Source organism: Macadamia integrifolia, chromosome 6, assembly GCF_013358625.1.
Source record: "Macadamia integrifolia cultivar HAES 741 chromosome 6, SCU_Mint_v3, whole genome shotgun sequence".
NCBI classification, from domain to species: Eukaryota; Viridiplantae; Streptophyta; class Magnoliopsida; order Proteales; family Proteaceae; genus Macadamia; species Macadamia integrifolia.
In genome coordinates, this window is record NC_056562.1 from 26,020,950 (window position 1) to 26,135,056 (window position 114,107).

General features: G+C 41.2%; 1 protein-coding gene, 2 long non-coding RNA genes and 1 other non-coding gene across 5 annotated transcripts; 2 read left to right on the plus strand and 2 right to left on the minus strand.

The window, feature by feature from the left end:
- Nucleotides 1-28,030: 28,030 nt before the first annotated feature.
- LOC122080886 lies at nt 28,031-36,872 on the minus strand. Its single transcript, XR_006140944.1, has 3 exons — nt 36,612-36,872; nt 29,242-32,018; nt 28,031-28,300 (listed from the first exon to the last, which is right to left on the minus strand). It is a non-coding gene; the product is annotated as an uncharacterized LOC122080886 (long non-coding RNA).
- LOC122080884 (protein HEADING DATE 3A-like) lies at nt 33,917-98,206 on the plus strand. 2 transcript variants are annotated; one of them, XM_042647763.1, is made up of 5 exons: nt 33,917-34,603; nt 35,218-35,283; nt 42,214-42,226; nt 79,921-79,944; nt 97,983-98,206. In XM_042647763.1, the coding sequence occupies exons 1-5, from the start codon at nt 34,406-34,408 to the stop codon at nt 98,204-98,206; spliced, it is 525 nt and encodes a 174-aa protein (XP_042503697.1). In that variant the 5' UTR covers nt 33,917-34,405. The 2 variants fall into 2 exon arrangements, with proteins under 2 accessions (XP_042503697.1, XP_042503696.1); XM_042647762.1 differs by lacking the exons at nt 42,214-42,226; nt 79,921-79,944 and adding an exon at nt 39,714-39,754 and having other exon boundaries at nt 35,218-35,279.
- Nucleotides 43,916-71,247, minus strand: LOC122080885. The gene is made up of 3 exons (XR_006140943.1): nt 70,385-71,247; nt 49,488-50,350; nt 43,916-44,065 (listed from the first exon to the last, which is right to left on the minus strand). It is a non-coding gene; the product is annotated as an uncharacterized LOC122080885 (long non-coding RNA).
- Nucleotides 48,103-48,209, plus strand: LOC122082936. The gene has a single exon (XR_006141473.1). It is a non-coding gene; the product is annotated as a small nucleolar RNA R71 (small nucleolar RNA).
- Nucleotides 98,207-114,107: the final 15,901 nt, after the last annotated feature.

Below are 114,107 nucleotides of genomic sequence, written 5' to 3' on the forward strand. Positions count from 1 at the left end.
GAGTAACCCTTGTAAGAGTGACTCTCTGGTCAAGTAGGGAAGCTCATATTATGATGCATCCCTCGGGCTAAGTAGAGAAACCTACTTGTGACTCTCTCTCTAGCTTTATCCCCTTTCTTTTACTTTATTTTTATTTCAGTATTTTTTCCTTTATTTATTTATTTTTTTTAATTGTGTGGGTTGTTTATTTTCAGTTATTTATTTATTTAATTTTAATTGCATGGCTTGCATCTTTAAATTTTTAGATGACGAATGGTTAGGACGTTATTTTAGATACTTATGTTTAGGACGGTAATTAGAATTAGATCACAACCATTAATCGGTTCACTTTCGCATTATTAAAAGAAATAAAAAAATAAAGTGGCTGCTCTCCCTGTGTTCGACCCGTAGCTACACTGATCCGTACGCTTGCGGTTACATTTTAAATCTCAAACAAGCATTCTTGAATCTTGAGTGTTCTTGAGAATTCTTGAATGTTCCTAAGATAAACCCCCCCCTTTTTTTAGGTTCTTTGGATCTATGAAGAGATCTTTGTTAAGATCTGAAACTCTGTTCGGATCTTCAAAGTGTTCTTAGGGACTTTAGAGTTCTTCAATCCATTTTTAAGTCAACCCATTTCTTTTTAGAAATAGCCATTCCTATCCAACCCCTATCCGAGTGTCCCTTGAATCTTTCCATAAATAGCCATTCACAGCGGAAGCTCTGTCGTAGTGCCACCTCAGCCTAGCCCCCCCTTAGCCTATCCCCAGCAGAAGCTCTGTCGGAGTTCCACCTCATCCTAAATCTGGAAATAGCCTTCCCTAGCCAATGCTCTATCGGAGTGCCACCTCATCCCAAGCCCAAAATAGCCTTCCCTAGCTGAAGCTCTGTCCAAATCCAAATCCAAAAATAGCTTTCCCTAGCCGAAGCTCTGTTTGAATCCAAACCTGAAAGCGACCGTTCCTAGCCGGAACTCTATCCGAAAACCATCACAATCAGCATCTCTCAAGAAAGGAAGTTGGAGATCAAGACCATCTTCCCCTGAGCCAGGAGAACATGAAAAATAGTCCAAACCTGTACTAGTCAGGGGCCCACCCTATTGACCCGAAACAGGGGTTAAGTTCAGGTATAATTTCTCAACCAACTCATCATAATGTAAACTTTATATATGCCTTGTTTTAGTGTATATAGTAGTTTGAATCCAATTAATGTATATATATGTGATAACTTAGCATACATGTGGAATAGTAATAATTGTGGAAAATATTCGTTCTCAAGCATCTAGCAAGAAGATCGGTTGAACCGGGTAGATTGGGTGCTTAACACCTTCCCAACTCTGTAACCTAACACTAACTAAATCTCTGGACCAAGCCAAATTTTGGGCCCTTTTCTCAAGAATTGGGCCCACCCTCGGATCCTAGGCCCATAACCCTAGATGGCCACTCTAAACCCCATTTGCATGGTCTCAATCCCCAAATTGGACCATCATCAAACCCCATCTCAGATGATGAATTTTACACTCTTACGGAAGAGGCCTCCATGTATCTCAAAGTGGCAATACGGTGGTGCGGGTCCCCCCCAAGGAAAGCACACCACGACACGAACCCCTCCCCTCATATGAAAGAGAAGAAAGAGAGAGGAGAGAGGACGGGGATGCATAGTCTATTTCTCTGGCCGCAACCCTCACTATGGCGACTCCACTGAGGACAAATGTCAAGCTTCCGATACTAGATGCTACCTTTAAATGCAAGAACATTTTCCACCACATTTGTTTGAAAACATGTTTGGCTAACCCCATGTTTGTAATTGTATTCACTAACGGCATCATGCATTATGCTCGAAGTGAAATCATTTGGCTAGGGACTCCCTGTCAGGCCCGCACCCTCGGGGAGGTCAGTACATGTCATGGAGAGTACTCTGAGAGAAAATGTTACCCGCTTCCTGTACAAGAATGAAAGGTATCGTCAAACGGCGAGGATGTTGTATTTATGCCAGCACCCTCGGGGAGGTCCGTGCACTTTATAACATTCTAAGATCGAATGCGTCATCAAATGGTGAGGATGTCCATAATTATGCCAGCACCCTCAGGGAGGTCCGTACACTTTATGACATTCTGAGATCGAATGATGGTTACCTTACATTATACTTTTGCACACAATAACTCACAGTTCCACCACCCCATGGCCAATTGCTTAACCTCGTGTGTAGTCACGAGTAATGGGAAAGGAAGTCACCCCCTTGATCTTGTACCTATGGGTATATCAAAAGGATCACGTACTTTGTGTATATAGGTCCTGTCAAGGAAGCCTTGTCGGTCATCCACCGTATGCTTGCATCATATAGAAAATAGATGAAGAAGCTAGGAGCACCACAAGCTAACTATAGAACTTGTTTGCAGTCTTGAAAAGGAATATTCTTATATTATATTCCCATTGTAAAGAATTACTTTCTTAAGTGGGTTTTGGATAAAAAGTGTCCCTCCTCTTAAGGAAAAGTCCAGATATGTGACTCGGGGGCAATCCCGTCAAGGTCACGTCAAGTCCCGAGAAGTTCTGAGAAAATCAGGAGGAAGGACACCTAGTGGGAAAAAGAATAAGGAAAGCATGACTTTATTACATGGAATGTCTTATGGGAATATTTTTGACAAGCCATTTGTTTGAATCTCCTGCTTATGACATTGGGTGGACCAAAGGCATCAAACCCTATCCACCCCCTATCATTAAGCAGACTAACTTTGGATGAATCGATGGTTGTTAATTTAGTGAACGTATAAACAAGGGGTTGGGAATTCAAGAATCCTAAAATAAAACACTTTTGGTTCAGGCATAATTCTATATCTCAAGTATTCTCTATGTCCCTTTGGATGCGTCAGGGTAATCGATTGACTCGCCTAAGTCCAGAATCACCTCCGTCATCTCTTCGAGATTGTCTACTACTAGGTGATTATAGCCCCGTAAGCATGGATCCACCCAACATGGAAACACCCAAACAGGCTTGGGTCCATCCCATGGAGACCCTATAGGAAGGAATGGCTGAAGTCAAGAGAGGGATAGGTCAGATATTGCATACACTTCAAAACCCTCCAAGAGCTAATCCCAAGAATGAGCCGGCACCGGCTACAGGAGATGTGGAATAGAATAGAGCTACAAGTCATCATGAGAATTCTTCCGGAGTTGACTCAGGAGAACTAGAGCATGTCCGACCAACTGGTCAGAGAGGATCTTCACCTACCCATCTGAATGGTCAGCGAGGGGCCTATTCCAGGGTCCCTCCTCCTAGGGCAGTGATTGAAGAAGAAGAAGAGGAATTTGTTGCACACGTCTGCTTTGAGCATTCGGAGACAGAGAAAGAAAAGAAACTCAAAGAGCAGTTAGAGAAGTTGGAGAACATGATTCGAGTAAGAAAAGGCTCAGAAGGCCAAACAGTGGATTCTGAGGAAATGAGTTTCTTCTCTGGGGCAAGAATTCTAGAAACATTCTGAGGTGGCACTGAGGTGGCTCACACAGTAGGAGTCTTCACAAACTCAGAACTGGGCAACGGTAGTGAAAGCCTTCACCAAACAGTACTCCTACAATATTGAGGTGGATGTGAAACATCGGGAGCTTGAGACGCTGAGGTAGTAGCCTAAAGAAGGATTCACCACCTTCTTGATGAGATTTAGAGACAACGCCGTCCAGATGGTAGATATGCATTCAGAAGCAAAGCAGGTAGAGATGTTGATAGAAACCTATCAAAACCCTATTATGATGTTCTTTACTATTAGCATTTGCAAACTTTTGATGCCTTAATAGCCACCAGAACGTGTGTGGAGAGCAGAATTTTGAGAGAGGCCCAGTATCAAGGATCCTCCCAAGATGCAAGAAAGAACACCTGAGTCGAACGGGGAAAGGGTCCAGAAACTAATGTGGTGAGTGTAATTCAGCAGTTAGTCTCACCAACCACTTCTTCATAGCCCTTCATAATACAAGTAGATGCACCCACCCAAAAGGCCCCTTGCCCAAGACGGCAGTTTTCTTATTTGGGAATGCCCATAACGGCTGCATATGAGAAGTTAAAGAAGCAAGGATTGCTAGGGACAGTGGCTCAAGGAGTGATCAGTAACCCTCCTCCAACTTGGTATAGGGATTATGAGTATTGTGCCTACCACACTCAGAAGGGGCACAATACTGAAAGATGTTTGGGTTTACAGCATGCAATTTAGGGCTTGGTAGACAATGGAACCATTGAGGTCAAGGTCAAATAGCCTCCCAATGTCAACACCAATCCACTTCCTGATCATGTGAACAATCTGGATGAAGAAACTACAGAGAGTGACCCACTCAACTCATTGTACCTAGAGCTCGGAAGAATCATATGAATGCTCGTGCTTACGGGAGAGTCATGAGTCAAAGGGTTGGAGTTATAAGGACCCCCAGAAGAAGAGAATCATTAGAAGAAAAATCAGAAGATCATACACTTGCCATTCATCCTTCCTCATCCACAGAAGGGTCCACTACACCATATTACCAACCCCCACCTTATTTTCCACCCCCACCATGTTATCAACCTCCACCATATTATCAGCCTCCGCCATAGCATCAACCTTTCCCCCACCATCAAAGTGGAGGAACCTCTTCATCCTATCACCCCCAGTCTTCATATCCTACCTCTCACATTACATCATCTTCATACCATCCCACTTCATATCCCTCATCACCCTCATACCAATTTCATTCTCAAGGTTTGGTGTGTAACCCAAAAGAATGATGGACAAACGAGTACGATTGGAAGGATATGCTTGCACTACCAGATTCCCCAAAGATGACTTCATCAACAGGGTCAGTAAATGCATTAGGGGAAGACGAGCAGAGTGATCCCACTTCTCTAATTCAGCCTGCTGTAGCTTCAGAAGACAATTCCAGAAGTAATTAAAGAGATTACAACTGATCTTCTCAGAGCAATAACCACATTGGCCATAGGGGAGCAGATCAAGGATTACACTTCCTTAATCCACATAGGAAGTGACACAGAGGATGATGACGATGATGATGAGGACAAAAATTAAGATGAGAAGGATGGAGATAACTTTGATTCTCGAGAGAATGAGGGGTATCCAGACTGGGATGACTACCAAGGGCCTTGGTACAATGATTATGATGATGAGTCAGAATATTACTCACCAGAACATCCGACATGTTTCTCAGTCTATGCTATTGGTAGTGATGATCTAATAGCTGATCCAACAGGTGGCATTTACCCTTCCTTATACATGGGAGGAGATGACTCTACGTCAGATTTAGAAAGTGATGAAGGATCTAAAGAGCCAATGCAAGTTTATTTGGATGAACCAGATTCCCTAGTCAAGCCAGAACAAAATTTGTGTGAAGTATACTCCACTGCCTTAAAGATGTAGGAAAGGATAGAAGAAATTAACAAAATGCTGGGTGAAGTAACCATCAGTGATCTTTACTACTGGGGGCCATTGGATGATCTAGAGGAAATAGGACCAGATGACACAATCGCAGAGGCGGTAGACATTGTATTCCATTAGCTTTCCAATACAGTCAAGAAGCTACAAGCCAGGGCTATGGATATTTGTTGAGGTCCTCGACTTTCCACCCCAAGTAGGGAAGGAGAATCAAAAGAAGAAAACGATTCTAGGGTGGGGATAATCACCCTAACCAATAATGATGATGAAGATAGTTATGCCGTGGAGACTATTGTGAAAAAACCAATCAACATGATGGAAACTAGAAGTGGGAAAGACTATAAGGGCAAGGCTCTAGCAGTAGAACAACCAAGGGCTAATGAGGCCGGAATTAGTAGTATGAAGAACCCAGTCTTGGCTCAACCCAAGAAGTCCCAGGCAAATATCTCCATTTGGGGATTGTTGATGGCATCCCCTTCGCAGCATGAAGCAGTCTTAAGGTCTCTCGCTAATGTGCAAGTGCTGATCGAGATAAATCTGACACACCTCACACATATAGTAAGGGCAACATATGTGGTACAGTCCCTGATGTTCTCAGATTCTGAGCTTCCTAAGAAACCCAACACAATTGGGCTCTCCACATTATAGTCAAATGCCTTGACAAAGTGCTTCCCTAGGTTCTTGTTGACAACGAGTTCGCTTTGAATGTGGTACCATTGAGATCAGGAAAGAGTATCGGCATCAACTTGGAAGAAATGAGGCCAACCAGCCAAACCATAAGGGCATACGATAATACCAAGAGGAAGATCCCTGGCATCATTACCCTTGCTGTAAAGATTGGCCCAGTGAAGTTTTATGTTGATTTCCAAGTCATTGATATACTGGTAGCTTTTAACATGCTCTTGGGAGGCCTTGGTTGCATCCTGCAAAGGAGGTGTCCTCTAGTCTCCATCAAAAAATGAAGTTAATTTATGAGGGGAAGGTGGTCTTAGTGGCCGAAGATCCTGAAGTGGTTACTAATGTGGCCAACATTGAAAATGGGGAAGAACAAGACCAGGAGATACAACTAAGTGGTTTTGAATTAGACACCACTTGTGCAACCATTGCTAAAGAAGCTCCAAAGGAGAAAATCCCAGCTAACTATGAAGCCATCTGGAGTCCGCCAGTGAATCAGATGATGAAGAATATGCAGTACTTTCCTGGCATGGGCTAGGAAAATATCATCAAGCAGTTCCAAATCAGCCTAGTTTGACAGTGAACAGAGCAAAGAATGGTCTCGAGTACACTCCTCCAACTGTCAAAGGGCAAAAAGTGCAAAGGATGACTAGGAAGATCTCCGTCACTTACTACCCTACTCTCAATGGGTACTTCGTGAAAGAAGGAGAGGATTTCTCCTTTTATGGAAATGTGGAGCCATGGTTTGATGAAACCGCAGCAAAAATGTAACCAAGATTTGCAGTGTTCTTTCAAGACCAATTCGACTGGGTCAGTCATGAAGTAGAACAATAGAAAATCCTAATCAATGAAGGTGACCAAGATAGCTACATTATTGGGATAGCGAAACTTGCAATGATTGAAGATGGGTTCACCTCTGGTAACCCCACAACTCTAATCCAATCTAAAGAATTGCATAGTCCTCGAGTCCTCTTGAAAAGGGAGTGGGAAAAGAAGATAAGACTCACCCGGAGTCTACCACTTTAGCTTGATGTGAAAGGCTTCATTTGCCCCCTCCTACAAGAGCCAAGGGCCTGAGAGTTGCATGCGCTCAAGCCCCTTCCTTTTGGAGGAAGAAGTGTGTATGCAAAGCAAAAAAGAGCACAGAGAATGATGGTCTGTAGATACTGTGCCTGAACCAATTGCAATGGGAGGGCTCTTGAAGGTGGTGAAAGATGTGACCGAGGTAATGGGATGGCATCCTTCAGCAGGTTCAAAAAGATAGACTTCATAAAAAAGGGATTGAGCAATCTCCACCGATCTTCACCCCTCAGAAAGTTTAGCTTCTGAGAGCACGAGATTGATCAGCTGGTATTCATAAAGAAGCGGGCACCTGTCCAGAGGAACCATTACGCCCCTGTAGAAATAGCAACAACTTTCTCAGAAGAAGAAGAAGGCCCTTTGCCACATCTCCTCATCCAGTAGGCCACTGAACCACTTCTGAACTAGACAAGCATTGGAGAAACTTCAAGTTTGCTTATGCTATTAATTCAACTAGCCTGACTACCCCTGGCAAAAGCATCAAGCCAGTTATCGAGTCTATAGTCAAGTCTGTTGTTTATGATTTTGTGTCAACCTCCCCTCTTGAGAAGAGTCTAGAGTCCTTGTATGTCGAGTCTGCTACTTCTTCTTTCTTGAATGAAATTTTTGATTCCGAGTATGACTTGCCTCCTTTTTCTGATGATGATCTTAATAAATAACAAGAATGCATAAAAAATTGCAAACCAAATAAAGCCCAACTCATCCATGAGGATACTCGGGTCATTAATCTAGGAACCGACCAATGCCTTCGAGAGGTCAAAATTGGAACTACCCTTGATGACGAAGAAGCAAAGCGAATGATTAATCTTCTGAAGGAATTCACCGAGGTCTTTGCTTGGTCTTACGAGGATATGCTTGGTATCGACCCTAACATCGTGTAGCATCGATTTCCAACTTACCCTGGGGCAAAGCCGGTAATATAGAAGCTCCAAAGAATGTGGCCAGAATGGAGTGAAAAGATCAAAGAAGAAGTTGTGAAGCAATGGAATGCGAGATTCCTACAAGTGGTAACGTACCCCCAATGGTTGGCCAACATTGTACCGGTACCAAAGAAAGATGGGAAGGTATGGATGTGTGTGGACTTCCGAGATCTTAACAAAGTGAGCCCTAAAGATGACTTCCCATTACCCCACATTGACGTATTGGTAGATAATAAGGCAAGGCATGCCTTGTTATCATTCATGGATGGATTCTCGGGATACAACCAAATAAGTATGCACCCAGAGGATCGTGAGAAAACAACCTTCACCACTCCTTAGGGAACCTATTGTTACAAGGTGATGCCTTTTTGACTGAAGAATGCCGGGGCAACTTATCAAATAGCAGCCACAGCCATATTGCATGACATGATGAACAAAGATGTGGAAGCCTATGTGAACAACATGATAGTAAAGTCAAAAGATTGGCAAGGGCATATTCCCTCACTAAGGCAATTCTTTGAATGAATCAAGAAGTATCAGCTGAAGTTGAACCCTCAGAAGTATGTGTTCGGGGCAACGGCTCGAAGTTGTTAGGCTTCTTGGTGAGTGAAAAAGGCATTGAAGTTAACCCTATCAAAATCAAGGCAATTCAGAAAATTCCCACGCCTCGGACTGAGAAGCAAAAATGAGGATTTCTAGGTCACATCTAATATACTAGTAGATTCATAGCTCAGTTGACTACAATCTGTGAACCAATTTTCAAGCTGCTGAAGAAGGATCAGCCCACGAAATGGAATGACCAATGCCAACAAGCCTTTGACAAGATCAAGGTGTACCTTATGAATCCACCAGTATTGACACCGCTAGTGGAAGGAGAACCACTTCTGTTGTATTTGTCTATGGGAGAATATTCCATGGGCTCTTTGCTAGAACAGAAGGAAACAGAAAAGGGGGCAGAGCATGCCATATATTACCTCAGCAATAAGTTTCTGGAATATGAGACCCAATACACATCGTTGCAAAGAACTTGTGCTGTGTTGATTTGGGTAACTAAAAGGTTGCGACACTACATGGTTTCCTATCCGGTGCATTTGATCTCAAAGATGGATCCTATCAAATATCTTTTCGAGAAGCCAGCCTTAACAGGAAGGATGGCCCGTTGGTTACTTTTTCTATTAGAGTTTGACATCACCTATGTTACTCAAAAATCTATCAAGGCCTAGGCCATAGCTGATCATTTGGCTGCTCACCCCATAGAAGATGAGAGATCCTTAGATGATGCCTTTCCCAATGAAGGAATTGCAATGGTAGAGGAAGAAGATATAGTCAATGAATGACAGTTATTCTTTGATGGAGCAGCCAATCAGAAGGGATGTGGCGCGGGAATATTGCTAGTCACTCCTGATGGCCTTTGTTTGCCTTCATCATTTTGCCTCGACTTTCCCTGCACCAACAATATTGCCAAATATGAAACCTGTACTTTAGGGCTCAAAACTGCTTTAACCATTTGGGTGAAAAGGATCAAGGTTTTCGGTGATTCATCCATTGTCATCTGTCAGATGCAAGGAAAGTGGAAAACTAGAGATGAAAAGTTGAAGCCATATCAAGAACATTTGAAAAAGGTGATTGAACACTTTGAGAAGATCTCGTTCGAATACTTCCAGAGGGATAACAACAGGTTTGCTGATGCCCTTGCAACCTTGGCTTCTATGGTAGAGTGCAACCCTATGGCTAGAGTCCAACCATTTTTTGTAGAACAAAGAAGTAGGCCCATTTATCAGAATTTTGTAAACTCTCTCACTGTGGATGGTCGGTCTTGGTTCACTCACATAGTGGATTTCAACAGGGAAAGGAAGTACCCAGTTGAAGCAACTGATAGAGAGAATAAGTTTCTGAGGAGATATGCCACCCAGTTTATTCTCCAAGATGATTTGTTATACAAGAGATCCTATGATGGTATACAGTTGTTGTGTGTAGATGAGGAACAAGCTACAACTATCATGGAAGAAATTCATCAAGGTCTTTGTGGACACCATATGAATACCAAGATGTTATCTAAGAAGATCCTTAGGCTGGGATATTACTGGAACACAATGGAAGCAAATTGCTTGGACTTTTTCAAAAAATACCACATGTGTCAGATATTTGCTAACATTAGACATATCTTGCTAATCGAGCTGCATTCGCTCAGTCCACCTTTGCCATTCTCCACTTGGGGCATTGATATCATTGGAAAAGTCAACCCTAAAGCATCCAATGGCCACGAGTTCATCCTGGTAGCCATTGATTATTTCACTAAGTGGGTAGAAGCTCAATCCTATATAGTCCTCACATTTGCTAAGGTGGCCAAATTCATTCAAGAAAATATCATTGCGTGATATGGAGTACCTCAAGAATTACTATCAGATCAGGGATCCCATTTCTAGGGCAAGACTAACAAAATCTACACAAAGTTCGGTATCAGAAGGCATCGATCTACCACTTACAGGCCGCAGATCAATGGGGCAGTAGAGGCAGCCAGTAAGATCAAAGTCATCCAACAAAAAATGGCAGAAACACACAAGGATTGGGTTGATAAGTTACCCTCTGCTTTTTGGGCATATCAGACTTCTGTACGATCCTCGAAGGGCAACCCCTTTCTCTTTGGTATATGAGGTTGAGGCAGTTCTACCCGTGAAAATCCTGGCACCATCCCTAAGGGTACTCCTTGATAGTCAGCTACCTGAAGGAGAATGGGTGAAGTCCAGACATAATGAGCTTAACTTTCTCGACGAAAAGCGTATGAAAGCTATGGATAATCTGAAGAAATATTAATTGAGAATGGCCTGGGCCTTCAACAAAAATGTGAAGCTCCATCATATAGAGGTGGGTCAACTTGTTATTTAGGAACAAAGAGCCCCAATTCATAACCCAAGAGGAAAATTCAAGCCCAACTGGAGCGGCCCATTCACTGTTAAAGAAATTCTACCAGGCAAGGCTGTGAAGCTCATAGGCCACAATGGCAAAGAAATACCCAGACTGGTCAATATGGATCAACTTAAGAAATATTATGTCTAAAAGGGTGAATAGCCTAAACTATGTCAGACCTAATTCCTTTTGAGGGATACATATGTGGTCTCAACCATCTCAAGGCAATAAATTGGTTCCTAAATTAATAATCAAGGTATCTTAAAAGATCATCATAGTTTGTGTCCCCCAAGAATCGCCATTTGGTATGTAAGGCCATTGGGTATCTATCATTCACCTATGGTCCATCCATTCTTATCCAGGATTCTATCCCCTAAAAGAAAATCGCCACTGACACCAGTTTATCAAGGCCAATTTATTCTCCACCCGTGATTAGTCATAGTCAGAAGAAAAAAAGAAGAGCTTGATGTAACAGTGATAAAGGCTTGTTTGAATCATTAGCTAATGAGTAATGATTTGATAATTCATCATATCTCGTTGTTTGAATTGGTTACCGAAAAATTTATAGGCTCGTTGGATAAGACATTAAGGAAATGGACCTCAGACATAAATATAAGGGCACCAGGATTGCTAGAATCCATGAATGTGCCATTTCTGGGCTGGATTGGATGTTTGAAGCTACATCACCAATTACTCCAGCAATTGCCTCAACACTGGGATGCCAACCTGTATGTCTTTGGGTTTGGTTTGATAGAGATTTTCCCAACTCTTGAAGAATTCTGGGGTTGAAGAAAGATTGCTTAGAGGAAATTCAGGATTTCTTCGGATGGAAAGACGAAGAAGTGAAGCAATTTGTCAGGTATAGGAAGATCGACATTCTGAAGGTGGTTCAGATCTTCATCCAATATCTACCAATGGGAGGAATCTATCAGTAGAGATCCCAGGATGCTTATTTACTTTGCATAATAGCTCGTTATGTTCTCCGCACTCTCGGGTATGGTGCACCATCTATTCTAGTTGAGGTAGTAAAATAGTTGAAGAAGGGAGGTGACATCGTTCCTACAGTTCTTGCAGAAACATTCAAGGGATTCGATGATATGAGATATGGCCATAGATTCAGACTAGATCATTATCAGGGAAGTTCTGCTATTTTTTAGATTTGGCTCCTCGAGAAACTGAAGCTCACCGCACCATTAAGAGGAAGCCCACTCGGAGTTTTTTGTTACCAGGATAAGAGAGAAGTTTTGGAATTCAATCTTATCATTGATTGGGAAATGTACTTGCTGGAAAGGACTATGCAGGGTCTCACATGGAGGTGCCCAGGGAAGCCACAAGAAGATTTTCTGATGAAGACCTCTAGCCACAACTATGTTAGATTGATGGGATTGACTCACACGTCCTTTTATTTTCCTATGTACATCCGCCGATAATTCAGGCTCGAGGAGACAAACCCAGAAGAGTTAGTGAACTTTCACTCACCTCAAGAATTGTCTCCCCACTTTGTTATTTACCTATCCCATCTGTGGTAGGAAAGTTGTCCTCCTTTTCATAAAATTCACTTGGTAATGGAATGAGGAAGTATTTGGATTTTCGTGTTATTCTGATTATTCTAATTATGACTTGAGTTATGGAATTGATTGTGCCTAAGCATTGCAAGCAAACAAAAAACAAAAAAAAGGAAGAAATATTTTCTTTGTGCCAAAAGTAAGCTTTCATAGAGATGCTAAAATAAAATAATGAACAAACAAGGGGAGGAAAAAAGAAAAAAGAAAGAAAATATCCATGTGTTTGTGTTTGCAGGAAATACATGAACAAATCCCTATGGGTCAGAAGCCATCATTTGAACCGTACCCTGAACCATCCTCATGAAGCTCCGAGGAATCCACAGATGCTACTCCAACCTGCTCTAGCCTCTGGGTTAGGTCCTCAATCAGTGCACCCTACCGGGCAATCTCTCGATCCTTGGCAACTATCACCTTGCACAGGCCATAGTGCATCCTCCTAATCTCAGCATAGACCTCTAAGGACAACTGAGAAAGAGCATATCATCCAAAGGAAGTTAAGAGTTAATTGGAAAATGATCAGATACTCACATAATCATAAGGAATAAGCAACCCAAGGGAAGCATCTACATCTGTGTTCGGCTCCAGAAGATGAGGGAGACTGGGGTTGTCCATGTTGGGATAGGTCCAGGCAGGGAAGCCACGAAAAGGGATGTTAGCAACCCTGAGAGACCCATCGACACTGGTAGAGGGCCCTATTTGTGAAGGATTGGTAGCACTGACATGCTACCGAACAGTAGAAGGATCTACACGTCTCACTCTCCCCTGAAAGAACATTAGTTAAGACCAAAATGAGGAAGAATCTACAGGAAATACTCAAGAAAGGGCAATATACCACTGGACCATTGGGACTGAGAGGGGTGCACACTGTCTCCTCCTCCAGGAAGGCTCCGTAATCCCTATCCGGATCAATAAAGGAGTCCTCCCATACACCGTTAGCCAAGCACTTCATCTCATCTGCAGGGACAATCTCTGGACAATGTATAGTGGGTGGAGGAAGACCAGAAGAAGGACGTGGATCGATGTCTGACCACTGGGGTACTACTCTCTCTCCTAAGTACAGGCATGGCCCAACATGCCCTGGAAAAGGACTTGATTCTCAAACAATAGATGAGCTAAGGCGACCTCAAAATCCGAAAACACAAGGTCATGAAATGGTCTCCAAGTAACCTGCACAACCAAGGAAGGGTAAGTACAACATCAGGCAAATAGAATTTCAGCATCAGACATGGTATACCTCAATGAGATCGTTCAAAAGAGAATGAGCAGTGGTCCCTGGAGGATGGCGTCGGGCCCAAACCACCTGGTTATCTCCCCACTTTGTGGCCAGGGGGAAGAAGAATGTCTCAAGTTTAGGGCCTATGGTTCCTAGGTGCTCAAAACACTAGGGCTATTTCAAAAAATCAAATTAAGAAAGTGTAGACCAAATGATCGAAAGAAAATAGATATGAGAAGGAAAGTTACCTGGATAATGTAGCCTGCCCCCTTGAGGCCCCTATCTCCATAGGACAGCAGGTCCAGGGACCGTAGAAGATATGCATAGGCGGCCCTGCCCCAGACCCAGGAATCTACTGTGCGAAAATCTTTGAGGAAGTACACCAGGCAGATATCTACTCCCCCTCGGAGGTCACTGAAGAGACACTAACCCACGAAAAATAGTAGAAAGGAATATGCTATCTGAGACATGTTGCCTGGATTCTCCCCCAAGACGACTTTCCACCATCGGGCACTAATCTCCCCTAGGCGGATGCATGTCTGGCAGACTTTAATGGTGATACCGGTCAGATCTGTAAACTCCCTGGCAGTCGAAAATCCTACGGGTAGGGTCATGGATCTACCCCCAAATGGAAATCCTGTCAAGGCATAGAAACACATAGGCGTAATGGTGATCTCACCAATAGGAAGGTTGAAAGTGTGAGTATTCGGCCGCCACCGTTCCATCAGGGCCCCAACCAATGCTGGATTAAACTTCCAGGTCTCTGCAAGGGCCAGCCGACATAGATAGGTATCATCAACCATCTCCTTCATCCTGCATGGGAGCATCCTATGCCAAGACTAAACCATATTCGGATGGCCATAGGAGGCCAAGGTAGGTGGTTCTTTCCCTCATGCTAATGGAAATAAAAATAAATAAATAAAGTAGCAAAAAGCAAAAACAATACGATAAATAAAAAAAAGAGAGAACAACAAAACAGGAATAAAAGATGATCAAAATAATGAATGAAATGTAAAGACTTACCCAAGAACCCCATATGGAGTTGCAAATGTGATTCCAACTGTTGTGAAGAGTCTGCCCGAAATACCAACCGGCCAGGCCCTCATCCCTGTGAGAAGGACTGTTGTAACTCTCGAGCTGGACCTCTCTCAGAGTCTTCCTCTTCCTCCTTTCAGTCATATTTTCAGAAACTGTAAAAACCCTAAAAATTTTCCAAAATTGCAAAAGTCCCAAAAACTTTCTTAAATTATAAAAAGCCAGAGAAAGTTTTCCAATTTACATAAAAGCCCATAAGAATGTCAAATTCTCCAAATAACTCCTCCTTCAAGAACAAGGTGAAAAACTCCAAAAACAGGAAGGAAAATTCCAAGAAAAATCAAAGAGTTCTAGGAACACACTTCACTCAGAAAAGCTAAAATGAAGAATGAACAGGGGAGAGGGCCCATTTTATCAAAAAAAAAAATTATTATTTTGGGATTCCAATTCAGAAGTCCAAATTCAATTCAAAGAAGAACCAAAGAATTAAAAGATTCCAAATCAAGCATCAAAATTCAAACCAAACCAATAAACAAAATTCCAAATCAAAAGCAAGAATTAAAAGATTCCAAATCAAGCATCAAAATTCAAAATTGAAATCAAAAATCCAAATCAATTGTTATTGTCTTTTACAGGGGGAAAGAGCAGCGAGTTTCTTTTATATAATTGACAATGCCAGATAGCCCAACCCGGTTCGAAAGAAGCCGCCTGAAAAACCAAATAGCCCATCCCAATTCGAAAAAACCCACCTGGAAGACCATATGGTCCAGATTGGCTCAAAAGAACCAGCCTGGAGACCAAAATTCCTAGAATTGGCACATGTGAAGCCCAACTAAGGAAAATCAAAGAATCAAGTGTTTTACCTATTACAGGATTGGAAAAGCAAGGAATTCCTCTATTATAACCTTCAATCCTAGATAGTCTAGATTGGGTCAATGGACCTAGCCTGGAGACCAAAATTCCCTGAACTGGCACATGTGAAGCCCAACTAAGGAAAATCAAAGATCAAAGTACTAACCTTTTTGTAGGATTGGAAGAGCAGCAAATTTCTTTCCACAATTGGTAACCCCAGGTAAGTCATTAACTTCAAAGTAGTTACGAGATATTATCTGTTACACATTTCAACTCCGTCATAATTGAGCAAGATGACGGCAGTACTTGCTCCGAGTGACAAAATGTGATCATTCTTTTCTTTGCTCTTCAGCCGTTGGCATTGGCCTAAGCCAAAGAGGGGCATTCTATAGACACCCAATTTTGTCACCCTCCCTTGGCTATGATGAAATATGGATCTTGGATGCAACTTTAGGCTTTCGACCTACAGAGATGTTGATGGAAACACTCTCGGGCCTGAAACCCTAGAAACCCTCGCACGAGAGAGAAGGGGGTCCAATTTTGGCTTTTTATATACAAAGGAATCCAGTCAAGATGACCATACAGATGGATAGTGCTCAGAAATACAATTTTGATGATATATGATATACCAAAATTAGACCGTCGGATTGCCCACAATCTTCCCTAGAAAATCACATTTTTTTCACACGCATATCGCACACACCAACTAGCCATCCAGCCAGGCCAGCTAGCCCAGCCTAGCCTATATGCCCCTGCTGCATGCTGCGAGCCACCTCTGCCTGCTACGCTCCCCCATCACACAGCCTGCACACCCTCGCCGCACAACCTATGCACCCCTGCCGCACAACATGGGCTCCCCCGTCGTACACTGTGCATACCCCTGCTGTATGGTCATGCACACCTTGCCTGCATCATGCGCATGTTACCCTCACACCCATGCATGCAAGCGTCTACTACCCCATGCCCATACCTCCTCGGCCATTACCTGCGCATCATCTATCATGCACCCGTGACATCACCCACACTACCTGCCTAAACTAACCATACCTTGGGCACTTTGGCCTTGCCCCGTGTACCACTGTCAATGGCTGGGATTGGTGTTTCTCTCTCCTCTCGCTTTTCTGAAAACTACATTTTTTGGCTAAAATTTCTCTCTCCTCCTGCTTTTCTAAAAACTACCGTTTTTCAGCTAAAACTTCTCTCTGCTCACACTTTTTCAAAAATTGCCTTTTTTGGCTAAAATTTCTCTCTTCTCCCATTTTTCAAAAGCCCCCTTTTACCCACTGGACAAAAGTCCTCCCCACCCATTTTTTCCTTCAAATCCCCCCTTTACCTATTGGATAAAAATCCTATCCCCTCAGTTTAGGCAAGAGCTCCCCTTTCGTCCACTGGACAAAGGGATTCCCCCTCTCCTATTTAGCTGAAAGGAACTATAAATTCCCCCTCCCTTAGAAAAAACAGACCAACACACCAGAATCCCCCTTCACTCTTTTATAGTGAAATTTTCCTCCCCTCCCGCTCTTGATTTTCTTCTGATCTTCAGAGCGATCTTCGTCAAGATCCGAAAAATCATTCAGATCTTGGAAGTGTTCTTCAGGATCTTGAAGATCTTCAATCCAAATTCTTAGTTAGATCCAGTTTTTAGTCAACAACAGTATGTTCTTTAGCCACCTCTCTTGAGTGTTCTTGAGTGTTCTTGAGTGTTCTTGAGCGTTCTTGAGCATTCTTGAAATAGAAACGCCCCCCTTTTTTAGGTTCTTCGGGTCTACGAAAAGATCTTTGTTAAGATCTGAAACTCTGTTTGGATCTTCAAAGTGTTCTTTGGTACTTTGGAGTTCTTCAATCCATTTTTAGGTTAGCCCGTTTCTTTTCAGAAATAACCGTTCCTAGCCAAACCCCTGTCCGAGAGTCCCTAAAATATTTTCAAAAATAGTCATTCCCAGTGGAAGCTCTGCCAAAGTGCCACCTCAACCTAGCCCTCCCTTAGCTTATCCCAAACGAAAGCTCTATCGGAGTGCCACCTCATCCTAAATCCAGAAATAACCTTCCCTAACCAAAGCTCTGCCGGAGTGCCACCTCATTCCAAGCCCAGAAATAGCCTTCCCTAGCCGAAGCTCTGTCCAAATCCAAATCCAAAAATAACTTTCCCTAGTAGAAGCTCTGTCCAAATCCAAATCCAAAAGTGAGCGTTCCTAGCCGAAACTCTGTCCGAATACCATCACAATCAGCATGTCTCAAGAAAGGAAGTTAGAGCTCAAGACCATCTTCCCCTGAGTTAGGAGAACACGAAAGAGAGTTCGAACTGGTATTAGTCAGGGGCCCACCCTTATTGACCCGAAACAGGGGTTAAGTTCAGGTATAATTTCTCAACCAACTCATCATAATGTAGACTTTATACATACCTTGTTTTAGTGTATATAGTAGTTTGAATCTAATTAATGTATATATGTGTGATAACTTAGCCAAACATATGGAATAGTAATAATTGTGAAAAATATTCATTCTTGAATGTGGCAGATTGGGTGCTTAATACCTTCCCAACTCTGTAACCTAACACTTACCCTAAATCTCTAGACCAAACCAAATTTCGGGCCCTTTTCTTAGGAATCAGGCCCACCCCTACGTCCTAGGCCCATAACCCTAGGTGGCAACTACAAACCCCATTTGTATAGTCCCGATCTCCGAATTGGACCATCATCAAAACCCTCGTCTCAAATGATGAATTTTACATTCTTGCAAAATAGGCCTCCATGTATCTCCAAGCGGCGATACAGGGGTGTGGGGCCCGGAAGCAAAGCACACCATGACACGAACCCTCCCCTCATATAAAAGTGAAGAAAGAGAGAGGAGAGAGGACGGGGATGCATAGTCCATTTCTCTGGCCGTGACCCTCACAATTAGTACAAGGCTTAAGTCATCTCCACAGGGGCTAAGGCTTCACTCCTATATGCCAGCCAAAAAGGTGTTTCCTTTATCAGGGTCTGAGATGAGGTGCGATAAGCCTAGAGCACACTGAGTAGTTAGTCGGCCTAGTTTTTCTTCTCCCGATCTAGCCTTTTCTTGATTCCATCCACGAGTGTGCGACTGTAGTGTTTTAGAAATCAATATTGAAGCTTTTGCACAAGAGCCTGAATTTTCGATTATCAAATTTTTGCCTATTGTCGGTTACCAGTACTTTTAGAACACCGTAGTGGTATATGATGTCCTCCCATACAAACTTTTCCACTACCTGCTCGATGATCCTTATTAGGGGACATGCTTCCACCCACTTCGTAAAAGTAGTCAATGGCGATGATCAAGAATTGGACACCACCCTTGCCCTTCTTAAACTGTCCCAAGATGTCCATCGCCCACATTGCGAATAAAATCAGACTGATTATGGAGCTTAGTTCTGTCACTGGGGCATGCGGTACTGGGGTGTGTATCTGACATTTAAAGCATCACCAGAGAAACTTAATCATATCTTGCTGCATCTTTGGCTAATAGAATCCTTGGCGGAATACCTTGTAGGTCAGTGCTCTTCCTCCCATGTGGCCTCCGTAAATCCCTTCATGGACCTCTCAGAGTGTTTCTCTGACTCAACTCGGTTGAGGGACTTTAGCAGGGGCCACAATATTGCTCTTTTATACAGTATTCCTCCCTAAAAGGTGTAGTTGCCTGCTCTTCTCTTAACTTCTCTCACCTCTGTCTGATCTCCCGGGAGGTGTCCATAGCAAGTAGGTTGCAATTGGATCCATCCAACTCAGCTCAGCTGCCTGTGGATCATTGTTGCATATCATTTCTTGCTCATAAGTCAGTTTTTCCAGCACTTCAAAGTATACCAAACTTGCATAGTCATCAAGTTCCACTATGGCGAGTTTGGAGAGGGCATCTACCACTACATTTTCTTCTTACAGAACTTGCACCATTTTGAATGTATTAAAGCTACTGATCAGGCAATGAGCTTCCTTTAAATACTTGGTCATTCTCTCTTCCTTGGCCTCATAATGCCCGTTGACTTGGTTTACAATCAGTTGGGAGTCACTACGCACGATCAAGTAATCTGCCATTACTACCTTTGCCAACCTGATTCCTGCTATCAGGGCTTCATACTCTGCTTTATTGTTTGTTGTGGGAAATGCAAATCTGAGGGCACACTGTATTGCAAATGCCTCTATACTCTATAGTACAAGTCCTGTGTCTCTCCTCGTCAAGGTGCTAGACCCATCAATAAAGAGCTTCCACTTTTTTTCGGCTTGGCCTCTACATCTGATCCCTCCTCCACCTATGTACACTCTACTAGGAAGTCTGCTAGTGCCTGGCCCTTGATTGCACTTCTTGGCCGAAACTCTATGTCATGCTCACTTAACTCGACAGCCCATCTCACAATCCACCCTTCTACACTAGGGTTGTGGAGTGACTTCCTCAGTGGTTGATCCATCAATAAAGCTATGGTGTGTGCTTGGAAGTAAGGTCTCAATTTCTTAGCTGCAATGACTAATGCCGACGTAAGCTTTTCAATTCTTAGGTACCATGTTTTCGCTTTGAGGAGCACATGACTCACGTAGTAGATAGGTTTTTGGAGTTTTCCTTCTTCTCTTATAAGAACTGTGCTAACAACCACCAGAGATATAGAGAGATACAATTGGAACACTTCACCTAGTTCAGGTCGGCTGAGCAGAGGTGGCCTAGCCAAGCAGGTTTTGACTTCTTCAAATGTGGCTTCACATTCGTCTGTCCAGCTGAAATCCTGGTGTCCTTTTCCTCCTTTTAATAGCTTAAAGAAAGGGAGACACTTATCTCCAACTTGGGAAAGAAACCTGTTCAGCACAACTAGGCCCCCCGTCAACTTTTAGACTTTGTGGATGTTCCTTGGCGAATGCATCTCTTGAATGGCTTCAATCTTGGAAGGGTTTGCCTCTATTCCCCTTTGTGATACTAGAAAGCTCAGGAATTTCCCAGAAGTCACTCTGAATGCTCACTTTGTAGGGTTCAACCTCATTTGGTTTTGTCACAGGGAATCAAAGGCTTCTCTCAAGTCTAGCACATGATTAGTGCCTTTTGCGCTCTTGACCAGCATGTCATTGATGTAAACTTCCATATTTTTTCCGATCTGGCATTGGAATACAATGTTAACCCGTCTCTGGCATATGGCTCTTGCATTCTTGAGGCCATAAGGCATCGCAGTGTAGCAATAATTGCCCTGAGTGGTGAGAAATACCATTTTCTCCTCATCTTCAACTTTCATCTTTATCTGGTTGTATCCCGGGTATGCATCCATAAAGGTTAGCATCTCATAGCCTACCATTGATTCTATGAGGGAGTCGATCCTAGGAAAGGGATAACAGTCCTTGAGACAAGCTTTGTTCAGATCAGTGTAGTCTATGCAAATCCTCCACCTCCTATGGACTTTGGGACCATAACAACATTAGCTAACCAAGTAAGGTATTTCACTTCTCTCACGAACCCCGCAGCTAGGAGTTTGTCCACTTCTTCATTGATGATTGTGTTTCGCTCTGATGTAAAGTTCCTACGCTTCTGTTCAAAAGGCTTAAAGTTAGGGTTAATGTCCAGACTGTGCTTAGCCACGTTCCTTGGGATGCTTGGCATGTTAGAGGCTTTCCATGCAAAGATGTTAGAGTTTTTACTAAGGAAGTTCATGGTTTTATAGCGACGATCGGAGCTCAATAGTGCTCCGAGTTGGATAGTCTTTGTTGGCTCGGCCTCGATCAGTGGGATAGTGAGCAGCTTTTTCACAGGCTTGGCTCTATATAGAAGACTTTCGTCACTGCAATCGATGATTTCTACCATGCATGCTAAGCCAGAACATGGTTTTTGGACAGAATTTATGAAGTTGGCATAACACTCTCAGGACTCCTTCTGGCTGGATCTGCATTCCCCGATTCCTTTGCTTATGAGAAACTTGACCTTCATATGCTTGGTTGACACAACTGTCCCTAGCCCATTAAGACCGGGTTGGCTAAGGATCGCATTGTAAGGTGAGGCTATCTTGGCAACCATGAACGTGACCATGGTAGTGGCCGTTTGAGCTCCCTAAACGATGGTCACGGGTAGGTTGACTACTCCCTCTAGCTCTACAGGTGCACCTAAAAATTCATACAAAGGTTTGGGGGCGGGCTTTAAGGATCCGGCGCCAAGCCCTAGTTTCATGAAAGCTTCATATGACATAAGGTCAACGAATGCTCCCATGTCTAGTAGCACCCTATGGAAGGGGTGGTTGGCCACTAATAACTGGACCACGACAGCGTCATTGTGAGGCCAGTTCAGCTCTTCCAGGTCCTTACTTGAGAATGTAAAGGGAGGGTCTGCTTTGAGGGTCTTGATGGGTTGTTTTGTAATGCCCACAAACCATACGTGAGCTTTGGCCTTTCTTACCGATTCTGCGATGGGTCCTTCTGATGCTCATCCCTGTCTCAGCTTGGCCCAGCCTCATTTCTCTTTAGCTCAGTCCAGTTTCCTTCACCATATTTCTACTTCAAGTATTTGTTAAGGTAGCCTGCCTTAATAAGCTAATTAATCTCCCTTTTCAAGGACTTATAATCTTCAGTGTCGTGTTTATGGCCTCGATGGTATCGGCAGTACCTATTGGGGTTCCTTTCCTCTGGCTTAGCCACTATTGGTCTGGGCCAGCAAAAATATTTCTGGTCTTAGATCTCTAGAAGTAAATTTTTCCACGAGCGGTTGAGCTCATATAGTTCGGGCTCAGTTGTGTCAAGCGATCGATCCATCCTGTTCTTCTTGGGCTCCTGGGAGTCATCCCTCGGCCTTGGAGGTCTTTTCTTTTCTTTTTTGGTTGCTCATTTTTGTCGGTTATCCCCTTGGTGGCTAGGACCTCTTCCATGTTGGCATACTGATTACACCTTCTGAGTAGCTCGGGCACTGTATTTGGTAAGTCGAGGGCTAGAGATCGGACCAAATCAGGGTATATAATCACATTACACAAAGAGCTATTTGCTACTCCTTCTAGAAGGTTTTTTACTTCCAGGGTTGCTTTGGTAAATCAGGCAAGGAGATCCTGTATAGTCTCCTCTGATCTCTGTCTCATATTCATCACATTCTGCGAGGTATGCTGCTGCTTCATGCTAGATTGGAAACAAGTGAGGAACACTCTCGTCAGTTCTTCATAGCTATGGATGGACTGGGGCCTCAAGTTTGGCATCCATACTAGAGTGGCACCCTTCAGTGAGGCTGCAAAAGCTTGGTAGAGAGTTGCGTCTGATCTCCCATGGACTGTCATGGCTAAACTATAGTATAGGAGATGATCATAGGTCTCTGTGGTGCCGTCGTATGTGTTAAAGATAGGTACCATAAAATTTAGGGGCAGCTCGACTTCTATCAACTCATCGGATAGTGCATTATGGGTTGGTGTCACCGTTATGTCAGCTGGGTGCCTCTACATTCCTTTGATCCTCTCAGTGAGATGCTGGATGCACCATTCTAGGTCCTCCCTTCTTTCCTTGGCTCGATGGCCAGAGGAGCGACGTTTTCGTTCAGCTAGTCTGGGGCTTCTTCCTCAATCCTAGCATCTATTAATTCAGTCCTCTCTATGCTGACATGTGCCCCTAGTTGGCATGTGTGCCGAGTTCTGGCATTTCTCTACCCTGGGTGGGGTTCTATATGCATTTCATCTTTTGAGGATTCGGTCGTGAGTTGAATGACCTGCCATCCTATTATAGGCAAGTGAAGGTCCTCGTTGACGTCTCTTGGTGGGATATCAGGGTGGAACCAAGTGAACCATACTTGACGTCCTAACAGACCCCCGCCTTGCTATCGATTGAGGGGCGGGGTACAAGAAGCACTGAGCCAAGCTGGCATATGAAGTCTTGCACCAGGCTATTGGTTGCCAACCTTGTAACTGTAGATTTTGGATTTTCTCTTCCACGATCGGGTGGGTTATCCAGGATGAAGGTCCTTGGCGAGATTGTTGAGGGTTTTGATCACGTTGCCCTCCTTCTCCTTGAGCAACTCCTACGTCGATTTGAATTCGTGAAGGTCTTGGCAAGGGCCCCTCTACCGGGACATTCTCTTGACCTGCCATTGAAGGTGGGCAAGTATCCTCTACTTTTTCATGTGGCAAATCACGAGATGATCTTACTCGTATTGTAGTAGAGGAGATGACCTTCTCACTTCTTAGCTACATTGGCTATAGTAGCTTTTCGTATCAGTTTCCCACAGACGGTACCAATTTGATGCGGTAAAAATTGACTAGCCGATCTTCCTTGTAGCTCTTGATGCTCTAATAGATCTACACAGAAGAGAAGGCAGAGAGAGTCGGGCTGACCCGACTGGGGACTCTTCGATGCCTAAGTTAGATCTTTCCACAATAGTTACTCAAGAGAGCTTTTAGTGAAAAAAGTGTTCGATCCCCTGTGATGGAGGCTTACCTTGGTATTTATAGGCTACTGATGGAGAGAGAAGGAGAGACGTTTGTGGAGAGTCTTGTTAGGTGTGGAGTCCTTGAGGGGAATGGCTCTATGATTCTGGGGAATATTCTGGGTTCCAGGGCAGGTTCTGAGAATATTCCTCTCTTATCCTGAAGGCACAAGTCGTGAGAAAGGGGGACACTTCTAGTGATGTGCAGTAGGTTGAGTCTTGCCCCTACAATCAGGGGTCACGTCTGTTGAATGTAGGAGTGGATGTGCGTGCATCTCTAGGCGCTTTACTTGTGTGTGCCGAACCGAGATGAGGGTAAGACTGAGAAGAGTACGAGGTGGCAGGTCGGCCTAAGGAGAGACCGAGGTGGCAGGTCAGCCTAGAGAGAGACTAAGGTGACAGTTCGGCCTGGGGAGAGACCGAGGTGGCAGGTCGGCCTAGGGAGAGACCGTGGTGGCAGGCCGTGCTGAGGATGGAGACATATTTTGCCTCATCAGTACCCATCTTGAACACATAAAAAACCTATTAAGAATAAAGGAACAAACCTGTGTCTTGAGGTGGGACTCTCTTTTGAAAATAAGAAACCCTTGTTTTATAGTGTTGGACCATATGTAAGTCTATGGGTTCCTTGTACTCTTGATTTGGAGTTGAGACTTTCTTTTTAGATAGGTATGAGTTGACGAATACACAATTTTAAATGAAGTGTGGAAAGTAATAGTAAGAGTTGACTCCCTTGGAAATAGACAGGACATTGCGCCTCAGGAAGCGTAGTGTCTTGATCAAAACTCTTAGGGAGGAAATTTATGAAAGAACTCTAGCATCACTATCTATGTGAGCATATGTAAAAAGCGAAGCTACGTAGTAACTTGGGTATCTGGTGTTTTTGGGTATCTGGTGTTTGCTCCACCATGTCATTTAGGCCAACAGTAGTGGAGTAGAATAGAGTTCATTATAAAAAAAATAAAAATAAATAAAAAAGAAAAAAAGAAGGAAAGAAAGAAAGAAAACCACACAGCAGAAAGTATATGCAAATGTCATCAATGCTTTAGTAACATGTTTGGTCAAAAACAATCCAACACCTTAGTCCTTGCTTCCCTACTACTTCACAAGTGTTTTTGCCTTAAGATAAGGATGTTTTGGAAGAGACAAGGTGAGTTCTAAATTAAGAAATATGCTTGTGCCTGGAATTGATATGGGGTAATAAAAATTCAAGTGTGGGGGTCCCTAGATCAAGTGTAAGAGGAATTATCTTTGCTCCAGATCGATATGGCCCTTACCTTTAGCCAAGGTTGGATTTGCTTTTCTTTTCTGAATGTTGGGTGTATATTCATTGCAAACACCCACGAGACACAACCCGTCCACTAGGGTAACCGAAGGGTTTAAAGGCTTGTTGCACATGCTAATGCAAACGTGATTCCTACGAAAGTGAGTTAGGTTTTTGCTTTTGATTCTTTTTCTTTTTGTTTTGCTCGAGGACTAGCAAAGTCTAAGTGTGGGGGAATTCTGATGAGCACATTTATGTGTGAAATCTTAGGTAGTAAAGCATGCATTTTTACACATTTAGAATGGAGCTACCTTGGGTTTTACTCTCTTTTTGCAAGTTTTGTATTTTAAAGGCCTTAATGACTATCGGGCACCATATATCCAATTTTACATGTAAAGAGGTTCTGTTTCTTTTCATGGTTGCGAAGAGGATGAAATTCTAAGCAAGATGGACGTTTTGCATTAAAAGTACACATCTGTTTGATCACCCACACAAGTGATTATTCTTTTTAGCTAGAAAAAAAATAATGAATCAGAACTGAACCGAGATGCAGAACTAGCCCGTTTACAGCTGTCCCAGGTGTACAAAGAATATTCCAAATGCCAATAAAGATCGATGGACCCCCTTGAGTGCTTGAAGATTCTTTTTTGGTAACAAAAACTACCTAGCGTAGTTGGTGAGTTGTGGTGTGCAAAAATCCCTTGCTTACTAGGAGGTCTCAAGTTCGAACCTCTTGGCTACTATTTTTGGAGTTTGTATGCAAGTTGGAAAAGGAGAGAGAAAAAATAAGGAAAAAAAGCAACCCAAAATTGTTGGATCTCCTCTTCTCCCACAATTTTCCTCCTCTCTCTTCTCTCTCCTCCACCTCATCACTAACATATGGAATATGCTATTGTGGATCCCCCCAGTTACACCCAAAATCGTTGGATACCTCTCCCTCTCCATACGATTTTTCTTCCCTGTCTTTTCTCTCCCTTATCTCTTCACTCTCTCTTGCTGCCACCTTAGTACTTTAGATTCCAACTAAGAAACCAACTTGTTGTCCTAACCCTACCCCATCCCCTATATAAGGAACATGCTCAAGCAAGGAACGGACCACTCTCTCTTAGGATTTTCTTTAGTCTCTCTTGTCCTCTAGGTTTAGTTCTTCTCTAGATCTTTGCTTTTGCTTTTGCTTTTGGCTTATGCACTTATGTAATGGAGTGCTACTTAATGATTGCAAGTTTCTTTTATGTTTATGGTTTTATTTTATTCAGTTGTAAGTTTGCTTTCTAATTCTAGGTTTAGTTCTAAGTGACAAGAACAAGTTGTGGAGCATCTCTTTCAAGTTCAGATTTGTCTTCTCTAGTATTAGAAATTTTAGATTTGGTTTATTCCAGATCTGATTTTTAGTACTGGTAACATTTCAAATCTCAACTAAGTTTTCAAATTTTCAAGTTCAAGTATTAAAGTTCAGGTAGGTAGACTTCTCATAAGTCTTCTCTCCCCCCTCTCATTCCCTCTTCTGACTACCTTTTCCTTCTTAACTTAGGATTTTACTTTCAGCCTTTACTTTATTGTTTTCCATTTCCCCCAAAGTTCATGGCTAGTGTATGCATTGGCTCTGCCCCTCCTAGCCAGAGAACCATCCTCTTTATTATTATTTTTTAATTTTATTTACTTTTTATCTACGTGGTTTGATTATTTAAATTCTTAGATGACTTGGTTTAGGGCAGTAGTTAGAAGTAGATATAATTAATTAGTTCACTTTTGCATTATTTTAAAAAGCCAAAAATAAAGTGGTTGCTCTCCTTGTGTTTGACCCGTTAGCTACACTGAACTGTATGCTTGCGATTACTTTTTAAATATCAAACAATAATCATATCAATCGACCGCAAGGAAACACAGTGAAATATTTCATATTTCATGTGACAACCGTGTTGTTGATATGGAACTTGATCATATCAATTATTCTTGTTTATGTCTTATTTCGACTTTAGCTATTTGTGTAATAATGGTCTCTATAACTTAGAATTTTTTAAAAAACCATTGACTATCATTAGATTTTATTTAAAAATCACAACTTTGACACACATGTTAAAGATGGCATTTTATGTAAATATTGGTTTCTAACAGAAATGATTCTGTTAAATGTGAACCATATATGTTTCTTTTTCTTTGAGGATACAAAATCTTTTTTTTTTTTTTTGGATTGCCATACAACATTTAAGACACAGAATCACTCCAAAAAAAAAAATAGAAATGCAAAAAAGTGCACCAGATCTAGAATCATGCTTAAAAAATAGAATCGTTACAGTATAGAGCCTTAGTATGACTAAAATACCCTTGAGTAAGAGCCTTCTTGTTATCTCCATGAAGTGTGGTGTTTTAGCTTGTGTCTTTTTTTTTCTTGTTTCTTGAGATTTTCCCCTTTTTCCTAAAGTGTAAGAATTATATTATTATTATTAATGGAATTATCTATGTTATTGGTTTCTACACTCAACTTATCCCCTATGTGTGAACTATGAGTTATGTATTTATCTTCAAGCTTTTATTCATAGCCTAATCACCAACATACCTAGCATTTCATAGGTTTATGACTTAAAGCAAAGTATGGCGCTCTGATACCACTCGTTGTCACATCCCACCTCCACTCACTTGAAGGCAGGTGACATGGAGACACACGTATCCACAATCCATCCAAGGTCCACAATGTAGTACTTTAAATTCATAAAGCTATGAAATGATTCTACAATCACCTAAATAATAACAATCAAAATATACACAACTGGTGATTTCTATTTATATTTACCATAATTACACAAAAAGAATGTTTTCACAGCGGAAATATAATTACAGTTATGCCCCTAGGGCTATATTCGATAAGTACAAAAGAATAAAAAATAGAAAATGATACTCTCATCCTCAATGTGCTCCAAATGCACAGTCATCACATACGCAACCGTCCTTGTGCTTAGCTAGCTCCTCTTCTACCTCCGTAGATAGCCGGCTCTTCAGCTACATACTCCAGATGGTTCCCTGAATCAACATCTAAAAGTGGGGCAACAATGGGGGTGAACTTCCACGAAGCCCAGTGAGGGGTAACACACAGGCAATCATAACAATCCATAAAATGAAACAAAGATAAATATAAATGCTCAATCACAATAATATGGATGCAGTTAGATGAATGCAATAACATGATCCGATTATTACCAAACAATTCTAAGTAACAGATTCTAAGTCCAAAGTGGGTATCAGTGCTACTGCAACATACGTGGTATCCCCAGTCACGAATGTACGTTATCGATCCCCAACGATACAAGCTAGTTGCGAGTCAGGAGCATACCGGTCCCCACATGGCAACTTCGGTACCCAGTAAGCCCCTATTAATAATCCCCCAAAATACCATTACATCAAATTCAATATCGCATGTAGGTCATACCCACCACCAAATCCAACATCAAGTGAGGGTCTGTCACAACATTGGCATCCCCACCACCTCAGTCACCGAAAATCGTCCCCAACCTCGGACCATCGGATGGTAGGATTAGGCAATACGTAAACCCCTATTGGCAAGGGTTGTAGCACCAGGGTGGTTATCCTAGATGCATTCTATCATGGTATGAGTCATATCATAAAAACTCACACACCTCGTGGGTATATAGTGCCGGAACCCAACATTTGGCTACCCTATACCCCACACTCACACACCATGGGCATACAGTGTCGGAACCAACCTTCAGCCACCTTGCACCCCAATCTTCATAACACACTCACACACTTACCCTGGGCATGCAATGCCGGAACCCAACCTTCGACTACCTTGCATCCCAGTCACACACACACACACACACACAAATTACAACTCATATCATTATGCAACATACACATTCACTTAAAGAATAGATTTATAATATTCAAATGACATTCTCATCCACATATGCATCACAATATAAACATTCCATAAAAGTCACACAAAATCCCCTCACCTTGAATCTCAAGTGTCAGTGGACAGTCAATGACCTCGTGCCGCGTTGTTCTGTCACTTCTTGGTTGTACTCCTAGGATACATAAGGTTTTTGAGCAAATTAGTCATCCACAGGGAAGTGGGACCCTAGGGCACACGTTTTAGCTTCATTTCCTATTTTCCTTTTCTTTGAATCGTTCTCGAGTTGGAGGCTTTTATGGTTATAAGGCTGGTTTATATGTAGGGGATGTTCACCCACCTCAATGAGCTTAGATTTAGTGTGCTGAGTGGCTTAGTTAAGATAGGGTTACACAATGTACCCAAATTCCCCAAAGTTCGAGTCTCGGTTAGCTAAGTTAAGGACTTTTGGTTGAGGGTTTATGTGGTGACCACCAATGGCTTATGTGACCACTCTAGGCCACATTTATCTGTTTAATTTCATTTTTGCCAACCCAATTTTGAGTTTGAATGGTGAGGTGTAGAGGATTTAGTCAAAGTCCACTAATTCTATGGTGTGATTACTCAAATTGGGGATTTTAGGTGGGAATTTCAAAAGGGAAATTCATAGACTCAAATTGAGCCACCAACCTTGCTAGGGTAAGTCTCTTACACCAAATCCCCCTCCCAATTGATAGTCTTGACAACTGGAAAAGTGGGTTTTAGGAAATTTGGGCAATTTTCCCATTCTACGTTTTGTGTTGCCCAAATTTCCTAAAGGGATTGAAGTGGTGATTTCACTAAGGATGGTTCATGGGCTCAAATTGAACCATTGATCTTGCTAAGGCAAGTCTCCAACATCAAATCTCCCTCCCAATTTATAGGCTTCGTAAGTGGGGAGGTGGAACTCGGTTGGGGTTCCCTTACCTAGCTTAATAAAGAGTGGAAATGGGAGAGAGACAACTACCTAGAAGGTACAGAGAGAGAGAGGTGACTTACCTTCAATGGGTAGGCTCCTTCTTCTTCTTCGTCTTCTTTCTCCTTTCTCTTGCTTTTACTTTGGTGGGTAGAGAAATGAATGGTAAAGGCTTCTATTTATAACCACTTAAGTTGCCTAAGGACTATTTGGGAAAATAATGGGGTTTTCACTCATTATTGGGTTAATTCATCATTTGGCACTAAAGGGCCCACCTCGGGGTGTCTTGATGAATTAATTAACTTCCAAATATATTGTTCCATCATTGTGGATGGGTTTGGGGTGCACTGGTGCGAGGAGTCGGGCCCCGCGACCAAATAACCCGATTTTGGCCGGTATTCTCATTAGAGATGTTTACCGATGAAGGCTGAATTGGTTCCCTTTATGTGGAATGGATCTTTAAGTTGAGGGGACCTTCCCAAGGTGTTTCCAGTGTGTGGGCCCCACCTCTTGGTACATTGTTACTATTAAAGCTCGGGAATTTTCTCGTGAGATGTGAGTGTTTGGACTGACCTTCTCTTCTGTGTCTGGAACCCCTTCCAATTATTGAGACATGAGTAGTAGGTGCAAGTGGGGTCGTCTTTCCCTTCCCGAAAAAAGATAGCTGCTACCCAGTACTCATTGGTACTGATGTCCTCTGGTGCCTCATTTGTACAATTAAAATAGAAAATTTTAGGGCACGGATATAACATGTTCTGCTAATGGCCATGCTGAAGGTGGACCATTAGCTCAGTAGAATTTTTCTCTGTAATCTCTCATTCTTTGTTTTATTGAAAGTCGTTTATGATCTTTAGCAAAAAAAAGAAATTGTCATTTTCATTATTCCACATTATTTCATACAATAGGGCACTGAGTTTTAAAAAGAGGCAATCCACTTGTAATAACCTATTCACCCCCTCTAATTTTTTGGACATTATGAACAAGTTGAACGGTCATGAATCTTGAGTGACCTTGGATGGCCATGCAGTTGATGAATTGACGTAGTTTCGAATGCAAAGTGTGCTCAAGAACCAAACTGTGGGTAAGAAGAGTGAGACCAATTTCAACAAGGTGACGGTCGATGTCTACATTTCACTACCCCCTGTTGTTCAAGTGTGAGGGCATAGGTGCCACAGCGAGGGGATCCAACCATTTTGAAGAAGTGGAGCAAGGTGTACCCCAGTTTGCGTAGATATATTTAGTTTTCCTAGAGAATTGATTCTCAACAAGAGATTGAAACTGTATTCACCACCGTAGTTTTTTTGGACAGATTTAATTTTCCTAGGGCTGCTTTTGGTTGCAAGGGAAAAGGGAAGTGGAAGGGAAGTGAAGTAAAGGGAAGGAAATTTTTTTTCCCTTTTGAGTTGTTTGGTTGCAACAGAAGTGAAGTGAAGTGATATTGTGACCATCGTTCAGATCTCCATACTCTGTCTTAAGCAAAACTCCATTGTTCCTCACCACCGCACAAGAAGGATACCTACGGCCATTGGATTCGGCCAGCAATCTATTGTGCCGATCAATTGGACGTTTGACAAGGTCGATCAAATTCAACATGATATCTGGTTGGAACCATTTCTTCTGTGACTAATAGCAGAGGGATTTTTGAAATTCCAAACAAATTCCGTAATACTTCGGAGATCGGAGCTGGAATGATAGTCTGCCAATAGAGGAAGTTTACCGCCCGAAAGTTAAGGTAATTAGATTTCTGTCAAGATGAGAAAGAATGGTACGATCCCAAGTTGCCAAAGTTCCCTTCTAGTAACAGTTTGATAACTTTCTTATCGCTTGCCTCGTTAATGTCAATTGCTACAAATTGAAAAAGCGTTGAATTTGATCCCGTCACTGATGATTCCGGCGAGATATGATTATCCAGCTGAAGATAATTGAAGCTCTGGCGAATCACAATTCTGCAATTCAATGTGAAGACAATCCCAATTAGAAACAATGGATTGAAAAGCGTGCGAAAAGCCCTTTTCATCGTAGTAATAGAGAAGATCCTTCAAGCCAACATAAACTATCCGAAGCTCCTAAGAAGAAGAAAGGAAACAAAAAAGATTGAAAAGAAAGGGAAAGGCCATCGTTGGTTCCACGGGTTTTATTTTTTCTTCCTATTTTGGTCGGGAAATAAAAATGAAAATTTTAATATATAAGTGAAATTTTTTTCACATGTAAAATATATTTCCCTTACAATCAAACATCTAAATTTATTTTTTCTGAGAAAAAAATTTCACTTTAACTCAAAAATTTGCATTCCCTTAGCAACCAAACAAAGCCTAGAGAATTGACTCTCAACAAGAGATTGAAATCGTTCAAATGTAGTAAAAAATCAGAATGTTGTACCAGAAGGAAATATCAAATATACTTGGTGTGGTCATCTAAGACGCAAAGAAAAATAACAACGTCCATTCATTCAGGTTGTAAGTGTAGGGCCCCAAAAATCATTAAAAATCAAATCTAAAGGACATGGCTTTGATCCATAGACGAACAGATTTTGTTCTTTAAGGAATCTTCTAATAGAAAATTTTGAGAGGAAAATTTGACAAAAAGAAAACGGTGGGCTTGGGTGAGAGTAGAGGGAGAGATAGCGGTGGCAGCGTTGGACTAAGTTTGAGTCTCTGTCGATCCTTGTTGGGTTTTATTGGAGATATGGATCAGCATCGCTCGGTGGAGCTATCCCTCTGAAACCATAATAGATTAGAGAATGGGTTCATTATTCATTGGCTCAGTCTACTGTCGTAGAGACTAGGACAATTTATACATTAACAAGCCAATCGGCTATACATGGAACATACGGACAACTATTGAAGATATACAAAAGTTAAAGAAAACACTAACAAGGATTGAGAGAGATCTCCTAATCAAATATGGTAACTGAATATGGGTTCCCACCTAAGCATGGTAACTCTATCTTGGTCAATAGTTGTGAAGGTATGAGTGCCTTATGCTTTAACAACAAAATAAAAAATAATAATGGCTTCGAACAGGTTGAATGGTGAAATATGATTCATGTAGCTTACAACACTTAGTTGGAAGAAGGCTTTGTCGAGTCAGTAGTCTCATTTGTGTGAAAAAAATATGCCTCCTTTTGGATTTTGTTAAAGCATGCATCAGTTGAATTACTCAAGTAGAACCTATAGGTTGAGAGTAGCACAATCTCCAGTTATGGATCCGACAACTTTAGCACAATTTTGGTGAACGTCATTCTGGATTTTCTGTCCCCGAGTGATGAAAAATGAAGACTTAATTTTGGACTTAAAGCATGGAGAAGACACAAAGAGCTATCTTGATGGTTCCAGCACATAAATTTTCATTAGATTTAGAAGTTGCTATGAAGCAGATTCTGATTTGCTTCTCTGAGATTGTTATTCTCATAATCGATGAGAAAAAGAGAGAGAGAAGTATGTATGTATATATATATATATATATATATAGCATAGCACCCATACGTTTGAACCACCAGGACTCCTGAATACAATTTATAGGTGTTGTTCCTGATCCTTCCATAGCCATGAACTTTGTTGAATTTTCCCTTTGTCTGCGCACTATACATTCAAATCTAATAAGCATACATGTTCTTTATTGAAAAGAAATGCAGAATGGTGGTAAGGCGGCCTTAAGTATTCATGGTATCATACGACTAATCGGATAATGTTTTATATACTGCGATGAGCTCATGAGCATGGAGATGATGACAATAGTATAAGTAGAATATGACGTAATTGGTGATCTATAATCGAATATGTCATTTGGAATGTCGAGTTGCTAGTATTGGCAATGTGACTCTCAATGCTTACTGTCATGCATCCTCTGCAGAGATATCGATTGGATTAGGGTTAGGAAAGCATAATGTTTCACCATCAAACTTGCTTGCACAGAATGTTACTACTACTCATATATTCAAAAAAAAAAAAAAAAAAAAAAAAAAAATTGAAAATATCTGTCCCAAAATCCATGAACCCAGTCAAATGATCAACCCGAATATCAGGCCCACTCAGCTTTAAGGGCGGTTATATCAGATTGGTATTAGGGATTGAGAAAAAGTAGATTCCTCTCTCTGTTCATGAAATAAAAGTTAAAGCAGATGCCACCCTATATTTAAAGACCACGTCTCAAGACCCTTCCACAACCAACCAACCGCGTTCCCCATCATCTTGAGCCCTTTATGAGTTAAAACTCTCTCTCTCTCTCTCTCTCTCTCTCACAGGTGTTCTACTCCCACCTTGATCCAGACCTAACTAAAATCAAACAGTCCTTGATATAGGTTTAGTACTACTCAGTACTCGTCATCATCATCATGCCTAGGGAAAGAGATCCTTTGGTTGTTAGTCGAGTGATCGGGGACGTGTTGGACCACTTCAACAGATCCATAGCAATTCGAGTAATCTACAACAGTAGAGAGGTAGCAAATGGATGTGATCTCAGGCCCTCAGCTGTGGTCAACCAACCTAGGGTTGAGCTCGGAGGCAATGACCTTCGGACCTTATACACACTGGTATTTCCTTATCATCTTGCTAATTATTTTAATACCCTTTTACACTACTTGATGCTTCAAACCAATCCATACCCTTATTTAAACTCTACTTGGTCTTATGTTGAGAAGATCACCAACCCACAAGTTGTCATCATCTGTGGCTCCCAAAACCCTAAAGATTTTTTTTTTTTTTTTTTGTAAATCTCGAAACCATTAAAGATGAACTGTGTCGGTCTTGTTTATTTAGCTTCTGATCTCACTGTGTTGTATATGTCTCTTCTACTGCACACTCACTGTGGCTTCACAAATGATGTAAAAACAACCACTATCCTTCCTTGCTGCTGCGTTTCAACCTGATTGCAATCTTCTTGTGCAGTGTTTCCTATAAAACTTCATTTTTATTCGGTCAATTGTGTTTGGATACTGATATTTTACATCTCTCACATAACCCTTACTTCATTATCTAAACTAAAACATTAACTCGGTTGTATTGCGTGATACAAAGCAGACCACGCAAACCATATCTTGATATTCTCATCTCCTTCCCACAGTTAACCTATTTTATTTTCCATCTTATCTCTTCTTTCTTAGACTATTAATGATGTGATTTTTATGTGGTTTCACTTGTCTTGCAGGTTATGGTAGACCCTGATGCTCCGAGCCCAAGCGAACCAAACCTAAGAGAATATTTGCATTGGTTAGTTCTACTCTACTCTACACAGTAACCCAACCCCACTCCCACTCAATCACTCGAGGGGGGAAAAAAGCGCAACAAAGAAGAAAAAGAAAAAGGAAAAATACTTTCTCTACACACGTCCACTTTCTTTTGCCATGTGAGCAGTTGATGTAGTGCCTATCCCGACCATTGGATAAAGAATTGATCTGTGTAAGCCACATGTCAAATCTTAGAGCTTGATTCAATCAAATATGGCATGCTTCTTAAATAGGTTCCCACAAGACTCCAACAACAAGTATTTACTCTTAAAGCTTCCATCTTAAAATCAAACCAGCCTCATATAGTTCTGGCTTCGTTGTTTGAAGAAGAGCTCATTATTGACGAAGGCCCAACGTATCCACTCTGATATCATGTTAAAGTTTTCATCTTAAAACCAATTGACTTGAAGTGGGATGGCTTCTAATGGCTCTTATACAAAATAGTTGAGTTATCTATAGTTGATGTGGGACTATCTCAATATGTACTAGTCCATTGATGTACAATGAAAACTCGGATGGATTGAAAACTTGATAAGTGAGCTGAAATTAGGTTTTACTTATCAAAAGAAAACAAAGTCAGCCCCGTCTGACCGACCACATGACAATTTTCGGCATTAAAAATGGGATTAGAGAAAGGGTTCTTACCACAAACATGTAGGCGGAACTGGGGCAAAAAAAACTCCTTTTATGTGAAATTCATGTATATGTCTCGACTCTGTGTTTTTCACTCTTCTCTCATCGAACAAAATAAGAGGTAGAGATGTCTTTTTCATAGGGAAAGAGAAATAGATTGATCGGAACACTGACGTAAGCAACAAACCACGATAGAATTCTTTTTACCTTTCTTTTATTTTTGGAAACTTGTAGGAAGTGGGGCAAACCCAAAAAAAAAAAATCTTCTTTATATGAAATTCTGGTATATGTCATACCACAAAAAAAAAAAAATTTTTTAATTTTTTCTTTTTAGTTTAGTTTTCAGGCTCAGCTGAAAATTTGCACAACATATAGGAATTGTAACTAATTTTGATCTCTCCGGCCAGCTGTACCCTTCAATCCCATCTTACACCATCCATGGGATGTAAAATCTACACCTTTGATACAACCCGAGAGGTTCCGGGCTCAATTCTGATCCCCCTTTTACTTTATTTCTAAATAAAAACAGAAATGGAAACAAACCTATCCACCTTCAAATTCCAGATATACCATAAGTTAGAAGTGCGATGTGGAGGATTTGTCCAAAAAAAAGTTCTCCAGAACCTACAGGAGAATGAAAGAACGATTGGATTTCATAAATTGAGGAAAAAATAGTTCTTACCAGTAAATCCAACTTGATTGAGGATCTCATCTAAAGAGCATTCTTCTGCAATCCGCTTCGAAAGTTCTTTCTCTCTTCTTTGATTCATTCATCCAGATGAGGAAAATATAGAAGAGAGAGAGAGAGAGAGAGAGAGAGAGAGGCAGACGCAGAGAATTGGGTTTATCTTAGGTGGTTTTGTAGAGACTACGATTTCTGTAGGCTGTATAGTGCGGAGAAGCGAAGGCTTGTGCATGTACTTATACAGAGATTAGAGATCCAAACCGCCAATGGTATTGCAAAAACCGCCTTACTTTTTAACAAATCTGTTGTCGACTTCTTATTTGCTCTAAGAAAATTCTCTTTAACATGGATTAAATATTCCAGTAGGACGCTCTTATCCGGGGACGTAAATGAAGATTTAATTTGCTTTTTTGGCATTTGAAAGAAGATTTTGATATTTAAAAAATAATAAATGAGACAAAGTTTTCAATCGAGAGCGACCCCTGCGCTACTCATTTAATTCTTTATTTATTAATTTTTTTTTTTCAAACCTTTATTTTATCAATTGGGAAACTCAGATTATGTTGTAATTGACAGGTAACCGGAGGACTAGAGAAATTAGAATCAGTACCTTTATCTGTCAGTCGCCGCTAGAAGGGAAGGGGGGAAAAAAAACCCAGACCAGTCGTTTTTTTTTCCTTTTTTTTTCAATATCCGATCTCTTCGATTTGCTAAGCAAGCCGCCGTTTGACGACTTGGGAATGCTCCTATTTCTGTCTTCTATTCTTAACGAGTCAGTTTTTATTCACCCACGATCTAAGAAGTCGGATGATATCCACAGGGTATAGAGAAACACTAAAGGGGGTGTTATCGACTTTGCAATATAGAGAACAGAACATTTATGACCCTAAACGGGTGTATCCAGGTGCAGGAAAACTCCTTTATGCTTAATCTATTTTTCCTGTTAGTCTCCTTCTCTACATTTACTCTTCACTCTCTCTCTCTCAAAATAAAAGAAAAAAATTTAAAAAATAAATAAATAATAATAATTGAGTATAGAATTAAGTACTGTGAAGATGGTCCTCTAAATCTAATCACATCTAAATATTTATGCATATAGTTTATGGCAAACTAAAATCTTTTGGTGGTTATAAAGAATGAATTTTTGTCTTGATGCTAATAAGTTAATCAACGCTTGGATAGGCATTTAGGGAGGTATTGTAGATCGTGGAAAAATTTTGGTTGACCTGTCTTGAAAATTTTTACCCAATTTGGTTAAAACTGAGTCTGAACAAGACATATTATCTAAGAACACAAGAGATCGTTGCCTAATTGCATGGCTGGTGCACCATTGCTAGGACCGTGAGATCATGCACAAGGCATCAATATGGGTTGAATTTTTATTACATTAAGGGCAAGGCAATAATTTCACATGCTTCACACATGACTTGTGGGGTGGGCGCGAGGGCGAGGGCGAGGGCGAGGGCGAGGGCGGGGGCGGGGGCGGGGGGAGGAATGCTCTGTAAACCTTTTATTTGAATTATGGTTGCTCATATATAATTTTCAATCACTTCCAACAAGATGGTACAATCGAGTATACGATAAAATCATAAAAAAAAAAAATCTAATATATTATAACTAAAATGACAACATTCAACCTCACATTTTAGAATTTTTTGGCCTTGGATTTTGATTATGAATTTTCATTTGATATGTTAAATCATCGTAAATGTGTTACAATCTATGATCAGATCATATCATCGTAAACGTGGTACAATATCCAATCAAGCAATCAATGTTTCAGTCATGCAATGAAGTTCAAATAAATGATTTCATTGACCATAACTGTTGATCTAGGGAAGCTTAAAGGGTGCCATAATTAAAAATGTTAAAATGCAAAATATGGTCATCAAAATAAAATTTTCTTTTCACTTAACTGACGGTTTAAGTTTCAAATGCTAGGTAACTCCATGGTCATCCTTTTACGTTAGAAGCTCAGGTGTAATTCATAAGTAATCATTTTTTTTTTTTAATATACATTTTGCTTGTTTGAAGCTTTTAGCTGTACACATGTTAATCATCAGTAAATTTTCTCTCCGTCAAATGAAAAAAAAAAAAAAAAAAAAAAAAATAAGTGAATATTAGCTTAGTTGATGAGAGATCTATATTTAATGTCTTTTGGATTTTTATTTCAAATCTGTAAGATAACATGTTTCGACATGGGAAATATTTCTAGAATGGGCCCTTCTGACGCCCAAATATCTCCCATGGGATAGATTGGATGGGGTCAAAAATTGACATGTCCTCTTGTCCAACCCCAAACCTGTTTGAGATTTCACCATCCCTTAGATATTACAAATATTATGACGTTGTAATCTACTCCGTGATTGATGGAACCTTTTGATCTAACATCTAATAGGGAAGTAGCAGAACATTTTATCCTTGAGAGTACCACAACATTTTTTCTTTGGGAAAGCTTCTATATATCTAGCAAATTCCCGGAGAAGGAGCTTTAGTTTTCTTAACCATGTGGCTTGGGAAGAGTATGTTCAAAATATAGATTTAATTAAAAATATTGATAAGTTAAACATATTGATAAGTTAAACGAGGTTAATCAAATTAAACTAGTTTAATCAACTGTGGATCCATTTAAGGATTTACATAAGGAACTATGGGATTTTGTAGGGTTGTCATGATTTTAATTGTAACTAGTATGATTGTTATAGGATTATATGGACAAAATGAATTACATAACTGAACCTTCTCCGTCCCTATATCTACAAGCTATTTTTACTTTTTCACTTCTTGCTATTATTACCATTACATACTACCACAGTACCACTGCCAACAAAAGAAGGAAAATAAAATTTTCCCTTTCCCCATAATATTCATTCAGGCCATGGGTTTCCCATATCCGTAAAATGATGAGGGGAATCTCCTACACCATATCAATGTCACACAGGATCGGTTTTTGTCTCTATTAGGGAAGAGAGGAAGCATCAGGGGGAAAACATCCCCACACTGATGAGGAGGGAATATTTTTGTCTTTCATTTATTTTTTATATTCTTAATTAGCTTTATTTCCCTCATGTACTAAAAGGCTTCTTATTTGCATTGCAGGTTGGTGATTAATATTCCTGAAGGTACGACGACGAATTTAGGTAAGTAACTGAACCATATAAATAAGATGAGAAAATGAGTGTAGTAATACATGATTTGGATTTTAGACATGCACTTTGTTATTCCCACTCAAAATTCTAATACTTTTGTTCCGTCTGATAGTTATGTCACGTATTGATGGTAAGGTTTTTTTTTTTTTTTAATATGGTTTAATAGCCTAATGACGAATAAGATAAAAAGACTTCGAACCACAGTCCCCACACACACTTCCCTTTTGATGACAAGATATTTGGCCTGGGCATCATTCCATACTCCGAAAGCAAACTGTACTAGTTCTTCGCGATCTTCATTTTTCTGTTTTAGAATAGCTCCCCAACAAGGCGAGCCAAAGGCTCGCTTTCGCCCCTATTTGAGTAAGCTGATAGTAGACCACCGTCCCGTAGATGTCCAGTCAATTTTTGCGCCTCAACGTATTTCAGGGAGAACCGGCTAGATCTGGGTTCGAGTGGCATTTCACCCCTAACCACAGATCGCTTAACCCCGTTCATCTTCGGTGCAAGAGCGCTCGATCAGTGAGCTATTACGGAAACAATATTATCTCTGGTGCCATTATTCCTACTTCTGTAGCTATAGGATTGCACTTTTACCCAATATGGGAAGTGGCATCTGTTTGAAATGTGGTTATACAATGGTGGGGTTCTTATGAATTGATTGTTCTACGCTGCTTTACTTGGAGTAGCTTTTTACATTGGGTTGTGATGGGAACTAAGTTTTCGTCTGGGTATGCGCCCTTGGATTGCTGTTGCATATTGAGCCCCTATTGCAGCTGCAACTGTTGTTTTCTTGATTGGGTATATAAAATTAAAATGACGAACCCCCACCAATAAAAGAAAATTAAAAAAGATTTAGAAAGGAATTTGAAAAGGCCTCCAAGGCCTCGTGAAACATACATTCTTTTTATTTTTTTCTTCTGTTGCACATACACCCGTAATCACAATACCCAAACAAAATATTTATCTTCTAGTTGTTTTTAATAGATGGAGTTGGTGGGAAGTGAAGGGTTTCAGTAGGGTGCATCTGAACTAGAAGAAAGGCAATCAAGCCGCATTTTGGCGTTGTGAATTATTTAATGATAGTCATCCATGTAAGGAGGGATGGTGATGTTTCTGAAACTCACAAGATACATCTATATCATTATTATCATTATTTTTTATTTTTTAGCCAAGGTTGGGCATAGCATTAGTTTTATTAGAGTTAGTGGCTCAACCAATGAGGGTGCAAGACTGGGGACTTTTCCAAGAGGGGTGGAGGGACATAGACACAATACTAGCCATAGCGAGTGTGCCTAGCCTTTACCTTTGTATACACTTAAGGTTGGGATAGTGCACAATAATGTCTAGAATAGTTGTACACATGCATTTGCATACATACAAGGGATGTGTGTTGTTAAGAAAGAAGAGAAAGATATGAAGAAGAGAAGGAGAGTATAGATAAGCAAGTTTAACATGGTTCAGTTTTAGAAAACCTACATCTATGATGGTAATGTGTTTTTCACTATTGTTTTGCTTCAAGTTACGTACAATACTTAAGGATGATTTGGTTGAGATAATTGAGTATTTCCTCCATACATGGAAGGAAGAGGTGGATCCTTATCAGGACTGCTATCATCCTTCAGGATTTCTTGTGAGAAGCACCTACCATTTGTGGATTGTGCTTGGATATGTTCGCCACGCTGGTGCCTAGCAATAGTGGTAGTGGCTAGGGAGTCCCCTTATACACTCTGCAAACTCAGGGGGGAAGTAGTCACCTTAAGGTTGGTCATCAAAGTAGCAAAACAAAGAGAAGAGAGGAGCCCAGTGAAAATGTCCTCCACTTGGTCCTTTGTTGAAATGAACCAAACATCAAGATCGCTTTTAGCCACGTTATCCTAGACAATGAAAATAAATTTATGTGTTTGGTACGCACATGGAACATTGGACTGGAAGTGAGGTACATGGCTCCCACATTATCACACAATAAAACAGGGGCAGACGGGGGAAACAAATGGAGTTCTTGAAAAAAGATTGCTGCCATGTAATTTCAATGGTAGTGTTTTCCAACAACCTGATATTCCGCTTCTGTACTAGAATGAGTGATCGTTGCTAGTTAACTTACTTCCATGAAAGATAGAAAACCCATAGGTGGACTTGTGATCATTAGGTCAACCAATCCAACTAGTGCCTAAAAAAGGTGGACAAGTGCATCTTGGTAAGGCCTTTTCTTTTCAGGAGTGCGCTAGCGAGTCTATTTTTCTAAAAGAAGGCCATGACTGGCTATAGACTTATATTATTGAAGAACACATTTGAAGATAGGCAAATGGTCAGTGGTAGGGCAATGCATGAATTAACAGACCTCGTTAGCAGTGTATTGAATGTCTGGACGAGTGGGCATGGCATACTGAAGAGCACTAACAGTGCTTCATTCGATAAAGTATGGGGTCATCTATTTGGGTGCGAGTAAGTTGACAGATGTGAGTGGTGGTGGCAAGGGGAGTGAAGATCGCCTTACATTCTTCCATCTTAGCCTTCGCTAAGAGGTCAAGGATGTACTGCTATTCTGACAAAAGTAACCTCTTGGCCAGAGTGATGATACTAATTCCAAGGAAATATTGTAGAGTGCCCAAATCTTTTATTAAAAAAGCGATTGCAATGGTGCAAATAAGTTAGTTAGAAAAGTAGTGCAATTGCTATCAGTAATAATATCATCAATGTATACCAAAATATAAGCCGTGATGTTGCCTATATGATAAATAAAAAGGGATGTGTCTAGTTTTTAACCAACAAATCCATTTCAAGGAGAAAATAACTTGGCTTCTCATGCAATGCACGGAGGGACTTGCTTGAGACCGTATAAAGACTCATGAAGTTTGCAAACGTGACCAGGAAATTATGGATCACCAAACCTTGGAAGTTGAGACATGAACACCTCTTTATTGAGAAATCCCATGGAGAAAGGGGTTCTGAACATCAAGTGAAAAATGGGCCATAACTGTGAGAGAGAGCAATGGAAAGCACAAGATAATTGTTGTAAGTTTAACAACTAGGCTGAAAGTCTCAAATGTTGTTAACAGCCTATCATTGAGTTTATCCTTTGGCCACAAGACGGACCTTGTATTGGTGAAGAGTGCCATCTGCTTTACACTTGATTCAATATACCCATTTGAACCCAACAACGTTTATAAATGGATGAGGCGGAATAAGAGCCTAGGTTCCATTTTTATGAGAGCCATAAATTCATCATCCATTTCTTGGTTAGGACGGCAAGTGCCATTGCATTGATGGGTGATCATGTGGTGATGGTTTATAAGATGAGTAGGAAAAGGAAGGTTAGCTACTATGTTGATGGTGGGGTTAATGGAAGATGAAGAGAGACATGTATGGGCGATGGTGGGTGGTGGTTGGGAAACCAAAGGGGGGGACGTAGTAGCCATAGGTAAAAAGGTGGGGTGAGAGGGAAAAGTGCAGCAACATAGGTGAAGGGAATGGTGGGATAGAGGAGGGCAGCCATTGAAGTAGTTCTGATGATCTGAGAAGAGAGGGTTGGGGAGGTTGTGGTTGTAAAGTAAGACTACGTATGGTTTCCCGGAATGAAAAATGGTCTTCAGTAACAACCATATGATGCGATATGATGACTAGTAAAATCATATGTAGCTTCTATGGCGAGCGTTGCAACTCAAGAAAACATGAATACCAAACAAGTAATCCAATTTATGCTGATTGTATAAGTGAAGTAATGGATAACAGGCCCAGCCAAACACCTCCAAATGATCATGTGTGGGATGAGTCCCATGAAGTCGAAACAAGAGAGAAACATTGCCAATCACCCATGTTGTTAGCCGATTGATAAGAAAGGTAGCCATGTCAAAAGCATATTTTCAAAAATTGTCAAGGAACCAAGGCATGAGCAAGGAGGGTGAGGCTAGTTTCAGCAATGTATGTCACACCCTGCCTCCAATAGGCCAAGGGATGTGGCACTGGACACCCACATCCAGTCACCCTAACCCTCCAAGATCACAAATGTAGTACCTTAATTTCACAAATGCCACCAAGATCGCAACTAAAATCAGAATATGCTAATAAAATCATACAATTACCACTGGTGATGTACTAAATGATAAATTACATTATACAATTTCCATGTCTAAAAACAATCAAAGGTTACAGTACTACATACTACACATTTCATAAATAATTACATTAACAGAAATAACTGAAATAACGAAAGTGAAGTCCATCAGCAATCCAGTGTCTCGTAGACACAAGCCTCACGACCGCTGCCGAAGTCCAATGTTGCCTCAGCACTGGTTCCACCATCTAAAAGGAGTAATCAACAAGGGGTGAGCTTCACAAACCCAGTGAGGGGTGTACATGCAAGCACGCAAACAAATGATGCAATGCATGCTCAAACAAATTAGATGATGCCCATGATCCAGTTTTAGCACACAATACCTAGCAAACAATTACTAAGTCCAAGATAAGATCTCAGTGCTACTGCAACATAGGTGGTATCCCTGGTCCCAGAAAATCCATTGGTCACCTAGCGATATAAGCTAGTTGCGAGTCAGGAGCCTGTAGGAGTGTTGCCAAAAGTAAGAATACTATGAAAGTCACTCTCTAGGACACAACGACGAATAATCTGGTTAGGATAATACCTAAACAACTTTGAATCCTCCCAATAATAGAACTTCAATTGTAAGAAGAATTTATATTTATCTTACTTACTCCAACCATCAGGAAGCTTCCCAATAGCCAGGTAGTTCACTATATGTGCAAACCAAAGAGAAGTAATATGAGAAATCATAAATAATTGTTCATTAGGGAATGAATCTCTAACCAACTCAGTGGTGGAGGGTGACTCAAGTAAGATACTAGATAGATGATCTGCTACCACATTCTCGGAACCTTTTTTGTCCATAATTTCTAAATCAAATTCCTGTAACAGAAGAATCCATCTAATCGACCTAGTTTGCTGTCTTTCTTGGCAACTAAATGCCTAAGAGTAGCATGATCAGTATACACCACAACCTTGGATCCTAGGAGATAAGATTGGAATTTCTCAAGAGCAAACACAACTGCTAGCAATTCTTTCTCAATCGTAGTATAATTTAATTGAGCTTTTGAGAATGTCTTACTAGCATAATATATGACATTGGGTTTCTTGTCAACTCTTTGTCTTAACATAGCTCCAACAATATGGTCAGATGCATCACACATAATATCAAATGGCAACGACCAATCCGAGGGTTGGATTATGGGTGTTGCAGACAATAAAGCTCTAATGGTGTGGAAGGCTCGAAGACAGGCATCATCAAAGACAAAATGTGCATCCTTGGCAAGCAAATTGCACATAGGTCTAGATATAGTGCTGAAGTCCATAATGAACCACCTATAAAAGCATGCATGGCCTAGAAATGAACGGACCTGCCAAATAGAAGTGGGAGGTGGGAGTTTGCAATCAACTCAACCTTGGCCTTGTCAACCTCTATCTCACGTTTGGACACAATGTGACCTTGAACGATGCCGTCTTGAACCATGAAATGGCTCTTCTCCCAACTTAGAATTAGATTTGTCTATATAGAACATTTCAAAACTTTAGTCAATTTTAAGAGACAATCATCAAAGGAAAACCCAAACATAGAGAAATCATCCTTGAAAATCTCGAGAAAATCTCCCACCATATAAAAAAAGATAGACATCATGCACCTTTGAAAGGTGGCAGGTGTATTATATAACCCAAAGGGCATCTATCAGAAAGCAAATGTACCATAAGGGCATGTGAAAGTGGTTTTCTCTTGGTCTTCAGGATACACAACGACCTGATTATAACCTGAACAGCCATCTAAGAAACAAAAATGGCTTTGGCCTACTAAATTCTCTAGGATCCTTATAGGTGACAGAATTCACTTCAAAGGGAAGTGATCCTTATGGGTGACAGAATTCAATCTCTGATAATCAATGCATACCTGCCAACCTGTGGTTGTGTGATTTGGGACCTTGTCACCCTGGTTATTCTCAACGACAATAATGCCCTACTTCTTAGGCACAACTTGAGTGGGACTCACCCACTTTCTATTAGGGATGGGATAAATAAGACTTGCATCTAACCATTTCACCACCTCTTTCTTGACAACTTCGTACATATTAGGATTCAATCTCCTTTGCGCATGTTGGAAAGGTTTAGCTTCATCACCACAGTAGATACGATGCATACAAATTGACGGGTTAATACCTTTCAAATCAACCGCAGACCATCTAATGGCAACCTTATGTTCCTTGAGAACATCCAACAGTTTGCTTTCTTGATCATGTGTCAAATTGGAAGTAATGATGACAGGTAGTATCTCATATGATCCCAAGAAAGCATATGTCAACGAATCTAGCAATGGTTTAAGCTCTAACACTGGTGGAGACTCAATAGAACTCAATGCTAGCTTCTCAGCCAAAGGAGGAAGGGGTTCAAACTTAATATAGTCCAAGGAGGATGATTAGAGCAGGTAGGAGCATCTAGCAGAGCATTAACCTTATCAGTGTAAGAATCAACATCAAGATCATCACTTCTAAAGAAGGTTAAACACTGCTGCACTGGGTCATCTTCTAATATCACTGGGGTGTACTCTGCTACCACCTCATCTATCACATCAGTGGAGAAACACTTGTCCTCATGTTGGGTCCCTAAAGAAGCATTGAAGATATTCAATCGAAGCTTCTTATTACCAAAGGAAATGTCCTTATCACCTGATCTACAATTGATGCATGCATTGGCAGTGGCCAAGAATGGATGCCCTAAGATTATCGACTGTGGTTTTCCATCAGTAGATGCTTCCATGTCATAAACAAGGAAATTCACAGGAAAATAGAGCTCATCAACCTTAACTAATATGTCCTCAATAAAGCCTCTAGGGACTTTGATTGAACGGTCAACAAGTTGGAGAATAACCTCTGTAGGCTTTAATTCTCCAAACTCAATTGATCACAAACTGAGCTATGCAAAATATTCACACTCGCCCCTAGATCAAGGAGAGCACACTCAATGGGATGGTTCCCAAGGGTGCAAGATATGAGAGATGCTCCAAGATCTTTAAGCCTAGGGAAGTTTATTGCACAGGACATCACTCACTTGCTTAGTAAGATAGACAGTTTTTGGATGTGGGTTTTCAATTTATGTTCTTGAGTGCATAAGTCTTTCAAGAACTTAGCATAAGTTGGAACTTGCTTTATGGCATCTAGAAGAGGAAGGTTGATCTAGACTTGTTTGAACAATTCCATTATCTCTTCCATTCTTGAACCCTTCTTACCAAATGTAGAAGAAGAAGGAGAATCTAAACAAGAGGGGAAAAGGGCTTTAGGCTTATAAACATTAGGGTTACCGCCTCCCCTAACTTGTTCAATCTCATTGTCCTTGGAAGCTTGTGGAGCTTCAGGACTAGGGTCTGGACTCATTTCTTTCGTAGAATCCTCTGTAGGGGAACTCTGTTCAGGTGTTCCCATTACTCAACCATTCCTTAGAGTTATGATTGCCTATGCTTGTTCATAGAAAACTTGATTGCTAGGCTGACTCTTAGGATTTCCTACCACTTGACTTGGTAGATGACCTTCCTCTCTCTTACTGATAGCGTCAGCTAATTAACCCAACTAATTTTCTAACTTAGTGAGGGATTGAGTATAGGAGTGTAAGTGTTGTGTGCTCTGGTCCAACCCATTCAAGGCATGCATCACCTTTTCCTCTAATGATGAATTCATATTAGGTGGTGGAGGAGGTGGTTGCTGCACATCTCTATAGGCAGTCTGCTGATTGAAAAAATTCTACCTATATGATGGATTTTGGAAACTATTGAGTTGTTTCCATCCAAAATTGGGGTGGTTCCTCTAACCATGGTTATAGGTCTGGGAATATGGGTCATTATCCAATTTGGAGAAGGTTGGGGTAACCTGTGTATATTCTTGAACATATTCAGGGAGTTGCACTGCTTGAAGGAAATCACCCACATAATGTGCAAGACTGGCACAAAGGGCACACACATCCTGATAAGTGGGAGCTGGGGTAGATTGCCTAAAATTCTGCCCCATAGACAATAAGCAGTCAAGCTTTTCAGAAAGCATGTCCACTCTAGTGTTTATGGCCACAAATTGGCCTACCTCATAGAGGCCACCTCTCTTTTGGGATCCAATGGTGGGGGCTTCAGTCCTAGAGGCTGACATATGATGTAGGGAATTTTCACTGAGTTTCAAATAGTTTCCATGCCTCATCCTCACTTTTATGTATAAAAGTGCCTCCACAGGAAGCATCAACCATCTGCCTATGTATATCTATCAATTTATCATAGAAACATTGGACCAACTTCCACTTAGGTACAACATGATGGGTACACTTTCTAATTAGATCCTTAAGTCTCTCTCAGGTCTCATGGAATTGCTCACCATCAGCTTGTGAAAAGCTAGTGATGGCTCACCTGATTTGGTTAGTCCTACCTATGGGAAAGTACTTCTTTAGGAACTCCTATTGCATTTGGGCCCAGGTTTCGATCACTATAGAATCCAAAGAATTAAGCCATTGTTTAGCTTTATCCTTAAGGGAAAATGGGAACAAGGTCAACCTAAAGGCATCTTCAAAAAAATTCTGGATTTTGACAGTGGAGCATATCTTTAAAAATTTATCCAGGTTCTTGTAGGGTTCCTCATTATTAAGTCCTAGAAATATGGAAGCATCTAAATGATATTGTACTTGATCTCATATTGGGTGGCCTGAACAGCAAGAACCGTAATACATGAGGTAGATGTATAAGTCAATGGGGTGAAGTGTTCACTCAATTGGTGTCTTATAGGTCTATTCTCCTCTACCATTTTATTTTTTTTGAATTAAATGCAAAGTCCTCTCAATTTCAGGGTCCAAATTGGTCAAGTTCGGATGACAAGAACGATGGCCATGCATCAACTACCTACAAAACACAATAAAATCAACTTAGGCTGAATTAAACTTAAACTAAAGAAGTAGATAGAAAAAATTCTGAAATTAAAACTAAAACAAAATAAAACAAAACAACTAAATCAATCTTAACAAACAGTGCTTCAATTCCCCAGGAAGATCGCCAAAATTTGATTGCTGTCGTGAACGAATCAAAATAAACCTAACTAAACTATGAGATAGTGGTAAGAAAGTGGTCGAACCCTTACTAAGATTGAGGTAAATGCTGTTTTGAAAATCAAAATTATATAATTTAGAATTCAAATTAAACTAAGTATGCCAATTAACAAAGATAAGAATTAATGAGAAGAACCTATCCTTAGGTCTTGAATCTATTTTGGTACTATTAGCTTTATCTCTGGGTCATACTTCGGTTCACTGAAACTACAAGTTCCAATGCAACCACACAAATCTAATCTCTGGCTACCCTAAGCATAACCTATCCTGTCAAGCACTATCGTCTATCACTTTAGCGTAGCATGCTTAGTTTGATTGGTTAAAAGCTATCGTTAGTGTATGTAAAAAATCAACATAAAATACCATTGTTTGGATAGAATAACTGAATCACAGAGACAAATATTCTAAACTAATTTAACTATTAAAAATCATCCACAATGGGAGGGGTCTTTAACATCAAATGATCAAGTATGAATTCCAACCAGAAATTAAATAACAATAACTCAAAACTTCATTTAAACCTAAAGAAAAAAGGAGACTTAGCCACTCATGGTGCAAATGAACGAACAACAGTAATGATGATGGTGCTGATGGGACCTCGATGCAATGGCAATGACCTTTGTGCAATGTTGTCCAGAAAAATCCATTCCAAAGCAGGTGCAATCTAAGAAGAAGGGAGAACTGTGAGAACCAAGAAAGAAAAACAAGCTAGGGATGTTGTATATGAGGGGTTGATATGCGCAGCCTATGTCCAAGAGAATGAGTGTGAAGAGTCCCCAAAAGAGAAGGACCGAGAGAGATATTTAGATAAGGGTGCATGAGATGGGAGAGCAAGGAGGAGAGAGATGTGGGTGAGGGATAGCCATGAGTGAAAGGGAGAGATTTAGGTGAGAACAAAGAGAATAGGAGAGAGAAAGATGCGCGGGCATGGGAGAGAAAACAGGGAAAAGAGAGGGAATCCGTGGGAGAAAAACAAGGGAGGGAGTGTGCATGTGAGATGTGACCAAAGAGGAGAGAGAGATGAAGGATTTGGTGAGATGGGAGAGAGAAGAGAGAAATTATAGGAAAAGAAATTGATAAGAGAAATTGGGGATAGGGATTTTAAGACGAAGAGAGAGAAAATGTAAAAGAAGTGGAGTTGTGAAAGGAGATGGAGTCATGGGCTGAGTTTGTATTAGGGGAGATATTTTAGGGAAAAGAAAGTGTCCTAATCTAATTTGGACAAGGAGAGAGAAAAAGATGAGAGTGAATAGGAGAGGAAAGAAGAGAAGGGTGTGTGAAATAGGGAGAGAAGGAGAACCGTCGGGTTTTCTTTCTCTCCTCAATTTCCTTTTTTTAATTTTTTTTTATTCTCTTCTTCTCTTGAAAATTCCAACTCTGCTTTTGATCATTTTCCCTTGCTTCTAGACTGAACCACCTCCATTCATTTAGCATCAACGCGTGCACATCTCTTGAAAACCCTGCAAGCATAAAATATCACATTATGTAGCCAAATTAATCATGAACATCAAATTCAAATTAACAATTAAATAGTAATTTTATGAATAATTACAACACAATCATCTTCCAGTTTTCAATAGAAGGTGATAAAGCTAAAGTGTATAGAAGAAGTTTGATCCAGTTCTAGGGTCAATCGATCATATTGCAATGTTGGAAGCCTAATTTCAACATCCACGAGAAGCAAGTGTTCACCAAGCTCTGTGGGTATGATCCCTGATCTACCTCTTAAGTATTGGCATGAGAATGTTCTGCTTTTATAGCTAAGGTAGTGGGAAGGCCTATGGCTTTGTGTTGTCATACTCAATAAGTGATAGGCCATTTCGCTTATGTCCTAGTGGAGATTGACGGATCTAAATCCTTTTCCCATATCAAGGAGATTCAAGTGGAACGTCTTGAAGCTGGTTCCATGAAGGAGTTTTGCTACAGGAAAAAGGTGATCTATGAAAACGGGATGGCCCATTGTGGATACTGCAAGCTAGGGGGACTCTAACTGCAGGCACGCCGAGAAGGAGGGAGTTGTAGGGCTTGGCCTCCTTGGTGGATCGGGCCTCTTCGTGGGGCTTCATCTGTGACATCCACACATCACATGCCACACACCATACCTTGCCCTTCATATGGCACAGGCATGCATGCACTAGATACCTTACCATACCTAGTCAGCCTACTTACCCCAGGATCCTACTCTAGGAGAGTCCACAACATCACATCCCTCATGTTATACATAATCGGAATCAAAATAATTTCATAGCAGATAATTAGAATCAAGTAAAGATAATATTCACCCAGTGCATCTAAGTGTTATAGATAACATATGTACCAAAATTCAGAATTTACTTACAATGGTCCATATATTACATTAATCCAAATAACCAAAATATATGTACACAAAAAGAAATTCTTCCACCTGTCAATCCATCAAAAATTGGTCTCTTCTTTCAACTTCATATATACACAAAAAAGAATCACAATATCATATAGTCTATCCATCATATACACAATCATTGCACTCGCAATCAGGTCCATGACTGAAATCATCAATATCCAGAGTATATGCCAATTGATCCACAACCATAATATCATGCTCAATACCAGAAGCCTGTAGGTGATAGGGGGTGAGCGCTGGTAATGCTCAGTAAGGGGTGGGGGAGAACAACACAAGCATCCACATGCAATGCATGCTCCACACATAAGAATGATGCTCACGATGTCCATTTATATAATTATTCACATTGCCTAGTCCATTACTATGTCTCATCACCTATGGGTATAGTGCCACGCAACAAAGGTGGCATTCCCTACCCTATATGTTGGGACCTCAGGAATACAAGCTCTTTGTAGGTAGGAGCCAGCCGGTCCCGGTCAGAACCTCGGTCCCCCAGCTAACCCTATAAAATAATTATCGGGCATACAGTATATCGTATCCTGTCCAAATCCACAACTGACATCATACATCACTTCACCAAGTGCACTGCTAATCAGGCAGCCACATCTGTCAGGATTAGTCCGTACCTAACCCCCTATGGACAAGGGGTGTAGCACTTGGAGTTGTAATACCTAACCATCATATTAGATGATGTACAATCAATTCATCCATACCACACATGCATATATGGGCACCTGCTCGTGATCCATCTCATTTATCTTACCTTCCATATTTCCATCACCATCCTTTTCATCATACCACATACATAGAAGCAAATGCAAATGCAGAAAATATTTACATATGCACAAACACAACCAATGATGCATGAATAACATAAATAAACACACCAAAAGAAATAAGATAGAGGGGCACCCACTCACCATCCTTTACATCACCATCCTTTTCATCATACCACATATATAGAAGTAAATGCAAATGCAGAAAATATTTATATATACACAAACACAACCAATGATGCATGAACAATAGAAATAAAACACACCAAAAGAAATAAGATAAAGGGGCATCCACTCACCTAAAAAATATGACTCAGTTCCCACTTTTCCAGGTGTTGAACTTGTTCCCTCACGGTTAGCTGGAACTCCTAAAATAAAATTATATATATACATATTTATTAAAATATACTTGAGTAAATTTACATCTCAATTCAAGTCACAATGTATACCCCTATCAGCCCTACAAATCGCTTCTCAGACTTGCAATTTGTTGTCAAAGTTTGAAAGCAAAAATGTCTTTGGATGCCTAACCGGTTGGAGACCCTGGCCAGACCGGCTGGCTGGATGTCTCCCACCGGTCGTGCCATTTCTGTAGAATTTCAATTCTACCTGCTCTCCCTGCAGATTTTCTTCAAATTTCTAGTTTCTAATACCTTAATTCTAAACTAAACCTTCACCACAGTATCATATTACATAATTTTTATTACTAAAATCATCAATTCACTAACCTACTAACAAATTTAATTTTTACAATTTCAGCAGTAATTCCCAAAATCATCTTCCTAATCTCAGAATCTCTACTCATATGTATGAATTAACATCAATTACCTTGATCCAAGTCTAGTCTAAGGTTGCATGCATGCTTGTCTTTGCAAATTTTACTTTCCATGTGAAGGATTTGGCCTCCATTACTTTTGCATGTTTCATTATAGTCCTCAGAGAACAAAACAGAGGGAGTGATTTCATTTCTTCTTCTAAAAATTTTCTATTTTACAATCTTGGATGAGAATTCTCTCATTCCAACCCCAATCAATCATGGTTCTTGGAACCAATTGCTGATTTTAAAGTTCTTTAGTTAAACCATCAAAGAATGGTACGATTCAAGACCCCTTTTTTTTTTTTTTTTTTTTTGGCCGAAGATCATTTGTGTTAAAATTTTTTAAAAAGTTTACAATCTGGAAATACCAGTAACAATTAAAAAACCTCAAGCTTAACTCCTCCCACCTTCGGCATTGCCATTAGCAGGAGAAGAAGAAAAGGAGCAATCAGAGAAAACCAACAACTGAATAAATACTATCTAAACCTAAACCATGGTCTAGATAAAGCATCTTCTAAGAAGAAATTCTGCACACTCATCGGCCATTCAATAACAAGAATCTCCACTTCCTTCTTTGCTACAGAAATAGCAAGAAAATCTGCAATAGGGTTGGCTTCCCTATAGCAATGTGTAATTTTCCAGCTAATACCTTCCAAGAAAGACTGAAGTGCAGCCCACCTCTGCCAAATAAACCAAGGCACCATACCCTTTTGGATCATCAACACCACTGATATCGAATCACACTCAATCCACAGACTGGAGCAGTGAAGATCACGAGCTCTCTCAATCCCTAGAATCATAGCATGAAATTCCGCTTGAAAATTTGAAGCAATCCCCAAATGAGAACTGTAAACTGCATTTACTTGGGAGTTACAATCTCTTAGTAGGCCACCCGAAGCCGCCTTCCCAGGGTTCCCCAAAGAACACCCATCACAATTCATCTTCCACCACCCTTCTTGCGGAGGCATCCAGAACACTTCTCTTACCTCCTTAAACCTTCTTCTTGACACATCAGGCCTCTCATTCCTTCTTTGCTGCAGAATCCCCCATGGGTTTGTCCTACAGCTAGAGGGAAAAAATCTCTTGATCTCACCTTTAAATGCCCAGAAAACCTGGTCATAGGTTCGAGATACCCCCTCGAATCTCCTCAAATTTCTCTCTAGCCAAATAAAATATGGAATCAGAATAAAGCCTGCCATCCACAATTCCAAAGAATACCTACCAGCAGCTTTTTGGTTCCACCAATTCAAGTGATCAGGAAGAGAATCCCACTCCATCACCCAATTTACACCAAACAACTGAGCAAATGACCTCCAAAGGAAAGTCGTCCCCTTACACTCCAAAAAGAGATGAAGAAAGATTCCTCTGCCTTCTTATATACCTCACACCTTGAAGTTAACCATACACCATTCCTCTTCACCTTGTCATCCGCAGATAACTTCCCATGCATCAGCTTCCACCCAAAAATAGATTGACGAGGAAGAAAAGAAGCATCCCAGACCACCTTCGCCCAACCCTCCCTGGGTCGAGAACTTCTCAGTGCCTCCCATGCAGAAACAGTGGAAAACACTCCCAAAGGTGATAAAGACCAGAAACACCTATCCTTATACTCCCTGGGCAACAGAATCCCTTAATTTCCTCTATAACTGCTTTCAAAAAATCTAAAGACACCGACGGGAGACACCATTGGCCCACGTGAATAAAATCCGCCACCTTCATAGCACTATTGTCAAACCGCTCCTGAGGAAGAGCAGTTAACTCTACAATGGATCTCGGCCCCATTCACCTATCCTGCCAAAAAAAGATATCACTACGATTCCCCACCACCCAACACTCCTGAGAGGCTACAAACTTCCACATCTTGGAAATTCCTTTTGATAGCGAAGAAGATTTATACCCCACCTTGAGCTTTCCAAATTTGTCCATAAACCTCGCTCGAAGAAACTTACATAGGGCTGTCTCCTCATGTTTCATCTACCACACCAATTTACAAAGACAAGCACAATTCACTTCCCTCATCCGTCTAATCCCTAACCCCCCTTCTGATTTGGGCTTACAGATTTCCACCCATTTCACTGCAATTTTCTTTATCAATGCAATATCTCCTGACCACAAGAAATTCCTCATCCATCGTTCAATGATTTTGACCACAGAATCAGGCCACCAGTAAATAGAGAAATTATGAATAGGCATACCTGACACCACAGAACAAATAAGCTCCACCAGACCAGCCATAGAAAGTAACTTACCCTTCCATCCCAGTAACCGAGCTTTTATCTTATCCATCATAGGAAGCAGACATTTCTTAGTGACCCTTCGCTTAAAGATCTCAACCCTTAGATATCTAGTAGGTAGAGAGCAAATTGGAATTCCCAACTCATTCGTAATGAACCTCTTCCTGTGGGGCGCCACCTTACTAAAAAAAAGCTTACTTTTTTTCCAAATTAAACCTCTAACTAGAGAACTCCTGATACTTCAGAAAGAAATCACGTAAGTATCTAACATACCTGGTCGATGCATTCATAAATATAAATATCTGTGAAAAGCAGATGACTCAGGACCTCAATCCCTCTTGGACCTAGAAGAGACTTCAGCTTCCCCTCCTTCCACAAACTCCGCAACCCTCTACACAACAATTCCTTTGCCAAAATAAACAACATTAGAAAGATTGGATCCCCTTGCCTCAAACCCCGCTAAACACCAAAGAAACCCACTGGACCCCCATTCACCAATACCGAAATTCTAGTAGAAATCAAGTCTTATGAATCCATCCAACCCACACCACAAAGAACCCAAACCTCCTCAGCACCGCAAAAAGGAAATCCCATGAAAGAGTGTCGTATGCCTTTTGCATATCAACCTTTATTCCCATACCGCCTCTTCTCACTGATGTGTGAAGTAAGTTAGCCAATTCTAAAGCAAGTCCTATGTTAGCTGAAATTACCTTTCTCTTCTGAAATGCCCCTTGCTCATCTGACACTAATTGAGGAAGCAGCAAAGCTAATCAATCCACCATTAGCTTTGACAACACCTTGCAAAAGAAATTTTCCGTACAAATAGGGCGAAACTTGTCCAGAGAACTTGCTCCTTCCACCTTGGGAATCGGAGTCACAAAACTATTATTTACACCCTTCGGAATCCTACCACCCATAAAGAAAGACCTCAGCTCCATAGAAATCCTCTCCCACCACGTCCCCTACAGTGCTTGAAAAAACCCCTAGGAAACCCATCTGGACCAGGGGTGCTCTCTAGATCAAGAGCCCAAACCACCCTTTTAATCTCCTCCCTCATCAGAACCTCTTCCAAAGCAACTTGATCTTCTACTGTAATTTCTTCCGGAATCACTTGCAAAAGCTCATCATGGGCTATACATGGTGCTGCTTTATGAAAGTTTTCATAAAAATTGGACACAAATTAAGTAACCTGGGTAGGCTGAGACACCTCAATTCCATCTTGCTTCTTCAAAGATCTGATAGTATTATTTGCCCGCCACACCTTCACGGAAAGATGGAAAAATTTAGAATTGCGATCACCATCTTTTGCCCACTTTAGATGAGCCTTTTCCACTCACAACTTCTCATGCTACTCCACTGCCTTCAAGAGACGAGTCTTTCCCTCCGCTTCCCTGGAGAAAAGAGCATTAGACATCCGATGTAGATCAATCTCCTTTTGCACATTATCCACCTCCTCCTCAGCAAATTTCATAGCCAAATCCACATTGGGAAACGTTTGTCTAGACCACACCTTCAAAATCGCCTTCACCCTTTCCAATTTTTGAGTAAACTTATATATTGGGAAGCCACCAATCTCCACGCCTCACACCTCCCTTACCAGATCTAGGAAAGTACCTTCCTCCATCCAAAACCTATGAAAGTGAAAGGGAACATTCATCGGTCTTGGAATCGTCTCACTCGAATCAAAATAGGAGAATGATCTGAAACCGACCTAGAGAGCACTTGCTACCCACCACCTCCAAAAACCTCTAACCACCTTGCATTAAAAAAACTCCCATCCAACACTGCCAGAACATTACCTCACCGCCTATTATTCGACCACGTAAACTTATTCCCAGTAGACGAGGACTGCACCAAATCACAAACATCATCCATAGCTTGAAATTCAGCTGCTGCACACAAATTAAATCTTCCTGGACCTTTCTTTTCATGCACAAATAAGGTTGCATTAAAGTCAGCAATAACAACCCAAGGTAGAGCAAAAAAGGCAACTACCCTGAGATCAACCCACAAACTTCTGCGCGTAGTCCTAAAAACAAAAGAATGCACCACTGACACCACAATCTTATGACTATTCCACTCCAATGACACCAATATCATCTGATTAGATGACTAGACCACCACTGGATGCCCCAAACTATTTTTCCAAATCACCCAAATATTTGGGACTCTATTTGGATGAGTATTATGAATAAACTGAACCCCATACCCCAAATGATTAAAGAAGGCAATTGGAAAGGAGCTAGGATCCACCATAGGTTCAGTAATACATACCACATCTGGCAAGAAAGCATGCAAATAAACCTACAATGCTCTAGTAGCCACTGCATTTTTCATACCGCAGACATTCTAATAGAAAATCCGCATAATCAATAAATTACAGAATCAGCCCTATCGGACCTTAGCGTCTGACCTCCATTCACCCTTTCCTGTGCGGATACTCCATGGCCAGTCACCTGGTCACTCCTTCCTAGTTCTTTATCAACACTATCCCCCTCTAACACCACATTAATCCTACCCTCCATTGGCACCTCCACCCCATTTCCAGCCCCTAAACCCCCTCCTTTCGATCCTTTGCCTTTCTTGGAAGATTTAGTTGTAACCTATGTAACCTGTCCACCCCTAACCCCAATCACACCACCCCCACCTCTCCCACCATGCATTGTTACCCGAGTAACACGTTGCTCCTCCACCATAGGAATCCTCATAGCTTCAACCACCCTTTCCACTGGCGACCCAATAGCACCATTCCTAGCCTCACCTTCCAGCCCAATCTCAGAGCCAGACACACTCCCTCCTTGCACAGGTCTTGACGCACCATCCACAACCACCTGTGACATAGTCATCTGAGGAATGATGGCCCCTTCCACCACCACAATAGGTGGTACTGAGTCTTGAGACGCCACAATCCCCTCAATAACATTAATAGGATCCACACCCCTACCATTTGAAGCCACCACATCACCTGCCGAACAGCCTTTTTGGCACTCCATTCTATTGGTGTCAACACCCTCCTCTGCCCCTTCATCATCCACATAAACCGCTCCTGGAATACCACCACTCTTAGATTGCTCTTCACGATGAGCCTCATTCACTCTCCTGACCTTACATGATGCCACTAGATGACCCAACTTCTTGCAGTACCCACACTTTGACATCAATCCTCATAGACAATGCACTGGCAAAAACAAAATTCCTTATTCGATCCAGGTTCACAGCGCTCCACCTGAATCTCCTCCACACGAACATGAGACTCAGAGGTATCTATCTCCACCAAAACTCTCGCATAATGGCCAAGCAGCCCTTGTCGAGTAAACCTATCCAGTGCTGCAAGCCGCCCAACAGCCTTGGCCATTGACAAAAGCACATTCTCATGCCAATATTCCAAAGGTAAATCTAGAAAACGCACCCACACTAGCTTTGTCTGGACTTGTTTCTCATGAATACTAAAATTAGGTTTCCACCTTTGAAACAGGATTCTGCCCTTGGAACCGAATTGGACTCTTCTTCCAAACCATAGTCATATCCCCTTCCATTTTAAATTGGAAAATTATGAACCCTTTACCCAAAGGATGCATAATAACCTTCTTCTTCAAATTCCAATTGTCTTTTGCATCTTTGTAAGTGAAAAATACCTTTTTATTTTCTCTTATTTCCTCTCACCTGTTTGCCTTGCAGGGGTGAATTGTCTCTAAACATGTTTGGCGACTATGGGGGGATGGGGAAAGCATGATTTTTGGAGTTGCCATCTAGGATTCAGGTCTTAGAACCCTATTATGAAGCCTAATTTTGATCTAGGGATCGAGCTCGAGTAGGGGGTTAGATTCCTGTGAAAGGAACGAACCCCCAAATTTGACTTCATATTTTGGTCTGTTCCAGAGATAGGGGTCCGTGTCAGGTTATGAGTGTGGGAAGGTGTTAGGCACCCACCTCGCCCAGAATTTCTAGTTTTTCTACCAAAGGCTTAGATTTCAAATATTCTCCCCTGAGAATTTTAACAACCTAAGCTAGCATGAAAGTCTTGTTACGTGAAATAACACAATCACATATACATACACTTGCATGAAATAATTGTAGGAAATTATTGAAATATCATATGAAATATAGATCTATATTAAAATCACATGAAATAATAAAATTTACATAAAATAATAGAAAGTTCAATTACCTTATCTACATATAGGTATAATTCCCCATGACATGACAATTATGGTCAATTTTTTATGTGAGGAACACATATGATAATGCATAAAATGATGAAACAAATTACATTTAATGTACAAATGCTAAGATTAATACATGAAATGATAATAATAAATCATTATTTTATGTAGTAGACACATAAAATAATACATGTGGAGATGATGCACGTATTATACATGTAAATGAAATTACGATATAATATTTACATGATAATAACAGATGAAAATGGTGAAATTTCTGATAATTTTCCTCGACTCAGGGGTAACGATTTAATTTTCTTCTCTATTTTATGGAGAAATTAAAAACGTTTGACACTTGGATAAGAAAGTTGACAGCGTTTCTACGCTAGGGTGTTAACATGGGTTCTGGTTTTTGGGAATTTGAGCAGGGCTTCCATACTATATTCTTGAGGTAGGAATTGACTGTGGAAATTTGGGCAGGGCTTCCACACTGTACTCCTAGAGTTGGAATCAACTGTGGCAGTTCGAGCATAGCTTCCGTGTCGCATTCCTAGGGTTGGAATCAGCTGTCAAAATTTGGGCAGGGCTTCCATGCCGTATTCCTAGGGTTGGAATCAGCTATGAAAATTTGGGCCTGGCTTCCGCATCGTATTCCTAGGGTTGGAATTAGCTATGGAAATTTGAGCAGGGCTTCCACGCTATAATAAAAATATTGGAATCAAATACTATAAAACTTAAATAGAAGTTCCATACTAATTTGATATGGATGATGTGGACTTATGAAAATAGGGCAGGACTCCGTCAACTTTAACTTTAGTAAGCTCGGCTCGTAATTTCTACAGACTCTTGTCTCTTCTTTTTCTTTCCTCTCTCTCTCTCTCTCTCTCTCTCTCTCTCTCTCTCTCTCTCTCTCTCTTTTTGTAAGGTTTTTGGAATAGGGTTTTTTTTCTCAGGACTGTTCTGCGGGTTTTTGGTCTCTGAAACAGGGATTCTCATCTTCAGGATTTTTTTGCCACTTTTCTCTTCAGGGTTTTTTTTTCTTGCCACTTTCCTCTCGGTGACCCGAGGTCACTATTTATAGAAAAAATGAGGCATCCATGTAAAAATGCCATGTAAGAGTGTATACAGGGTGTATAGGGGCGTGTAAGGGGGTATAGAAGGGTGTAAGGCCCTTACACAGATGTGTAAGGTCTTACACGGATCCATGTAAGGCCTTAGACATCCGTGTAAGCCTTACATGGATGTGTAAGGACTCACACTCATCCGTGTAATTTCCCTCCCTCGTGGCACTCCGATATGCCTCCAAAAAAGGTCGTGGCACCCCAATATGCCTCCAGGTATGCCCGTAGACTGGGCGGCTACCCTGTAGGCTGGACCGCAATAGCCCTACATGGTTGTGGTGGAAATTTTATCACCTAAAGTAGTAGCCTTACGTGGTTGGGGTGGAAATTTTATCACCTGAGGAAAGGTGGCAAGTTTTGGTTGGGGTTTGGTTTAGGGTGGTCTGATTTGGTTTGGTTTAAGGTTTGGCTAGGGTTAGGGTTTAGTTTGAGTTAGGGTTTGGTTTGGTCTGATTTCGGTTTAATAGTTCAAAGTTCAAGTAAATAATACGGCACACCTGGGTATCCATTTTTTTCGTGCAAGATACCAATAGGACCGTATTCCTAAGTGCGTTCTAATGATATGGGAATCGAGCACATACTAGGCTTGATTGTCGTATTCTAACAAAAGGTATCAACCACTTTTGGTCACCTTCCCCACATCATTAAACAACATTGGGTTTGACCGATCACAAGTTCTGGGATAATCTGGACTTGTGCCAAAAATTTGACTTCTTTCTGAAAGAGAGAATATATGTCTCCTCATTACACGTAATTCATCATTGCCGAGGGAGGGACAAAATTTGGTGTCTAAAGAATGCCCCTCTTTGGCTGAGACTATGCATCAGCTGAAGAGCAAAGAAAAGAACAACAAAATTTTGTCACCCTAGAGTATGTACTGTTAATATCCTATTCAGGAATAGCGGAGGTGCAATGCAAAAGGCGAGTGATTAAACTCTGGTGGTAAAATTTGATGAAAACAAGAAATTAATATGACAATATATCCAATTGACTAGTATCGGTATATCATACCACTAGAACTGGATCATACATGAAATGTTCCAGACTTGGCCGAAAGTGCAAGTATAAGGGAATTATCTCAAAGTACAATTATATTCTAATGAGGAAAGAATACATACTTGAGAGACAACTCATCGGAGAAATTGTAAGGATATCGTTCTTATAACGTACCTTAGCTCTTCTGATCAAATTGACCTCTTTGTAACATTTCTTGATACTTCTAATCTTATTGATATCTTAATACGAAAATTAACACTGATATTAATATTTTCCAATATTGTCATGGAAATGAAGCTAAAATTGGCACTTTCTGGCCCTGTTGTGGAGATGACATTCTTATAATATCATCCGGGCAATGCAATTGACACTTTCTTGCACTGCTGCAGAAAAAAGAATTTTTATATGCATCTTGGCACTATCGGGGAAATGTCATTCTTATAATGGTATCTTGAAATGGAATTAGCACTTTATGGCGCTGTTATGAAGATGACACTCTTATTATATCATCTTTACAATGCAATCGGCACTTTCTGGCACTGTTGTAGAAATGATGCTCTTTTCACGGTACTTTAACACTGAAGTTACACTTATGGCACTGTCGGGGAAATTTCATTCTTGTAATGGCATTTTGGCATTGGAATCGGCACTTTCTAGTACTGTTGTGAAAATGTCATTCTTATAATGGCATTTTGGCATTGGAATTGGCACTTTCTAGCGTTGTTACGGGAATGGCATTTTGGCATTGGAACTGGCACTTTTTGGCACTGTTGCGAAAATATCATTCTTATAATGACATCTCGAACATGGAATCAACACTTTCTGGAACTGTTGTGAAAATGTCATTCTTATAATAGCATCTCGGCATTGAAATTAGCACTTTCTAGTGTTGTTGCGAAAATGTCATTCTTGTAATGGCATTTCGACATTGTAATTGGCACTTTCTGGTGCTGTTGTGGAAATGATATTTTTATTATGGCATTTCAACACTAGAATTGGCACTTACTATCGTTGTTGTGAAAATGACATCTTATTATGGATTTTTGGCATTGGAATTAGCATTTTCTGGCGCTGTTGCGGAAATATCATTCTTATAATGGCATCTCAACCTTCACTAAGAATTTATGGGAAAACGGTTTCTCCATAATTCTTCTCTTGTGAACATAGCAATTTGTTGTGAGATTGCAAGTACAAAGCTGAGGCCCATGCATCCCGAAGTTTACATGATCGTGAGATTAATGATTGCATAGGCGCATGAGAAATTAAGAGTTTGGAGTGATCAGTAGCACAAGAGTACAATGGTGATCAAGATATTGAGATGATTAAGAGTACACGAATACAACGATGATCATGAGATCAGGATAATTGAAAGTACATGGTACGATGGTGATCACGAGATCCGAATTATTGAAAGAACATGGGTACGATAGTGATCATAAGATCTGGATGATTGAAAGTACACTGGTACGATGGTGATCATGAGATCAAAATTACTGAAAGTGTATGGGTACGACAGTGATCAGAATGATTGAAAGTACATGGGTATGATAGTGATCACGAGATCTAGATGATTGAAAGTTCACAAGTACGATGGTGATCACCAGATCAAAATTATTGAAAGTATATGGGTACGATGTTGATCTTGAGATCGGAATGATTGAAAGTACACAAGTACGATGGTGATCATGAGATCAGAATAATTGAAAGTACATGGGTACGATGGTGATCACGAGATCAGAATTATTGAAAGTATATGGGTACGATGTTGATCATGAGATCGGAATGATTGAAAGTACATGGGTACGACGGTGATCATGAGATCGGGATAATTGAAAGTACATGGATACGATGGTGATCACGAGATCAGAATTATTGAAGGTATATGGGTACTATGATGATCTCGAGAGGTTGAGATTATTGAAAATTCCACAAGCATGATGGTGATCGCGAGATCGGAATTATTGGAAGCACACGGGTACAATGGTGATCATGAGATCGGGATGAAATCAAATGCTTAGGGAAACATAACCCTATGCAAATATGAGGGTTGAACGGAATATTATGTAAAATTTAAAATATTTTCCAAAGATTCTCCATTTTCCTGCTTCTGCACGTGTACAACACAGATTCTTACAAAATGGTTAGCATACAACTGAATATCTATGCATGATAACATCAAGTGTGTTGCTATTGCCATCAACCTTTGGTGAAGAAAGGATGATTATAACTTTATGATCAATTGTCCTTCAAGGTCAGGAAATGAAATGCTTATGCAATTTTTGAAATTTTTATTGAAAATTTGTGATTGTTCACATTTTAACTTGGCAAGGCAAAATTCTGCATTATCCATATATGTGTGGGAACTAAATGGGTATAAGTGGTTTTGGATGATGTACATTAATGACTAAGCCTGGTTTTGGACAAAAAGGGATGACCAGGTCATTCTTCTCAAGGATACACTTGTAAGGCAGTAGCCATGGCATTTGCCCCCAGCTGTATTGGACTTTTCACTTTACAATAATTGCTCCACATCTCAGGCTAAGACCTTCCAATGTTCAGAAATCAATCCTCATGAATTGCGTGCCCCTGAATCAGCAAATTGCCCCACTGACATCAAATCTTCCTCCCTCATTTTTCAGAATAGAAATGCCCTGGTAGCAGAATTTTTTTTTTTATATCCACAGAAGTGAGCAGTTATCAAGATTATACTATCGCGAGCAGTAAATTTCTTTGATCCTGAACTTCTTCCCATTCTTTCTTCCATCTTTGGTTCTTTTGAGAGACCAATGTAGAGACAGATATTGACATGGAGAAACATATGATGGATATAATTTGAAAAACTGTGATAGTGAGAGGACCGAACTTGATTATTATTTCATCAAGATGCCTATGTACCTAGAGTAGGGATCAGGTCAAACGTAGTTTAGGATGGATACAAATATATGAATATTGAATGTTGAGTAGTGGTTGGTCACACTTTAGCATTGTGGCTAAGTTGCCTTCGTACCTCAAATGAGGATCAGACCTATCGTAGTTCAGACTAATGACTTGATGCCAAAGCTCGATAATTAAGCTCCATCATAGCCGGATGAGCTCGTAGATGTCGATGAGAATCTTTATCATCAGTCAATCTAGGAGGACTTCAGTAGGTTGTGATGGGGTTTAGGACCAGGTTCCAAAGGATGGAAAAAGCTCAAAATGCTTCCAGGGCCTAACCTGATCTTTGATGACTTCTTTCATATGCCAAGTAGGTAAATGACAATTTTACCTGTAGCTTCTAATTTTTCTCAGATCAATGGATTTTGATTCCTGAAATCAACCTTTTTTTTTTTGTCTCAATTTGGAAAGGCCTCAACTTTGGGCTATCATATATTCTCCTTTTTTTTTCTTTTGAATTTTTTTTAACTCTTACTTTATAGATGGCCCAAATTTGGGCATTATTCCAACTTGGAATTCCAAATTTCCTTTTCTTTTTATGGGGAATTTTTTCATGGTGCCCCAGTGACATGATATTTCATGATCAGGCCCTAGAAGATAAGGGACATGTACAAAATAGAAGAGTTTCAGGATGATGAGTTATAGGTGGGCTGAGATAGGCTTTTCAAAGAAAAGGCTAAGGCCCAACAAAGAGACTAGTGGAGTATACTGTCCTGGTTTTTTCTCTTTTTGGATAACTGGCGGCCAAAGATGGCCTCCCTTGGTAGACTTACCAAGATAAGGATTCCCTCTAGGCTCTATGCTAGTTGGAAAGGGATCAGATGTATGGAAAGCTCAAGAACTTTATCATGAAGACTTTGACACTCTTCATCATCATACAAGAGCGAAAGAAGACAAAAATGAAGTTGAACTGAAAGTAGAACTTTATTTATATGAAACATGATTCCTACATTTTGAATTGGAAAGAAAGAAGGAAAGAAAAATCTCTTTCGATGACGGTCTCTCTCTAAACCTAGCATTCTTTTATTCACACTCCTGATGTGCTTCTTATGTTCTGCTTCCTTTTTTAGTTATTCGAACATCATTACAACATCTGGTTACTGCTCAAGTGTTCAGTTGAAGCCTTCCATCTTCTAGAAGAACCTGTATCACATGTCCGAGTGCGATGCACTCATCAGTGGGCTGCCCTTCTTGGGTGTGATAGTCACATAATTGATTTTGATCATACTACTCTGGCAAGGGATTTTTACTGGTTGAGGATGAATTGTGCCCAAAATTCCTTCCTTCTTCAATTCAGCAGATACTAGAGATCTATCTATGCCCAAATCGGTGAATTGTCGTTGAGGCTTTGAATCCTATCTGGATAATGAGCCAGGTTGTATAATAGTTGGAGGAGATGTTGTGACTTGAGCTATGCTAGATTATTGATTCTGGCCCACCAAATTTAGCCCTTGACCTTGGTACTGGTCTGGCCTTGGGCTTTTTCCTTGTTCAGGATGACTTTGAGAAGTACCACGATGTTGTGATTCTCTGAATATACGGTTTTCAACCCTCTTTCCAGTTGCTAGCAATACTGAGAATGTCTCAATGTGCTGATTGTATAACACATCCTAGTAGGTATTTTCCAAGTTATCTAGAATCATTTCAACTTGTTCTTTTTCAGTAGGTTGAGATGTCATCATGCTTGCCTTATCTCGAAACCTTAGGAGAAACTCAGTGAAACCCTCACCTGGAGCCAGCCGAACAGTTTCTAACTCTCGTCGAGTTATATCTAGTTCAGTGTTGTAAGAGTACTGCTTGGTGAATGCTTTTATAACTATTAACCAATTCTGAGTTTGGGAAGGGTCTAACTGAGTTAACTAACGAAGAGCTGGGCCTAAAAGAGTAAGCAAAAATGCTTGCCCCATTTATTCTTCAGTAAATTCCCATGATCTGGAAATATTAATGAAGACCTTCAAGTGTGCCCTCGAGTCACCTTTGCCGTCAAACTTATCAGTGTTCCATTTAAATTTCTCTGAAAATCAAGCTCCGGGAAAAAGGACCATCTCATCAGTTTTCTATGGCTTGAATGTCTACGGCTTTCCCCTTCTGCAGTAGTTTTTCAAGTCTTTCTAATTTCTCCATCATCTTTCTTTCCCTTTTAGTTTCAGGGGGTTCAGTTGGAAGATCTGGTCGGATTTCTTCTTCAACATTATCAACCACTAGCCTCGGCATGGTGCGAGGCGCATTAGACCCCATCTTGGTCCATTCCTGCTTTCCTGGAGTTGAAATAGGTTCAGTCTGTTGTTGAGGCTGCTTTGCACTGGTAAATTGGTTGAATAAATGATGTAATTCTTCCAACTCTAATTGTATCATTTCCATTCTTCATTTCTCTTGGGCATCTGGTTGACTTCCACTAGCTAGATCCATACTTGCCGACTATTCAGATGATACTGAACTAGGTGAACTTGGTGGAGTGAGTTGAACAATAAGTTCCACATTTGGTAAGGATCTCTCAGGACTGACACAGACGAAACGGTTATCTTGACGGGTCTACACAGACAACGGGGAATTTTTTTGATGCAGAATCGTGCCTGACCTAAAGAAAGAAATTTAATTTTTAGATTTTTTTTATTTTTGATTTTTTTTAATGATGCACACGCAAAATTTTGGCCCAATCTTCAGTTGATATTCACACATATTTTTTTTTACTAAGTGGGCCCAAGTTAGACATAAATTATGATGTGGAAAAGCAGACAAGTTGGTTCATATAAGAACAACCTCATAGTTGATTTCACATAGGTATTTTGTTTCTCCTCGTAATATGAAAATACCTAATCATTCCTGACTCCTGGATTGGTTATGTGGAACATTATCAGTTTGGAGCACGCGATAATATAATGTGGTGAAGTGAGAATCACCCCACAGGCATGGTTACATGAACCAAAACCGATATAGTTGCCTCTCCCAATTTCCAATTGTCAAAGAACACATAAGGTTTAAATATATATAGGAAAAATCTCATCCCATATGAAACAGGCTAGAAGGGTTCTAACTTGAACCGCAAACAATTACTGAGTCAGTGTGTGACGTACCCTAGTTGTTCAATGGTCTAGTTCCTATCTGATGCGATGCAATGGGTAAGGCTATAGGACAGAACAAGGCCACCCTTGGCAGAACCGATATACCTATCGCTGAAAGCAAATCATGGGTACATGGTTCTTCTGATATACCAGATGGTACCGCAAGGGGTGTGACTTCGCCGGTGATTGTCCATGACATTACGTGGGTTCAGTCGGCTAACCACAAGGGTAGGTGTATCCGTGAGTGAGTGTGTGTACAAATGTAGTGCAGAAAGTGGCCATTGGTTAATCTCAGAATGACCAGATATATCCTATTACCCTGAGGGTTTTGAACTATCAACTACCATCCTCACCAACCAAATTCACTTCGAGAACTCTTATGTAGGAAGTGGGCATCATTTGATCTCAGAGTACTTAGTATCGTGCACTGATCTCCCCAAGGGTGCGGGCACGACAGGGAGTACACTCGTCAAGTGATTTCACTTCGAACACGATGCATTATCCAATTAGCAAGCAATATACAAACACGTTTACACACAATAATGATGAGGGGAAGAAAATTCTAACATTCATTGTAAGCCTCTCGTATAGAAAGTTTGATAGTCCCCAATGGAGTCGCCACTATAAGTGAAAATGCCTTTTTCTTTCAGCTTATTTCCTCTCACCTGTCTGCCTTGCAGGGGTGAATTGTCTCCAAACATGTCTGGCGATTATGGGGGGGATGAAGAAAGCATGATTTTTGGAGTCGCCATTTAGGATTCAGGGCCTAGAACTCTATTGTGGAGCCCAATTTCGATCGAGGGATTGAGCTCGAGTAGGGGTTAAGATTCCTGTGAAAGGAAGGAACCCCCGAATTTGACTTCATTTTTGTTCTGTTCCAAAGATAGGGGTCTATGTCAAGTTATGAGTGTGGGAAGGTGTTAGGCACCCACCTCACCTGGAATTTCCGGTCTTTCTACCAGTGGCTTGGATTTCGAATATTCTCCCCTAAGAATTTTAATAGCCTAAGCTAGCATGGAAGTCTTATTATATGAAATAACGCAATCACATATACATACATTTGCATGAAATAATTGTAGGAAGTTATTGAAATATCACATGAAATATGATAGAAAGTGCAATTACCTTATCCACATACACGTACAATGCCCCATGACATGACAATTATGCTTGTTATTTCATGTGAGGAACACTTATGATAACGCATAAAATGATGAAACATATTACATTTAATGTACACATGCTAAAATTAATACATGAAATGATAACAATAAATCATTATTTTATGCAATAGACACATAAAATAATCCATACGGAGATGAGGTACGTAATATATATACAAATGAAATTACGATATAATATTTTACATGATAATGACAGATGAAAACAGTGAAATATCCGATAATTTTCCTTGACTCAAGGGCAACGATTTAATTTTCTTCTCTCTTTCTTGGAAGAAATTAAAAACTTCTAGCACTTGTGTAAGAAAGTTGACAGGGTTTCTATGCTAGGGTGTGAACATGGGTTCTGGTTTTTGGGAATTTGAGCAGGGCTTCCACACTATATTCTTGAGGTAGGAATTGACTGTGGAAATTCAGGCAGGGCTTCCGTAATGTATTCCTAAAGTCAGAATTAGCTGTGGAAATTTGGGCTGGGCTTCCGCATCGTATTCCTTGGGTTGGAATTAGTTGTGGAAATTTGGGCTGGGCTTCCGTGCCGTATTCCCTAGGGTTGGAATCAACTATGGAAATTTGGTTAGGGCTTCCATGTCGTAATAAAAATATTGGAATCAAATACAAAAAAACTTAAATAGAAGTTCCATACTAACCTGATATGGATGATGTGGACTTCTGAAAATAGGGCAGGACTCTGTCAACTTCAACTTTAGTAAGCTCGGTTCACAATTTCTACAGTCTCTCATCTCTTCTTTTTCTTTCCTCTTTCTCTCTCTCTCTCTCTCTCTCTCTCTCTCTCTTTTGTCAGGCCTCTGGAATAGGGTTTTTTTCTCAGGACTATTTTGCAGGTTATTGGTCTCTGAAACAGGGTTTCATCTTCAGTGGTTTTTTTTTTTTTTTTCCTCTTTTCTCTTTAGGTTTTTTTTTTTTTTTGCTGCTTTCCTTTCGCTGACCCGAGGTCACTATTTATAGAAAAAAATGAGGCATCCATGTAAAAAATCCATGTAAAAGCGCATACAGGGGGTTTAGGGGCGTGTAAGGGGGTATAGAAGGGTGAAAGGTCTTACACATCCGTGTAAGCTTTACACGAAAGTGTAAGGACTTACACTCATCGTGTAAGGTCCCTCCCCCCTGATAAAAGGCCGTGGCACTCCGATATGCCTCCAAGTATGCCTGTAGACTGGGAGCCTACCCTGTAGGCTAGGAGATAGTAGCCATACATGGTTGTGCTAGAAATTTTATCACCTAAAGTAGTAGCCTTATGTGGTTGCGGTGGAAATTTTATCACCTGAGGAAAGGCGGCAAGTTTTGGTTGGGGTTTGGTTTAGGGTGGACTGATTTGGTTTGGTTTAAGGTTTGGCTTAGGTTAGGGTTTTGTTTGGGATAGCGTTTGGTTCGATCTGATTTGGTTTGGTTTGGTCTAATTTTGGTTTAACCGGTTCAAAGTTCAAGTAAATAATACGGCACACTTGAGTTTCCATTTTTTTCGTGCAAGATACCAATAGGACCGTATTCCCGAGTACGTTCTAATGATATGGGAATCGAGCACATACTAGGCTCGATTGTCGTATTCTGACAAAAGGCATCGACCACTTCCGGTCACCTTCCCCACATGATTAAACAACATCGGGTTTGACCGATCACAAGTTCTGGGATAATCTGGACTTGTGCCAAAAATTCGATTTCTTTCCAAAAGAGAGAATATATGTCTCCTCATTACCCATAATTCATCATTTCCGAGGGGGGGGGGACAAAATTTGGTCTCTACAATCTTTTTTCAAAGCATCAAGGGAAGCAAAATGAAATTTTAAATGGCCAACCAAAGCATACCTAAAATTCTGCCGCACCCTCTCATAATCGTCTTGTGGGATAATTACACGGGTAATACTCCCAGCTTGAATTGGTTTAGGAAATGCTTCAATGTCAGGCCACACACATCCAACAGCTTCTCAACCCCCTCCTCCAACAGTCGTTGCATATGAACGCTTCACAGCAGCAGTTGTTGTGTTGATAGTAGAAATCGACCCATCTAAACTATCTTGAGAAGAACCCATCAGCCACACACCTTCATGAGATTCACAGCAGCTTGACCGTCCAGCCCCCCAACCACACCTGCACGAGAGCCACCAGACCCTTCCTTTAGAGAAAGAACTTCATCAGGAACCATAACCGCCTGTATACCAAACCTAGGTGCCGGTTTCCAGAATTGAGTGAACAAAGCATGTCTACCATGCTCACCCACATCGCCCCCTCCAGTAGAATCCCTTTTTCCAATCGGATCCAGCCACCGCTGATCACCGGAGCTGATCCCATATGGATCTCCCATGGGAGGAACCCTAACCAGCACGCCTCAGCAACGTCCTGATAACACCCCCTAAAAAATCGTGCCTTCTCTTTCCTCCAAATTTCAAAAAATCGCCTTCCTAGAATTTAAGAGCTCTTTACATCAATTTCTTGCTGAAATTCCAGAATTCTTCCTTATAGCAGAATCTGATCATACCCTTTCTAATTTCTGAAAATTTCCTCTTACCACAGATTAATATAGGTGAGTAATGTAACTTACCTGGTAGTTGAATCTTCTAACCTAATCCTAAGAGCAGAAATTTCTTCTCTGATCTTCTTCTCCTCTCTTCTCTTCTTCTCTTCTTCTCTTCTTCTCTTCTCTTCTTCTTTCTTCTTTTTTCCCTTTGCTGTCCAAATGAGTGTAATGTGAGAAGAGTGGTCAGTGGTGGCTCTCTTATAGCCCCATTAACCACAATTAAATATATAATATAATATATTATGTATACATATATGTATATACATATAATTATATAATACTTATATATATAAAGTGTATATGTAGATATACATATATACATATATACTTAATTACAAAATTAAGACTAATTGTATTTAGATATTAAATTAGTTTATGATTTCCTAATTAACTTACTTATCCATGTCAAACCCATGGGAATAGGTCCACCTATCCAGTTTCCAAAAGTGGGACCCATTTTTAGCCAATTCTGGCCATTCTGTTCACATGACATGCAAGCCTGTCATGTTCTGAGTCCTCTAGCCAATTGAGCCAGACTTGCTCCCCCTTTGGGTCTGTTGTACTCCCTATCACTTCTATTCCATTTTAAGGGTTAATAATTACCTGTTTGCCCACTTTGCTTTCTGACTCTTCCAACACTGTTGGCAAAAGGCATAGGTACATATTGGATCATACTTCCCTTCCTGATATTCCACTACTGCCAACCAAGCTAGTATTGGCTTCTCCAATCTGCTACTCCTGCCTATTCATAGTCAATGTAAAGAGGTGAGATTTGGGATGTTACATCATCCCCTTGGAGCAGATCCTCTGGCTGACCCTCTAAGTCAATGATTTTGGGGCTAAGATGTCGCCTCTTGGGCCACTTGGGAGACCCATATGTTTGTTGGGAGTCTTGTGATGGTCAGCCTGTGGTGGGTCTTGTCATCGGTGCATACTAGTAGAACCTATACGACTTCCCACATCTCTAGCTGGTCTTAGTCTTGGTGGCAGCACTCCACTCGCTTACGCCACATAAGGTGGAACATCAGGAAGGGTTGATGTGAGCTGTTGAAGCATTTGTCTGAATAGGGAGTTCATCTCCAGCATTTGAAGTTGTGAATTTGTGGTAGGCACTCTAAGGTCTAGCTACTGGAGTGATGGAGAAGGAAGGATTTCCACTGGTAGCACAGTTTCGGTACTCTGTTGTGCTCCCAACTGGCTAGTTCCTGCTTGGTCCACCTTTGAGATGACCTACTATCCAACCACAGGAGAGAGTGGTGGTGGTGGCATACCACCCAAGCATAAACTTTTCCTTACAATGAGTATTGGTTAGTGACTTTGTTAATAAGTTCCTATGGACAATGCCTATATGTTGCGTAAGAAATCATCCTAGGCTTCCCGTGAGTTGCACATAAGAGCAAAAAAAAGCGAGTGAGCACCAGGCTGCTGCGGCAGGGGACTCTCCAATGCCTAAGTCAAAAGAAATAAGAGAGAGTGAGCAATGGGATACTTCAGAGGGGGACCCTCCAATGCCTAAGTCAGATCTCTTTACAAATAGTAGTTCCAAGTAGAATGGAAAAGTTTCGATAAGTCAGATCTCTTTGCAAATAGTAGTTCCAAGTAGAATGGAAAAGTTTCGATCCCCTTGAAGGGGGTTTTACCTTGGTATTTATAGTTGATTGATGGAGTTGGAGTAAGGCGGTCATAGAGTGTCCCAACTTGGTATGTGTTCTAATGCTGGTAGGAGTCCAAGCATAGTAGGAGTTATGTCTGGAGAGTGTGTAGATAGCGATTATTTCAATTTTAGGAACCTTCTATATCCAGATTGATGGGGATCTCCCTTCCTTTAAGAAGTGACTAGGAGTCTTTCCCAATTAGGAAAGATCCGTTCCTCGCTTGGAGTCTACATATTCAACTAGGGGTAGATCTCCTTGCTGTGAATGATTGTCCTTTATCAAGGATTCTCCGAGCGTTGGTAGCTCAGTCACTCGATCGCTTGGCTCTTCGTCGAGCAGATGTGGATTTGGTGGTAACCAGACCTTGAGCTAGTCCTGGGTTACTTCCTTGATCCCTAAGACTGGTTCAGCCCAAGCCTGTCTCGCCCGGTCTTAGTTCCACATGTCGTGCTGGTATTGTTGAGTACATTTTGAGCATAATAGACACTAAATAAAAACATGAATTACAAAATATTTCATTATACATGCACGATTGGCTATGATTTGAAGCAAAAGTAATGAAAATAAACTAAACATGAGCTGAAAAATAAAAGATCATATTAACAAAATTGTAAAAAAAAATATATATATATATATATATACATCAAAAAATGGTTTAACTATCCCTAGACCCTACATGTGATCCTAAATGCAAAATATGACTATAAAACTTATCTTACTTTCATGATTGCTTAAAATAATTTTATTGAACATGATTTGAACCTTGGAACTATAATTTTAATATTCTATAATTGTGATAACCAATGTAATGCAAACATTGAAGATAAATCATGATACATGATCCCTAAATCCTTCTGAGATTACCCCACCCCCCCCCCCCCAAAAAAAAAAAAAGACATAAATAATCCGCTCCAAAATTGCATAACACTGTGTCTTATGTATAAAACCTAAATAGCAATCCAGTGCCTAAATTTAATATGTGAACATTCAAAAAAGTACTAAAATAGAGTCGCAAAAAATTATATTTTTAACATTATAGAATTAATAAATAACTGTAAAATCTTTAGCAACACTCGAGATTTCAAACCTATTCTCTTATTGCATGCAATGGTGTCCAACTTTCTCCACATGGATGCTATGAATCGCCCTCATTATAGATTTCCTTGATGTTCTTTTTTTGATGAGTTTATTTTTATGATGTAAGTCTGGGGCACCTTGTCTCTTTCTCCTGCTGATGGTATTGCCGAAGGTGGGGAAAGTTTCGTTGTCCCCCTTTCTTTGTTTGCGAGTTCCTTTGTTTGTTTTTTTTTTTTTTCATTCTTTCATTCTTAATATACTCGAACTTCATGGGGAAAAAAAAATTAATGAATAACTCAAAAAACAAATAGATTAAAGCAAAGAGGTATAATTCATTACCTAACACTATCGGTCATGTTAGGACGGCAATGTACATTACCATTAAAAGCATTTAACTCAAAGCAAAAACTATGTAAACTATGTGGGAGTTCAAAATATAAAGTAGTAGACTAACCTAAAAAGGGATTCCATAAAATTTCTTGGTTGGAACCATGCATATCTCAAGGAGAAGGCTTGGGATCCAAAAGACTATAGAAGTCGTATTTGGAGGTTGGGAGTACTTTCAGTTTTCATAAGACACCTTATCAGGATTTATTTGTTTATTTACTTTTTCCTAAGGGGTTGTGTAGTCTCTAGGAAATGTTTTTCAATAAATCTTACTCCAAACACATTGCATTTTGAGTGAGATATGATCAAAACAATGCAATTTTATTAAATAAGGTTGTGGGTTAGCCAATAGGAGGAAGTATAATCCTCTTTTTTTTTTCCTCCAAACTTTAGGATGTGATGAGCCAAAATCTGGCCACTAGATCGGTGCTGACCACCAGAGGCCACAAGCCCGAACTCTCACCTCGGTTTACTTAGGGCTGAGCCTTCACCTCAGCCTACTTAGTGTCGAGCCTTAGCCTTGGCCTTCCCTAGGCCGAACCTTAGACCTTCCCTAGGCTGAGCCTTCGCCTCAGCTTTCCCTGGGTCGAGCCTTCGCCTCGACCTTCCTTGGCTTGAGCTTTCTCCTTGACATAATCCTTCAATAAACCACAGCTAGGCTGATGCGGTGACCTAAGGCAACACGTAACCAGGGGAGCGTGGGAGACTGGTCCTGATTTTCAGGAACCACAATCTGCAAGGATCGTAGGTAGGACTCATACCACCCCCTCCCAAAATTCGGAACAACCTCAAATCCAAGAGTCCAGGGCCCTCACGGAAAAGAGGAATATTCTAGAGATCTTCTCTGGAATTAGGAATATTCTCAGAATCAATCAAGACCGAGTTACTTGTCAAGATTGGACTCTCCTCAACCGACTCTCTTCATTCACTATCTATAAATAGAAAGGTAAGCCCTGAGAAAAGGGGATCGATCACTTTTGTCAGAATAAGCTCTTTTGAGTAACTGTTGAGAAAAGAGTTGACTTAGGCATCGGAGAGTCCCCCGTCGGGTCAGCTCGGCTCTCCCATATCCTTTCTTCTGTGCAGGTCAAGAGTGAAAGATTAAGTCTTGCAAAGAAGATTGCTTGGTCAATTTTTACTGCATCAGATTAGTGCTATCTATGGGAATAAAAACAAAAAACTCTAATGTCGATGCAATTGCGCAGTGAACGAGTCGTGTCACCAACTACCCCTAAAACAAGATCCTATCAGTCTTGGCATCCGTAAACCCCCAAAAATCATCCCATGGCAGAACTAGAACATCCCACTCTAATGGAGGGACTGACACCGCGTCCGTCTATAACGAGTGTCTTGGAAGAACAAGCAACCAGCCCCCGTAAAAACGGGAATCGACGAGAGCCACTACAGAGCTCTTGACCCAAAGCGAATGAGTACCCCCATACTCGAAGGTCACGCGGCAATAGCATGACTCCTCCAGCAATGTCGAACGGATGCTAGAGGCACTCTATTTGCGAGTCTGGAGTTTCCCCTATAGTCGAAGCGAGTAGCAGACACCCTACTCAGACACGGTCATGCGCTTAGAGAGCATGCTGAACCCGCTGCCCACTAGAATCCGAACCTTTAGGACTCTTATAGGGAGCGAGCTGAGTATAGATGGGAGGCGCGGGGAAGTCCACGTTGAGCCCACTAGGAGCGTTCGACTCCTACTAATTAAGAGAGGCAAGATCTGGAGAGGCACCTCCAACAGTTGGCTGAGAAGGTAAAGAGCCTCCAAAAACCAATGCCAGACCTGGAAGTTGCTCCAGCCCACAATGCCTTATCAGATGAAATCATGGACATTGAGGTTCCTAGGAATTTTGTCATGCCCCAGATCCCTCTGACCATCTATTGTACTACAGCTAGGAAACGACAGTGCATACCAAGTCAGACGTCACGCTCTGTCGAGCCTTTGCAGCATCCTTGAAAGACGCGGCACTTTAGTGGATGTCAAGCCTGAGACCCAAGTCCATCCGAAGCTATGATGAGCTCACGAAGGCTTTCCTTGCATGATTCCAAGCGAGCATGAGGCAACTCCAGACACCCAGCAATGTGATGAACATGATACAAAAGCCTGGCGACCTATAAGGGACTTCCTCGCTTGGTTCACAAAGGCCGCATTGGAGCTGAAAAATCTGCCAGAGGGGGTTGCATATAGCTCATTATGCAATGGGATCACACATCCGGATCTAGTACGGTCTTTAGCTCTCGACCTACTAGTGACAATGCCAGATTTTTCGCAAAGGTGTAACAAATACACCAATATGGATGATGTACTGGCAGCCAAAGGGTTAGTGGAGAAACCCGAATTGGATAAAAAGAGAACTTAGTGCCCGAGGGAGGAAGATCGGGAGTACAAGAAAACCAAGCAAGATCGGCCAATGGACCAAGGGGATGCTCCAGAAAGGTACGAGATGGATAGGACAAGGACCAATATCCTGTTGGAAATCCAAGACCAGAAATTCCTGCTTGGCCCAGGTCAATGGTTGCCAAACCAGAAGAGAGAAATCCCAATAAATACTGCAAGTATCATAAGAACCACGGGAACGACACTGAGGACTGTAAAGCCCTGAAGAGGGAAATTGACAAACTCATCACTGTAGGCTATTTGAATAAGTACTTAGAGAAGAAATTTGGTGAGCAGCAGTGAGGCCTAGATGAGGCAGCGCTGAACCGATAAAAACCTGAGCAAGATATTGATCACGCCGACCTCCAGGCCAATCGGCCCATAGGACCTGGCATCCTAACCATTCTAAGAGGACCTACTATAGAGTCAGTGCGAAAGGCAAAGGCCCATGCCCATTTCGTACGCACCATCTAACAACTTATGAAAGCAGCCCGAGTGGACCCCGTAATCTCCTTCTCAGATTTCAATCTAGCCTCACAACGATGCAATCGTTATCCAACTAGTTGTCGCCAACCGACCATTCCATTGAGTGTTGGTGGACACTGGTGCAATTTTCGATCTTTGGCATATGAGGCATTCCAAAAACTTAGTCTAGGAGTAGGCAAGTTGAAACCCTTTAGCGGCCCGTTGTATGGATTCTCTGGTACCCCCTCAGAAATTGAAGGAACCATAGAGTTACCAGTAACCATCGGACATGACCCGAGAACAACCACGACAATAGTGAATTTCATGGTAGTGAAGATGGCATCGCCATACAATGTCATTCTCAGTCGTCTTGGGCTCAACAACATTAGTGCCGTCATTTCCACAAAACATATGAAGGTCAAGTTCCCTATACAGAACGGTATCGGAGAGTGCAGGTCAAGCCAGCACGAGTCAAGAGAGTGCTATGCTAGCTTTGTCAAGACCACAAAAATTCAATGCTTGGGCCTGGCTTGCCTCGTAGTGGTTGCAGATGCAGGGGAAGAAGGAAGAATGCACCGAGCCGAGCCAGTTGAGGAATTGCTAACCATTCCATTGTGCCAAGCCAAGCCAATAAAGACGGTGGCGGTTGGGGCTTTACTAAGCCAAGGACATCAAAAAGAGATTCTGGGTTTTCTCCAGGATAATCTAAATGTATTTATATGGAAATCATTAGATATGCTAGGGATCCCAAGAGAAGTAGTTGAGCATGGCCTCAACGTTAGGGAAAACTTCAAGCCGTTCCAGCAAAGGGGGAGAAATTTTTCCTAAGAGAGACAGGCAATAATAAATGAAGAGGTAGAAAAGCTACTGGTCTCAGGATTCATAAGGGAGATCAAATACCCCACCTAGCTAGCAAATGTTGTGATGGTGCCAAAATCCAATGGCAAGTGGCAGATCTACATAGACTATACTGACTTGAACACAAGCTTGCCCTAAGGATTGCTATCCACTGCCAAAGATTGACATATTGATAGATTCCATGGAAGGTCATGAAATGCTTACCTTCATGGATGCATACTCCGGGTACAATCAGATCCGGATGAAGAAAGAAGACGAAGAAAAAATCGCGTTCTTGATCGCCCAAGGGAATTTTTGTTACAAGGTAATGGCCTTTGGGTTAAAGAATGTAGGGGCCACTTATTAGAGGATGGTGAACTTCATAATCTGGAATTAAGTGGGGTGAAATATGGAGGTATACATCAATGACATGTTAGTTAAGAGTGGCAAGAGTAGCAACCATGTCGTAGACCTGAATGAAGCCTTCGAAGTTCTATGCAAAAATAAAATGAATTAAACCCTCCAAAGTGCGCTTTTGGGGTAACCTCTGGAAAGTTCTTAGGTTATTTGGTTTTCAAAAGAGGAATCGAAGCTAATCCTTTAAAGGTCAGGGCCATACAAGAGATGCAGCCACCAAGAAACGTGCAGGATGTTCAGAAGCTAACAGGCAGTATCGCAGCACTAAACCGATTTGTCTCTCGAGCAGGAGACAAGTGCCAACCATTCTTCAAGGCCCTAAAAGAGGTAAAGATCAGCAAGAAATTCGAGTGGTCAAAGGAGTATAGTGACGCATTCAAGAACATAAAGGCATAGTTGGCCAGTCCACCTCTACCAAGTCGACCCGAGCCAGGCGAAGTACTGCAGATCTATCTAGCAACGTCCCCCGTGGCCGTAAGTGCAGCCCTCATGAAAGAAGAAAAGAGACACTAGAGCCCAATTTATTATGTAAGCCACGTCCTCCTGAGTGCAGAGTCATGGTATACAAAAATTGAGAAGCTAGCATTTGCACTCGTGAAGGCTGCTCGAAAGCTCAGGCCCTATTTCTAGGCCCACACAGTAGCAGTGCTCATAGATCAGCCACTGAAGAGAATCCTCTATAGCCCAAGCGTCTCGGGTCACTTTGTAGCCTGGTCCATTGAATTAAGTGAACACAACATTGAATATCGGCCAAGAAATGCAATCAAGGGGCAAGCACTGGAAGACTTCATCATAGAATGTACTCTAGCAAAAGAAGAACAGGCTCAGGAAGATGCAAGGCTAGACCAGAAGTGGAAATTGCATGTCGATGGATCCAGCAATTCCTCTGGGAGTGGAGCAGGGATTATCTTCTTAAGCCCCGAGGGGCTCGCAATCCAGTGTGTGATAAGATTCACATTCCCAGTAACTAATAATGAAGCAGAGTATGAAGCCCTAATAGCTGGAATGAAACTAGCCAAAGTTGTACTGGAAGAGGAACTAGTGGCTTCCAGTGACTCACAATTGATGGTAAATCAAGTCAATGTGCAGTACAAAGCAAAGGAGGAAAGAATGTGCAAATACCTCTAGGAAATGAAATCCCTCACTAAGAAGTTCACAACATTCACAATGGTCCATGTACCAAGAGAAGAAAACTCCTCGGTCCATTCACTATCCAGGTTGGCAGCTCTACTGAAAAAGTCGAGCTAGGGACCATAGTGTATCTTGAGACACTTAACCGACCAGCATACCAATAGAATGAAGTCTAGAATAATGAAACACAGACTACCAAGACAGATTGGATGCACCCTATCATCAGCTGCCTAAGGGATGACCACCTTCCAGAGGACCGAGCCGAGGCATGAACAGTGAAGCAAAGGGCTGCAAATTATACAATGCAAAGTGGGATACTTTACAAGAGGTCTTTCTCAGGGCCATTGCTGAAATGCTTGGGACCAACTCAGGCAGCGGCCGCTCTAAAAGAGTTCATGAAGGAATTTGAGGAAGTCACATGGGAGGTCGAGCACTAGCATATAAAGTACTGCGCCAATGATTCTATTGGCCTAAGATGCAACAAGAGGAAATGCAGTTCGTGCGATGGTGTTTCAAGTGTCAAATACATGCCTCTATGCCCCACGTCCCGGTAACAAATTTGTGCTCAATTATATGCCCCATTCCATTTGCAATGTGGGGAATCGACATCCTTGGGCAGTTCAAGAAAGGCAGAGGTGGAGTAAAATTCCTCATCATGACAATTGACTACTTCGCCAAGTGGGTGGAGGCTCACCCCTGGAAAGGATAACTGAGCCAGCCATGGAAAAGCTCGTATGCGACGATGTCATTTACTGCTTCAGCGTTCCCAAAATCCTGCTAACCGGTAACGAAAAATAGTTCGATAATCAAAATTTCAGACGTTTCTTTGAGAGACATGGAGTTAGTTTCCACAACACTTTGGTGGGACACCCGCAAGCAAATGGACAAGTAGAAAAGACTAACCAGACTTTGCTTGAAGGGATAAAGAAAAGGCTAGACCCAGCAAAAGAAAATTGGCCAGATTAATTGTTGAGTGTCCTATGGTCCTATATGAAAATGGATAGGACCCCAACAAAGGAGACACCTTTCAGGTTAGCATATGGGATAGAAGCCCTAACACCAATGGAGGTTGCCCAAGTTTCCTTCCATGCAACAGCCTTTAAAGGGGCGCACAATAAAGATGGACCATGGGCCAACCTTGACTTCATTGATGAAGTCCGTGAAGAAGCTCTGCTCCAGAATGAGGCATATAAGCAAAGGACAACACAATTCCACAACAAAAGAGTGAAGACTTGGAGCTTTACAGTGGGTGATCTAATTCTAAGGCAAGCTACCGTTTTAGACCCTCGAGGTTTCGAAAAACTTAGCACAAACTGGGAAGGTCCCTACATAGTTTCCAGGGTAGTCCACCCAAGAGCATACCACTTACAGACCCTAGAGGGCAGTACCGTACAGAGAGCATGGAACGCAAAAAATCTTAAGAAATTCTATCAGTAGTTTTCTTTTTCAGCAGCGTTTTTTTAGCAATTATTAGAAAAACATGTTTTTCCTTTTGAAAAGTTTATTTCGTTGATAGCATTTACATCAAATTAATTAATGCTCATTTGGTTCTTGACACATCTCAGCAGCCTTGTAACCGTTCATTCAATTAAAGGCAAATGCCTCTTTATCTCTAAATTATGCAAATAATTTCTCTCTGGTATCACCTCTAACTGTTTTCTGAGTCTCAAGACTCCTATCAAAGAATAGCAGCTCAGCCCTGGCTTCTCTCATTCCCAAAAGAAAGCCCTTATCTTTAAGGTAATAAATTAAAAGCCCTTATCTTTAAGGCAAAAACGCTAAAAGCCCTTATCTTTAAGGCTGGAAAATGAAAGCCCTTATCTTTAAGCCAAAAGCTAGAAGCCCTTACCCTTAAGGCAAGAAAGTAAAAGCTCCTATCTTTGAGGCATGTCAAAACCCTAATCACAAAGATGAGAAGCTGAGCTAAGCACTATCACTACCTCGGCACTGACTGAAAGGCTATTCCCTCCCCAAAACGGAGGATAAGGAAAAAACTAGCCACCACTGCAGCGCTGACCAGCATAAACCATTCACCTGAGCACTAGCCTCGCCATTCCTTGGGCCGAGCTTTTACCTTAGCCTCCTTTGAGCAGAGCTCTCACCTCAGCCTCCTCAAGGCTGAGCTATTACCTTGGTCTTCCTTGGGCCAAACTATAGCCCAGACATTATTCCTCAAGTAGCTACAGATGGGCCAGTAATAGTAACCTATGGCAACAAGGCAAAAAGTTCAGCTTTACCTAGCAAAAGACACTACCGGGCACAGATCGCCAGAATGTGAAACATATAAAGACACAACATTTAATCAAAAAACAAAAAAGGAAAAAGTTGCATAGATAAAATTTCTTCATTAAATCAATAGCTGTGTTCACAAAGGCTTCCTTTTATAAAAAAGAAGAAAAGACAGGGAAGAACCAACCATTTACAAGTGGCATTCTTATGCCAAAAAAAAAAGGAGGGGAAAAGAAGAAGAGAGAAAGGGGGAGAGAGAAAAATAATGCTGACATCACATCACTAGTCATCCTTCTTCGGGTCGGTGACCTTGGCAATAGGCTCTGGGTTCACTTCTTCTCCGTGATCATCCAGACCCACGGGTTGCATCGAAGACTCAGGAGAAGGAGGAACATAGTGCTCGTACTCACTAACATTAAGAGAAGGATACTTTCCTAAGACGAAGTTGATCGTGGTGTTTGAGCCAAGGTTAAACGAAGTGGTGTTCATGCTGATCACCCATGCTTGTCCCTCCGGAGAGGCTACGTACCTCTCAATGGCCCTCTCCTTGGCTAACTTCAGCTCAGCCCAGTGTTTCTCCTCCATTGCTTCCACCTAAGCTACATGCTCCTCCTTCAGTTTTTTCAAACCCTCCTAATCCTCTGTAATCTCTTCTTGAAGCACCTCCTTAGCCTTCACAAGGTTGGTGTTCACTTGGAGTTGCTTGGCCACTTCTATCACCAAGTCATCCACCCTTTTCTCCGAGGTCACGGCCCGACTCTATTCGACACGGGCTTTCTTATAAGCCACCTTAAGTTGACCCGAAGTTTTAGTCAACTCCCCATGAATCTGTTTAGCCTCATCCTCAGCACTAACACGAGCATGTGCCATCCACTCAAACCAAACGGCAGCCTCCATCGACCAATTGAATCCCTGCACAAAACAGATTCAGATTAGCTCAACCAAGAGGAAAGAGAAGAAGAGATTAGGTGACTCACATCACAGATATGGTGATAGACATTCTCAGAAAAATATAAGTCAACATGCCCCCTCACTCCTTTGGTGTGGAGCCAAGATGGCCCCGAATGCCCCAGATCTGAGCATCATGCGGGTTCGAAATAGTAGCAGTCTCACCTAGCAAATCCCATGCTGGGGGCACGACCTTCACCAAGCCAGTTGACTCAGGCCTATCACCCGTGTCGACATGGCTAGGAGATTGCTCCTCATATTGCCTCTTACGATCACCCTGCTCCCCAAGAGGAGGTTGGTGGTATGCCTGGGGCGGCATCTTTCTTGAACTCATCCCCTTAGTCCCCACCGGGGCAGGCCAAGCAAGGGGGGCTGCCATGTTCTTACCTTTGCTCGGCACACCGTGTTGAGCCAAAGCCTTGGCCGGAGGACTCTTCCCTTTGTTGGTCGTGGCTCGATCATGATAGGAATGGCCTTAGTGGCCCCGACGCTGTTGGGAATAGCTTTACTGCCATTGGAACCACCAACAGCTCCCTTCCCCTTCTCTGCAACTCTTTTGGTTGCCTACTCGGCTGCCTGTGCCTTCCTGGCCTGAGCCGCGACCATAGCAAGTTATTGGGGATCAATAGCCACATCTACCACTACAAAAGCAAATACAAATCTAACATTAAAGGATGGCATGCAACAACAAAGCACAAGATGGAGAACCTAAGTTAGACTGAGCTCTCACCCTCCTTTGTAAATTCACTAAGCTCCCACTCACGGAGGAAATCCTCATCTGTCAGATCTCTGAGTCCACCACTTCCCTAGCCAAGCACATTTAGACGGTCTGGATGTCATCTTCACCAAGGGTAGGAGCTTGGTTCAATTTCTTAATATTTGGACTCATCCAAGCCCCTTTGAAAGGATTCCCAGGCATCGTCACGTAGAAGAACCAATCCTTCCAGTTCTTCACAGATGTGGGCTTATGGGTAAACATTTGCAATTTCCCATACGGCCCATCTCTGTTCCTACGGGTAAAGTAGTACCACCCAGAACGGTGCCTCTTCAGAATAAAGAACCGACAGAAGGCATCTAGGCTCACGTCTCGTTGAATCTTTGACACAAAGACTTCAAAGCTGAGTAGAGTTCGTAGGAGTTTGGCATCAGTTGGCTCAATGCGATTCCCCATAAATCCAGGGCCAAGCATACTAGCTCGGGATCGAGGATTCAAAGGCCGCATTGGAACACTACATCATATAGTGCCACCTCATCCCCATAAGTATCCATCGATTCTCCCTCATCGAGAACCCTCATCACTACAAGTTCAGAGCCTTGACCGTCATAATGCTTCTTTTGGTTCCCTTGGCCTTCTCATCGAAAGAAGATGTCGAGCCTTCCCCCTTAGATCCCTCGGGTCCCCCTTCGATGGAAGCTTCGGCCCTAGCTGCCGTAGCAGCAAGAGCTTCCCTCACAGTTGCCTCGAGGGGCTCTCTCGAAGATGCTACCTTGAGACCTACCCTATCTTGGCCACCTGACGCCACGGCTTCCCTAGAAGAATCAAACCCAGGGCTATTGCCTAAGCTAGAGCTACCAGAGGAACTTTCATCAGAAGAGGAAGGTGTCATCACAGGCTTAAGTCGGACTGTACAATCCCCTATAGGCCTTACTACGACCAGTGGAGGGGGTTGGTCAGGCATAGCGGCACCGAGGGATCCCACACCTTGTCTAGGGTGATCCTTGTTCATAGGACCGGAAGGAAGAATAGAGGAAGAGCGAGTAGTGACCATAACTTACTGATGAAAATTGGAGAGTGACCAAAAACTAAAAACTTCAAGAATGACTCAGCTGAGCTAGAACTCCAGTTGTCGTCGCACCGAACACTTCTAGCCAGTCAAGTCCTAAGTCGAACGAGTGAAATATGGCAAGGACGAGTGCCTATTTATAGGATGCAAAGGTGAAGAATCAAACAGTATAGATCGATCGGACGTTATGGCTGGGATTCGTGGGCGCTTTGCCTTCATGAGGTAAGAGTTTATGCCAGTGCTATGTGTCAGGCCTAGTGCAACTCGTGCTGAAAAGGCGACGCATGATCTTCAAATATTAATGACAATGCTCCATACCAGAGAAGGCTCTGAAGTATTGACCCCATCGTCCAGAGCGGGGGGCTAGTGATGAGAAATCTGGCCATTAGATCGGCACTAACCAGCAGAGGCCACATGCCCGAACTCTCACTCAGTTTTTTTAGGCCGAGCCTTCACCTCGGCCTACTTAGTATCAAGCCTTCGCCTCAGCCTTCCCTGGGCCAAGCCTTAGCCTCAGCCTTCCTTGGGTCGAACCTTAGCCTCGGCCTTCCTTGGACCGAGCCTTCGCCTCGGCTTTCCCTAGGCCGAGCCTTTGCCTCGGCCTTCCTTGGCCCAAGCTTTCTCCTTAACATAATCCTTCAAGAAACCACGGCCAGGCTATTGCGGTGACCTGAGGCAACACATAACCAAGGGAGCATGGGAGAGCGGTCTTGATTTTCAAGAACCACAATCCACGAGGATCACAGGAAGGACTCATACCACCCCCCCAAATTCGGAACAACCTCAACTCTAGGAGTCTAGGGCCTTCACAGAAAAGAGGAATATTTCAGAGATCATCCCTAGAATCAGGAATATTCTGGGAATCAATCAAGAGCGAGTTACTTGTCAAGATTGGACTCTCCTCAACCGATTCTCTTCATTCACTATCTATAAATAGCAAGGTAAGCTTTGGGAAAAGGGGATCGATCACTTTTTTCAGAATAAGCTATCTTACGTAACTATTGTGGAATGATCTGACTTAGGCATCAGAGACCCCTGGCAGGTCAGCCCGGCTCTCCCTCGTCCTTTCTTCTGTGCTGGTCCAGAGTGAAAGATCAAGTCTTGCAAAGAAGATTGCCTGGTTAATTTTTACCGCATCGGGATGTAACCTCTTAGAACGATTCTAAAGGAAATTTGAGACTTTCAGGAAAAATATTGGTTGACTTAGGAGTTAAAATAAAAATAAATAGATAAAAAAGGAAATATATCTCTGTATGGGAGTGCAACATATGCTATCACTCCCTAAGTCTATCTCCCTCCTCTCACAATAGAGGGGCAGATATGTTATTTCATTAGAGGAAAGAGAAAGATTCAGGGAGGTTCTAGAATATGCTACGCTCCTAGATAGAGTTCATTTTCCCAACAATAATAATTAAAAAAAGGGCAAAAAAAAACTTTGTCTGCTTACGTGGCCACTACACCAGTACACAAGCCAGTGGGAGGCTATGTAGAGGCATCTAGGTGAGGAGCAACGTGATCTTTTTATGCTTGCTTGTGTCTGCTCGTAAATTCATGCAAGTGTAGGGTTCTTTTTTAAGTGTTGCCCTTGTAGGATTCTAAACTTGCAAGTTACATAATCTTTTTCCTCGATATCGGATTGAGGTGATTCTAGATGCGATTGAAATCCTTTTTGAGGTAATTTGAAATGAAATGAAATCATGGGACTTTTATTTTAAGAAAGAGTTATAATCCCAAAAATTAACAACAGTGCCATTAGGCCCAAAATAGATTTTTTTTTTGCAAAATAAAATCATATTTTAATCTAGGATTCTTATGAAAAAATTCAACTAGTCCTTATATTTGGTCGAAGTATGAGATCGTTAGGTTGACTTCTTCACAGAACTCGGCTTACTAGGTTTTTTATTGCAAAGAGATAGGTTTTAAAACATGGGATCATTCTCAACCAATAATCATTTGGATTGGATTGGAGTCGGTTGTGATCAGAGTGGATCGGATTGGTGTTGGTTGTGATCGAGGTGTTGATGGATTTACCTCTGTTTAAGAAAAATGGCATTTTGGATTATATTATCCTTATAACTTATCAATAGATTGATATCGGATTGGTCAGAATTGAGGATCAGTCTAGACCAATATCAATCCGTTTGATGTTGACAATCCAATCCAATCCAATTTTTAAAACTATGGTGGAGAGAGAAAGACTTCTCTTAGTCTAGTTTAAAAAAAGAAACAATTTCCATGTAGACTTATTCAAGAAGTACATATCATAAAAATAGTGTATTATGTGCTTTTAGAAAGAGAAAAGTATCAAAGAGAGAGATCCTCCCAACTCAAATCTCACTAAGAGTACTTTGTTTATTCTATTTAAAAGTAGTCAAAACGAAAGCGTAGAATAGTTGCATTCTTATCTCTATTGCTTTTTTGGTCTGGTTTCTAGTTCCTTTCCATTTTATCTCTAATCTTAGAATGTTCTAATGGATCTAAAGCACAACCTTATATTTTTTTTTCACTGTATAAACAAGTCAAGATATTTCTTATTTTTTTTGGTCAAATAAAAAATTAGGATACATGTCATATTATGATCCATGGAAGGTTTTTTTTTTTTTTTTTTTTGCTAGAGGATAATTTTATTAAAAGCAAAAGAAAAACAAACCAACAAATACAAGCATCCAAAAAATGGCAAGACACAGGATCCCACCTTCAGCATTGCCATCAGCATGACCCCAGACCGCCCACTACTTAAACCTATAATAAGGCCTAGAAGCTTCATCCCTCACCAGCAAATCTGAAACATAGAGCGGGAACCTGTTGTTGAAAGAAGAGCACCTCGCTTTAGCAACTTTCTTAGCTAGAAAATCCGCCACCAAGTTTCCTTCTCTAAAATTGTGAGATATTTTCCATGTTCTCCTCTCCAAGTACAATGTTATGTGGTTCCATCTCTGCATGGAAAACCAAGGAATTTTTTGTTGCACCACCATAACCACTGCTGCTGAGTCTGATTCTATCATGAGGAAAGAATAGACATCTCCTTAGCTTTCATTAGCCCCTGCATCAGACCTTCAAACTCCGCTTCATAAATTTCTTTGACCCCCAGATACACACTGCATGACCACAGGCATCTACCATTATGATCTCCCATGATCATTCCAGCCCCCGCATTTCCAGGATTCCCCAGAGAACTTCCGTCAAAGTTGAGCTTAACGCACCCCATAGGTGGTTTGCACCACAAAACTTCCAGAGGACTTATTCACATACTAATAATATTCAGGCCCAACCTTCTGCAACTGAGAATATCATTCACCAATTTTATTATGATTTTCACTTCAGGGATGCTCCCTCTAATGTCCTTCCTTATCATGTCAAGCACATACCTTAGTTGCCTCTACCGATCTTCAAAACACGGGCCATTTCTTTCTTTCCAGATATTTTCAGCTTCAATGGTGAAAGCAATGGACCACGCCTCTTGAGGTTAGAAACCTTAATTTTCCTTTTCCACCACTTTGTGAAACCTTGCAAAGACTCATGATTTCTCCAGGGAATAGCAAACCGGTCACAAACGTTCTTCCAAACTTCCCCTGCAAATGGGTAGAGCACCAAGAGGTGGTCCATGTCCTCACACGAACGTCTGCACAACTAAGATCTTTATGCCATATTAGCACCTTTCCTCATAATCGCCCCATCAATAGCCAATTTCTCATACATAATCCTTCACCCAAATATAGATAATCAAGGGTGCAACTGCTTACACCAAATCAGCGCCTCCCAAGCTACAACCTCCTTTTTCCATCTGATATGATCCCAAGCAAATTTAATGAAGAATTTCCCATCTGAGTTGGGGCTCCATACACACAAGTTTTCGCACTCTTATCTAGGAAGGGGAATCTCCATCGCTTTTTGCATAATTTCGTTCATTGTATTCGACTGGTCATTAGGGAATTGCCATTCAAAATTCCCTATGACTCTATCAACCTTACCATTAAAGGCTTCAGTAGGGCCTGACTCCATCTCCATTAATTCAGCAATAGTCTTTGAGCCCAACCACTTATCCTTCAAGAAATTTATTTTCTTTCCATTCCCTACTATCCATCTTTCCTTCGAGGACACAAAATCCCACATTTTTTTGAAGCCCGACCAAATTGATGAAGACTTATAGCCTTTCCTCAGTGTCCCATCTTCTTTAATGAACCTTGCTCTCAGGAAGCTGTAAGCTAGGTCATCATCATGTTTAGCCTTCCAAACTGCCTTGGACAGCATTGCTTAATTGACCTCTCTTAGCCTTCATAGTCCTAGGCCACCCTCAGATTTTGGCTTGCAGCACTGGTCCCAACTCACTGTAATGGCCCTAGACATGTCTACATCCCATGTCCAGATGAAATTTCTAATCCATTTCTCCATAGTCTTGATTAGCTCAGATGGCCACTAGTACACTGAGATACTATGCATGGGCATTCTAGCCACAACTACCCTAATCAGCTCCACTCTACCAGCCATAGATAAAAACCTTCCCTTGTACTTAGTTGGCAGATGACAGACAGGAATACCCAGCTCCAATCCTATTGCCTGTTTCCTAGCTGCTAGGATGTTCCCCAAAAACAACTTGTTCTTGTCCAAGCTAATGCATTGGCCAGAATATTCTTCATACATGGTTAGGAAGGATTTGAGATTCCTGACATACCCTATGACGCGTTGGTGAAGATGAAGATGTCATCGGCAAACAATATATGCCCCGGAGTTTGGACCCCACAAGGACCATGCAATTCCTTGATCTTCTTCTCCCTGATCAGCCGATTCAACCCTCTACGCAGAACCTCCTTTGCCAAAATAAATAACAAAGGAGATACAGGATCTCCTTACCTCAGCCCTCTTTCAACATCAAAGAACCCTATAGGACCACCGTTCAACATAATGGAGATTTTTGAAGAAGCCAATATCTAATAAATCCATCCATCCAGATTTATGAGAATCCAAACTTCCTCATAACTGAGGACAAAATATTCCAATCAATAGTGTCAAACGCCTTCTTGATATCTATTTTAATACCCATTCTTCCTCCTCTCATCGTTGCTGACATCATATTTGCAAGTTTTGAAGCCAAGTAGATATTAGTATGCATAATTTTCCCCTTTTGAAAAGCCCCCTGCTCATCTGAGATCAGTCTCAGGAGATAATTGGCTAGTCTCAGAGCTAACACCTTCGAAATTATCTTGCAGAGAAAATTACCCATACACAAGGGTCTGAATTTTTCCAAGGGTTCAACCCCTTCAACTTTTAGAGCAAAAGAAAATTATTATTGATCCCCTGGGGCATAAAACCAGTGCTGAAAAAGCTAGGGATCGCATTACACACATCATATACAATAATATCCTAGCAATGTTTATAGAACTCACTAGGGAAACCATCCGGACCCGAAGAGCTAGCAAGATCCAAGGCCCAAACCTCCTCTTTGATCTCCTTACTGGTAGGCAATTTGTCCATACTTCTTCTATCATTGTTATCCAACTCACGGGGAATGCAGTTAAGCAGCTATGGGTGATCAGCCAAGAGAGCCTCTTTATGGAACCTGTCATAGTTCTCCACCACGTAATGCTCAAGATCTCCTCTCTCAGAGATCACAGTTCCATCCTCCTTCTTTAAGCTTCTAATATTGTTTTTTATTCTTCTCATCTCTGCAGACAGATGGAAGATCACGAAGCTTCTTCCAGCGAATTCTCAACTTTTCAGCCCACATCTTCTCATAATTCTCCATAGCTTTTAAATACCTTGTCTTTGCATCTGCCTCCTGAGAAAATAATGCATCATCCAAGCCATTTTCTTCAATTCTCTACTGAATCACCTCCATCTCCTTTTTTGCCTCCTCGAGCACCACATTAAAATTAGGATACATATTTCTTACCCAAAGCTTCAAAGCAACCTTGAGTCTTTTAAGTTTCTGAACAACCCTATACATGTTAATGCTTGCTGTCCAAAAACTTCAAGAGACCTAACCACCTGCATAAAATCACTGTGCTCCACCCAATGCCTATGAAACCTGAAAGGCCAATTTTTCGGTTTCATTCCTGGCACAGAGTTGATGAAAATTGGAGCATGATCAGACCCAATTGTCTGAAGCACCTGCTACACACCCTCATGAAAAAATTCAACATAGGCATCATTACAAAAAGCTCCTATCTAACACAGCCGATACATTACCTCTCCTCCTATTATTGGTCTAAGTGAACTTTCTACCTTGGGAAGGAAGTTACATCAAATCACATGAGTCCACCATGGCACCGAACTCAACCACTGAACCCATATTAAAGGCACTTGGGCCTCTCTTCTCATGTGACCCAAGGGTTGCATTAAAGTTCCCAACCACAAGCCAAGGAAAGCTAGGACTAGGCCCCAAGGCTGCCAAATTTTCCCAAAGCTCTCTTCTTCTAGCTCAAAAATAGGTCGCATGTACTACTGAAACAAAATTTGTTTTTTGAAGCCATTCAAAGGAGATGGTAATAGGCTGGTCTGACAAAAACAGAACCCCTAGTCTTCTAATACTCCTTTTCCACATAAGCCATAGATTTGGCACTTTGTCTACTCTACTATTATGAATAAACTCCATATCAAATCCCAATCTATTAAAAAATAATTTGGGATAGGCACTAACCTCAACCATCGGCTCCGCAATGCATAAAATATCCAGATGCCTTTCCTTAAAAATATTTCCCAAGGCCAGTTTAGCCACTGCCTTCTTTATACCTCTAATGTTCCAATAAAGGACTCATACTTTAATTTTTTGAGGGAACAATGCGGCCAGACTTCTTATACGCCTGCCCCACATTGCCATTTGTTTTTCCCTTCTTCTTTTTCTTGTGCACCACTAGGATGAGCCCAGCCCCTTCCTCTCTTGAGTCATTCTCATCTCCACCACCTTCTCTATGGTGAATGAAAATATCTCTGTCCCTAACTTGAGTGGCTAGAATAATATGAACTTGCTGCGAAGTGCCAACCTCAGGGCCTGGAACAGTGAGCCTCCCATGCACCCCATCTGCATTTAGATGCCGCCCATGTGTATGGCTTTCCAAGGGCCCCTAATCGACCCCCATCACCCCCTCCTCCTCATCATTAGAAGATGGGTCTGACACGTATCCAGATCCATCTATTGACCCCATAAAGGATCTGTTCAACCCCTTAAGCACATCTTCCCCCAGCATTATTTTCAGCTAACTTAGCCGACATGGCTACCATATTCAGTCCTTGAGGTAAGGGGAGAACGATTTTAAATCTAACATGTGGCCTCCCCTCATTCGTCTGCACCAAATTACCTTGCATAGTCAAATTTCCTTCCAAAGAGGGGCTTCTCAATATGGAAGGAGATCCGTTCCTAGCGTGGGAAGAACTTCCAATTGAGGACTCTCCTCTCTCAACCATTTGTCTCTATCCTCCACACCAGAGACCCCTTCTGGCCTTCCAACACCACCGTTTTCATCAACAAACACTGCCCCTGGTATTCCTCCTTTCACTTCAGCACCTTCCTTAGCCTCCATCGCCTTCTTCTCCCTACAGTCATGAACAAAGTAACCAACCTTCCTGAAAAAGCTGCATCTTGCCCGTCCTCATAAACTATGGCTTGTTTAAACCAAAAAACCTTCTGTGTCCCTAGTTTCAACCTCTCCACCTGTATTTCTTCTAATCTCTTCCCATTGATCTCCAACTCCACTTGCACCCTAGCAAAATTCCCCACTCAGCACTCTGTATTCTCCTGTCTAGTGCAACAGGCCTACCTACCATCTTTTCCATAGAGAGGAGAATTCTCTCATGCCAATACTCCAGAGGCAGATCAGGGAAGCAAATCCACACAGGTTTAGCCATAATATGCATCGCATCAACATCAAAATCAAGAGACCGTCTCTGGAACCTGATTATCTACCCCCCAAGTTTAGCAACACTCCTCCTCCACATAGTAGACATATCCCCTTCCAACTCGAATTGAAACAGGATGTACCCCTTTCCCATCAGTGCCATTCTGATCTTACCCTTTAGGTTCTAGTTCCCAGCCTCTTGTCTGATATCATTCATTGATATTGGTCTGAAGTTGGCTCTCTCAATCTGTGCAAAGCGAAACTATGTAAGTCACTCTTCATATCTTCCTGGGGAATCACACTCTTGGTGTAGGAACCTGCATGGATTGGCTCTGGCAATGAAACCACATCCGGCAAGGCTCTTCCAACAACAGTCATGAAGATCTTCCTGCCAACAAATTACCTCCATTACCAACCACAGGCTGCACCACTACAGGCCCTTCCACTCTCATCTCCACAGCATCACCCTCCTTGCCAAACCTCTCACCTTCCCTGGGGCAAGGTTTTAGAAAATCCATGATAAGCCCTTGTCTAAACCGACCTCTCTCCCTCCCATCAGGATCCTGCCCATCGCCCAACACCACCGCAGCAAAAACCCCCTCCGCCCTCTCTCGTTTTCCATTTCAAGTTAAAACCATGGAAGGTGTTAGGAACCTCAGTCAAGATATTTCTTCTATTTTCTATTTTAGTGTCAACTTTCATTGTTCAATTGGACCTTATAGGTGCATCCATGTCTTTATTAAAAAAAAAAGGAAATTTTATTGAATGGTTGGGCTTTAGTAAGTTTATTAAAGTGGTTCATATGACATTGAAATGGTGAGGTAATTTTAGCCGTTGGAGAGATAATAGATGGTCTGGATTAGTGAAGTGTCGAACTTCAAATCTTAATTAAGTCATATATATTTCTTTTTTCTTTTTTAATGATTTATGGAGGGTAAAAGAGCTACTCGAGGACAGACCCCTTGAGAAACCAAAATCATCTAATCAAAGAGACAAAGCACAAAAATAGAGGGTGAAGACAACTCAAAAAGGGTATAACACCTTTTTGATTATCGTGAATGATCAATAGACCAAGCCTATTGCTTGGGACATTTTCTTTACTCATGTAAGGAATTTGGGACTTCGACGTGAATGATTTATGTCTTGAGTTTTGACATTTATTTAGACATTGTTGTTATCACTCCTTGATTTATATATGAGATATATACTTCTTTTAGGTGATTTGCGTGTGTCTACATTTTATTTTGAAAATATGTTACTAGGATTGAATAGATCCAATCACACGGGTGATCCACCTTGGTGTTTGGAAACAATGAGCAAGATGAGCCAAATTCACCTTGACGCTTAGTGATAATGAGCAAAATGAACATATAGCTTTTAAGTTAAGTGGCGTCTTAGTTAGAGCTAAAATGAGAATAATCTATGGTTGAACACAGAGATCCAAATCTCAATGTAGCCTGCTTATAACCCAGTGTGAGACTTTCAAAGTCTTTTCATTAAAAAAAAATGTCATTCTCCACTTTCTTTTTAAGTAATAAAAGTTATTTAACCTTATTGGTAGTCGTATATTATTTTAATTATATTTTCTAAACACCTACCACTAACACCATGTTTGATAAAAGAGTATTTGAATAAATAACTATTTACAACAAAACCAAACTGCCCCAGGATTCATGTTAAGAAAAAAAAAAAAAGACCATACGGCCAAACTAGGGTGCAAAAGGTGATCAGTTTTTTTTTACTTATTTGTTATGATATAACACATCCACAGCCAAATGCGATGAGGCGCAGTGATGTGCAACGATGTGCGGGGATGTGTAGCATAACCATTAACCTGGCTCTAATACCAATGTTAAACGGAAAGCAAATAGAGAATCTGGGACTACCTCGGTGTAGCTTTCCATGTAGCGGAACGGATCGCATTGCGCCATGCATCAATCAGCACGAACAACAATGAACAAAGGATTGCAAAGATCTTGCTAGGCAAGGTTCCACTCTCCAAATCTAAGGATTGCAATGGAGATTTTTGAGACACACACTCTCAATTGGGAGAGATAGAAAAGAATAGGGAGATAGTGAGATTAGGTCCAAACTTTGTTTTTATTGTAGAAAAACCTCTTATTTATAGAGATTTGTCCAACTAGAGTTCCTAATCCTAGTGGGATTATGATTACCCACAAATGAACCGGGTCAAGACCTAGTCCGACCCAGTTCGATTAACAATGCATTTTGATTGCTTCTTCCCTCTGCTGATGGCAATGCCAAAGGTGGGGGGCTGAAGTAACTTTGATTTTTGTAATTGTGCTGTCTGAAAATGTCCAAACGTAAATTATGTATCTTATTCATTTTTTAATACCATTTCTTTCTTATGAATAAAAAATTTTTTGAAATAGAAAAAAGAAGAAAGACTTAACCAAGACAGCAAACCAAGGGACAACCTAAATTCCAAAAACTAAAAAGGGTGATTTACATCAACCTCCCCTGTCGTTTGTCCAAATTACATAATCCACCTTGAAAATCGAAAAATTACATTTAAACCCACAAAATTGACACCGTTAGAGAAGTGTTAGTTTTGAATTTTAATTGACGAAATTGACCCTAACCCTTTTAAAGACACTCTCTTCTCTTATATGGAACCATCACTTACCTTAACGAAACCCAAGGAGGAGGACGTTGGAGGACACCCTACGGTGGAGAGGAGGAGAGGAGCTGTTATTCCGGTGGCTTTTTTAGGCGACGTCTCCGGCAAAGGTGGGCGGAGCCATCCAATTTGAGAAGGAAATGAAAGACATCAAGGATATATCTAATAATGCATATGATTGAACAAATACTCCTTCAAAGTAGTAGGCAAGACATGCCCTTGATTTCTTGTATTTTTGATACGTCATATAATATGGTTCACGGCCATGATCAGGGAGTTCTGAGACTACTACTGCAAATATCAATTATGATCTCTGCTTCGGATGTGTAGGACCCAACATATATATATATATATATATATATAGATACCAACAATAAATAAAGATAGAAAGAAAAGAATAGATAGAGAAACAGTGGATAGAAGGAGAAGGGGAAATAGAGGATAGAAGGAGAAGGGATCCTTTCTTTGAACAATACCTAATAACTAGTATAGGAAAAATGATACACTCCGCTTCTTCTGTTTTTAAGGTTTCATATTGTTTAGACTTTTTGAGTGGCAGACAAGTCCCAGAAGAAGAATGAGAGGATTCCTATTTTCCGTATTAAACAGTAAAAAAGCTAGCACTGGTTTGCTTTTTCCCACCATGGAATTCCTTATTCAAACTAATGGAGTAATGGGTGTTGTTGCCAGTTGGTGGGTTAAAAGGTTTAATATATAAGAAGGGTAGGAATTAGGAGGAAGGATATGCGATATTGGAGTACCATTTGGAATCATTTTTCAGATCATCACAGAACAGCATATTGGAGTACGATTTGGAATCGTTTTTCAGATCATCACAGAACAACGATATTGGAGTACGAATTGGAATCTTCAGATCATCACAGAACAAAGTACCCAAAAAGGGTCGAAGGTTCAGCCTAGGCCCTCCGCATTCCAACCGAACATTTTCATTTCGTCGGAAAATGCAGCGATTTCCATTTTTGCCGGACAAGGTAAGCTCCTCAGAACTTCCATCTTAGACGATAAGGAGAAGCCCTCCAAGTAGCCTTCGCCGAAGAGGAGAAGCCATTGCCGCGTCGCCTGTCGCGTTCTGAGTAGCCTTCGTCGGAAAGGAGAAGCCTTCTGGTCACCCCGTCGCCTGGTTCGCCGCTCGCGGCTTGCCTGATGTATGTGCAGACAAAAAGAAATCTAACTTTAGAAAAGGGAAGAGGAGGATTTGTTGGGATGAAGATATATGAGGGTATTTTTGGGTTTTCAAAAAGTTTCAATGAACCTAATGGCCTAACGTGAATAAGATGCTAACAATGTCAATTTTGTGGATTTAAATGTAATTTTTCGATTTTCAAGGGAGATTATGTAATTACGGAAAACGACAGGGGAGGTTGATGTAAAAAATCTAACTAAAAAACCCAAAAAGCGAGGGGGGGGGGATACATAAAAACCCAGAAGAGACGAAACAATTACCAAAAGAGGGAGGGATACGACAAAACTATGGGAGAGGAAGAAACAAAACCAAAGATGATACATCAAAACTTGTTGGGAGCAATGAGGGCAAGATGCCTATTTTTACTTGAGTGTGGGAGAGCTACACAATTGTGAAGGATTTTATTCTGAATCTTAAATGTAGAGATATCCTAAATTTGCTCAATAGTGCCCAAAGATGTTGTCCATCTCCTTTCATTCATTTCCCACCATATGTGATGGGTCACAATGGAGAAAGCCATCTTACCTAGAGTATCACAAGATGATTTTCTATTAAAGGTTTTCTGAACCCACCTCCATTCTCTCTCAAAAGGGACATTCTAAAGAAACCTTTCCAAACAGTAATTGATAACGGACTAGAAAAGAATAATGATCAACACTTTTAGTGAAATTCCAACAGAGGTAACAGTTCAAGATTGAAAGATTTCTAGGATAGAAACTCTTGGGTAAGAAGAGAATTAGATAAAGCTCTCTTAACAGTAAAACAATATCGAGGGATAAAAGAGAAAAACCAGACTAATCTCTACCAAGGGACAAAAGGGGGTCTTGATCTCACCAAATCCCAAGTAAAAGAAGAGATGATTTTTTTGCTTGAATTAGCAATCCATAGACAATATCCCCATTGCCTCTTGGTCTCAAACTAACCATCTTCAGCTTCCCCAAACCTCCTAGAGAGAAGTAGAATTTCTAGGTCTGGGAAGTCAAAGGCCATCACTTAAGATGAAAAAAAAAACATTTTCCATCCTAACATAATTTGCATCATATCTAATTCCATCACCATATTTAAAATAAGCACCCTATCAAGATGCCAATTATCAAGCCAGGAAAGGTGCTAGAACCATCACTAATAGATGAATAAATAGAATACGGAGCAAGGTTTCTATATTTTATAATCTTCTTCCAAGCCCAAGAAGCATCCATTGTAATAGAGTTTGTCCATTTTTTGAGGTATCTGTAAACCTAGTCAACCTAGATGCTTTTTTCTTCTTCCTAAAGGAGATCTTCCATGTAAGTTTAACGATCCCAGCAATGTTAGGCTCCTTAACCTACAAAGACCTAAGCAGACAAACATTTGCCTAGCTCATAGAGGGTAAGAATTTGGAATTATCCCTACCCTTTCAAAGAAAAGAGGACATGAGAGATTTATTCTTTGAGGTAATTGAGGTAGGTAGACTGAAAACCCCAGCAGTAGATACAGGATTTTTTCATAACTGATCTAATAAGTTCAATTCCATTTGTTAAATCTTAAATAAAAAAAAAAAAACACATTATTACCGGAATTAGAACATTATCACCACAAGTAACCAAGCTTGAGGTGAATGATTCTTCTACCTATCTGAACAACAATTGCATCGGCAAGAACAAAGATTTATACAGTCTAAAGTTGAAAATTACGAACAATCAAATCTCCTTGATCGTCATTTTACGTTTCTTTTTTTTTTTTTTTCGGAGAACTTCCATGAACTGTTGTTCCGAAATTGGGAGCTTAGAGGATATAGAGACATCAAACATTCTTCCGTGCATATATGTAAGCCTTATGCATGACAGGTCAACACTTGTACACCTAGGAGACTTCTGTAAGGGATAATAATACTAGTATGCGATTATTGATTGGTTCCAGGGCAAGAGATTGTTTCCTACGAGAGCCCACGACCAACGGTTGGGATTCACCGCCTTGTGTTTGTGTTGTTCCGGCAAGTAGGTAGGCAGACCATCGATGCTCCGGGATGGCGTCAAAACTTCATCACTAGAGACTTTGCTGAACTGTACAACCTCGGTTTGCCAGTTGCTGCTGTCTATTTCAATAGTCAGAGGGAGAGAGCTACGGGAGGAAGAAGACAATGAATGTAAAACTATTATAATAGATGGTTCTAAGGAAAAGAAAAATAAAGCTACTACTTAATAGTGTAACACATCTTTTTTTTTTTTGGTATTGAAGTTCCATGTGAAGTCTTGAAGTACAAATTATATATACCTACTATTAATAGTTAGTACACTTTTTTTTTTTTTTTTGTACGCATTAATAAAAATACAAGAAATTTACCATTTTATATATCTTGGTCTTGAATTCATTATTTTATAAGTGCTTTCACTGCTTTTAGGTCTTTGATTTACGGCATGCTTCTAAGTGATCATCATTTATCTTCGTTTTGAACTCATTATTTGCCATGTGAATTTTTCTCATGTTGATGTGATTAATGATTGTAAGACTAAAAATTACTTTAGTTCCGTCTAGGTGCAAGCGAAATGCCAATATTTCTTTAGGAATAAACCTAAGAGGATTGTTCAGTTGGCAAAGACCAACACCTAATATTAAGAGGTCACGAGTTCTTCTCTCCTTGGGACCTAACTTAAAATAAATAAAATAAAACTCATTTAAGAAATGAAATATATTTTACAGTTATTTTTTGGTATTTGATCGCCTGAAAAATATAAAATTACATTGTAAAAAGTATTTTTTTTCCTTGTAATCTCATATAAAATAAATTTCCCAAGTCATTTCCTGCCTCAAAATGCATCGAAAAAAAAAAATAACAAGGGAAACAGCTTTTCGACCTCGACCTCGACCTCTATGTGATTTCCGTGGCCTTGCTCAAACTAGCTATGAGTTTTCAATGGTATTTGCAAAGCAACCCCTGCTTCCTTACCATGTTCTTTGAGATCAATGTCGGACTATAATAAGATTATTTCGAGACCGTGGACTAGGTTTTTTTTTTTCCTCCACTTGTGATTCAAAAGGAGAAACTAGAATGAATCTAGGTGGGTTGAGGGTTGGGTTTCTATAGAAGCTTTTGTAGGATTCCTTGAGCTAGAATCATTCTGATGTACACTAATGTCAAAGGTTGGAAAAATGAGAAATATAAGAAGAAAATTGGAAGAATTACACTAACAAATAAAAAGCATACAAGGATAGATCCAAGACGGGGTCTCACTCAGATTAGGTTCGTTGATACGTACACAAAAGGAGATGAGAGAAAATAGGGAATCATGACACTAGTAAGTTACACAAGAGAATTAAGAATGGGTTAATTGGTCTAATAGAGAACATGACCTCTTACACAATTGAGTCTAATAGAGTCAAAGACCTCTTCATTCATAGGCAGAAACTATTTAAAGATAAAACAAGTAAAGATAACCTCTATGCCACATTAATTAACTAAACCCACTTCATCATCTAATAGAGTCCTACTAGACCCATTACTCCACTGCCTACGTAAACAACCACCCATGTTCACACCTACATAGCCCCTAACTGCATACGCATATAACATTCCACCCCCTTAAAGTTGCCCTTGTCCCCAAGAGAGACAAAATTAAAACAAAAATTAAAATGATCCTACCCATATCCCAAATGTTGTTGGAGTCTTCTTTGCTTGCTGCAATGTAATTGGATCCTCCGTCCTTGGGAAGAAGGGGAAATGTAGAGAATTTCCTCTTCCACAGTAGTAATCATGAACCCATAATTTGTAGTCATGCGCGGGACGAACCAATTTATCTTTGGCAAGGTAAATATTTGCGAATGAATTGAATTGCAGAGCTGATGTGAACATCCACCCTAAAAATCTATAGAATAAGATTGCCAAAGTATAGTTTATCACCATGTTCAATCAGAAGATTAGCCTTCGAGTTGCTTGCTTTCGAAATGATAGACTTCACCCCTGGAACCTTAACCTTTATAAGGTCAATTCCTATGACATGATCCATCTTGTCTACTAGGTCTATCAACTCTATATTATCATTTTCTCCATCGAAGTGGAGAGTATCCAACTTTGGGGTGGATGGCTGTTGTGATTCTGTTACACTCGTGCCCTAACCCGGTCTAATTTAAACTTTTGTGATAGATCTCGGACCGGAGATATGGAGTACTAACGGGTTTTGGCTCGTGGCAGCTCATTGCAAGAAGGGAAGGGATGACCCCACTTGCTTATGCATTTCATGCCAATCTAACTGGAGAGGATTAAAGCCTTCTGACCCCAAGGAGTAGTGACCCGACACCTCCCTACCCAAGTCCCGACGCGTACCAAAATTTTCCGGAAGACCATGCACATGACCTAGGGCAACACCCCCAGGGATTGCCAAGTGGGGACAGCAAGCATTCAAGGCAGAACACTGCCTTGACCACCGGAAACAAGGTCACCGAAAACAGCCTAGGCAGGATCCGGTGGCATATTTTCGGTGGCCCACTATGCTATCAAATGGTTTTCGATGCCTGTGGACCCCACCACCCGCATCATGAATAGCTTCGGATGACCCCACACACTCTCCCACACCCTTCCCCATGACTTGTACACCCTATGAGTCTAAGGGGGTGGGCCCAGTGTCCCGAATGACCGACTTACCTATTGGGACAGGACCAGGACCAGCCAAATAGGCCCTAAGCATTTCACTTACTATAAATAAGAGAAGTGAGTTCATTTCTCACTTCTCACTTTGTCCAAAAACGTGGAAGGGAGAGAATGGAGGAGAGAAAGGAAGAGAAGGAAGGCGAAGAAGAAGGAGAAGAAGGGAGGAGCTTGACCTAACTCCCGGCTTTATATCCCGCTTTCGGAATCTTGCCGGAGGTAGGTGTTACATCCTCTACCACTCTCTTTCTTCATTTTGAGCTAGTGTAGTTGAGCAAGGGAGTGAGTCACCAGGTTGGAGGGGTAAGCCTCGACCTCGAGACCTCCCTGAGGTCTAGTGGGTGTGCATTTCACTCTCCCATGTGGATGCCGAGCTCAAGTCAAGCCGGGGAGCTCCAGCAGCACCTATGACCAAAAATGAACCTAGGGTTTCGATCTTTCAATTGTCTTATCTCCCAAATGGATTGGTGGAATCGGGATTTCTTTAGCTTAAAATGAAGGTAGGAAGACCCTCTACAAACTACATGGAATGAATCCCAGTAATCAGGCTTAAGCCGGAAAGCCCCAAATCCTTGGGCTCATTTCTGGGAATCCACCAGAAACTACCTGGGCTGTATCCGGTGAAGCCCATCTCCTTCCCAGCTCCTTAGGAGCTGTTTGTTTCCTCCACTAGAAACACCCTTGATATTTTTGGTGGATTTTTGGCTTGTGTTCGGTGCATATTCCCATGACATGTCCAGTGTTGTAAAAAATTTGACAGTGTATGTGCCCTTTGGGGCGGCCCTTGTGACACCCGATTACTCTTGTACCTAGGACAGAGACAAGCACATACAACGAGGCTGATCATGAGTTGATACCTAGTTGATACACTTGGCACCCGATCCAAACCAAGTTACAATCAAGGTGAGGGAAGGCTAACTTTTGTTTATGGAGTGTTTAGTATTTTAGAATTTTCTCACATGTGCCAGGAATTTATAAATGCCTATTTAAATTGTTCAAATGATTATATTGACAATTGTGACATGTTATTTATGTTGATTCATATGTTAAAATATGATATGAGATGTATATTGAGATGTATGATGGGATTTAGTGTGGCCGAGGTGGTTTCGATACCGTGATCGTCGTGTGGATGTTGCATTCATGCATTGTGTATGTGCATTAGATTTAAATATAGTTGTAGATTGCACTTTGTGACCGATGGTGATTCCGATATTGTGCACTTTAGGACTATACTTGAAAATGGATATACTTTGTGGCCGATGGTAATTCTGGTATCACGTAGTCCATACTCAACTGCTTATATGCTAGTTAGGCTTGGAAATGGATGTGATGTGGCCGGTGGGTGATTCCAGTATTCGTATTCCATACTAACTGTATCATTATGTAAGGCATATAGGATATTGTGGTTATGTGACATTCCCTATGCTACGTCCCCTTGCCAACAAGCGGTAAGGTGTTGGATAATGGGGTGGTGGTATGTTCTGGTGGTATGTTCGATGAACCTTTCCAGAATGCCACACCTATGGTACAATGTGATTATTGTCGGAGGTAGGAATTCGTCTGGCATGGCCGATGGTGATTTTGGTGTTGTGATTGCCAGGAGGGGGTTATCAAAGGTTTTCTGGGTGACCGATGGTCGCATTCTGGGACCGGCAACCTCCTAATCATGACTAAGGTTTGTAACCCTAGGTGACTGATGTGCGAGTTCTGGGGCTAGGGATACAACCTAATGTGTCATAGTAGCATGAACCCAACTTAGTTGTATGTTAGGTGGTTTAATAATAAAATGAATTGCATCATTTGCATCATGGACTATGCATTTAATTCTGTACTCATGACATCATGGATTATTATGTATACGATTGCTTGTGCATGATCCCCACCCCTCACCAAGCTAGTTGGAAGATCACCCCACATATATATTGCTTTTTAGATGATGATGCAAGTATCGTAGTACCGCTGGGATGTGACTCTACCTCGTCTGCACTCGAGTATGGAGCCAATGACTGGTGGATGCTAGAGGCTGAGAAGCATGATCTAGACTATGCCTATGACACCTATGCATACGTGGCACTTTGAGATGCTTGGTGCCCTCTTTTGATTATTTTGATATTAAACTGCTCATTAGTACTCTTTGGGCTTATTTTATATATAAGTCATAAATATTTGTAACTGGAATAACTTGGTTATGGATATATATTATCATTAGATGTTCCCCATTTTAATTTTTGATCTGCCATATTATACATTGATTCCGCTGCAACTTATTTGGGTTCGGTGTTATAAGATTATGAATGTTAAGGTACTGGATTAGAGATCCTGGTAAAGGTGTAAGACTGGTAAGCATCTTACTCACACCGTGTTATTCCCATAACGGGGATTGGGGTGTGATAGCTTGGTATCAGAGCAAGATGCTCTGTCTTAACTCACAACCTAACCAAACCTTGATTTTGGTTACTAGGATTAAAATAAAAATCTCAAGACAACTAATAATAGAAATACAAAAATTAGGATACAAGTGTAGGGTGAAAGCCGTTTCATTATAATAAGAACTTGAATACATAAGCTTACACCAAATTTTAAATAAAAGTACTGAAAGCAGGGAAATCCTAATCTAGCTTAAATTTCTAGGAATTCATAAACTAACATAAGCAAAAACAAGAATAATGGTGCATAACTAAACCTAAAACATTTCAACTGGAATTTAAAGTCGGCGGTGCCAGAAAACATAAAATAGTGAAATCCTAAAAGTACTGTGGCACCATAGGCCACTACTCCTGCTACTCAGTCTAATGCTGCTCCTGGTCCTGACCCTGACCTTGGTTCTGACTCTGACACTGTGCTCCAGACCCTAGCATAGGAACCCCAAAATATAGGACTATCTCCCTCATCTGCCTTTCCATGGAGGCAACACGACCATCAAGGAGACAGTAGCTCCTATCCACGCTCTCCAAGCAGTTGTCCAGCCTCCTCAGGGTATTGTTGGTGGCATCCAGACGAGCCTTCACATCATTCAACCCATACCCTCTAAAGCCCTTAGAAGATGAGGCTACAGTAGTTCCCATAGTATGTGGGGGAGGTGGTGGAAACACTCCTTGAGCAGGCACATGGTGAGGTGCAAGAGGATCGGCCCCATCCTAACCACTTCCTTGGTGGTCCTCTACATCCATGGGCTGTTGCCCCTCTTCTTCCTCATCCTTGGTCACCTCATCCATATCGATGGTCATTTTCTTCAGGGATTCATGGTTGAAGTCAATGACATCAACCCCCAGTCCCTCTTCATTCTCCAACTCCACCCTAAAGTGCTTGAAGACTGCAGTCAGTAGTTTGCCATAACAGAGATTCTTGGCCCTATGCTCTTCGGCCTTCACTACCATAGTCCACATCAGCAGGTAGGGAAGATGAACTAGTACCCCCATATATGCACAGTAGGTGACATATGCCTATAGGATAGACACCTCATCGTAGTGTCCACTCGTGGGGAGGTTGTTCAACTGAATGATCCGACACACAACCTTCAGGGTAGCATGATAGTTAGTGGTACGATGCCACCCCTATGCCTCCTTCATGAGTGTGGTCCATCTCCGCCTGAACATCGAAGTTCTGGAACTCATAAAACAAAGTCCTAGGAGGAGAGTAGGCCAACTCTCCTACATTATAGATCATCTGGATGTCTGCCAACTCCACCATATTGAAGGAGATATCGACCCCCTTCACCATAGAGGTGATTCTCATGTCCTTGGTGCGCCAATTTTAGTACCTAAGGTTGTAGTAGAAGTACCTCACAAGTTGTGGGTAGTACATTCTATCCGACTTCAATATGCAGTACCATCCCAGGGCATCGAAGCGTTGATGGATGTAGAACCGACGAAAGTTCCTCACGTACACATACTTACCAGGGTCAATATTCTGGTACTCAAAGGTCATCCAACGATCTTGCTCAACCATGGATCAGAACCAAAAGTGGTTGTATTCCTCCTCTGCGGGAAGAGCCCATTGTTGCTGAGTGGTGGCACGGCGGGAAAGGACTCTATGTCCAGACATATTCAAGAAGAAAAAATACCTAAGGTTTAGAAGATCAAAACCTAGGTTAGGGAAAGAAAAAACAATCAAAAACCTCAAAATCTAGGTTAAGGAAGGGGAGAAACTCACCTTGAATGTATAGACGGTTGCAATCAGGTGAGAAATCATGTGCAAAAGGCGGGAACCGGCTAGGGAAACCTTCCTTGGTTGTTTCTTCCTCTCCTCACAAGGTGCAATAGGGTTTTGGTGAAGAAAGAATGAACCATTCACCCTATTTATCGCGTTTTAGTTCCACCGGAAAAACTTGGTTGAATCCGATGAAAAATTTTCAACAAGATTGGCCTCTATTTAGTCCACCGGAAACAGGACTAATATTTCTGGTGGATTTGGCATTGTTTCTTGTGAATATTTTCACTGTTTCTGGTGAACAAAGTAGGATGAAATCTAAATTTTTATTTTATTTTATTTTGTTTCCTTATTTTAGGTTAGGCATTCTCTTTTATGCATGTGCTTAAATTGGTGTCGTGTGGGCCCCTTCTTTGCATGTGTAACCATAACATGCTACTTTTACATGCATGTGTGACTAATAAGGATTCCTCAATAGGAATCATGTCACGAAGGAACACCCACTCCCATTCTCGTGCGTCGTCTCCCACTTCCCCTACTCGGAACCGATGCAGACCACCTAATGTGCCACCGGCTACACCCTTTCTCATGGCCCAAGATGTTGTCACCATAATGGGCAATATAATGCAAGGGGTGGAAGAACGAAAAGCTCAATTCATGGTCAAGATTGATGCCCAAATCCAAGCAGCTATGGGAGCCTGAAATGCACCAACCGAACCCCCTACTCCACCAGTAGTAGCCCTGATACCCGCTGGCTCGGGCACCTCACAAACACCTGATAGGGTGCAACGGCAAGTGCAAGAGCAAGAACAAGCACAAGCTCAAGTACATATTGAAGGGTGGATCGATTTGACTAAGATGATGAAAAATGTGGGCCAAAATCGATTGTTGCCATCAAGATGGATTGGAGGTATGGAGAAAGTTTTTAGGTTGATGGGCTGTACTGGCAAGTAAAAGATACTATATGCGAGCTATCAACTCCAAAATGAGGCAGATGCTTGGTGGAGGGCCATTGAGTCCATTCTGAGGGCAGGCAACCCAAACCCCACTTGGGAAGATTTTAAAGAAACATTCTTCGCAAATTATTTTATTGAGAGCTTCAGAGACAGAAGGGAGAGTGAGTTCTTGCATTTGGTGCAAGGGTCCCATTCAGTACTAGAATATCAGCAATGCTTTGAGGAGCTATTCTACTTTTCTCTTGAGCACATCCAAAGTGATTAGGCCAAGGATAAGAAGTTTGAAAAAGGGTTGAGTGTGAGGGTAGCGGCCGGAGATGGACTGCCCTTTTGTGAAAAGGGTTGGCATCGATTCTGTCCTCTCTCCTCTCTCTCTTTTTAATGAGGGAGGGGTGTGTCATGTGTGCTTTACTTGTGGGCCCTGCACCACCGTATCGCCGCTCGGAGATACGTGGAGGCCTATTTCACAAGAGTATAAAGTTCGTCCTTTGAGACGGGGACCACTGCTCGTTCACTTTTGAACGATCTCACCGAGGTATGCCATGTCTGACACTAAAATTCCTTTCATCTTTTGTTGTACTTACTTCTCCTTGGTTTCACAAGTTACTTGGAGACCATTCCATGATCTCATATTTCCAGATCTTGAAAGATTAGCCTTGGTTAAGCACTTATCCGAGCACCGAGTCCTCTTTCGGGGAATGTGGGGTCACGCTTGGTATTTGGGAGAGAGAGTAGTACCCCAGTGGTTTGATATCAAGCCACGTCCTTCTACTGGTCTTCCTTCACCCACTATGCACTACCCAAAGATCATCCCAGTAGACGAGATGGCACATTTGGCTGGCAACGTATGGGATGACTCATTTCTGGATTAGGATAGGGACTACAGAGCTTTCCTAGAGGAGGAGACAATATGCACCCCTCTTGGTCCTGATGGTCCAGTTGTATGTTACCATTTCTTGAGTATTTCCTTCAAATCCTTTTCTATTTTGGTCTTGATTGATGTTCTTTTAGGGGAAAGTGAGACTTGTAGATCCTTCTGTTGTTCGGTCGCGTGCCAGTGTATCGATCCTTCACAAGTAGGACCTTCTACTTGTGTTGGAGGGTCTCTCAGGGTTGCTAACATCCCCTTCTATGGCTTCCCTGCCTGGACCTATCCCAACACAGCCAACCCCAATCTCCTTTATCTTCTGGAGCCGAACACAGATGTAGACGCTTCCCTTGGGCTACCTATTCCTTATGATTATGTGAGTATCTGATCATCCTCCAATTAACTCTTGATTTTCTCTAGCTGATATGCTCTTTCTCAGTTGTCTCCAGAGGTCTATGCTGAGATTAGGAGGATGCACTATGGCCTACGCAAGGTGATAGTTGCTAAGGATTGAGAGATTGCACGACAGGATGCACTGATTCAGAACCTAACCTAGTGGTTGGAGCAGGCTGGACTAGCATCTACGGATTCCCCGATGCTTCAGAGTACAACTCAGATGATGGCTTTTGACTTATTGGGATTTGTTCCTGCATTTACTAAAAACACAAACACATGGATATTTCTTTCTTTTTTCTTTTTCCCTCCCCTTATTTGTTCATCATTTTATTTCAGCATCTTATGAAAACTTACTCAAGCATAATCAATTCCATAACTCATGTCATAATTAGAATAATCGGGATTACACGAGAATCCAAATACTTCCTAATTCTATCACCAAGTGAATTACATGAAAAGAGGAACAATGTTCCTACCACAGGTGGGATAGGTGAGTAATAAGGTGGGTAGACAATTTTGGAGGTGGGTGAAAGTTCACTAACTCCTCTGGGTCCGTCTCCTCGAGCCCATGTTGTCGACTGATGTACATAGGAAAATAAAAGGATGAGTGAGTCAATCCCATCAACCTGACATAATTGTAACCAGGGGTCTTCATCAAAAAATCTTCTTATAGCCTCCCTGGGCCCCTCCATGCGATATTTTGCACAGTTCTTTCCTGCAGGTACTTCTCCTAATCAGTGATGAGGTCAAATTCGGGAACTTCCCTCTTGTCCTGGTAGTAAAGAGCTCCGAGTGGCCTCCTTTTAATGGTTTGGTTAACTTCAGCTTCTAGAGGAGCCAAATCTAAAAAATAGTAGGACTCCCTTGATAATGATCTAGTCCAAATCTATGGCCATGGCTCATGTCATCGAATCCCTTGAATGTTTCTACAAGCACCATAGGGATGATGTCACCTCCCTTCTTCAACTGTTTTACCACCTCAATCAGAATAGATGGTGCACCATGCCCGGGAGTGCAGAGAACAGAATGAGCTATCATGCAAAGTAAATAAGCATCCCGTGATCTCTATTGATGGATTCCTCGCATTGGTAGATATTGGATAAAGATCAAGGCCACCTTTAGAATGTCGATCTTCCCATACCTGACAAATTGCTTTACTTCCACTTCTTTCCATTCGAAGAAGTCTTGAATTTCTTCTGCGTAATTTTTCTTCAAAGATGGTTGGAGCAAACAACCTTTAGGTGGAGATAACATACAAACCCATAATTCTTCAAGAGTTGGGCAAATCTCTACTAATCCAAACTGAAATATAGACAAGTTGGCATCCCAGTGTTGAGGTGCCTGCTGGAGTAATTGGTGATGTAGCTTCACACATCCAATCCGGCCAAGAAATGACACATTCATGGATTATAGCAATCTTGTTTCCCACATATTTATGTCTAAAGTCCATTTCCTCAATATCTCATCCAACGATCCTATGAGTTTTCTTGAAACCAGCACAAACAAAGAGATATGATGATTTATCAAAGTATTACTCATTAGCTAATGGCTCAAACCAGCCTTTACCACTGTTGCATCCATCTCTCTCAGCTCTCTTTTTTTATTGATCAAGTGTGGGGAATAAACTGGCCTTAAGAAATTGGTGTCAGGTGGCGATTTTCTTTTTAGGGGATAGAATCCTGGATAAGGGTGGATGGGCCATAGGTGAATGACAGATACCTAATGTCCTTGCATGCCAAATGATGATTCTTCGGGGACACAAACTATGATGATCTTTTAAGATACTTTAGTTATTAATCAAGGAACCAATTTATTGCCTTTAGATGGTTGAGACCGCACTTGCATATGTCAAGTTGCCTACGTATCCCTTGAAAGGAATCAGGTCTGACATAGTTCAGACTATTCACCCTTTCAGACATAATATTTCTTCAGTCGATCCATGTTGACCAGTCTGAGTATTTCCTCGCCATTGTGGTCTATGAGTTTTAAAGCTTTGCCTAGTAGAATTTCTTTAACAGTGAATGGGCCGCTCTAGTTGGGCCTAAATTTTCCTCTTGGGTCATAAATTGGTGCTCTTTTTCCCGAATAACAAGTTCACCCACCTCTATGTGACGGGGCTTCACATTCTTGTTGAAGGCCTGGGCCATTCTCAATTGATATTTCTTCAGATTATCTATGGCTTTCATGCACCTTTCATCGAGAAAGTTGAGCTCATCATGTCTTTTCTTTACCCACTCTCCTCAGGTAGCTGACTATCAAGGAACACCCTTAGGAATGGTACCAAGATTTCCATGGGTAGAACCACCTCAACGCCATATACCAAGGAAAAAGGGGTTGCCCCTGTCGAGGATCATACAGAAGTCTGGTATGCCATAAGGCAAGGGGCAATTTATCAGCCCAATCCTTGTGTGTTTCTACCATTTTCTGCAAGATGAATTTGACGTTCTTATTGGCTACAATCACTACCCCATTGGTCTATGGCTTGTAAGTGGTAGAGCGATGTCTTCTGATACTGAACTTTGTGTAGATTTTGTTAGTCTTACCCCAGAAATGGGATCCCTGATCTGATATCAATTCTTGAGGTACTCCATATCAGGAAATAAAATTTTCTTAGATGAATTTGGCTACCTTAGCAGACGTGAGGACCGCATAGTACTGAGCTTCTACCCACTTGGTGAAATAATCAATGGCTACCAAGATGAACTCGTGACCATTAGATGCCTTGGGGTTGATCTTCCCAATGATGTCGATGCCCTAAGTGGAGAATGGCTAAGGTGAACTGAGCGAATGCAACTCTGTTGGTGGGATATATATGATATTAGCAAATATCTGACACTTGTGGCATTTATTGACAAAGTCTACACAATCTACTTCAATTGTGTTCTAGTAATATCCCAGCCTGAGGATCTTCTTAGATAACATCTTGGCATTCTTGTGGGGTCCACAAAGACCTTAATGAATTTCCGCCATGATGGTTGTAGCTTGCTTTTCATCCACACACAACAACCGTATTCCGTCATAGGATCTCTTATATAATAGATCCTCTTAACGAATAAACTAGTTGGCATATCTTCTCAGACACTTCTTTTCTCTGTTAGTTGCTTCAACTGGGTACTTCCTTTCCCTGATGAAATCCACTATGTGAGCGAACCAAGACTGACATCTATAGTGAGAGAGTTCATTGAATTCTAATAAATGGGCCTACTTCTTTGTTCTGCCAAGAATGGTCAAACCATAGCCATAGGGTTGCATTCTGCCATGGAAGCCAAAGTTGCAAGAGCATCAGCAAACCTGTTGTTATCTCTCTAGAGGTATTCGAATGAGATCTTCTCAAAGTGTTCAAAGACCTCTTCTAGATGTTCTTGGTATGGCTTCAGCTTTTCATCTCTAGTTTTCCACTTTCCTTTCGTCTGACAAATGACAATGGATGAATCTCTATACGTATTGATCCTTTTAACCCCAGTGGTCAGGGTTGTTTCTAGTCCCAAAGCACAAGCTTCATACTCAGCAATGTTATTGGTACAGGGGAAATCGAGGTGAAATGATGAATGCAAATAAAGGCCATCATAAGTGACAAGCAATATTCTCGCACCACATCTCTTCTGATTGGCTGCTCCATCAAAGAATAACTGCCATTCATTAACTGTGTCTTCTTCATCCATTACTGCGATTCCTTCATCGGGAAAGGCATCATCCAAGGATCTTCCATCTTCTGTGGGATAGGTAGTCAAATGATCGGCTATTGCCTACCCTTTGATAGATTTCTAAGTAACATAGGTGATGTCAAATTCTGACAATAAGAAACCATGTAGTGTCATAACCTTTTTGTTGCCTAAATCAGTGCAACACAAGTTCTTTCCAAAGATGTGTATTGTGTTATTCTAGGAACTTCTTGCTAAGGTAATATATGGCATGATCTACCCCCTTTTCTATCTCCTTCTATGCTAGAAAAGAGTCCAGGGAATATTCTCCCACAGACAGATACAATAGAAGCGATTCTCCTTCAACCAGCGATGTCAATGCTGGTGGGTTCATGAGGTATCCCTTAATCTTGTCAAAAGCTTGTTGGCATTGGTCATTCCATTCCATGGGCTGATCTTTCTTCAACAACTTGAAAATTGGTTCACAGATGGTAGTTAAATGAGCTATGAACCTGCTAATATACTGGATGTGACCCAGAAATCCTCGTATTTGCTTCTCTATCCGAGATGTAGGCATTTCTTGAATTGCCTTGATCTTGATAGGGTTGACTTCAATACCTCTTTCACTCTCCAAGAAACCTAACAACTTCCCTGCCGTTGCCCCAAATACACACTTCAGAGGGCTCAACTTCAGTTGATACTTTTTTTTTTTCTTTCAAAGAAAAGCCTTAGCGCGGGAATATGCCCCGGCCAATCTTTTGACTTCACTATCATGTCATCCACATAGACTTCCACATCTTTGCTCATCACGTCATGCAATATGGTCGTAGCCGCTCTTTGATAAGTTGCCCCAGCATTCTTCAGTCCAAAAGGCATCACTTTGTAATAATAGGTTCCGCACAGAGTGGTGAAGGCTATCTTCTCATGATCTTCTGGGTGCATGCTTATTTGGTTGTATCCCGAGAATCCATCCATAAATAATAACAAAGCATGCCCCGCTATGTTATCCACCAATGCATCAATGTGAGGTAATGGGAAGCCATCTTTATGGCTTACTTTGTTAAGATCTCAGAAGTCTATGCACATTCGTACCTTGCCATCTTTCTTCGGTACTGGTATGATGTTGGCCAACCATTAGGGGTGCTTCACCACTTGTGAAAACCCCGCATTCCATTGCTTCACAACTTCTTCTCTGATTTTCTCACTCCATTCAGGCCACATTCTTTAGAGCTTCTAATTTTATAGGCATTGCCCCAGAGTAAGTCGACAATCGATGCTGCACGATGTTGGGGTCAATACCAAGCATATCCTTATAAGACCAAGTAAAGACCTCGGCAAATTCCTTCAGAAGACTAATCATCTATTCTGCTTCTTTGTCATCAAGGGCATTGCCAATTTTTACCTCTCAAAGGCATTGGTCGGTTCCTAGATTAATAACCCGAGTATCCTCACGGATGGGTTGGGATTTCTTTAGTTTGCATTATTTTATTGATTATTGATATTTATTAAGATCATCATCAGAAAAAGGAGAAAAGTCGTACTCGAAATCAGAAATTTCATTCATGAGAGAAGGAGTAACAGACTCGACATACAAGGACTCTAGACTCTCCTTAAGAGAGGAGGTTGACACAGAATCATAAACAACAGACACAACTACAGACTTGATAACTGGCTTGATACTCTTACCAGGGGTATTTAGGCTGGTTGACTCAATAATATAAGCAAACTTGAAGTTTTTTCCAATGCTTGTCCAGTTCAATAGTGGTTCAGTGGCTTGATGGATGAGGAGGTGTGGCAAAGGGCCTTCTTCTCCTTGTAAAAAATTTGTTGCTATTTCTTTAGTGGCATAATGGTTCCTTTGGACAGTGCCCGCTTCTTCACGAATACCAGTTGATCAATCTCGTGCTCTTGAAAGCCGAACTTTCCGAGAGGTGAAGATTGGTGGAGACTGCTCAATCCTTTTTCTATGAAGTCCATCTTTTCAAGCCTGTTGGGGGATGCCATCTCGATGCCTCGGTCACATCTTTGACCACCTTCACGAGACTTTCCGTTGCAGTTAGTTCGGGCACAGTACATACAGACCATCATTTTCTATGCTCTTCTTTGCTTTGCATACACACTTCTTCCTTTGAAAGGATGAGGCTTAAGCTCATGTAGCTCTCAGACTCTTGGCTCTCATAGGAGGGAGCAAATGAGGCCTTTCGAATTAGTGGGAAGCGGCAGACTCTAGCGAGCCTTATCTTCTTCTCCCATTCTCTCTTCTGGAGAGCTCAAGAACTTGGTGCTTCCTTCGATTGGATCAATGTTGTAGGATCACCAGAGGAAGAACCAGTCTTAATCAGTGTAATTTTTACTATCTCAGTGATGCAACTGTCTTGGTTAGCTTCATTGACTAGCATTTTCTATTGTTCAACTTCATGAGTCACCCAGCCGAACTGGTCTTAAAAAAACACTTCAAATCCCAGTTGTATCTTTGCTGCGGTTTCATCAAACCATGGCTCCACATTTTCACAAAAGGGGAAATCCTCTCCTTCTTTTACAAAATACACATTGAGAGTAGGGAAGTAAGAGATAGAGATGTTACTAGTCATCCTTAGCACTTTCTACCCCTTGGTGATTAAAGGAGTGTACCCGAGACCATTCTTACCCTTGTTCACAGCCAAACTAGGCTGCTTTGGAACTCCTTGATGATATTTCCCTAGTCCCATGCCAGGAAAATATTGTATATTCTTCATCATCTGATTCATTGGCAGACTCCAGATGGCTTCATAGTTAGCTGGGACTTCCTCCTTTGGCCCTTCTTTTGCAATGGCTACTCAAGTTGTATCTAATTCAAAACCACTTAGTTGGACCTCTTGGTCTTGTTCTTCCCCATTTTCAATGTTGGCCAAGGTATTCACCACTTCGGGATCTCCAGTTACTGTGATCACCTTTCCTTCATAGATGAACTTCATTTTTTGGATGAGACTAGACGACACTGCCTTCACAGGATGCAACCAGGGCCTTCCCAAAAGCATGTTAAAAGTTGTTGGTATGTCAATAACTTGGAAATCAATGTCGAACTTCACCAGGCCAATCTTTATAGAGAGGGTAATGATGTCAAGGATCTTCCTCATGGTATTGTCATATGCCCGAATGGTTTGAGTGGTTGGCCTCATTTCTTCTAAGTTGATGCTAATACTCTTTGCCGAGCTCAACGGTAGCACATTCAAAGTGGACCCATTGTCAACAAGAACCTAGGGAACCACTTTATCAAGGCATTCCACTATGATGTGGAGAGCTTGATTGTGATGGGATCCTTTTGGGTGTTGCCCCTACTATGTGTGCGAGATGTGCTGGATTTATTTCGATTGGCACCTGCACATTGGTGAGGGACTTCAAGACTACTTC

Excerpts from the sequence above, each read along its gene's own strand:
- LOC122080884 (XM_042647763.1), top strand. The coding sequence starts at position 34,406 with ATGCCTAGGGAAAGAGATCCTTTGGTTGTTAGTCGAGTGATCGGGGAC. Across the intron at positions 34,604-35,217 it reads TTCGGACCTTATACACACTG|GTTATGGTAGACCCTGATGC; the intron begins GTATTTCCTTAT and ends CTTGTCTTGCAG. Across the intron at positions 79,945-97,982 it reads AACAAGAGGAAATGCAGTTC|GGCAAGAGATTGTTTCCTAC; the intron begins GTGCGATGGTGT and ends GATTGGTTCCAG.